We start from the raw sequence: 144,179 nt of genomic DNA, 5'->3' as shown, positions 1-144,179 counted from the left end.
AATAAAATATATACTCTTTCTCTCAGCCTCTTTTGTGTTTAACTTAACTCTCTCATGCTGCAATGAAATCCTCATTTTCTGTGTTTAGTGCTTAAAGAAATAAAGTTAAAAATCTAAAATTAATAGCGAAACTTCATTTTTGTTAAAAAGTAACAGAGCATCCAAAAATGAAAAATCTACTCACTAGTTTTATTTCCTTTGCCAAACTACTGATGAAAGTACAAATGCAGAGCTTGTTGTTATTCTTTTGTTTTTAGGAATATAGAAAGAGAACTTTTATAATATAATAATTAATAATATATATCTGAAGAAGGAAATCCTAAGCTCGGTGCACATCATGTACCCACAAAATTTCAACTTGCTGTACTTGCATTCTATTTTGGCAGGATTCCTTGACCCCTACAAGAGAATGGATGGCAAGAGTTAATGCTTTAGTGGGCTAACTGTGTAAGATATTTGATCAGAGGTTCCTTTCAGCATCAAACCAGGCAATCCCAAAGAATCAAGTCCCTACATGGCTTGAATGAGTATCAGTTGTACCACAAGGTAAAATGAGAACTGCCATACTGTTTTCATTATCTAGATTTCTAAATACTATCTTTGAGAAGAGTATGAATATTTTATGGATTTTCTGGTTCTAATGCTGTACTTCTATTTAAACTTTTATGTCTTAAGACAATTATTTCTCTCTTTGTTAATCCTTTCTTAAGGAAACAACATGGACACTATCCCATAAGTCACAAATTGTGGAGAGCAACACACAACTCTAGGTTTGTGGTGTATATGTGGATACTAGTCTCACTTGTAAAACCTAAAACAATTTTTTTAAAAGCTCTAAGTGAAAGTAAAGAGAAATCAAGTCATTAGATTAAGGAAACATTTCTTAAGACACAAAATGCATGAAGCATTAAAAAAAAGGATAAAGGGTATTTTATTAAAGTTAATTTAAAATTTAACTTCCACCTTTTGAAATATGCTCTTATAAAAGGAAAAGATAAACAATAGACTAGAAGGCATAGATACATCTATACGTGTATGTGTTTAAAAATCACTGAGATACGTAAAAAGAGAAAATTTTACAGTATGTAAATTATATATTAATAAACCTGACTTAAAAGGCCAATGATTAGTTGTTATATATTTGGAGCATATATAGATAATGTTATCATAGCAACAAATCACTTCTACAGATGAAGTTCTATATGAACTAGAGCAGTTATTTCCATATTTCCATAACTGATTTGGTTATTTTAATAAAAAGAATCACAAAAACTTCTCTATGCACATTCCATAATCCCAGAAGGAACCCAAAATCTATCTTAACATGTTATTGGATGGAAATCTTTCCTGTTTCCATGGAATAGCCACTAAAATTCCCATGCTAAAAGAACAACGGAAACTAAGTGGTCTCACAAACTAAAGCATATCACCAAGTACATCCCCATAGAATTTACCAAGAGAAGGCAGAACTTCTTGGCTATTCCTACCATCACCACACCATAGCAAAAATTAAAATATAATGATAATAATAAAGTGAGAGGAATCGAGGATGATTGTTACAGTAATGGCACCTTTTCTCCTTTCTCATAGAGCCAGATGAGAAGAATTTTAAGAGGACATATTAAAGACTCTCAGAGGAATCAGACACCTCATTTCCCACTTGAATTCTTCTTTATAACATAAACTAGTATGGCTGTCTTCAATATCTACTGAAGTAAAGAAAAAAGAGCATTGGAGGAGCATTGGAGAGACATGGCAGAATAGTTTGTACTCCTCTGTCTGACCTGGCAAGGCTGTGTGAGTTTCCTGCAGGGTGAGTGGACCATAGGAGAGAGCTGGGTTTGGACCATTTTGCCATTCTTTCTGGAGATGGCTCCTTCTAGAAGAGGAAAGCTCAAGAGCTAAAGACTGAGTGCACTGCCTTGAGAAGAAGCTGAAGGGGGCAGTGAAAGAAGTGGTCACATCAGAGGAATCATTCAAGTTCAGAAACTGTGTAGTAGGAGGACCTCCAGCATGGTACCCAAGTGAACTCATCCACAACCATCAGAAGACACCCAAATCAAGAAAGGATCATTAAGTAAAGAGATTTTTGCTCCTCTTTCTCTATCCCACCTTCCTATCACTGCACACAAGGTTGGGAGGAAGTGCCCAGAAAGGGAAGCAGTGTAGAAAAATGAGTTAAGTCTCCCTCAAGCCAAGAGCTATTCTGGTGGTAGGAGAGAGTAAAGCCTGAAATAAATTTGAAATCTGAATTTTACTCTAGACTAGACTGGATCAAATTTCAAAAGTAACTGAAAAGCTGTAAGTTCAATCTGAGCTACTGTTAAAAACCAGAAAAGTTAAACTCTTAAAAGCATATTCAAAGGCCTTGATAGAAAAAAGAAACATTCTATTCAGTTGAGGCTTTCTACTGAGGAAAAATTAATTTTTGAATTTCATCAAACAAGAATGTGTCCACATTGAAGAATGGATGTTAGTGGTTTGAAGTATAATCCAGAAGACAATAGGGGAACACTCTTTAGAAATATCCTATCACAAATGATGGTGATAATGCAACACAAAGGGCAATATTGTGCAAATTAATGTAAACATCAAACAGTTCTGAACCAAAAATGATTCAGTAGTCTACATTCAAACGTAAAAAAGTTTCAAGAATATCTTAATCAATGTCTTACACTTTTAGTTGTCTGTTTATGAGTGCACAAAAATGATACATGATATTTTTAAAACTATGAGTAAGTAGATCTAGAAGAGTTCTTTACATAGGTCAAAAATTTAAATATAAGCAATTGTAAATCATTGAATCATCATTTAATTAACCTAAGCATATACAATGGGTTGACTTATAACTGATGGCATATTAGGTTCAATACAGTAAAGCAAGTTCTGGAATGTGAACATAAGTATTATGTCCAACTTCTGAGTCCCATTCTTAAAAAAGAAACTGATCATCTTTTACTCTTACTCCACTTTTCTATTCCCTTTCTACAGTACTGGTGTGTGGTGCTGGCCAGCTCTGACCATGCAGATGAGAATAACACCTCATGGGATAGCAGATTAATAATATAGAAGAAATCTGGGTCCCCAGAAGATTCCATACAACAAAGTCACCAACCTGTTCTAAGCATTTTTCTATCTCTAGACTACTATATAAAAAGGAAACAAATTTCTATCACATTAAGTCAGGTATTTCCATCATATTAATACCATCTCTCTCTTATAGAAGCTTAATCTATACACTAGCTATTGCAATAAGTAGCAATTAAAAGCTAACATTTATTATATTTATTATTTTTAGACATTGTAGTAAATATGATTTTTTTATCACAGAAACCCTAAAAGAAGGTATTATTATTATCCCCATTTTTAGAGTTAAGAAAATGGACACTTGCGGAGATTAAGTAATTGCCCATCTGTCATACATTAAATGGAGGAATTTTCCACCCACACAAACTGACTCCAAAACCCTTGCCCTTCTTCACTGTGATATTACTGTTCCCAATGAATGCACAGCTCCCTGAATCATGTTATACTAGTGCAGTTTTGATATGATACATTCATACATTTGTAACTCTATAGATCAACGCAAGATCAATACTTGCATCAAAATAATAAACAAATCAACATAACATAACCATAATATTGAATGTTTAATCCTAAGAAATAGCTCAAAATATATGAACTAATGTAATATTATCTAAAATTGACAAGAACAGAAAAACCAGTATCCAACATCAGGAAAGTGGCTAAAGAAAATTAAGCAACACAAACTCAAAACGTTTTTTTGAAACAAACTAAAGTATAAACATTATGCTGGTCTTTCAACATTTACAATAGAATGCTATGTGGAAAAGGCAGGTTACAAAGAAAAAGGAAAACTTAAGCACTTACTATGTGCCAAACACTATATATTTTACATAAAATATTACTTTATTGTAATAATAAATAATAAAATAATATTGTAAAAAAATAAAATAATATTGTAACGACTGGGTGGCTCAGTCGTTAAGTGTCTGCCTTCGGCTCAGGTCATGATCCCAGGGTCCTGGGATGGAGCCCCGCATCAGGCTCCTGCTCAGCGGGAAGCCTGCTTCTCCCTCTCCCTCTCCCCCTACTTGTGTTCCCTCTCTCGCTGTCTCTCGCTCTCTCTGTCAATAAATAAAATCTTAAAAAAAATAAAATATTACTTATTTAACCACTACCCCAACAATGAATAAGGAAGATGATTATCCTTTCCCCCACCCCATTTTCCAAATGAAGGAGCTTAGGTTCAGAGAGAGTTTTTGCTAAAGATCATGCAACTTGAAAGGAATGGTGTAGGAATTTTCATCAGGGTCCATATCTTCCCAAAGTATATTCTTTTCTATTATTCCATACTGCTTCTCAAAATGGGATGTACATATCAATTAAACTATAGGAAAATATGATCATTAATAAGGACATAAACTTTAAAAACATGAAAAAATGAAAACAATATGCTGAGATAATAAGTTTCTTTTCCTTTTCTTTTTTTGGCATTTTTTCTTAATGGTCAAGAATATACTTGGTGTTCATAAGTGTATGCAGTGTATATTCATACTTGGGCCTCTTCACTTTTTAAGTATGTGTTACTCTTACTCGATGTGTAGAGATGTAACATTGCTTAAAGTTTGCACACCATAAACTGGGCATGGCATTTTGAGGGCAGTGGAAAGTTGGTTCTTAAGTCATCTCTAGAAAAAAAGATCCATGTCTGATAAAAAATGAATGTTGGAAGCCAACACAGTATAGCTTTTCAGTAAAACCACCTGCATCCTAGATTTACTCATGATCTTTTCCATACCAGGTTCTTGCCCAGTGTTGCCTTTCCCAATGTAGACCGTCACCAATTATTAAGCTGCCCAAGTCATCTATGACACTTCTCTCTCTCCAACCCATATTCTATCCATCAATTCCTCTCAATTTTACATCCTGAGATTCCCTAAATTCATCCATTTGTTTCTCCACCAAGGTGTCTTCGCTTCTCACCTGAACCATAACAAATAACCTAGCTGATCTTAGTCCATCCACTCTTGACCTCTTCCAGTCTGTCCTCCACTACAGCCAGAGTAATTTTTTAAGTGCTAATCTTATCATGTCAATGCATGCTTAAAATATCTTAATGGTTTCCCATTGATTTCAAAATAAAATCCAGGTCTACAAGGCCTTGAGGAATCCCTAATGCTTTCCCCACATCTCACTTCCTGTTAGCAGTCCAGCTCACTTCCCATTTCTCAATCGTGGTGTACTCCCTCAGAAAGTCTCGGCAGATGAGGTTTCCTTAACTAAATGTGTGCTTCTGTACATTACTCCATCCTTTTCCAATGTTAACACCTACTCATTCTATACATCTCATTCCAATTATCCTTCCTATAGGAAAGCCATTTCTGATCCTACATAACGGCAGGTCTTCTTATTTTCACTTGCGTAGTGTAATATGCAATTTCTTCTAGCACTTAAAGGAATAAACTTTTATATTTATTCATGTAACTCTCCTAGGAAATTATAGCCCCCAATAAAGTAAGTACCTATTTTTGCTCATGTTATACATCCGGAACCTAACACTGGGCCTGACAAATGGCAGACATTCAGTAAATACTTCTCATCAATGGTTTAATAAACTGAATAAGGGGGGCACTGATGGTGACCCTAACAACCATGGCAGAACATGAAATACCTTTGTCCTCAACGTCTTTGGGTCCAGACGCACAAGATTAAGGTACTTCCTGCATCAAAACTGTAAGTCAGTGAAATTTGCCTTTCCATCCATTTGTTCCCCTTAATGGCCCTTTCTTCTCTCCAATTGTATCCTTTGCCCTCCATATTCCCAGTGTCTTTTTTTATTTCCAATTCCTTACAAGATTTTTGCTTAAGGGTGCCTGACTGGCTCAATCAGTAGAGCCTGCAACTCTTGATGTTGGGGGCAGAGTTTACTTTAAAAAATATTTTTTTTTCACTTAGTTGATTAGCAAATATGCTAAGACCCTGCTACACTCAAAACACTGTGTTAGATATAAGGAATAAAGAAATGTATAATGGTAACTTCCATTAAAATATAAGAATGACATAATAATTGGCGATAACTACTGCATACCTAACATGCTCCAATCGTTATTATTTATGATATATACATAAGGTGGAGACAAGATGTGAAGTACAGCACTTACCCATGAGTGAACAAGAAGTTAACGGCCACACCCTCAGCAGCCAGCCCATCTTAACCTTCACATTTCCCCATTGCCTACTAATAACTTAATTTTGTGGTTACCCAATACAGAAAAAGAGGGAATAGAACAGAAATTTGTTTAAAAGTCATTTGCAGTGCAGGCCAGACTTCCTGCATTGCTTGGAGGGAGATCACAAGAGAATCGATCAGAAAGCATCTTTAAGGCATGTGTTTAATGCAACTTTCTGAATTGTGCTTTTGAGGACTACAGATTGTCATGCAGTCTGTTAGTCTTCTACCTTGAGTTGACACTGTGGTGTTAGAATAAGGCAAGCGTTGGAATAACTCAGTGTTAAAGGGCCACTGTGTCTCATTTTATGAATCCAATGGCTGAGCTTTGTTTGCCTTTTCAGTGCCTTGATCACGACAAAGAAGCAGCAGCAAAACTAGGGTCACTGGGGAGAAGAGCCTCCTTCTAGTTCCACAGATTATCTCCAATGGATACTGTAACTCTGAAATGGGGGTGATATTATGTCCATTATAGATAAGGAAATTCCGTCACAGGTTATCCAACAAATATATGAGAGATAATTCTAACTTTGTTCTCTCAGGCTTGAAAGCCCATGTTCTTTCCACTGTACTGTGTGGTCTCATAGTGGGAAGCAGTAAGTAACATCTAAAATCTTCAGATCCAGGCTGTAGATTTTAGGGGACAAGGAAGTGTTCCTCTGACAGGGTCTTTGGAGAAGGCAGCATGGGGCTCTGTAGGAAGAATGTTCTTGAGCAAAGATGCCAGTTGCAGAAACAGCAAATCGCACAGTTTAACTGAACTAATAACTGCGTGCAGGGAAGAGGTGCTGAAAATTTATACTGGAGATGAAATGTAATAGACTACAGAAGATAGAACCAGAGTTATCATTGGGGGCGTATGCTTTCTCTCCTTCAATTCAGATGGGACTTAGCTAATTAATCTATGTAGGAACACTCTACTAAAGACTTGTCACTAAAATTTGCCATTACAATACCCCTTTTTCCTGGGCTACTTGTACTTTGAATCTTGGATATTTTAACTTATTCCTGGCTCTCATTAACTCCCTTTCTGCATGAGGGTCAATCAACTTTCCCATTATATTTTGAAAATTAATTACATTATAATAGTAAGTTGTGAGTGAAGGTCACAATCTTCAGTCCTCAGTGGCCAGGCCATTAATATATATGTGTGAAAGATACAGAGACAACTAAAAGAGAGTGGTAGGGATTTTGGCAAACTAGATAATATGTTTCCCATATAAAGCATTCAAACTCAAACTTTTGATAAACATGGAATTTACCTGTTTGGCCTACAAGCTACCTGGATGCAACATCTGTGTTTATATAAATGTAATATTTTCTAACATTACTAACGGTATATTATGCATTATTCTAACAGCTTTACCTCTGTTAATTCATTTGAACTTCACAACAACCCTATGAATTGGTGAAGATGAAAAAACTGAGGTACAGAGATGTTAAGTTACTCAAGGTCACTCAGATCTGAGCCAACATCTGAACCTAGACCCTCTGGCATCAGCAGGTGTTGTCTTAAGCACCACATTATATCCCCGGACCTTGTAGGATGCATTCTGATGAATGATTTACTGCTCATGACCATAAAAATTTAGGATAAAATGTTGGTGAATGTTTTTGCAAATAAAGTTTTACTGGAATGCAGCAACACCCATCCTTTTTTATCTATGGTACAACAGCAAAGCTTAGTATTTGCAAAACAAATCTCCTGGCCCACAAAGTCTAAAATATTTACGGTCTGGTCCTTTATAGAAAGTTTCCTGTCCCTGGGTTTAGACCAATAATGAGCCATTATATGCACTGGGAACATCACTGCACTAGTGATCTTGGTGGCAGAAATCTATTTTAGGCAGGCAATACCAGTGTTTGCCATGCTGTGTGTTCTCAGGTGACAATCTTGCTTAACCACCCCATCTGTAAAAAAAAAAAAAAAAAAGAGGTACCCTCATAAAGTTGTATCTATCTCAAAGTCCTTGTTAGTAGTAACTCTGAAAAAATATGTGAAATATTTAGCACAGTCCTACCACATAGCAAATGCTCAATCATGTTAGCTATTGGTGTTACTATTCATATAAAACCTACTACAGTATCCTTTCACCTTCTTGAACAGCCCCGTGAACTGCCTTTGCCTTTAGCAACTATTGAAAGGCATTTTCATTTAAAAAGTTATAATTAGGGCGCCTGGGTGGCTCAGTTGGTTGAGCGACTGCCTTCGGCTCAGGTCATGATCCTGGAGTCCCCGGATCAAGTCCCACATCGGGCTCCCTGCTCGGCAGGGAGTCTGCTTCTCCCTCTGGCCCTCCCCCTTCTCATGTGCTCTCTCTCTCATTCTCTCTCTCAAGTAAATAAGTAAAATCTTAAAAAATAAAAATAAAAAATAAAAAAATAAAAAGTTATAATTATAGGAACTGTATTTTTTGTAACAGCCTATTAGTAGATTATGGTAAGGTAGATATGAAAGCACCTTCTGTATATGTATAGACACAGCAACTGATTACGTGTTCTAGACCCCACAAATTGACTTAGACATATTTATCAGATATTCTCTATCATCAAATGCAAAAAAAAACCTCTTCACTTATTTCATACATACAACACAGTAATCAATGCATTACTAGAAATCTTCTATAAGAAAATGTTGCAGGGGGGAGCTTCTTCCTGACATGCTGCTATTTTCCAATAGGGTTTTTGTCAGGCCTTGGATAAATATTTCAGCAGTCACATGCCTTTAGAATTGTCTTGAAAGCATTCCTTGCAAAAAGGTATTTAGGTACATGAGGCCAAAAGGCTACAGTACGATTTCTCTGTATTTGCATGTATTCCTTATTCTTTGTAGTCAAGGATAAATATTATCTTAAATGTTGCCTTCCTTATAAAATAAATTAAAAGTGTATTACAAATCAAACATTAGGAAAATTTACATTTTAAATATGAAAGCATAATCACATAAGGTTGATCTATTGTATGATTTTTTTCAATGTACAGCACTAAGTTTTGTACTAAAAAGATAGGGAGATCTACTTTCACGACATAATTTGAAACACAGAGAAAAAAATGTTACATGCTGAGCAATGAAATTGAATTTTTTTTTGACTCTTGAAGGAGACCTATCCATTTCATTCAGGTCTTCCATATTTTTAAGTTAAAAAGATAGAAATCTACAAAATATTTTGGTGAAATCTGTGGAACTCTGCAGGGGTCCAGGGAGTAAAGTGACACTTCTTCCCTGCATTGCATGAATAACGCATCTACTGGCCCCATCCTCATTTAGTTCCAATGAAATAATAACAGAGACTTGTATAAAAGTTATTCTTTGCTACAATCTCTCATGCTTGTCTTAGAATTATTAATCAAAACCCAGATATGTTAAATATAGAAGACTAGAAAGAGTTATCCAGTGGTTTGTCTTGCAGCTAAACATTTAGAGAAGACTTTCTTTGCTGGGGGAAAATACTCTATTACAGAACAGGTGGCCATGAGAAGGCAACTCCATCAGTGAAAAATTGGCCTGAGCAGAAATTTTGGCCTTAAAAAAAGCCCACAATCAGTGTCATTGACAGATGTCCTCAGAAACACTGTTGTCTGGGATATAATTCAATAAATAGTCAATAGAATTATACTACTAGAATATCTGTCCTATGTCCAACCAAGAGAAACCCTTAGGAATTCAAACATGCAGCATAAAACTTAAAAATATACCAAGATACTCTTTTCCATTGAGACTTTCTGTACCCTTTTGTGTGAGATTATTCAAGAACTAGCTTTTCCCACAATGTTCTCTAATCATTTTTCATCTTTTTGGCTCTGTGAATCTGACCATCACCAGCAGACTGGCAGAGCCCACTGTTTCACTGTGATATTCCATTATTCTTTTGTAAATATTTATATATGTAAACACCATGATTTTAATACCAAGGAAAAAGCTTAAGTTAAATTATATAACAGGGCAAAGTTCTGGAAGAAGAGCAACCTCTCACCACCGTTTTTTAATGCTTTCTCCATAAGCTTAATGCATCCTCCTCAGGACTTCAGTGATCTTTCTGCTTCCCCTGGACCTCCTCTGTAGTACCCAATCTACATCTTTTCTTTCAGAGATGTTCCCCTGCTCTGGATCTTTATTACATTCCTTTCATGTTCTGTTCTGATCAACATCCTCCAAAGTTATCCCTAGAACTATAACCATTTGGATATTTTTAATTCACTCACAAATCATTGGTTTCATGTCTCCCACAACAAAGTGATTAGCCTTCATATGTTATCCCCACCAATAGCATTTTAGGACAGTCAAATTCATAACCCCAAAAACAAGTTTCTAATGGTGAAATGTTAGATATTGATAAGGGTAAGAGAGCAAGATATATTGGGGCAAGAAAGCCTTCTTTACATCTTGCAAATAATCAGCTAGAGCTGTAGAATCTAGCTATTTTTACATCTAGCCTTAAAGAAACTCAGCTTTATTGAGGCATTACATACTATTAAATTTACCCATCTTAAGTGTAAAATCCAATGACTTTTAGTCAATTTCCAGAACTATATAACCATTACCCACAATCCAATATTCATAGGAAGATCATTCATAATAACCAAAAGAGTGAGAACAAGTCAAATGCCCATAAACAAGCAAATGAACAAACAAGGAAACAAATAGAACCTGGCCTTTTTAATGATATCGCTGCACGTTTCATGAAATCTTAAATCTGATATATATTGTTTATTTATTTATCCTTGGAAAAAAAATAAACAGCTTGCAATTCTCCTAACTCCAAGTGAAAAGTTTGTATTTTAAGAAAAAGAAAGTTGCAATGTTGAATGTCACTGAAAAGTAGAAGATAATTCTACCATTTACATTTCTACTAGTTCTATTTACAGAATGAATGTATTTCTATATTATGTAAATAAGATGCTTTGTTCTTTCAGTAAGCACCAGTCTGGTTACCCAGAATAAGGCTCCAGAAAATTGATTTCTTCCAGAGCCATGTCATAATGGTTCCAAAAATACAGGACCCATCTATGTGGTCATCCAATTATTTCTAGGGAGAATACTATTTATGCTTTGAAAACTTAAATGATTCATAGTTGGCAAAGAAAGAGATGATGGAAATAAATGTAGCTCTGGAAAATCATTCTGTGTGTCTTATAGGATCAAATTCTAATAAATTACTGTAATTTGAGCGCTACTAGTCCCACTTTGGGAAAATCTTGTTCACCAAAAATCTGACCAAATCCTGGCTAGAAAGAAAGCTTTTATTGGATGCAATCTGGGCCTTTCCATTAGAAAGAAATGAAGATTACAAAGACTGCAGTTGTTATATACTCCACTTCTCCCACATCCAAAAATATAGATCAGAGAGCTTATATTAAGAAGGAAAACCCCCTGGAAAACACTTCTACCTCAACATAGAATGCCTTATGTCTCCCTTCTCCTCACTGAAAACCAGATGAATCAAAAACTGAGTTTAATGTTTTATTCTTCATTGTTAATTTTTAAATCTCAAAATCCTCCTGTTCGAATATAAGATGGTGTTTGTTGTTAATCAAGACTAAGCAAAAGAAAGACTACACTAGTCAGGGAATTACTTTACCCTTACCTAGATTAAAGCATGGTATCTGGTTTACCTCTCTAAGAAATCTATTTAAGTCAAAATCTATTTGATTTTGCAGGGGAGACTTTCACTATTTACAAAAATGGTTCTGTCCTTACCTAATGTCAATTGGGGTTTCTTTAGAAATTTTATTACTAAAACTGTGGTTTAAAGAGAATGTCATCTGGGTGCCTGGGTGGCTCAGTTGGTTAAGCGACAGCCTTCGGCTCAGGTCATGATCCTGGAGTCCCGGGATCGAGTCCCGCATCAGGCTCCCTGCTCAGCAGGGAGTCTGCTTCTCCCTCTGACCCTCCGCACTCTCATGTGCTCTCTGTCTCTCTCATTCTCTCTCTTTCAAATAAATAAATAAATAAATCTTTAAAAAGAAAGAGAATGTCATCTCTATTTTGCTAATATATCCTGTCTCCATATGAGTATAGCAAAAGAAAAATATCAACATTATGGATACAAGGAGAAACAAAAAATATATGGTTTCTCTCAAAATTTAATGCCTGATAGTTAATCCATCCCCTTTGTCATTTATATCAAGAATTTCCATCACATTTGTAACAATTCATCAATCAATTTTGAAGACTAATCTGGTCAATCACAGATCCCAGTGTCTCCCAGGTTCATAATTTTATAAAAGTCATAGAATAAAGAAACCAGTAAGACTCCTGGAAGTCCCACCATCCTGAATCATCCATTTGTAGAGAAGGTTTACAGATGTGCCATGACTGGGGGTCAAGGTACAGTACCACTTAACCTTTTCCCAGCAGCATTACATAGATGTATGTGATCAATACTCATGCCCTCCATTCCTTCTTTAGGGAGACACATGAATTTTCACTATTAAACAAAGAGCCATCACTGTCTAATTTACCAAACAAAGAGCACGAAGAATGAAATCAAAGATTGACCCAGACTATGACTAATTTATGTCAAACAAGCAAATTATAATAAAACTGTGCCTATTGTTGAAAGAATAGAAGTCTTTATGATTTAGAATGTTTTTAAATTGCATTACTATATTTTTCAACATCACAGGATGATTTCTCTTAATAAGTCTTTTCCTTGGTGTGAACTATAGAAAATATACATATTGGTCTCTGCCCTGGAGCTTGGAAGCCTTGTAATTTTCTAGATGATAGGAATGTCTTTTGTTCTATTGTGGCAACTCTTGGTGAGCTCCTGAATGGTTCCTGGATAGGGGTTGGTCACCAGAAAAACCAACCCATGATTAGGAGCTTGGTATTTTCAGCCCTAATTCCCATTCTCTTGAGAAGGGGGAGGGCTGAAAATGGAGTTAATGATCAATCATGACTACGTGATGAAGCCTCCATAAAATCCCAAAAGTGGTGTGTTTGGAGAGCTTCCAGATTGGTGAACACATCCACACAGGAGGGTGATGCACCCCAACTCCATGGAACAGAAGCTTTTCTGCTCGGGAACCTCCCCAAACTCCCCCTATGTACCTTTTATCTGGCTGTTCATATGTATCCTTTACTGTATCCTTTAATAAACTGGTAAACATATATAAGTATTTTCCTGAGTTCTGTGAGCCACTCTAGCAAATAAATTGAACCTGAGGAGAACGTCATTGGAACCTCCTATCTATAGCTGGTTGGTCAGAAGCACAGGGTACAACCTGGACTTGAGATTGGCTTCTGAAGCTGAGGGGGGCAGTCTTGTGGGACTGAGCCCATCACTATGAGATCTGATGCTATCTCTGGGTACACAGTGTCAGAACTGAGTTTAATTGTCGGATATCCAGCTGGTGTCTGAGACTTGCTTGCTGTTGTGGGAAAAACCCACACTTCAGAAGTGAAGTGTGCTGTGTGAGTGTAGTAGTAGCATGAAAGTAAGGGAAACATACAGGAGAGAAAGATAAAGAAGGTGGAAAACTGAGTTTTTCCTTTTTACTTGGTGTCTGTCAAAATAATATCCACCTGATTTTGGAGAAAAGCAGTAGAAAACACTTTAATTTTAGACCTTTGAGTAATAGTGTTTAAAAAATGCTGCAGTATCATCAAAACCCTTTCAAAATAAAGTACTCCTGAATTAGCCCAATAATCTCTGGGTTCCTAGTGTATTCTCCTAATACTAATGTATCCATTTTATTTTTGGTAGCATGTTAGGTGATGTAAAAGACAGACTCTATGTTATGTCATTCCCTGTGCTCATGGCCTTCACTTGGGCTCAAAGGACAACATGTTCTTTCTCTAGAGAATAATAACTCAAATTTTTTTCTAAATAATCACTTTATAGGGCACCTGGGTGGCTCAGTTGGTTAAGCGACTCCCTTCGGCTCAGGTCATGATCCTGGAGTCCTGGGATCGAGTCCCACATCAGGCTCTCTGCTCGGCAGGGAGTCTGCTTCTCCCTCTGACCCTCTGCCCTCTCGTGCTCTCTATCTCTCTCATTCTCTCTCTCTCAAATAAATAAATAAATAAATCTTTAAAATAAATAAATAAATAGATAAATAATCACTTTTTAAAAATATTTTGGTAAACATCATAAATTTACATTAAAAAGTGAAGAAAAACAGAATTACAGAACTTTTATTGTAACAGCCTGTAACTTGTGTATGTTGTGTATATAGAATCAATAGAATTTCTGAAGAAGCTTATTTTACCTTTTTTGTAATTTATTATACCACTTTCCTTTTTCACACTAAAAATAATTTTTGTAAAGTGGGAAAGATGACTATGAATCCCTATCATTTGGATGGTTCCTTACATTATATTTCTTATAACAGTGTTAGGTTTTTTGGGGCACCAGGGGGGCTAAATCAGTTAAGCCTCCAGCTCTTGCTTTCAGCTCAGGTCATGATCTCGGGGTGATGAGATAGAGCCCTAAGTCAGGTGCCCTGCTCAGCAGGGAGACTACTTGTCCCTCTCCCTCTGCTCCTCCCCTACTCACATTTTTCTCTCTCTCTCTGTCTCCTCTCTAAAATAAATAAATAAACAAACAAACAAACAAACAAATAAATAAAATCTGTAACAGTGTTAGGTTTTCTGAGTGACCTTGTGCCCAGTGACAAACATGACTTTTATCCACTCATTCACAGGAATATTTATTGAGCATCATTCGTGCATAAGGAACTATGTTGGTAAGGACACAAAGATAAACATAACATTCTCCCGGCCATCAAGAAGCCTAAAATCTCTTAAGGGAGATGAGACAGTGCCCAGGTAAATTCCAAAACAAAGTGATTTGTGATAGATGTGCCATGAGTGGGATAAACCAGAGCCACAAGAGTTCAGAGGGGAACTATCATCGTTTCTGGAAAGGAATATTGAGTCTTACATTTGTCTCTATTAGCTCCTATATGGATGGGATTTATGTTCAAAATTAGCACTATCACCTAACCAATTAAGTGATAGGAACAGAAATGGAAAAAAAAACTCAAGGATCTCTCAAAAAATACAGATAAATATTCAATTTTCAGACTTCAAAGATCAGAGGTTTTGTAATTTTCATTTATACTCAGTCCTACCATAGGCAAATATATGCCAACAAAGTCCTCACAATGTCTGGCTGATTTCAATTACTGGAATGTAAATCCACAACAGGAATTTCTGCAGAAGTAGAAAACAACTGGGCAGTATCCTAAAAAGCCTCTCTCCTGTGTTACACGGCCCTATTCCCAACTTATCTCTAGAGAGCTCATTCTGTATTTATTTAATTACTGTTGTCATTGTCCCTAAACCAGTTTCTTAAATCCCCTTATATCTCTCTTAAAATTCAGTGACTGAACAGAATATATTAAAATTCTACTAAGAGCTTCTATGCCCATTAGAAATATGAGAATCATTATAAAATTGTGTTACTTATACTTGCTAAAACTGCATTTGCATTTCAACTCGTGGTAGTTTATCCTATAAAAATCCTCACATAAGGACAAAAATGTTTATTTATGGTATTTTTATGATATTAAAATTTTTTTCAATGAGTACATAATGATAAGAACGTAATTCAATTATTGTGCTGTATACATGTTAAAAAGAATGAGATAAATCTATATATGGTGACACGGAAAGATCTTCAAGACTAGAGAAATATGCATATTGTGCAGAGCTATATATTTGTGTACATAGGGATGGAAAAGATTGTGGGACACTTATCAGTCATTCAACATTGCTTTTCTGCAGTAAGCAGAGTAGGATTAAGAGAAAGGGTAAATAAAGAGTGCCTGATTTTTGCTTTAATATTTGCATATTATTTGACCATTTTACATCAAGCATGAATTCACTGTGTCATATTTCATTAACACATATAGAAGACTTCATTTGGAAGAAGTCTTTTAATTTACAAATATAAGTTGCAATTTACTGTTTGCAGACTAAGAGACCATGTATATTCTCAACAGCTTAACACAGTTCGTAAGAAAATGTTTCGGCAATTTACAAAAAGCTTGAAAGAATTTCAAAGCAAAATTGCTTTGTCATTCTAAATCTTTCTAATTCTGTTTCTAAAGAAAAGTGTTCAATATGCATTGAGTTCATGAATGCAGAATAGTGATTAAAGTGGGGTCAGATAAATTGGAAAAATCTAGATTCATTTTTAAAAGGTAAGAACATATTAGAAAGTTACTTCTTCAAACAGTTTACAAATTCTTCTGAATATACAAACTGTTCAAAAGCTGATCCCTTTGAGAAGTCAGGTGGGAGAAGGAGGTGTAGAGAGAGGAGAGTGAGAAATAGTACTAAAGAAAATATGACTGATATCTGGGGGTCTTAACACTTCTGGGCAGTCCACTTTAGATCCAATCCATAGTGGATATTAATTGACTTGAGCTGTTGATCAGAAGGGATAAAGAGGGGGGCACCTGGGTGGCTCCGTCAGTTAAGCCTCTGCCTTTGGCTCAGGTCATGATCCCGGGGTCCTGGGATCGAGCCCTGCATCGGGCTCCCTGCTTGGCGGGGAGCCTGCTTCTCCCTCTGCCTCTGCGCCCCATCCCCCCGCTCGTGCTTGCTCTCTCCCTCTCTCAAATAAATAAAAAAATCTTTAAAAAAAAAAGAAGACGGGACAAAGAGGAGCAGGTATCTATTCTTTTTTATTATTATTATTATGTTATGTTAGTCGCAGGTATCTATTCTAATTAAGGAAGAAGTCTTGACTGTAGAGATGCTAGTGGCATTAGCACCATCCTCTTATTGGCGATTATAGTTTAGTAGTAACATTCTTAGCCCCAACCCAAGAAAGATAAGCACTGACTCCCACATGACAGCAAGCACCAGGCAAAATAGAAGATGGGGCAGGGTTTTTAAGGATATCATTGACAGTCAACAAGTCCTTTGGGTGGTCACAGTAAAAATTCTGGAGAACCATGGAAAGGTTCTATGAGATGGCACTAGCTTTGAATAAGTTTGCTATCCCAGATGGAGATCAAAAGAGAAAAATTAATAGTGTCTGGGTTTGTTATTTCTTCAGATTTTGTATTTTTTTATGATCAACTACTGTCTATTGAGCAGTTATCTAATTAGTAATTTTTATTTTAATAAAAATATATTACTGAAAGGAGCATGCATGAATTGATTTCTGCATCTCATCCATCTGTTTGGAGAAGGACATAAATTATAAGTATATGGGACATAATATGGCACCACGATTACCTAGGGGAAATTGCCTTAACTTCTAGATAAGACATTTAGAGAAGCAAACCTATCTCCAAGGTCAGCCAATCTTGAAGATCTATGCACTCAGTCATCCATGTGACAGTCATATGGCTGCTGTATAATCACTACCCATGCATGGTCTGAATGGTTCCCAGCAGTAAAGTAGTAAGCCCAGTATCAGGGTCATTCCTATCTTTTGTTTGGTGCCTTTGCAACCAACATATGCTTCACTTCATTCATTAGTGTTGCTGTTAACACACACACACACACACACACACACACACACACACAGCCTTGATGATCATAAGGCTTTGGGGAAGTTAAGATTAGCCTCTACAAGAATATGCAATGTGAAAGAAAGCCAGTCTCTTCAACAAATGGTATTGGGAAATCTGGACAACTACATGCAAAAGAATGAAACTGGGCCACTTTCTTACATCATACACAAAAATAAACTCAAAATGGATTAAAGACCTAAATGTAAGACCTAAAATCATTAAAATATTAGAAGGGAGCACAGGCAGTAATTTCTCTGACATTAGCCTTAGCAACCTTTTTCTTGATATGTCTCATGAGGCAAGGGAAACAAAAGCAAAAATAAACTACTGAGACAAGATCAAAATAAAAATCTGCACAGCAAAGGAAACGATCAAAAAATAAAAAATAAAAAACAACCCACTGAATGGGAGAAGATATTTGCAATGACATATCCAATAAAGGGTTAGTATCCAAAATATATAAAGAACTTATACAGTTCAACACCAAAAGAGCAAATAATCCAATTTAAAAATGGACAGAATATGTAAACAGACGTTTCTCCAAAGAAGACAACCAGCTGGCCAACAGACATATGAAAAGATGCTCATCATCATTCATCATCAGGCAAATGTAAATCAAAACTACATTGAGCTATCATCTCACACTTGTCAGAATGACTAAAATCAAAAACACAAGAAACACGTACTAGTGAGGATGTGAAGAAAAAGGAACTCTCTTGCACTGCTGGTAGGAATGCAACCTGGTGCAGCCAGTATGGAAAATAGTATGGAGGTTCCTCAAAAAATTAAAAAATAGATCTACCCTCTGATCCAGTAATTGCACTACTGGGTATTTACCCAAAGAATATGAAAACACTAATTTGAAAGGATATATGCACCTCTATATTTATTGCAGCATTATTTATAATAGCAAATCATGGAATAAGCCTAAGTGTCCATCAATAGATGAATGGATAAAGAAGAGGTGGTGTATATACATTATCCAGCTGTAAAAAAGAATGAAATCTTGTTATTTGCAACATGAATAGAACTAGAAACTAAAATGCTACGCAAAATAGTCAGTCAGAGAAAAGCAAATACCATGTGATTTTACTCATATGTGGAATTTATGAAACAAAACAAATGAAAAAGGTAAAAAGAGAGAGAAACCAAGGAACAGGCTCTTAACTACAGAGAACAAACTGATGGTTACCAGCGGGGAGGTAGGTGGGGGAATGGCGGAAATAGGTGAGGGGGGGTTAAGAGTGCATTTATCTTGATAAGCACTGAGTAATGTAGTGAATTTTTTAATCACTATATTGTACACCTGAATCTAGTATAACATTGTATGTGGATTACATTGGAATTAAAATTTTTAAAAACTAAATAAAAAAAAAAAGATTAGCCTCTAAAAACCTGAGAATACCCATACCTGCTTGTCTGGCTAGTTCAATCAAATTTTTATCAACATTATGGTACACAGTATGGGAGAAAGGGCTTGTAAAAAGTTTCTGCTATTTTATCACAATTTGGAATGGAAATAATACATAAGATCTATCATAGACACCCAATTCAACCTGATTTTGATCAACGTCATGGCATAGTATGGTGGGGAAAAGGGAGCTTATGCAAAGCAAGGCTCTTGCTATTTTATCACTATTTCAAATGTAAATTATACTCTAGATTCATTACAAATAACCAAAACTATTTCATAAAAATAAGGTGAGAGTATTTAAATGTAAATTTCTAAAGGTTTTTCTTTAAGAAAGGTGGAAGAAAGCAGTTACCTGCAACAATCAAATGGCCTGTAAATGAAGAGATGATACCCATCACTATGAAATGAGACAAATCCCTTTTCAGTACTAAGGGAGAAAAAATTATGATAAGTTTGGATTTTCCTTTATGCAAACCTCTAGCATACAAGCAATTGACTGTGAACCATTACTGACGTGGAACCTGGAAGAAACAAATGTATAAACGACTATGTAAAAGTACAGTTTGGGACTATGAATCAATATATATCTGAAATAATATGCATATAAATTCAGTTTAACAAATGTTATAATCATACAAGCTTTTTTTTTTTAGTTTTTTGAATATGTTTCTATACCTGTGAGGCACTTTTTATCAGAAATAATCCTCAGTTTATGTTATATGAATTGTCTACACAAAAAAAGAAAAAAAAGAAAAGGCTTTTCTGGCTCCAACAATTCCAGTTTGAATCTTCATTGAGTAAAATATTACAGGTTTTTTTTGTTTTGTTTTGTTTTTTACGGTTGGAAGAGAGAAGAGCCACTCCAAACACCTCTCTCAGTCTCTCTTCAGTGACCTTCAGGTTTTAAACCATGGCCATACACCATGTGAATCTGGAATTCGCAAAAGAAGTTTATGAGGGGAAAAAAATAATTTGAGGCTGCCTCCATGCTAGTTCAGTGAGCCTGTTATCTAGCAAAACTTCCAGAGAACACAGCCTGTTTCGCAAAAGTAACAGTTGTAAAGATGATTTGTGGAAAATACTCTTAACCTTTCCACTGTACAGACTCCAAAGTGCAGTAAGAATACCTCAAAACATAGGAATAAGATGTAGTTATACAGAAAAGCTCCATGACATGCTTCTATCTCATAGAACACTCCATCCAGACCTCAGAGTGAGTAAATTGCCAGGTTCTTTGTGTTTGTTTAAAACAAAACAATTTAGGAAAATCATAACTTTTAAACTTATCTGTATGAAAAATAAAATTTTACCATCTGTTTTTCACTCATTTACACTCAATCAAAAAAAAAAAAAAACTTAAGTTTCCTGTCAGCAAAGGAGATGAGAATCTTTTAAAATAAATATTTAAGACATTATATTTGCAACCCAGTGAAGGAAGAAAAGTGTTTTAATCAGCAAGTATGACCTGTCCTAATATAGTTTTCTTTTCTTACACTTCAAAACAATACAATGCATTATTTTTTATACGAATTTAAAAAGCAAATCAACTCACTTTAAAAATAGGCATTTATCTTATTTTAACCTTTATTGTCTAAATTGGCAAGTGAAATTTTGCATACTCCAATTTGTTTGCACATATATTTAAAAAAGAGAAAAACTTCTGTAGGCAATCTGTAATGTTTAGTAAAACAAGAAAACAATAACAAAAAACCTTTAATGAATGATTAAGCACTGAATATCTACGTAGCATCAGAGGAAATATTCTGACTTGTACATAGCATAAAGTAGAAAAATTAATATGACACATGGATAACACTTTTTGTAAAATATGTTTCTATTTCTTAAGATCCCATGTGATGTTGCAGTTGCTATAGTAACTGAATTTTTGTTCAGCAGGAAAATACTTATGTACAGAATACTACATTTACTCACCAAATTCTCAGTGAAAATTATACCAAATGGAAGTGATGTATTAAAATTCCCAGGGGGATGAGCAGTTCTTGCCCCTTAATTTTAAAATTACCATCAAATAATTCTATCAAGCATATTTTTTCACATAAATATTGTTCTTCATAAACCTCATCATGTTATAAACAAAAATGGCTGAGCTAGAAAGAATTTTTAACTTCTCATTTTAGTAGTTTGTGTGGAATACAATATGCTAAAGAAATTAATTACTTTAATCAATTGTGAACCATTAAATAAAAACTGTACAAACATTTTTCAGTTTTAATTTCAGTTTTAAACACCCCATGGGCTGGTTTCTACCCTCCCCTATAACAAGTCTTACAAACCTCCTCAATGGCACATACATTGAGTAAATACATCAACACACTACATTTGCCAACAAAGTTCTAAAATCAACTTTGTAAATGTCATGATCCTTAATGCTATTGTGGTATAAATGAAGAGCGCTCCTTGAGTCCATTTGGCCAGGCTTGTGAGCGTACTTTGTTTCCCCAAGAGAAGAAAGAAGAGTAGTAAACCATTTTTGCAGAATGTCATTCTCCCACAACAGTTTATGAAAGAAACATCTGTGACAAGAATCTCTAATGCTTTCCTCAAAGCCACAGCTGACAGTAAAAGAGCATTGCTAAAAGTGGCAAATCAATCCCATTCCACCCTTCCCAGAGCATGACACCTAATTTGCTATGTATCACATGTATTTTCCTCACATGTGCTGAGACTGTGACATTGATGTGGTGGCTTTCATCCAAGCCTCAGCTGAATAAACACTTGGGCCATACAGTGGGCAAACTGGCATCCTTAAAAAGTCTTCTGTCCCAGGCAAGTTAACTTCACCTCAGGGAAGCATTTTTCTAAGTTTTAGTTTGCAATTTGGGTACATAAATGGAATCTCTGAACACTGTTTGGAAAACCTTAAATCACCTGATACACATAGAGCACATTCTGTGTTTTTTGAACCAGTTTTCTGTAATGCAATTTTTATATGACTACCTGAAAACATGCAAATCCAAAAGACACAAACAAGTAACAGCATAAAGATTTCTTATCAAATTATTCCATCACAGAACATGTACTTTTTAAAAAAGTGTAAGAAATAACCACATTATGCACATCTGAAACATGTACCATGGTTTTTTTAGTTAACATCTTACTGATGTATAAAATATATCCTGAAACATTCATAGATCTTAATCGTACAGCTTGATGAATTTTGCAAAGTGAACACAATTTTGGTCAAGTGTGGGACATTATCTGAGCCAAAGAAGCCCTCATTTTACCTCCCTGAAACATATACAATTGCTCTTCAATTTGACACTAGAATCTTTAACCAATAGGAAAACTCCTTTTAAATGATATCAAGCGAATAATTAAAGTTCTGGTAAACAATACAGATAACATCAAGGCCCCTGTAGTTAATGAGGATATCTTTTTTTGGTGGGGCTACAGGCGATTCTTTTTTATCCTTCAACAATCAAGGAAATCACCAATCACCATTACCCCCAAATTAAGCCTATTTTTTTTACTCCATTGAAGTCTTATAAAAATACAGGGGTGATAAAAGAATACAGGATTGTATGCCATCTCTGCCTTGAGTTATTTTCATTATTCTATTCCTCTTCCTTACAAAAAGTTCTAATGTAAATTCCTTTTTTCAATTTGAATTATACTTAACAAGAGAGAATACATATACTATAATTTTCTCTGTCTCTCAGATTTCTCTTTAATATGATAATTCTCAAAGCAAAAAAAAAAATCTATTCTTAAAAACCTAAAATTAATGTAGAGCAAATGTGTTCTGTCATGCTCCTTATCAGACAGGGTCACTTAGGTGCTCTACAGCAGCAAGTACCTGGTTAGGGCTCACGACCATATGAAGCAGTACAAATCTCTGTTAGTAGCCCTACTCTGCATCTCCGACTAGAATTTTTGTGGCCTAGCCAATACCTTCAGGCAAATATTGCATGCTTACCTCAAGAGCTCAGTATGTTCAGAGCTAAACAGTTCCTACCTTGATTAACCCAGAAGTCCAAACCTCAGGGTCATCTTTAGCAATGCCTTTTTGTCAGTTCTTACATACAAACGAGCAGCAAGTGTTTTCAGTTCAACCTCCAAAATGTCTTTTAAATCTGTCCCTTCCTGCCCGTTCCCATGCCAAGGAAGCTCTTACTCTTTCCTGAACATGCTCATGTCATGCACATGTCATCTCATTTCTGGAAGGACTGCTCCTTCTTTTGTCTTGTAAATGTGTCCTCAGACTTCAAAGCCCATCCTGCAGTGGTTCCTCCCCCATGTGCCAGCCTCCACCCAGCCCACGCCCAGGGCAGAACCAGTTCTTCCCTTGTTTCTTTCATAGCATGTGTCACCTTGTATAATTACACAGTCCTTTATGCCCTCAAGTGGAACAGGGCCACCTTGGGCTGAAACAAGTCTTCGTTATCTTTATATTTCTGATGCTGAATATATCACCTGGTATATAATATACACTAAACAAGCAAGGAAAGAATGAAATAATAAAATAACAAAATATAAACCAATAAAATAACAAAATAAAATAAAATAAAATATTCTCTGCCTAAAAACCATGGAACATTCAGTAGATTATTTTGGGCAAACCACAATCTGTCTGGGTCAACTTCCTTATTTCAAAATTGGATGGGATGTAACATCAATGTGAGAGAGGGGTCACTGCAAAAGTGAAGCCCAGTCTCGCCAGCAGCATCCAAGAAATACCACAAATGCAGAGTCATCAGGGCTGTGAGCAACATGGGGCAAGGAATGAAAGATGAGATAATTACTAAAGAACAGCCAAAGCTCTGGGGTCAGTGTCCCACTCAGAAGACGCAATGTAGTGTTTACACTCTCAAGAGATGTAACATCTATTACACAGTAGGAAGGAACGACTCATAGCCATTTTAAAAATGAAATATTCCTTTGAAAAAAGAAAGAAATGAATGACTTGGATTAAATCATGTCTCATATTTGATATATTGCTGTCATAAGAAAAAATGATCTTAGAAAACACCCATGCTTCACATATGCCACACTGTTTTATTGTTGACCCGAAGTGCTCTCTTTGTATCATAAGTGGCCCTAGATAGCAATGTGATGATGCAGTGCTAGTGAAACTAACTTACTACAGTATACATGTGTCTTGGAATGCCCTGGGTCAAGGTAATGTGTCTAAAGATACATATTAGGCATGATGGTATAAATGTGTTTAAAAGATCTTGTACAAATATGTCGGAAAGAGATTTGTTATCCATACAACAAAACAAACAAAAAACGTAAGATAAAAGGTCAGAGAATTTTTGCAATTATGCTCTGGAGCTCTTCTCCACCCCTGACATTTAAAGTTTGTAAGGATCATAAGGCTTCTTACCGATATCCAGCTGCCCTGATCAATAATAAAAGGACTCCAAAGGGTTTGGCAGAGATCTTCCCACTCCAAGCAGTATCTACATCAAGGGATCCCCCAAGTCTGCAATGACCAGTTAGAGAGTCCTTCTTCCCAAAAGAGAGGACTAAACAAGAAGAAAAGGTACAGAATGCACAGAGAACTTCATCTGGACCACTTTTTACCCATAAACGGACCTCTGTTTTCTGACCCCAAGGTCAAGAGTCTTGATATGATATCAGTTTTTTAAAAAAATACTCAAGGGACAGAAAGCCAGAAGCATTCATCAACAGCACAAACCCTTCTCAGACTCAGAACTGCTCTTGAGATGCAGATGAATCTCTAGACCTGCTTCACAGCAAAATGACTAGTTCACATTTGAACGATATATTTATATTAATTTTAGGAGATTCGTTGTTTCTAAATTTCATGCATTTGCCCATGTTTAAAAACCCTAGTATAGGGGTGCCTGGGTGGCTCAGTCAATTAACCCTCCAACTCTTGGTTTAGGTTTAGGTCATGATCTCAGGGTGGTGGAATCCAGCCCCAAATTAGGCTCTGCATCAATGGCTTAGGATTCTTATACATGCTCTCTCTGCCCCTCTGCCCCCACTCACTCTTGCACACATGCTCTCTCTCTCAAATAAATAAATAAATAAATAAATTAAAAACCCCTAGTATAAATGACTTCAAAGTATCTTTCAGCAATTATTGCATGATTCTATACATGAAATGTCAATCTCTGTTCAATGAAGAAAATGTTGCCTAGAAACCTTTTTCTTTTTTTTATTATTTTTTTATTTTTATTTTTTTTAAAGATTATATTTCTTTATTTGACAGAGAGAGACACAGCGAGAGAGGGAATACAAGCAGGGAGAGTGGGAGAGGGAGAAGCAGGCTTCCTGTGGAACAGGGAGCCCTATGCTGGGCTCAATCCCAAGACCCTGGGACCCTGACCTAAACCGAAGGCAGACACTTAATGACTGAGCCACCTAGGCGCTTCTAGAAACCTTTTTCTTAAAGTTAAAACAAATATGCTCTATCATCTCTGGACTGTTTCCTTATATAAAAAATCTAGAAAGTGTTTGATCCTTGATGTCTTTCTAGCTCCAAGATTTAGTGAATTGTAAAGTATGACTCTAAGAATCTGTCACAGAATCAGCATATATAAAGCATTAAGTTAAAAGTTTCTGAACAGCACATACACAATGGAATATTATGCAGCCATCAAAAGGAATGAGATCTTGCCATTTGCAACGACGTGGATGGAACTGGAGGGTGTTATGCTGAGTGAAATAAGTCAATCAGAGAAAGACATGTATCATATGACCTCACTGATATGAGGAATTCTTAATCTCAGGAAACAAACTGAGGGTTGCTGGAGTGGTGGGGGGTGGGAGGGATGGGGTGGCTGGGTGATAGACATTGGGGAGGGTATGTGCTATGGTGAGCGCTGTGAATTGTGCAAGACTGTTGAATCACAGATCTGTACTTCTGAAACAAATAATGCAACATATGTTAAGAAAAAAGAAAAAGAAGAAGATAGCAGGAGGGGAAGAATGAAGGGGAGTAAGTCGGAGCAGGAGACGAACCATGAGAGACGATGGACTCTGACAAACAAACTGAGGGTTCTAGAGGGGAGGAGGGTGGAGGGATGGGTTAGCCTGGTGATGGGTATTAAAGAGGGCACATTCTGCGTGGAGCACCGGGTGTTATGCACAAACAATGAATCATGGAACACTACATCAAAAACTAATGATGTAATGTATGGTGATTAACATAACAATAAAAAATTTTTTAAAAGTTTCTGAACAGCAAAGACCAGTTCTTCTTGTTCATTCAACAAAAATTTATTGGGCATCTTATCTGGGCTAGGCACCGTTCTAGATTCTGAGAATACAGTAAGTAACAGTAGTAAACAGAAGAGCCAAAAATCCCTCACAATATGGAGGAAGGTAGAGAAGAGGGAAGATAAGCAATAAATAACATAATAAGGAAAACCTATCATTTGTTAGATAATGATAGCAGCTAAGGAAAATAAAATAAAGCAGGGGAGGACAATATGAAATCATAAGAGCTGACAACGTAAACACCTGAAAAGACAGGAACATAAAATTTCTGTAAAGATAGATGAGATAATTCAGGTTAACTTTCTCACTGGTAACATCTAAAAGGGCAGAAATAGAATTTTAAAATGGGTTCTTAAAAACATCAGGTTAGAGAACGAAGAATTTTCAGGCCAAAATATAGAAGACCCTGAGACCCCAGAGATATAAGCCCAAGATATAAGATATTTCTTGAATAAGATGAAACGATCTTGGGCCACAGATTATTTCCATAAGTAATTAATGGTATTATAGGAAGATATGACAAGTAACTTACTGGCAATAAATTTGGAGATGCCAATGAAATGAGCTAAGTCCTAGAAAAGTTAGGGAAGAATCTGATTTGTTTAAGAAATCAAGTTTGTCCATAAAACAAACTGAGGGTTGATGGAGGGTGGTGGGTGGGGGATGGGCTAAATGAGGGATGAGTATTAAGGAGGTCACTTGTGATGAGCACTGGGTATTATATGCAACTGATGAATCACTGAATTTTATTACTGAAACTAATATTATACTATATGCTAACTAAATGGAATTTAAATAAAACTTAAAAAAGAAAAAAAATCAAGTTTGTGATCTATAATTTTCCCACAAAGAAAATTCAGACCTAGATGGCTTTACTGGTAAATTCTATCATATATTCAAGTCAGAAGTAATTCTCAACTTATAAAACTTTTCCAAGAGTAGAAAAACACACTTATTAACTCATTTTATGAGCCTAGCAAATCCTGGACAAGGACAGCACAAGAAAGAAAAATTAAAGGCTAATTTCACTCATATACACAATTGGAAAAATCCTAAACAAAATATTAACAAACTCAAACCAAAATTATGAACAAAAGTGATAATGTATCAGGAAAGCACATTTGACTTAACAATAGATATCCAATGTAATTTGCCACATAAAAAGATTACAGAATAACAATTTTGTAATCATCTAAATAGATGTAGAAAGTACATTTGGTAAAATACATATCATAAAGATAAAGAAGAAAAACAACTTTTAGGCATCCAAAATAGAAGAAACTTTGAAATACTGTAAAAGAATATCTACAAAAGCCTACAGCAAACATTAAGTGGGGGAACAAGACAAAGATGTCTACTCACTTCTATTCAACATTTTATTTTAATTATGTCATAACCAGTGCAGTAACGCAAAAAAAAAAAAGAGTTCTGGTGTAAAAATTGAAAAGAAACAAATAAGATTATCATTGTTCTAAGATATCATGATTATTTACATGGAAATCCAACAGAATTGACACAAAAATTATTGTAACATAAGAGATTTAGTAAATTTGTTGAATAAAAAATTAATACCTAAAATCAACACATTTTTATATTTCAGTCACAAGTAGCTTAACTAGTGTTTTTAGAGAATAAATAATGTCCTACTTAGAGGATCTAGGTAATTGCTCCTACTCTATTCCTTTCTCAACAATGACAATACCAGGAGATTTCTGCACTAACGATAAATTACTTTAATAAAACTAGAAAACAATGATTTTTTAAACAATGTATGCATGGTTTACACTTGACATGTACAGCAAATTAATATCACAGTTTTTAAATTGATGACCTATATACAATGCTTAGATCTATTAAATTAAATGTGTTATATTTAAAATACACTTTAAAAAATGGAAATCCTTCTATTTGCAACAACATGCATGAAACTGGGGAGCATTGTGCTGAGAAATAAGCCAGACAGAGAAAGAAAGACAAACTGCATGGAATCACTTACATGTAGAATTTTTTTTTTAAAGTCAAACTCATAGAAACAGAGTAGAATGATGGTTACCAGGGTTTGGAGGATAGAGGAAATGCAATGTTGGTCAAGGGTACAAACTTTAAGTTATAAGGTGAGTAAGTTCTGAGGATCTAACGTACGGCTTGGTGACTATAGTCACCAAGTATACTGTACTGTATACTTGAAATTGCCTAAGAGAGTAAATCTCAAGCATTCTTGTTAAAAAAAAAAAAAGTAACTGTGTGAGGTGATATACGTGTTCAGTAACTTGATTGAGGTAATCATTTCACGGTGCATATAAATCATCATTATGTTGAATATTTCAGATATATTATAAGTTATTTGTCAGTTACACCTCGATGAGGCTGGAAAAATAAAATACATATTTTTTCAGATTGAATACAGTCTCTAAATAATGTTAATTCACTTAAGATAACTTACCTAAAATTTGTCTAAGAATGTCTGTCTTTATTGATTTCAACAATTAGAACAAATGCAAGAAAGGGAGTTTCCTTTTCCTAGAGTCATTTTAATGTGTAAATAAAATGGCTACGTCAGCCTAAAATCTGAAAAGTTCTACAAAGCAAAAGAAGATGAGGTAAGAGTTCAGCTAAAAAAATAATTAAAGGAAAAGACACCATTTTAAGGAATAAAAAATAGACATCAGAACATATGCCCATTCACATCACATCATCCATTGCTACCTAATTTACTTAAAATGGGTGATCTCCGTAGCAACCAGCGGATCAAATGATATATGAGATGACTGTGAAGTGTGGATATTTGTCTTTCTTACAGTAAAATTGATTACATAAAAACACAATAGATAATGCAATTCTATCATTTTAACCTAAATCTATGTGGGATAATAGATTTTTAAGTATGAATTTTCCAGACAGTAGTTGATGATGTCAGTATTATTTTTCTGTATATTTCTTCCCTTTTTTTTAGCCTCCCATTTTTGCTTTGATGATTTAAAAATGAAAGTTAGCAAAACTAATGTCAATGAGATTTAAGTTGAGTGTGTTAGGCAGAATAACGGTCCCGAGAGTTGTCCATGTCTAGTTCCTGGAGCTTGTGGAGGTGGTACCTGACACAGCTAAAAGGACTGCAGATGTGCTTAAGGATACAGACATTGAGATGGAGGGATGATTCTGGATTATTTGGGTGAACCCAATCTAATCACATGAACCTCTAAAAGCAGAAAACCTTTCCCAGGTGACGTCAGAAAGAAATAAGATGACAGAAGAAGGCTCAGAGTGATGCTACATTGATGGATTTCATGCTGAAGAAAGGGAACACAAGTCAAGGAATGCAGGTGGCCTCTAGACACTGGAAAAGCTAAGGAAGTTGAGTCTCCATAAAGGAAGGCAGCCACACTAATACCTTGACTTTAGCCCAGCAAGGTCCTGTCAAACTTCTGATCTACAGCACTATAAAATATTAAGTTTTGTGTATTGTTTCAGCCGCTAAATTATGGCTTTTTTGTAGTTTGTTATATAGCAGCAGTGTGACTAATAAATTAAGTGTGACATTGATGTCTCTTTATGAAAGATAGAAACCAGTTAGAAGAAGAGAAAGGAAGAGTCCCACACTCCCTCATCCTTACTGCATAGAATGTAATTTGACATATTGAAGCAAAGCACATGTCCCTTCAAAATAGTGGTGGGCCCAACCATAAATTTAATAGGCTACCATCAGTATCCAAGAGCCCTGGGAGTATTCCAAGGGATTCATGAAACTTTGTGTCCTCTGCCAGGCTCTATTTTATGCCACACTGAGCTTCTTTCAACTTAATAAACTACATCGAATCATAATTAAATGTGAAAACAGGCCCAAGCCTGCATATCTTCCTTAAACGGACTACCAGGTCAGTTAAACAGAAAATTTATTTTTCCTAAGACATTTTTTGGTGTGGATCTGTGTGTATATATTTACATATATTTTTAATATTAGGAAAAACCTTTCCTCAAAAAATTGTTTTTCTTTCTGAAGGGCCTTACCCAGAATGGCTATGAGAAGGAGGAAGGCACGGAAGATATGCACTTTCACATTCATTATCTCATTTTTGCATGAAATGAGTTTTAGGTAGACACTTGCTTTTCTAAAGCAAAGCAGGCACTAGATGTTTAACAGATTTTGTGGATAATACTGGACAAAACTCTCTTCTTTCTCAGAATCATATAAGCATGACTTGCCTTCTGAATCTTCATTTTAAACAGAAGCAGGCAGGTGCCAGTATTACAAAATATGTTTTCTATAAACTGATGGAATTGAGGCTTCAAAACAAATAATAATGTGTTTATTTATACAAATTTTTATTTCCCCTTACAATAAAAGGAACCCTATTTGGTTTCCTCTGTTGGTTTTTAACACTTTGTAAATACATACTATCCCAGCCCAACAATTCTCAAAGTGTGGCCCAAGGACCCCTGGGAGTCCCTAAGGTCCTTTTAGGGATCCAAGAGATTCTCCTCTTCCCCATGACATATCCATGCAAAGCCAGATTTTCTTCAAGTACTTCACCTGAACAAAATACCTCAACAGACTGAATGCAGAAGCAGACTTGTGAACCTATTTCTTCCGTTTTGACAGACATTAAAGAAATTGCGAAAAGGTAAAAAAAAAAAAAAAATGACACTGTTCCTACTAGATTTTTTTAAATTTTGGATAATATAGTTACCTTCTAAGAATGTAACTTATTTCTAATATGTAATTGTTTATTAACATTATTTTAAAATAAATTGATACCATATGATTACACTCATATTTGGAATTTAAAAAACAAAACAAAAGAATAAACAAGTAAAAAGTAGAATCAGAGAACAAATTGATGGCTGTTGCCAGAGGGAAGGGTGCTGGGGGAATGGGCAAAATGGGTGGAAGGGGAGAGGGAAATACAGCTTTCCAGTTATGGAATGAATGTCATGGGAATAAAAGGAAGAGGGAAGAGAATATGGTCAATGATATTGTAATAGCGTATGCTGACAGAGGGTAATTACACTTGCAGTGAGTGTACATAGCGTACAAAGAAGTTAAATCACTGTGCTGTACACTTAATGTACATTACATGTCAACTATACTCAAATAAATAAATAAATGAATAAATGAATGGATGAAATAAAATGAATCAATACAAAAATATGTTTTAAACTTCTCAGTGTTAATTTCCAGTGTGATAAATATTGATATGTAGGATCTACAGAAACAAAAGCTTTTGGAGTCCTCAATTATTTTTAAGAGTATAAAGGGGCCCTGAGTCCAAAAGCTTGAAAACCACTACTTCACTTGACTAGTCCTTACTCTTATAATCTTACCCTCATTTCCATTGCCATTCTTATCTCCCAGTACCCCCCAGTACCTCCCAGTACCCCACTTCACACACTGTGATCCCACTCAGTTCTCCGTCTTTCCAGACCTAACTAATTCTCCTTAATCATTTATAAGCTATGGCCCTTGCCATCAAAGAAGTAGAGTCTGGTGGGGGGAAATAAACATTGTTCCAAATAACAGGCATGAAAAGAAAACAATGATAACTGTCTCAAGAAACAGGAAAAGAATGTGTTTGTGGTAGAGATGGACAGCTACCCACACAATGTCCATGCTCCTCTTCCTCTTAAACCAGACCCTAGTTTTATACTGGCTCACTGTTCTCAGCTAACCTTGTAGTAAGGTATGGCTTTTTTACTAAATTCGCTTGCAGCTGATGTGGCCATTGGACATTCTGATGAATGAAAGCCAAAGTCATTGACTTAAAGGCCTTGGCAAGCTCTTGTTAGGGGCACATTCCTTCTGTCCTTTCCTTCATGTTTTGTGCTGCCTGGGTTGGAGCTCCAACAACTACTCTAGATGGTAAGAGAATCTAAGATGGAAGCTAGGAAGGTGCAGAAAAGTCAAAGGAGTTCGAGTTTTTGATGATTGCAGAATCATGAAAATAAATATCTATTTTGCTTGGGCCATTGCCCTAGGGAGGGCAATTTCTATCATATAAAGTTGAGTCTGATCCTAAATGATATGATGCTTTTGGAAATTCAGGGGAAAAAAAATGGAATGCTTCCCCTGGGTGTTTTTAGTAGCATTTGAACCAAATCTTGAAGAATGAAAAGGATTTTATCATGTGGGCAATGCCAGAGAAATCCATGAGGAAGATTTCAAAGAAGTTGTGCTCACATTAGATCACATTTAACAGAAAGGAGCAAGCAGCTCCTTCCTTTGACTTTGCATACCATCCCTTCTCAATTAAAAGGCTATGACTTTTCATATCTACATCAAAATCAGCTTCCTCATAATGGCCTTCCCTCTTGACACTCATAACTCCTAAAGCACCAAATGCCCACTCATCATAGGAAATCTTGCATCACTTGCTATTCAAAGATTTGTTTTTTTATGTCTTGTCTCATAATATAGATAATAGGCTTTCTGATGTCAGAGTGATCTTTAAATCCTTAATTACTTTCATAGTCTTTGCACATCTTACAAGCTCAATCATGAAAATGCATAATATTCAACCCTCCTCAAAATGTCTCAATAGAGTGGTCTGGCCTAGCTTGCATGCTGAGCATTTGGGTAGACATGGGTAAATATATCAATAGCAATTTTATAGTGTCAAATAGCTTACAAAAGTTTTCATATCCATTGTTTTACAGTGTTTTATAATAACTTTGTGAATTAGGTATTATCCATGCGCTTTTTTTTTCAACAAAATATATTTTGATTTCACTGTTACTCTGGGCTTAAGGCCTACTGGGGAAGTAGTACTAAGCATGTATATAATTACAATACAATGGAGAGATACTAATATAGAAGCCAGGATAAGGTACCAGTAGGCTTAATGGACAGAAAATATAGCAGCTCTCTGTTGGGGTGGATGTGAGAGCTCCAAAGAGGGAGTAGTAGGTGAATCAAACTCTAAAGGATGAAAAGTACCTGGAAAGTCACAAAGCAAGAGCACTACAGACGCACCGAACACCATGTGTGAAGCACTTAGACCTGAGACAACATGGCTCATTTGAGGAATAGCAAATAATTTAGGGTAGCTGGAGGGCAGAGGAAGTTTGGAGGGCGTTCAAAGTGAGACTGGAGAGTTAGCTGGAGTCTGAAAGTGAAAGGCATTGTATACCAGCTGGAGCATTTCTGTTGTATCTTGCAGGCAAAGAAAAGGTGCTGAAGGATTGTAGGCAAGGGAGGTCAGCCATAGGATTCACAATTTGAGAAGCTAGTTCTGAATGCGGTGTCACAAATTATCCAGGTAAGCAACAATACAAAATTCATGAGAAGTTATGACACATAACAGCGCAAAGTAGTATTGAGTTTCCAAGCACAGAAGCATGCGATTCTGCAGCTGATTTTGCACATTAAAAATTGTCCTGAGGTGTTAGCAATACCATTAAATGCAGCAACATACATAAGAGTTTTCAAGATTTCAAAACACTGTTTTCCTGCCTCTCAAAAAAGAGAGAGGGAGAGGCTCTCTGATTCACAAAATGCCAATACCTGTTAACAAATCATGTATGGTTTCCTGGTTTCTCGTATTTTTAGATTGACTTGTTTATTTGTCCTTGCATCCCTTCTTTAAGACTGAGAATCAACTATTTACAATCTTCACTTACAAGCTGACAAAACATGAATAATTATATTTTTCTTTCTCAATTGCTCTTTTCATATTTCTTCTTTCAAAATATAAAAATGACACATATCAATTTCAAATGCCACCAATAGGACTTACATTAGGCAGCAACAACATTAATCAAATAGAAAAGAATATCTTACTTTTTTTAATCTCTAAATATTCAAAGGTATTTTACAACTTTTTACCCATAAATGTAGCTTAGTGCACCGTGAGAATTTATTCAAGAGACTGGATAAAATGAATTGACTGTCTAAGTAAACCAGTGAGGCAAGGTAGAGGTTAGGTATTTTCTTTGCCAACAACTGTTTCTATAATAACACACTAATGTACTTTTTGGGGAAATGCCAAAGATGATACTATAGACCATTTTCTACCTCTGCCCATATGTTTCTCAAAAAAAGAAAAAAAGAAAAAAAGTTACACTATTAACATGTAGAAGAAGTCTCTTGGCCTCACAGAAATGAAGACAAGTCCACCATATAGCGTGATACTATAGGTTTTTGAGAAACCTGAGGATGATTTTCAGCCAATTGTGACCTAGGGCAAGTTGCTTGACCTCATGGAGCCTGCTTTTCTAACAGCAAATTGAGGATAATATATATTAAAGATTAAATAATATATTCTATATTAAGTGATTAGCAGTGCCTGCCATAGAGTAAGCATTCAATATAGAGAGCTATTACTATTATTATTAATATTTTTATTATAGAAATGCTTTACTTGTTTTTCTTCTGCCTGCTGGGAAATGAGGCCTTCCCTGTTGGGAAGAAATTCCACTTACCACAAAACTCTGTCAATCCACCATTTCATTATCAAAATTGTTTTTTAAAGATGTGCTATGTCATAGTAGTTAAGAAATCTACTACCCTAAGGGCACCTCGGTGGCTCAGTGGGTTGAGCGTTTGCCTTTGACTGAGGTCAGGATCTAGGAGTCCTGGGATCGAGCCGGGGATTAAGCCCAGCATCAAGGCCCACATAGAACCCCTCATGGAGCCCTGCATGAAGTCTTGCATCAGACTCCCTGCTCAGCGGGCAGCCTGCTTCTCCCTCTCCTGCTCCTCCTTCCACGTGTGCTCTCTATAAATAAATAAACAAAATCTTAAAAAAAAAAAATCTCATCACTGGTTTTTGCGCAAATTTGTGACTTTAAGCTCCAAAACCAGTTTAAGGTGAACTGTAAATACCCACTGGAGTATAAGCAAATTATCTCACACACACACAAAGAGGTTCTAGACCCTAAACTTTGAGGAATCTCAAAAATGATTTTTTTAAGGGCAATGATAGTCACAGATAACCAAACATGCATGGAAAAAGAAAAAAAAATTATGACTAAGAGCCAGAAGGAAAAAGAGGTTACATATCGACATTAGCACAGCTTATAACATGACCATCTTTACTGTGTGAAAAGAAATCTACAACAAGCTCAAAAATATCTGCAGAGCATAGGAAGCTAGAGAAAGTGACAAAGCAGATTTTAAAAATAACCAAATATTTTTTGAAGGACTAAATAATACAATAAAGTACAGCACAGTAAAACATAAAATATAAAATAATTATAAAAATTCAATACAATGAAGTATTAAAAATAAAATTTAAAAATTTAAAAAATGCTCAGTGGACATGTTTGGGAGCAAACCAGGAATAGCAGTAAGGTAGTCAAAAGCTGAAAAAGAAGGTAAGTCAAGAGAAAATATCCAGACAGCTGCAAATACAGATTAAAAACATGAAAGAGCAGAAAAGAATATAAAAGCCAAGAAATATTTAGTGAAAAATTTGAGAAAGAAATGATATTTCTAAATGTGTATGCACCTAATTATATAGTCTCAAAAAAAAAAAAGAATATTGACATTACCAAAAGAAGGGACAAATTTGTATTTATAGTGGAAGATTGTGATACATCTCTCTCAGTTGTTGGTAAAATAAACAGAAAAAATAAGTAAGGCTATAGATTTTAAAATATAAAATATACTTAACAAAATGGACCTATGGACATTATACCTTACAACTGTAGGACACATATTTTTTCAAGCACACATGAAACATTTAGAAAGTTGACTATATATTGTGCCATAAAGTACATGTCAACAAATAAAGGATTGAAATCTCAGAGAAAATTGGAAAGGAACACAGAGTAACTTCTGGGATTTTAACATTGTTTTATAGCTTACCCTGGGTGATAGTAACATGAACAGTTACTTTAAAATAATTTGTAAGCTATATAGCTATGTTTTATGCACTTTTTTGTATGTCATTAATATTGCACACTATTTTGAAGTAGATCTGAACCATACAAAATATACTGTCTGACCACAATGCATTTATGTCAAAAATCAATCAGAAACTGGTAACTAGAAAATTTCCCACATCTTCTGAAATTAAACAATATATTCTAAACATCACATGGGCCAAGGAAATATAATAAAAGAAATTAGAAAATATGTTGAACTGTGTGATCACTAATGTTATATAGCAAAACTCACAAGATGAATCTAAAGCAACATGTAAAATGTTATTAGCAAGAAATGCATATAATAGAAAAGAGAAATGTTGAAAATTAATGAACTAAGAATTTTAAACACCTATGTAAAGTAGTTACAAAAACTATCAAAAGATAAAATCAAAGAAATATGAAAAAGGAAATGAAGATAAATGCAAAAATTAATAAAATGTTTTTAAAGCATAAAATGGAAGGGCACCTGGGTAGCTCAGTTGGTTAAGTGTTCCACTCTGGATTCCAGGTCAGGTCATGATCTCAGGGTCATGAGATTAAGCCCCACCTGGGGGAGTCTGCTTGAGAGTCTTTCCCTCTGCCCCTCCCCCTTCTCTCAAATAAATAAATAAATAAATCTTTAAAATAAAATGAAATGAAATAAAACATAAAATAGGGAAAATCAGGAAAACTAAAGTTATATGTTTGAAAAGACAAATTTTGTGGTAAGAGTGATCAAGAAGAGAGTGAGGGAGAGAGGGAGGGAGAAAATGAGGGCGGGTGGGAGGGAGGGGGAAAGAATATTAGGAATGAATAGGACAAATCACTGCAGATGCTGCAGACAGGAAACAGATAAAAAGGAGATATTATGAACAAATTTATAAATTCCTAGAAAAATGTATCTTTGAGGCACCTGGGTGGCTCAGTCAGCTAAGCATCTGACACTTGGTTTTGGCTCAGGTCATGATCTCAGGGTGGTGAGATCAAGCCCTTCATCAGGCTTCAGGCTCAGCACAGAGTCTGCTTAGGATTCTTTCCCCCTCCCTCTCTCTCACCTTCTGTTCCTCTCCTGCTCACACATGTGTGCTCTCTCTCTCTCTAATAAATAGGTAAAATCTTAAAAAAAGTGTATCTTTAACAAAATGTGACTCGAGAAGAAATTGAAAACCTAAATAATCTAAAAATCGAATCAAATGTAAAACTCTTCCCACAAGGAAAACTATAGGCCCAGATGGCTTTATGAATGAGTTAACCAAGCAGTCATTGAACAAACAATTCCAGATTGTTATGGACTGAGCTGCGCACCCCTCCCCCCAAATTTCATATGTTGAAGCCCTACCCCCCCCATGTGATGATGGAGACTTTGAGAGGTAATTAGGTTTAGATGAGGTTATGAGAGTGGGACCCTAAGGATGAGATTACATGCTCTCAATTATGATGAGTTTGTTCACCAAAGAAGAAACTGTCTCTCCCTTTCCCCACTCTCCCTCTCTCTCTTTCTCTCCCTCCCTCTCTTTCTTGAGGACACAGCCATCTACAAGCCAGGAAGAGAATCCTCACTGTAATTCAAACATACTGCACCTTGATCTCAGATGCCCAACCTTCGGAATTGGGAGACAATCCTTCTGTTGCTGAAGCCACCAGTCCGTGGTGGTTTTGTTTTGTTTTGTTTTGTTTTTTAATGGCAGCTTGAGCAGACTAAGACAAAGACTTGCACAAATGTTTTCAGAGAACAGAGAAAAATGTTATACTCCACAACTCATTTTATGATCCATTTAATACCAAATCTGAAGGATGCATGAGAAAGGAAAATTAAAATTCAGTTTCAAGTCTTACTTTTATAAAAGGTATCGAACCTGGCTAAAATGCATGCCCCTTAATGGACAAAAATTTGACCTGCTATTTGCTTGAACGAAGCTATTTATTAAATGAGTATCGACAATTCCAAAATGATGATTTAAAAAAAAAAAGTTATCAAGTCAAATCCATTACTATACAAAAAGGATAATATATTATGGTCAAGTTTATTTTATCCCATGAAGAAATGCTGGCCTAAAGTTTCAAAAAATCAGTAAATATAATTCACTACTATATCAAATTTAAAAATAGGGTAAATGTATTATTAGCTCAATAAATGCACAGAAAGCACTGATAAGATTTAAAATCCATTGATGATAAGAATTTGTACACAATAGGAACAGAAGTGAGCTTTCTTAATCTGATAAGGGGTATTTACAAAAAACCCACAGCAAACATTATATCAAATGATAAAACTTTGAAAGCTTTCTCTTTAGTTGAAGAAAAAGGTAAAAATGTCTGCTGGTCAGAATATCTATTCATTATATTTTTTTAATTTTACAGTAACCAAATCTCAATCTGCAATAGTATACAATGTTTTTTTATTACTATTATGTTATGTTAATCACCATACATTACATCATTAGTTTTTGATGTAGTGTTCCATGATTCATTGTTTGCGTATAATCTATTCATTATTTTAAAAGAGATCCTAGCCCGGGGTACAAGGAAAGGAAATGGTGAGTTTCAGTCCTGAAAGGAAAAAAATCAGATTTTCAGTGTTAACAGCTGACAAAATTAAATGTATAGAAAATCCAAAATATCCTATAGGTTAATTATTTGAGTTAATTAGTTTAGAAAGGTTGTTAGATTTAAATCAATATACAGAAATCAATTTAATTTTTATATATCAGCAACAAATAGATATAAAATAAAATGTTAAACATTCTGTTTAAAACAATAAAAGGGGGAAGAATGAAGGGGAGTAAATCGGAGGGGGAGACGAACCATGAGAGACGATGGACTCTGAAAAACAAACTGAGGGTTCTAGAGGGGAGGCGGGTGGGGGGATGGGTTAGTCTGGTGATGGGTATTAAAGAGGGCACATTCTACGTGGAGCACTGGGTGTTATGCACAAACAATGAATCATGCAACACTACATCAAAAACTAATGATGTATGGTGATTAACGTAACAATAAAAAAATTTAAAGAAAAAAGCAGAATAAAAGGAATGTCTGGGTGGCTCAGTTCTTTAAGTGTCTGCCTTCGGCTCAGGTCATGCATGAACCCAGGGTCCTGGGATCGAATCTCTCATAGGTCTCCTTGCTCAGCAGGGAGCCTGCTTCTCCCTCTGCCTGCTGCTCCCCCTGCTTGTGCTCACTCACACTCTCTCTCTGACAAATAAATACACACAATCTTTTAAAAAAATAAAACAGAATAAAAATATCAAGTATCTAGAATTAAATCAAATAAAAGTTGTACAAAACCTCTATAGGGAAAATTAACCCCCAAAATTATTAAACTTTTTAAGATACACTAAAGATATTGTAATAGAGTGATATACCACAAAGTGTCTCTTTTAATAATGATGATGGTAATCTAACATATATATGAAATACTTCATTAAGAGTTGCTCAAAATAGGATATCCATATTGGAAAAATAATAAAATTGAACCCAGGAGTCACCTTATATATGAAAATAAATTCCAAGTGGTTTAAAAATCTAAAGTTGAACAACAAAATTAAAAGATATTTAAAGGATAGTATAAGAGAATACCTTTATGATCTCAGGGTAGGAAATACTTTCTTAACACACAAAGCTTTAGGTATAAAGAGCAAGAGTAATAAATTTGACTTCATTAAAATGAATTTCCTCTGCTTATCCAAAGACATCAAGACAAATCCAGTTAAGAAATGGGAAGAAGACATGAATAGACACTTTTCCAAAGAAGACATCCAGATGGCTTGCAGACACATGAAAAGATGCTCAAGACCACTCATCATCAGGGAAATACAAATCAAAACCATGATGAAATACCACCTCACACTTGTCAGAATGGCTAAAATTAACAACACAATAAAAAACAGGTGTTTGTGAGGATGCAGAGAAAGGAGAACACTCCTACACTGTTGGTGGGAATGCAAACTGGTGCAGCCACTCTGGAGAATGCTTTGGCGGTTCCTCAAAAAGTTAAAAATAGAACTGCCCTACAATTGCACTACTATGTATTTACCCAAAGGATACAAAAATACAGATTTGAAGGGGTATATGCACCCTGATGTTTATAGCAGCATGATCAACAATAGCCAAACTATGGAGAGAGCCCAAATGTCCATCGACTGATAAATGAATAAAGAAGATGTGGTATGTATACAGAGTGGAATATTACTCAGCCATAAAAAAGAATGAAAACTTCCCATTTGCAATGATGTGGATGGAGCTAGAGTGTATTGTGCTGAGTGAAATAATCCAACCAGAGAAAGACAAATACCATATGATTTCACTCATATGTGGAATTTAAGAAAGAAAACAGATGAACATATGGTAAGAAGGAAAAGGAAAAAAAAAAAGAGAGAGGGAAACAAGCCATAAGGGACTCTTAACAATAGAGAACAAACTGAGGGTTAATAGAGGGAAGTGGGAAGAGGGCACTTGTGATGAACTCTAGGTGTATGTAAGTGATGAATCACTGAATTCTACTCCAGAAGCCAATATTGCACTATACATTAACTAAAATTTAAATAAATAAAAAAACCCACAAAAACAAAAAATCAAGACTGAAAAAAAATTCAGAATGGGAGAGGATATTTGCAACACAATAAAGGGACAAATGTCTAGAATTCTACATATCAATAAGAAAGAGACAAATAACACAATCTTTTAAAATGAGTAAGAGAAAACAGGCACTCCTAAAAAAAAAAGAGAGAGACAAATAACACAATTTTTTTTAAAGATTTTATTTATTTATTTGACAGAGAGAGAGAGAGAGACACCAAGAGAGGGAACACAAGCAGGGGGAGTGGGAGAGGGAGAAGCACGCTTCCAGCTGAGCAGGGAGCCCGATGCGGGGCTCGATCCCAGGACCCTGGGACCATGACCTGAGCCGAAGGCAGACGCTTAACGATTGAGCCACCCAGGTGCCCCAAATAACACAATTTTTTAAAATGAGTAAGAGACAACAGGCATTCCTAATATACAATAAAACTATGCAAATGTGTTCAAGCAAATTAAAATTTTTGGAAATGCCAATTAAAACTTAAATGAGATATAACTACGTGCTCTCTCTTAAATAGATAGATAGATGATAGATAAATAAATAGATAGATAAATAAATAAATAAATATCTTTTTTAAAATCTTTAATACTAAAAGAATTTGCAGTATCTAGGAACACTCATACACTATGATGGGAGTGTAAAATAGTATATCATATCAAAAAGCAGTTTACTAAATCTACTCAAGTTGAAGATACTATATCATATGATCTAGAAATTTTTACTCCTACTCTCTACTCATTAGAGAAACTAAAGTAATCATGTATCAGAGGCATATACAAGAATGTTCACATTAGCGATATTCTTAATAGCTAAATACTAGAAATAAAGATCCCTCAACAGTATAATGGATAAGAAAGATGTATTATGAAATACCATATGGCAATAAAAATAAATGAACTAGAGCTATTCACCATACCATGAATGAATTCATAATCATAATATTGAGCAAAAGAAGAAAAATACAAGGGTTCTATTTATTTTGACAGAGGTTGTAGTTACATGTTTGCTTAATAATTATTCATCAAATACATGTAACTATTGAATGCACTTTTCTGAAAGTGTGTTACATTTTGCAATAAAAATATTAAAAGAAAGGAAGAGAGGGAGAAGGGAAAGGAGAAAAGGGACAAAAAAAAGGAAAAATGAAAAAATTGGATGCAACAATTCTTATGTGCAATATAGTATGAAGTTTATAAGGTACACAGAAAAATATTCCAGTACCCTCATAAAGGTAATATACAGTTCAAAATGCAATTTTATGAGCTAGACACACTTACAAATATTTAGTTTTCAATATTTATTAGAGACAAATATTTAGTTTCCTTTTGCCATTCAAGTTGAAGCAAAATCTAAAGGGTATTTGATGAATCCCTGAAACAACCAAATACAAATATTTATGGATTCAAATAAATGTTGAGCACTTAATATTGTGTGAGGAATTGTACTAGATTCTGGGGATTCAGAGAGGCAAAGGATAAGCCCTGTCCTTAAGAACTTTACAGTCTACTAGGGGAAATGGGCAAGAAAAATAATAACAATAATAATGTATTTTAAAAGGTGGATGTTTTGAGATAATGACTCAAAAGATTGCTGGAGGGAAAAATATGCCTGGTAAATGCTTCTTTCTCAAAGACTTAACTCTTCAATATTTCAAAATAAATGTGAGGGAGAGAGAATAGGAAATTCTCCATAGTCTTATCGTATATGAATATTATTTTATGCCTGTAACATACAATATCTCAGTAACTGTAAGGCAGTTGTTATTTTATATGCAAGAAAACTTAAGTTCAGAGAGATTAATTATACTATCTAGCCCAAGGTAATATAGCTAGTAAATGGTGAACACAAGAGTTAAACACAAACCTGTCTGACACCAAAGGTCACACACAGGCATACAAGTTAGGAAATAAAACTATGTAACTAAAACCTCATTAATTTTTATTCTATTAGGGCTAGATAACAACTGACAAAGAAATTGGTATACAAACACACGTGCACGCACACACACACAGTAACAATTTCATGAGGAAAAACACCCAAGAAGAAATTACATGATGGAACATTTACAATTAAGAGTATGGGATGGGACGTCTGGGTGGCTCAGTTGGTTAAGCGACCAACTCTTGATCTTGGCTGGGGTCTTGATTTCATGATTATGAGTTCAAGCCCCATGTTGGGCTGCACACTGGGCATGAAGCTTACTTAAAAAAAAAAAAAAAGAATATGGGACTTCTACTTCAGTTAATGGTAGAGTAACGTGGAATCACTTTGCCACTAAAAAAAAGCTAGATTTCATATCTTACAAATATTTTACATCTTTAAGATCTTTTAAAAGTACTAAAGAATAAACAATATTTTGTAAGTAAGATTCAAAGAGGTAATTCTGGTCCTGGGATTGTCTCCACCCTATAAAGTACTTACCAATCCTGAAGAGGTAGGAAATCAGCTGAGCTACTCTTTTGGTGACACTTAGGACAAGAGACAATACCTAGAGCCCAGGGCTCATGAAGGGTGAACATTCTGACAAACTGACTCCCACTTAGACAGGGACTCAAAGAGCTGCACCCTAGCAGTTATATCTAAAGTAAGCCTGTTCTAATGGAGAGCTGACCGTCTTCAAGGTGTTTCTGCATCACAGAATATATCAAACTCTGAATTTGGATTAAAGTGGTCATGAATGGCTAGCACTTCCATGTGCCAGAAAAAGGCAAAGAAAATCCTCTTTGGAGGAAGACATCAACCACAAACATACACTACAAATACAGGCATACTTCAGAGATATTTTGGGTTTGTTTCCAGACCTTTGCAATAAAGCAAATAAAGCAATAAAGTGAGCCAATATTTTGATTACTCAGTGTATATAAAAGTTATATTTATAGTATAGTCTATTAAGTGTGCAATGACATTATGTCTAAAAAACATCATAATACCATTATTAAAAAATACTTTATTGCTAAAAAAGGCTAACCATCATCTGAGTTTTCAACAAGTTGGAATCACAGATCACTGTAACAAATAAAATAATAACTGAAACATTTGAAATAATAATGAAAAGTTTGAAAATTTCAAAAGTTTTTGATAATGATCAAAATGTGACATAGAGACACGAAATGAGCAAATGCTGTTGGGAAAATGGTGCCAATGGACTTACTTGATAAAAGGTTGCCACAAACCTTCAATTTGTAAAAAAAAATTCAATATTTGCAAAGCATGATAAATTGTGAAGCACAATAAAACAAGGTATGTCTGTAGTTTTTAAACACAAAGACCAACATAAAATTGAAGATAGCCAGACACATGTGAAGACATAAAACTATTTGGTAAGCATAACTACTATCTTCGTCATTTCTAAAACTAAAAGAATTCAATGGGAAAAAAAGCACAAAGGTAGATCATAAGTCTTGCTGGTAGCTTGAGTGTCAACGAAAATCATGAAGCGTATCATCCAAGGCCTCCAAACAGAATTTCATCTTCTGTTTATTTGGCTTAATTAACCTTGTGTTATTTCAATCACTGATTTTTTTTTTCTTGGCTAGTTAACTAACAAACGCCAATCAGAAAAATCGCTGATTTATAGTCCTTAAGTCCTTAAATTTCTTCTATCACTCCATCCATATGACAATTAGCTTCCTTCCAACTCAAAAGTCTATTTATATTAACCTGTTGTTTTAGTCTCATCATCAAAGCCTCTACGTCACCCTATTTTCATGCAAAACCAGTAGTCAATCTTTTCACTAAGGATCTAGACTAAACAGTCCAACCTTTTTGGAAAGAAGTGCTATGATATAATTAGAATAAGATATATAACCAACACAGAAATAATTAGTAAAAACCCCAAGTGGAAAAAACTTGGATAATAATTTTATCAATAAAATATGAGAAATTTGGGCGCCTGGGTGGCTCAGTCGGCTAAGTGTCTGCCTTCAGCTCAGCTCATGATCCCAGGGTTCTGGGATTGGTCCTGGGATCTGAGTAAGGAGCCTGCTTCTCCCTCTCCCTCTGCCTGCCGCTTCCCCTGCTTGTGCTCTCTCTCCCTCTCTGTCAAAAAAATAAAATCTTTACAAAAAAATATGAGAAATTTTCCATATGGTGCAGAAATATTAAAATGTAGATCTACTCAGTAGTTTCATTACCTCATATGTAACCATTTACCTCAAATTGATTCATTTTTTATTTTGAAGTAGAATTTCTCTTCAATGGAGTTGCCATTCAAAAAAAAACAGCATAAGATCTAGAGTTTACTAAATATTTTTTTCTAAAAAATTGAACAGTAATTATTTGTCTAGCATAGCTAAATACAGAACCATTTGTTTATTCATGAAACTTTTATAGTTTGCAACATAGGAGTGAATTTCCAAATATCAAATGATACCTACTGTTATGCTGCACTGTAGGTTTCATTTATAAATAATATGAAATTGTTTAAGAAAAGTTTTTGAAAATTGTGACTTCACTTTCTGCTGTTTTTATTTTTTACAAGATAATGAGTGTTTAATTTGGGGGGTTGCAAAGATGTAATAGCTGAAAGATACTGAGCTCAAAAGCAGGAAAATCCACTACAACTTCCATTTGCTGCAAGGTGTACATATTAGTATGAGCCTTGTTATTAAAACTAGACTTTAGGGAGGGGCAGTTGATCAAAAATAAGTTCTATTTATAACTTTCTTTAGCACATAACCATCCTTCAAAGCTAAACTCAATACTTTAACAACATGAAATATTTACCCTTTTATTTATCAAAAATAAATTCCCAAGATAAAAGAATGTGCTATGGTGAGCGCTGTGAATTGTGCAAGACTGTTGAATCATCGATCTGTACGTCTGAAACAAATAATACATTATATGTTAAAAAAAAAAAGAAGATAACAAGAGGGAAAAAATGAACGGGGGGAATTGGAGGGGGAGACAAACCATGAGAGACAATGGACTCTGAAAAACAAACTGAGGGTTCTAGAGGGGAGGAGGGTGGGGGGATGGGTTAGCCTGGTGATGGGTATTAAAGAGGGCACGTTCTGCATGGAGCACTGGGTGTTATGCACAAACAATGAATCATGGAACACTACATCAAAAACTAATGATGTAATGTATGGTGATTAACATAACATAATAATAAAAAAAAAGAATAGAAAAAAGAATGAATAAACAAATGAGACAATAAAATATAGTACTTTACTTTCATCATGGGGACTTTTACTGGAGACATTATAGTAATGAAATAATAATGTATCAATGTTACTTTGGGAAATGAGACACAGCAATAAACTAAATTTCATAGAAACTAAATTTAAAAAAAAGATCTGGTTGTAGTCTACTAGTGTCCCATAATACAACATGACCTGTGTTTAAATCATTACCTGAAAAAATGCCACATACATCATAAATCTTTCAATCTAGTTTACCTTTTGTATCATTCCGGTGATGAAATTAATTTTTTAAACCCCATAGAAATTTTACAAATAAAATGGCTTACCTCATCATTTCCATGGAAACACTGAAGGTTGGTGAGGGTGATGAGAGCACGTGAGCAAGTATCTTAATTCTGGTGAAATTTACTTTCTCTTAATGTAGAAAATAAAGTTTATATAGTTCCAACATTTAAGAAGGATTTTTTTTTAAAGATTTTATTTATTTATTTGACAGAGAGAAACACAGCGAGAGAGGGAACACAAGCAGGGGGAGGGGGAGAGGGAGAAGCAGGCTTCCCACTGAGCAGGGAGCCCTATACAGGGCTCGAACCCAGGACCCCAGGATCATGACCTAAGCTGATGGCAGACGCTTAATGACTGAGCCACCCAGGTGCCCCAAGAAGGATTTGTTTTACAAAATTAAAATTGGGGTGTGTTTTGTGGATCTTTAAGCATGTGCTCATTGTCTAGTTCAAACAGAAGAGGATAACAAAGAATATTAAACGTCACCTGGAATCCCACTACTGAGGAAGATTTACTTAAAATTTTGGGGAACATGATTCCAACCTCTCTCAATACATACAAATGTAATTTTTAATGGGCTTAATAGAAATGCTACATTTTAATCTACATAATTCACTCAAAAACATTTTATAGAGAGCTTTCCTTGTCAATAAATACAAATTATGCAATATCACATTTAGCAAACAAAATTTCTGTTCCGTGAATACACCATCATCTATTTGACCAACATGATTATTTAAGTTATTTGCCAGCAATTACAATACTTTTTCTATATTTAAATCATATTTGTACACTTATCCAGTCACTTCCTGAGAATAAATTTCAACAAGCAAATTTGTTGGATCAAAGTATGAACAAAAGTTAACTTTTGATACAGTTTGTCAAAGAGGCTGCACTAATTTACATGTTCTGAAGCTCTGCAGACTACTTATTTTGCTTTACCTTTGCTAATACCAGATTTTTCAAATATCTATCTTAAATGGGTTTTTTTCTAAACTAGCAAGGAAAAATTTTTTATTACTTTGTTTTCTTTTACAGAAAGGTTGAACATCTTTTCATATTGCCCACCTGCATTTCTTCTCCTGAAGTCTTAAAATGAATCTTTAATGCAAATTTTGCTTAGGCAATCCTGAAATTTAATTTTAAAAAGCCCTACAGAAGTGACACACAAATCTGGCCTTAATAGAATAGCACAACTACATACCAGTGAAACATATGCCTAGACCATGGTTGCACCCGATTGCCCTATAAACTCTGTTTTGAATAGTTACTTACAAATTAGCTTATTTTATTCGTACTTTTTCACCACTAACTTGACAGGCAATTTTTAAAGAGAAGAAATGTGTGACTCTATTTTCAACTTTTTTTTAAGTATTTCACAATTGAAAGCATCCCCCTCAGTATTTCTATAAAGGTTTTTGACTACATTTTCCTTTACAATGCCATCGAGCTATCTCTTATCTATGCTTCCCACTTCATGAGTAATATTAACAGTCAAATTGACATTTACAGAGAACCTAAAGCCAGTTACATCTTTTCATCTATCTCAAGCTGGAGTCAGGCACCAAGAAGAGATGCATTATTCCCATGCCATCTGGGTGATCTTTAGCACCTCTCACCCTCACATAGCTATGTACACTGCTAGGGACTGTTAATGAACCTATTTCCTCCGTAGGGCAAATGTTCTCTTGCTTCAAGACCTGAAATGCGCTGTCCCAGCCACACTTGAGACAAGGTCCTGATAGTTCCTGGATGTCTCCTACTTAGCCAGTAGCTAGAATAGAATTTTTATATCTTTTAAAGGGTAGCCACTATTCATAGTTAGGGTTTTTGAACTACTAACATCTATTTTAGTTTCAGCCATTTAAAAATAATTCTGCCTCGTCTGAGGAAGGGAACAAAAAGAGAGCATCCTCATGGAGTCAGAGGCCTGGACAACTTCTGTCATTTGTCTCTCTGTTTCTACCCCAGACGGAAGAAGCAAGACTCAGCTTCTCCAGATTTCCAAAGATATTGCTTCTGGGAAGCCCTGAGAAAAATCCAAATTCACAGAGGAAAATCCCATTCCGCTGCCATTGTTGTTTATGTCATTACCTTAAGTCTCTAGCCCTGAACTTAATTGCCTCCTGGGGCTCCTTTATTATAGGGGGGGAAAAACCATGTAGAATAGTCTACTCCCTTTCCAAAATCTCATTTTAACTAGAACATGCCAGTTTTAGCAGACATCTTTTTCTAAAACAAAGTAAATATCTATTCCAAAGTTTGCCTCCCATTCACCTCCCCTGTGAAAAGAGAGGTAAAAAGATCCACTACATAGTACACGTTCTGTTAAAATTTGGTTTTTAAAGTACAGTTTCTACTCTCCAAGTCTCTATATGTTTTTTCTCTACTTATTTATATTGAGGTAAACAGCTATCTTAGTTGGATTTATTTTACTTTCAACCTGAAATTCAACTTCAGTACAGTTAAAGAAAGTGTAATTCAAAATTTTATTCTATTTTTTTCTCAGAGCCAGGGAATGGAAATTCTACATAGAAAAAAAAAGTTGGATAATAAAATTGTTAATAACTACTTTCCCTCACGTCAGGAATAAACTTTAAAAAATTAATTACTTAACTAAAATTAACATATAAAAATCCATTAACTTGGGTTCTTCATTGAATTGTCTAGCTACTTCATGAGAAATGCTGCTTTAGAGAAGAGGGAAAAGAATAGTTTCTTCATAATATTAAGAAAAGCCTGATTACTGAGTTCTAAGAACATGAATGTTCATTTTGACTTCATAGAATGCTATACTGTGCCTGTTTATTCATGTGGCTTAGTTTAATTGCTAATTCAGTGTTGTTTCTTAGGTACTTAAAATTCCATAATGGAGACTCACATAATGAAGCATTATGTAGACTAATTAATGAGTATATAATGCCACATAAAGTTATTGCAAATGCCAACTGTTATCATCATACATGTCAGACTTAATTTTACTTCTGAATCCACTGACTTGAGTACCTAATTCTATATACACTACTTCATTTAGTATGGCAATGGCCTACAGTTCCACCCTAGCTTCTCAGTATGTAGGAACCTTCTATTTAGCAGACAATCAGAAAGACAAGCTGGAATTTGAAAAAGGAAAACCATATATTTAATTTAGATGATAGTTCTGTCATTTGCTAGCTCTCTGATCTTGCCTAACCCCTTTGAAAGTCAGTGTTACAAGTTTTAAAATGAGAATAGTAATAGTCTCCTATTTAACAAATGTTGCTAAAGTTTATATCATGTTCCAACTCCTGCTATAGGCATGGAGAGGTACAAAAGTGGACACAACACAATCCATGCCTCAGGGAAGCAAGCGGGAGGTAGAGTATGTTAAGTGTCATGATGAAGACAAGGACCAGTTATTACAGAAGCATTTTAAAGGGTCAACTCATAACATTGTGGAGAAATTAAGTTAAATATTGTTTATAGAGAAACTGGCAGAATGCCTAGCACATACTAGATACTAAGAAATAATCATTTGTCTTTTTTTTTAAAAGCTATGCAGTGTTACCTAGAAAGATGGCACTATATATCAAATATTGATTGTGTCCAAGTTCAGATGGTAGTGTAGCCATTACAAACAGTGGTTCCTTAAAGGAGAGATTTGCCTTCTTTATCATTGATAACTCTTCTCTGCCTCTTTAATTTAGGACAAGAGAAAAAAATTTCAAACTGTTTGATCTGGTTACCTCTCAGGTGTAGGAACAGTGAAGAATTTAATTTCACACTTTACACATTTAATATTCTTGACTTTTCTGGTAACAGGTATGTTATTGTTATACTTTTTTAAAAAATTGTGATAAAATATGGACGTGTAAAACTTATCATCTTAATCATTTTTAAGTGTACAATTAAATAGTGTTAAGTACATTCACATTGTTGTGCAATCTGTCTCCAGAACACTTTTCATTCGCAAAACTGAAACTCTGTACTCATTAAACAACTCCCCATATCCCCCTCCCCCATTCCTTAGCAACCACCATTCTCTTCATAGAAACCAGTAGTTTCTATGAGTTTGACTACTCTAGATATCTCATGTAAGCAAAATCACACAGTATTTGTCTTTTTGTAACTTGCTTATCTCCCTTAGCATAATGTCCTAAAGGTTCATCCACATAGCATGTGTCAGAATTTTCTTCCATCGTTTTAATAGGGATAACTTTCTCTTTAATTTTTAATTTTTAATAAAAAAATGGATAACTTAGGATGTACAACATCATGATTTGACATATATATATCAAAAGGATAACATATCTTATCCTCACAATTTCCATTTTTTTGTGGTGAGAGTACCCAAAATCTCCACTCAGCAAATTTCCAGTATTCAATACAGTATTATTAACTATAGTCATCACACTATACATTAGATCTCTAGACTTATTCATCCTACATAACTGCAACTCCATATGCTTTGACTAACATTCTCCATTTCCCCAACTTTCCCACCACCAATAATCACCATTCTTCTCTCTGCATCTATGTATTTGACTTTTTTAGATTCCACATATTAATGAAACCATGCATTTTTTTTCTTTCTGTGTCTGGCTTATTTCACTAAGAACAATATTCTCTAGGTTCATGCATGTTGCTGCAAATGATAGAATCTCCTTTTTTAAGACCATATATATAAGTTTATGTATATCTGTGTATATATATATATAATTATACATATGTACATATATATAAATTTATATATGTATGTGTGTATATATTTCTTTATCTATTCATCTATTGACAGACTTCAATTATTTCTATACCTTGGCTCTTATGACTAAAGCTACAAGAAACATGGGAGCACAGATAACTCTTCAAGGTACTGATTTCATTTCCTTTGGGTATATACACAGAAGAGGAGTTGCTGGATCATATGATAGTTCTATTTTTAATTTTTTGATGAATGTCTACGCTTTTTTTATAATAGCTGTACTGATGTATATTCCCACCAACAGTGTGCAAGGGCTCCCTTTTGCTCCATACCCTTGCCAACCCTTATTATCTCTTATCTTTTTGATAACAGTTATCTCAATGGATGTGAGGTACTATCTCATTATGGTTTTGTGTTTACCTGATGATAAGTGATGTTGAGCACCTTCTCATATGCCTGTTGGCCAATTATATGTCTTCTTTGGAAAAATTTCCTTTCTTTTTAAGGCTGAATTGTATTCCACTTATTTATTATAAATTAATAATAATAATTAATAATATCATAAGACCTAGCAATTCTGCTTCTAGGTATCTGCCCAAGAAAAAATAAATGTACATGTCCTTAAAACACCATTATAAGTGATATTTAGAAGAATTAAAAAATAATAAAATTGGGCTAGAGAGAGAAGGAGATAGGCTTGTTGTGCACTAATTCTCATCTGTCATAATGGGAGGACAAAAATAAAGAAATTAGAGGTATCTGCATATTATTTGGTACTAACAGAGCTGAATAACAGAAGAACCTGAACAGAAGCACTTAAAAATGTTGCCTCTAGGGATTGGGATTGAAGGCAGAGAAGGGTGGAGCAGAAAACAAGTATTTTTTTTTAATTATGTGTTCTTTATTATTTGAGTATTTTTTATCCAGTCAATGTATTACTTTAAGAATGTTAAAATCAAGAAAATTAAATGTTTCTCAAAAGTACTATCTAATTATATATTACTTTTTCCAAACCGAATCTCCTCAGTAAACCAAATATATATATATATATTTATTTATATATATATAAATAATTTTTTTTAGATTTTATTTATTTATTTGACAGAGAGAGCACAAGCAGGGGGAGCGGCAGGCAGAGGGAGAAGCAGACTCCCTGCCGAGAGGGGAGCCTGATGTAGAACTCGATCCCAGGACCCTGGGATCATGACACGAGCCAAAGGCCGATGCTTAACTGACTGAGCCACCCAGGCGTCCCAAGATTGTATTTTTAAGTAATCTGTACACCCCACACAGAGCTCATACTCACAACCCCAAGATCAAGAGTCACACATTCCACCGACAGAGCCAACCAGGTGCCCCAAGGATATATTTTATAAATGATAAATAAAATTATACACACTGAGTTTTCAGCTGCACCTGAGATATAAATCAGAAATCATAATTATTTATGAGTGCATCTATGTATTTAAACTTGTACTAGGCACCATACAGTGGTGTAATTATAGAGTCCAAGGTCATCCCTTCAAGGAGCTCACTTTGTGGAACAGAGAATATCTTAGGGAAACACAAGAATGCTTTCTGAGCAACATTCTCAACCAAGGTGACTGATGTCAAGGAAGAACAAACTTCCTCTTAACCTGGAAGGATAAGTGAGGCAAGTTTCTTTCCCCCATAAAAAACAAGCCAAGACCAGAAGAGAAGGAAAATGGGTTCCAGGTGAGAATGCTCTAAGGGAGTTTTATATGACACAGAGGCAAGCAGAACACATTTATTTTCCTTTCCTCCCAGCTGTTCTAATGGCAAAAAGTGCTGCCGTCCTATCCATACACATCTGCTTGCAGACTGGCATCTGCGTGATTGCCTCCAGGTGTTTGCCTGAAGGAGGATCCTGAAAGTCCATGCAAGCTGGAAGCCTGGCCTCCAGGAGCAGATGCTGGACTGCAGGTTTCTGCGTACTTCGGCAGATATATTTTGAGAAATAAAGTTGAGATCAAGTTCTGAAAAACAAGGATGGCATACATTAAGAACTTAAATTCTGTAAGGAGATTATGTAAGGACATTTAATACTTACATATTTAGTACTTTTTTTTTGTATAAAGCTTCTGGTGTGATTCATGAATAAAAACCTTGGGTTCTATTTCTCCTCAAAGAGGAAACCGTCTGCCACTTATGCCAGACATTTTCTATTTGCCGTGACAAACTGGTCTAGATGCTAAGAATTTAGATTCCAAAGGGGAAAATTCACATAAAATGAAGCAACTGTGGCGAACTCGAAGACTGGATAGTGATAAGGAGCACTACAATGTATTTTCCATTAGGGACTTGCTCCTTTAGTTTAAAAAAATAACAAAACAAAGCAAAACAAAACAAAAAAGGTACTATCAAAAAAAAAAAAAAAAAAAACAGGAGGAAGAATCCAAACATCATATTTACAAACATCTGAGTCAACTTACTTCTTAAAAAATATTTCTTCAAAGACCACTCCTGAAATGGCCTGGATTAAACTGGAGAGTAAAGCTGAATAGATTATTAAATTTTCTATTAAATAGAGATGAATGACATTTATTTGTGCATCCTGGTTGTCCCCATGAGGGTGCTTTTCTACTGCCTTTCTATTGTGTTACATGTTCTAGTAGAGTTAATTAATCAAAAATCACAGTGGCATGTGATTTTTGGCAAATTTAGGCAAATTCTTACTTTGTTTCAGAATATTAATTATATGTCTGTATACTCATGCCCACATACTTTAAAAAAAAAACATAGCAAACTATCAGAAAAGAATAAGGATGTGTTTCTGCTTTTATGCTTCTTCCCTAATGAGCTTTAGACATGTTTGCTATTCAGTTCCAGATATTACTTATTCTTTCATTTATTTATTTGCTAGTTGTTGACTATAAATTTTGCTAGTAGTAGCAGGAAAGAAAATTCAAAACAAAATAGATGCTGATCCTGACCTCAAAAATCTTAGGATCTGAGTAGGAACAATAATAAAATTTATAAGAGAGATTCTGATTCTGATGAAGCACTAAGGGGTAGAGGACAAGAGATATTACCTCCAGCTAGAAGCCACACGTTTCATAGAGAAAGGAACTTTTAGACTAGGTCTTGAAGAGGGGTAGGATTTAAGGAGATGAATGTGACAGAGAAACAACATAATAGGCAGAAGGAAAAGCTTGGTATGTGTTTCCATGTTTTACTTTGTTTTGTTTGCAAAATACCCAAAATAATCAGAAAGAGTAGGTTAAAACTTTTATGTAATTAACCATTGGCAAAAGAGGAAACTCACATAAATGTTCTCTAAAAGTCTCATTTGTTTCAGTAAAAATGTACGATGTGCTTATACGCAGCATTATATTAGAAGTCCTAGCTAACACAGGAAGACAAAGAAATGAAAGGTGTAAGAATTTTAAAAACAAGTCATTATAATGTGATTTCCTATCAGAAAAATGCAAGAGTAACTACAGACGAACATATACAAATGAATAATATCCTTTATAGTAGCAAAAACTAAGCAGTAAATGTAACAGGAGTTGGAGTAGTGCTAATAAATCAAGTATATTAAGTGCTATATTCTAGGCATGTATTATTTCAATTACTCTTCACAACAACCCTACTGAAGCAGTGCTAGTAATTGTTCCCAAATTACAGGTAAGTATGTTGAAACACACCTAGTATGTAGTAGAGCTGGGATTTGAACTCAAGCCCTTGGATCCAGAACCCAGACTTCTTAACCCATATCTATTCTACACTAAGAAAAAATCCTATTAACAATACCAGTATAATCAATAAAGTTGTTAGAAATAAATCTATTAAGGTGAGGCCTGTAGACAAAAAAATCATCAAATTTTAAGTAAGGACATAAAAAAACCTTTAAAAACTGGAGCAATATACAACATTCAGAGTTAAAAGACTCAATAGCATAAAGATACCATTTTCCCCATAATTGATTTATAGATTCAATGCAAATCCGATCAAAATACTAACAAGTTTTAATTTAATAGGCTTATCCTAATATTCATATGAAAGAGAAAATGACCAAGAATGGCCAATATAAAAAGGCAGAACTTGCTCCAGTACATATTGAGACATAATATAATAGTACATTAATTAAAATGATGTGGCATTTATAGATAGTGAAGCAGGACTGAGAGGCCAGACAAGACACAATTCCACGCATATATGGGAATTTGGCATGTGACATTACAGTGCAAGGAATCAAACATGTTCTATTCAAGGAAAAGCATCGGGAACATTGGTTATCTATACAGGGTAAAATAAAATAAGATCTCTAACACACTCCATACACCAAAATAAATTCCAGATGGAAAAGACTTAAATGCACCTCTTGCATGAGAAAAGAAAATATAGCAAAACATTTTATGACCTCAGGATATGTAAAGTTTGCTTAAATAAAACAAAAATGTCTCATATCAGAAAAAAAAATTGATAAATTTGTCTGCTTTAAAATTGAAATACCTGTACAGGAAAGGCACTATGAACATGTACAGAGAAATCAAATAGGAAGGGGATATGGGCAATATGTATGACTCTGGGGTTCTTTGGTAGAAAAAATGGACAAGGCATACGAATAAGCAATTCACTGAAAAAACCTCACAAGGCAAATAAACCTATATTACTTTACTCAATCTCACTAGAAAGCAGAGAAATGCAAATATAAATTAAAATTACGAGATAGTATTTGATACACTTTAAATTTAGATGTAGATTCAGATGTAAATTTAAAACCATATATAGGATACACAGAGTACAATATATTTATGTAAATTTTAATCATGAAAACAATACACTATTTTATTTATAGGTTATATCTTGAAGTGTATTTAAAAACATGAAAAGAAAGTGAACACACCAGTATCAGAACAGTGATTGCCTATGGGGAGGAAGGGGGGGCAAAGGAGATTGGAGAAGGTAAAAAAAAAAAAGGGAATTTTAACTACTTTTATTTATTTATTTTAAGATTTTTTTTTTTAAAGTAATCTCTACATCCAGCGCGGGGCTCGAACTCACAACCCGAGATCAAGAGTCACATGCTTCACCGACTGATCCAGACGGGTGCCCCAAGAATTTTAAGTACTTTTAAAAATGATTTGAAGCAAAAGGCAAGCTGTCAACCTCTGTCACATGCACATGTTGGCTACATGTATGTTTATTATACTATTTCCTTATTGTTCTGTAGCTTTGAAAAAACTGTTTTTTAAAGTTCAGTGATGATTTTCTAAAACCACTATATTTCATTTTTTTCATATATTCTAATTATTCGAATTAATGTACTTGCTACTTCAGGTGATACAGTCCAGGGAACATAAAGAATGAAATTCAATCCCTGCCCTCAAGAATTCACAGTGTGGTTGGAGAGTTATACATGTAAAGAAAAAAAAGACAATTAGGCAGCAGGAAGTTCCCACAGGTAATAAAAACAAAAAGAAACTTAGGAGTTAGCTTAATATATATTAGACATATCTTTTCTCTACTTGTCTTTAAATATCTTAATGGAACTATATTTATCTATTATCTCTCCCCTCAATCTAACCCCATAATTTTAAATAATCTCTACCTCTCTTTGTATGTACAACCTAATTACTGACTCCTTTTGAAAGTCTGGTACCATTGGGTATTCAGGATGTCCACATTATTTTTCTGCACTCACATTTTTGTTTGACTGGGCCAAACCAGGCTCACTAGGAGTAAGACAGATGATTTTCAAAATAGTGAGTCATTTCCATGTGTATGAGCACTAAGGGATTACTTTTTATAATTTAACAGTAGTCTCATTCTCCAACTAAAATGATAAATGATAGCCACCATACTTCAAAGCACCACTTCAGTTATTCATTGGTCATTCCCTTTTCAAGTAAGCTCAAAACGGAGACAAATATTTTTAAAGACAACTTAATGTGCATTTGTAGAATACATTGAATTATAACTGGAGAAGGGGACAAATAAATTATTTGAAAGAATTTTGCAAAAATATTTTATTTTTCCGAGTATGAGTGGGTGTTTGTAAGAATAAAGAATTCCAGAGAAAAATTCTAGAAAAAAAGAAAGAAAAAAAGGAAGAAAGAAGGAGAAAGAAAGGGAAAAGAAAGAGAAACTAAAGAGAGAATTGATGACAGCTAAACTAAGACCACTGAGCAAGATTTTAGAAATAGATGTGGACATTTCTTATAAAAGTTTGGTATCTAAATAAACCTATCTCTTGCACGGTGGCTCTTGAAATTGCTTCTCAGAAACTGAAAAGTTATTTTTTGAAATCATGGTATTGTGGAACAGATACATAAAGTTTTTTGTTGTTGTTGACAGTATCTTAATAACCAAGACATGCCTCAATATAGAGTAAATCTATTGCTTTGAAATTTAAAATATGTTTCTATTCTAACAAAGTACATATTGATGTTTCTAGGATACAAAATAGGTCTAGGAATTTAAAACTACTGGATAATGCAAATTATATACTTAGTTTACTAAACCACAGCTTTCACAATTTACTTTCTAAGGAAAAAAATCTGAGGATACTTTTAAATGTTAACACTGGCTAGAATTTGTACCTGGCTTTTGGTAAGAAATTGCCATTATTAAAATTTCTCTGTAACTACACTTATGGAAGTATGAGAGGTATTCCAAAAACTAAAATAGAAAGGTAGTTAAGTGATAAACTTAGAAACTGATTCCTGATATTTGACTTCTCAAATTGGAAGAGACCTTCAAATATTGAAAAGAAAATACGTAATACTCCAATATTCACAAAGAAGTGATTACTGTTAGGACCCCTTCCCTCCCTCACTTCTTGTTGCACTGTGTTACAAAACAACAAACGGATTTTCCTATGTTGGAGGGACTAAGGCTGTTATGAGAGGTCCTATCTCCAGGGCTTTGGCACAAATCTCTGAGCGTGAGGAAGAAGGGAAGGGATGTCTGTGTCCCAGAACAAAATGAGGAAGAATATCCTGCCGCATTCAAAACCACACTTTGCAGTCTCAACCGCCCACTGTCCTTAAGTGGAGGGAACACTCTCTTGCTGTGAGATGTTGTAATTCCCTCAGAAAAAAAATACCCCAGAGGACCTGTCTTTCTGAAACTTACAGCTGGCACAAAGACAACTGAATTTAATGGAATCTTTGTTGTAAATTTACAAAAGAGATAAGGTAGAATAAAATAAAGATAGATCTAGAGTTCAAGCTGGGGAAGGAGAAGCAGGTAATATATCTGCCCATAAAATACTGGAATCAGTCATGTTCCTCAAATACGAAAAATTAAGACACTGCCTCAATTTTTGTTTCTGCCTAACAAAACACATGATTTCTATGATTTTTCTACTGTTTTTGGTCTTCTTGAGTCTCTGTTTTCCAACCAGAAAAAAAAAAAAAAAAACCACTCAACAAAATGGTAAAATCTATATAACAAATGTATGCTCATTAAATAAATACTCAAGAAGAAGATAATATAATTTCTATATAAAAATGCCTAATATTTCACATTACAGGTGAAATTTAATGAAAATTTTTGACAAAGGACAAATTATATACCATAGATTTTTAAAAAGATTTTTTTCCCTACCAAAGAATCTTTTTGGATTTCTGTTCAACTGTGTGACTATGGGATTTGATCTGATACATGTTTCTCAACGTTGGCACTATTGAAACTTCGGGCTGTTTAATTTTTTGTTGTCTTAGCGTCCACTCTTTTTTGCCAAATGACCTAAAATCCCAGAAGGAAAAATATGGATGGAAAGGAGTACCTAGTGAGTTTACGTAAGAGTATGACAGGAAGACAAGTGGGTGATCCTGTTCATAGCATCCCTGACCTCTGCCCTTTGATGCTAGTAGCCCCTGCCCTTCCTCCACATACCCTGCTCCCATTGTAGGAAACGTCTCCCAATAACGTCAAATGTCCACAGAGGGGCAAAATCACCCCTAGTTGAGAATCACTGATGCAATGCTTTGCCAAGGATAGAGAAGAAACAATTATTTATTGTGTGCCTATCATACAAAGCTGTGAATTATGAGCTATTAAATTGTAAATGTTGTGTTTGCTTTTAAGGAAGTTATGATGCACTGGGAGTTACAAAATTTACTTGCATTACCATCTAAAGAGTAGAGGATCATAAGTACAAAGTCAAAACTACGTATATAATATCATATATATGCATATATATATATATATATAATACCACATTTATACATACATATATGTAGTCGTCCAAGGAATTATTGAGATGATCCCAGTTTTGCAAGTTTAAAAGTGAAAAGAACTGCAATGGAGGAATCAAGAGAGGCTTTATGGAATAGTTCAATTTCAGCTGCATCCTCAAATTGGGTTTAGAGATAAAACACTAGGTAAAAAACATTTGGCCCATCTCTGTAAAGGCATGGGTAATGTGATGCTAGAAAGGAAGGAGGATTGTTTAAAAAATAATTGGCGAGAAGCCTGGGTGGCTCAGTCAGTTAAGTGTCTGACTCTTGATTTTGGCTCAGCTCATGATCTCAGGGTTGTGAGATGGAGCCTTGTATGGGGCTCCGCATTGGGCATGGAGTCTGCTTGAGATTCTCTCTCCCCCTCTCCTTCTGCTCCTCCCCACCCCCCCCAAAAAATGAATAAAAATAATTGGAAAAAGGATTCTCTTTCCATTTTTTTAAAAGAATTTATGCTTAATTCATTTGGGAAATAAAAATATTTATAATTACTAACATTCATTTTACTTTCAAATTTTATTCATACAATGTTTAAGGAGTCTGAAATAATATTTTGTAGTTTAAAATTTTAAACTGTAGAGCTTTGGGCTTAGCAGAAAGCAGGTTAACAGATCAATATGTTGGATAGTTATCAAGATAGAACATATAGTATAAAGTCTCTGGTAGTTTGGCTTTTATTTCACATAGGTACAACTCAAAACACATCAACTATTTTTTTTAATATTTTTAAGTAAGCCCTACACCTGATATGGGGCTGGAATTCATGACCCCAAAATCAACAGTCACATGCTCTACCAACTGAGCCAACCAAGCACCCCTACACATATCAATTCTTTTATTTTTTTAATAGATGAATTTAGAAATAAGCCCTTAAGGAAAAACAAGAAGTTTATAATACTATTATCTAGTAAATTTTGTCAAGTTTTAATAAATTTTAATACATTTACACCTTAATTTGTGTCTCTATCCTTTCCTGCTTTATTGAATTTTCAATGAACTTCAAAATATGCTTCAAATTATTTTTAAATTTGCAGATATAGTAAAGCAGGCTTTGTTTTATCTGCAATAATTAAGTAACTCAAAAGTTTATATTTTTAAAAAAGAAAAAAAGGCTGAGACTCTACTAATTTAAAATCTTTATCTGTTTTAAAGAACCAATAGGCAAAGGCGGAAACAGTACTACCTTTGAATTTAAATCTTATACAGTTGGATTAACATATATAAAATGATGCATTATACACAAACAATGAATCATGGAACACTACATCAAAAACCAATGATGTAATATATGGTGATTACCATAACATAATAAAAAAATTCATTGCTGAAAAAAAATACTGTGAACATTCTTATTATCTGCTCAGTCTCTCAATTTTAATATGGCAAAAACAACTGCAAAAAGGGGGCAAATTATATCTGTCCTTGCTAAATGCAAAACATCTACTAAAAAGAGTTGGCAGTAAGCAATAATTTTGATCAATTTACATAACAAATTCAGGGGGAGATTGGAACATGCTGACAAGCATTATCCCAATCTTATAAAATTGGATTTATGGTTCTATGTTTATTTTTTATTTGAGACTATTTCTCCTCAAAAGCTTGAGGATAGTACAATAACCTCAGAAGGTCCAGTTCATATATATGATTTCAAATACTAGTTACATGGAATGTTTGATAAAAATTTATTCAAAGACAGAACTAACATTTTAGAATATGCTGTAGAATGAAGGAGTGAATTGTACACATTACCATACATTTTTCAATAAGTAAAGAATTTACCATTATTGCCAAAGAAATTTTAAACTTCAGAATAAGTGACTGCTTATGACTGTATAACTACAATTATTAAAGTACTAATTATTTAGTCAGAAAATTTAAAATTAATTTTGCTGTTGCCTAGTTTGTTTTTAATGAATGAAACACTCTCTCCAAGATTAAGAAAGTCTTGGGTATTTGATACCAAACTCATTGAGCCTCAATTATTATTTTCTAATTATAACTGAAAATTACCAACAATTTTGCTAGACATGTATAAAATGTTTCACATAAAATGCTGTCTTACTGTTGCATCTTTATTCAACATCAACTTCCAGATGGGAACTATTTTTCATGGTTCATAAAGCCAAATCCAGCTGCTACATTTGGACCTACATAAGGAATCCACGTTTTATTGCCTTCTCAGTGCGTATAAAACAATTGCTGTTGTTTCTTTAGCCGTGGTGCAACTCACTCTTCACAGTGCAAATGAGATATCCAAAAAGAACTTTTAACGTCCTTATAGTTGATTACTTAGCAGTGCTATGGGTAATAGGATCCTGGTTTTACAACATTTTCTAGATATCTAAGCTAGCTTAAACAAAAACAATCTTCAACGGTAACCATAGATTGAGAGAATTACCAAAAGTGTTCATACAATTTCTTATTAAAACCCACAAAGGTTATTAAATACTTCTGTAATCTTAGCTTTATTAAGAGACAGGAAGGGCACAGTTTCCTTTACCTCCTCACTCAGCTAATCTGGTTCTTTGATGGTCATGCCTTTGGAATAACCATGGGGTTTCCACCAGAGCATATTCTTCTTACAGCTAAATGGAATTAACCCTGTCAAGCCTCAGAAAGAAAGAAAGAAAGAAAGAAAGAAAGAAAGAAAGAAAGAAAGAAAGAAAGAAAGAAAAGAAAAGAAAGGGAGAGAGAAAAGAATGCATTTCATTGTTAGAATAGAAATACATTTGGAACTTTATTGTGAGTGAGTAGCAGTTGTATTAAAATACAGTCAATTTGGGCTCAGGACATTTTTAGTAGGGCAACCAGTGACAAAGAAACATCAATTTCAGAAAATGAATTACTCAGTTTGCAAATTTACCTATGCTATGCTTACTTACTATCTATCGATGTCAAACATTTGCTATCTTCTCAATTATGTTCATTAAATACTTTTTAGATTTTGAATTAACATCCACTACTCTTTTCAGCCAAAAGACCTAAAATCCCAGAAAAAAAAAAAAAAGAAGAAGAAGAAGAAGATGGAAAAGTGAGTTAATGTAAGAGTATGAGAGGGAGGCAAGTTTTCTATGAATTGGGAAGCACAGACTCTAGTAAACCGCTGGATAATCCCCGTCCTGCTGAGTGGTTGCCCCAGAGTTCTGATACAGCACCAAAGCCTCTTGCGCATACTGAAACAAAGCTTACTTCGAGCCGAATTCAGAGCCTAAAGCCACCATACTGCTCCCTGACAACCTCCATTTGCACTGTCTCTGTATTTTTGTTTTCTGCTGTTTATATTTACTTGTTCCCAAAGCCACAATAACTACAAAACAAATACTTGTTATGCAATGCTTTGTATCGATGCAGGTAAAGTGCTCTGCTCCTTTTTTTACTTGTACATAGCTTGTGCAAATAGGTTTTTAATATATTCTGAGATTAATCTGGTAATTATAAACCAGTTTAGAAACACTCGCTAAACAACAGGTCATATAGTCACCATTTCTATTCCAGAATAGTTCTGTTTTGACCCTTGAGCAAAGATGAGCAAATGTGTATTCAAAAAGAAATGTATTTGAATTGTCCACTTCCTTTGCCTTGTCAGGTCCCAATTGATATTCTGTTTGGATTTTTACTGCAATCTTTTTGACCTTTGGCAAGGGATTGTGCTGACTTATCTGATTTAAATGTTTGCAACAAGCTTTTAAGTTATTTTTTTAAATTAGGCTAAATAGAATGTAGGTGATTTCAGGAAGCTATTTCTATTTTTAAGTCAATTCTATTCATTCTTCATAAAAATAGGATTATACCCATTGTGGCTGCATAAATACATAGCCTGTAGAAGTGTTTGTAGTTTCTCTAGTACAAGAATGTCACCAAAATCCTCTAATGTAATCTGACAGAGGTAACAGAGTAACTTTTTATAAAAGGAAAACAAATAAAGATTAACTTAAATGTAATCATATGTAAAATTCAAAAATAGAAAAATGGACTTTAAGCTTTTTATTATTTAAGGGTAATATAAGCACAAGGATAACTGGATGGTGAATGTATTACATATCATTTTAAAACTTTGTACTCAAAAGAAATTTTGGAAAGCAAAAAGAAAATAATATTCCTTCTATTAAGTTGAGATATAGATTCTTTTAGGCTTCATCTTTCTACTTATACTATAATTAGATTATTTAAAACTAGAAAACATATAATTGAATGTTAAGCAGAAAATATTATGGCACAATGTTAAATTATTTCATGACTACAACACATATATAAGCTTTGAGAATCTATCTAGTTATCAGGATATACATGTCTTCTTTTTCCTTTTAGATATTTCTCCTTTTTTGCTCCTTTGTTTAGGGAATCTCTCAAAATCCAGTATAGGTTGACATAAATTAAAAAATTCACCATGTAGCTTTCCAGAAGTGAATGTTCAGTCCTGGAGACCCAAGACAAAAAGAAACATACATAATAATTAAAACAATACTGTAATATACAATTTTAGCTTCTATTGAGCTAGGAAACCACAAGCTTATTTTGAGATTCTCCTCTTTTCTAATCTATCATGGACAGCTTCATTTCTAGTCTTATAACAGAGTCCCAAAACACCAGTATGAAAGGTGGAAATTATTAAAAGACAGGTGTGAATTTATAGCCCAAAAGAATGTAAAAATATCAATAGGCAAGGTACTGTATGTCATCCCATTTCATTAGGTTTATAGCTTTAACCAACATATATGGCAACTACTTATTTTACTGAAATGACTAATGTTTGCTAATTCCAGAAAGGAGATATTTTAAGCCACAGTTTTAGTAATTCCTTCTTAAATGTTTTAAGACCAAAAGAGAATGTTTTACTAATTGTCATTTAAGTGGAAATGGCGATCAGTCAGGGCAAAAGAATGAAAAATAAGTCAGCTAATAGAATATTAAAAAGTGATCCCAGGGGCACCTGTGTGGCTCAGTTAGTTGAATGGTTGAACGTCTGACTCTTGATTTCCACTCAGGTGGTGATCTCATGGGTCGTGATCTCAGGGTTGTGAGATTGACCCCCCCCCCAACTTGGGGCCCCGTGCTCAGGGAGAGTCTGCTTGAGATTCTCACTCTCCATCTCCCTCTGCCTCTCCCATGTCCCCATCCAGGGCGCACATGTGTGTGTGCACTCTCTCTCATAAATAAAATAAATCTTAAAAAAAAAAAAAAGGCAATCCCATACTTCCAAAGTGAGACTTAGAAAAATGACAGAAGCCCTGTTAAAGAATTGTTATTCCTCTTGAAGTTATTTGCAGTTGTATTGTATTATTCACATGAAGATTTACAGCATGATGCTGTACTCATCTTTTAGTACCAAAGGGGGAAAATACTGTGAAACAAGGGTAGACCAATGGTTTTCAGCTGGGGTCAATTTTGCCCTCCCCCGCCGCAGAAGACATTTGGCAATGTCTGAAGACACTTTTGGTTATCACAAGGAGGGTAGGATGAGGTGCTACGGGCATCTGGTAGAGGCTGCTAAACATCCTACAGTGTACAGGATGTTCCTCCACCATACAGAATTATCTGGCCCGAAACATCAATAGCATCAAGGTTGGAAGACTAAAATAAAATAAATAAAAACAGGACAAAACAAAAGGATTTTACGATTGAGATTTTTTTCTATTGTTTCCCTCCTTCCTGGATAACAATTAATAAAACGCATGATAAAACAATTGTCATCATTATTGCCTTCCTGATTTTACTGATGCTTCTAATTTTCCCTTTAAAAATTTTTTCAAAGTTCCAAACTGTTCTCACAGATATCACTTTCGTTTGGAGTGTTGTCTTTTTCTCTTGTTACTTTAAATCTCAGATGCTACTTTTTTTCTCTATCCTTAGGACCAGACCCTCTTGGAGGCAAAACCAGAATTTTTCTGGGCTTAGCCCGTGGAATAATTTGTACTTTTAAAATGGAAGAAGGAAGAAAGGGAGAAGCCAGGAGCCAGTCTCTTCTCCCTAGAAACTGTCTGGTAAAGTATTTTTACAAGGATGTCCCCAGTGCAATTGAGGAAGCAAGATGAAAATGTAGAAAATTCTAAACTCATATGAACTTTGTTTTCTTTCATTAAAAAATGAAAACAGGAAACACATTAATCTTCCAGCCCCACACTTCCCAAAATATATTCCTTAACAATAGTTCCTCAGGAGAAGGACTCAGTGGTCAGATAATATTAGCAAACATACTACTGCCATCCTTCGAGATTCTCAGTACACATTAATATATTAAAGATTCTGAGAAGTGGTACAATAAAATCTTTATTTTGGAGTATTAATTAATCTAGTGTCTCTCAAACCTGACCAGAGGAATATTTTCATTGTTGTTGGTTTTATTATCTACATTACACCTGTTAACATTTAGGAAACACTAACCCAGTTTTTCTAACGTAGAATAAAAAATCATTCCCTTTCCTCTCATCTTAAAGAGCATATAAGCTTGCATATTTACATATATCATAAAACACTATCTTTTTAAGATAATAAAGAATAACTCTGAATGTTCAAAAGCTAGCTAGCTAATGCTGCGTGCACTAATTACTAAAGATGTTCAAGAAGTTAAAATCCATCAGGTAATACAGAACACTCTCCAATTAAAAACATTATTCCCAGCCAAAGCCAGAAAGACTTTCAAAAGCCATCTCATTTTGTGCTCACATGAGCCTGTCCAAGGAACATACAAACCTCCATGATCAAAATTATTTCTTTCAGTTAATATTTCTGTCAAGGAAATGATTTTATCGCTGTATAGCATGTAAAACTTAAATATTGCATATTCATAAACAGTATGTGTTTATTCTTTTCATTTCATTTTTAAAAATTAATCTCACTTCTCTATCATTCTTACACTCTATATTAAGTATGTCCATTTGGTCTGCTTCTGAGTGAAAATAAGGATTAGTAGAGTAATAATAACAAAAAGCATGGCCCCACCTGTTTTATATGTAGTGGTTCCCTGCCAACAATCCCGAGCAGTAAGCACAATCGTTATTCCCATTAGAGAGCCAAGATTCAAGCTAATGGCATACTTTTAACTACCGTGATAGATTTAAGTGGAATAAGCATTTTGCATTTAGCAAACCCTTTACAAACATCATCTCCATTGTTTCTCATGAAAGCAATATTTGAAGGTAGGTATTACTCCTCTAGTTTTCCATATGGAGAAATGGAGGAAAATAAGTAACTCGCCCAAGATCACAAAGCCAGAAGATGAATCCAAAACGAGCATTATCTGGGCCGTTTCTGTAAGCGATGCTGCTGTGGCCTTTCGGGTCTTCTGGGAAGCTCTTCAGGCAAGCTCCCAGCACTCCCGGGGGGCAGCTGGGAAGCACTCACTAAACTCTGAGCTGCTCATCCTTTGTGGGTTAGCTTGGCGAAGACATGAGAAGAGACAGTTGAGAATTACAATTATTTGGATGCCTGGAAATACTCAGCAGGTAAAACCAACCTGTACAAATAATGTATTTATTAAGTAGAATAAAGTCCTCCCGCATTTCTAGCTGCAGTTACCTTGCATAAATTAACTTTGCTTAACCTTCTTCCAATGTTCACTGCTATTTAGCAATGTGTCATTTCTGTGCAGCTGTAATAATAATAGTAGTATTAAAAAGAATAATGAGGAAAAAGGAAGATAAGGAAATAGATATAAAAATGTTAAGTATTTTCCATTGATTTTATATTAAAAGAACAATATTTGCCTATTTAATCTCTGGAAGATGTATTTTCAGTAATTAGCTTCCTAGACCTGGTACAGGTGCAGGAAAAAGAAACAAATGGGATTTTTTTTATAGTTTTAGCATTTTGTGTAAGAAGCATTACAAAATGCTGAAGGAACTCTAACAGGAGATTTTTTCTTACCTTAATCTAATTTCTCATAGAAATGTTACACTAGAAAAATATAACATATATTGGTTTACTTCTAAGCTTCCTCCTCCTATAATATTTTGTTACCATAAATATTATATATAATTATAAAACCTAGAAAATAAGATGTTTATACCTAAACCTGAATAAAGTAAACTGATTCAACACACAAAATTTTCCTACCTTTATATAAACTAGTTATGAATATTTTAAATTCCAGCACCCACTTGCATTCTGAACTCAACCTGTCAATGTGCTCAGCTCCTTCCATATGTATTTATCACAACTGTTGTATAAATTATTCTTATCATTAATGAAATGAGAAAATCCCCAGTAGTCCCTCAACTATGGCTAAATTATTTTCTGAGGCTTAGGGTAACAATAACGTACTAATAGGTACCATTTAGTTAATGTTTACTTTTTGCTAGGCACTTCATTAATTTTGTTCACTCCTCACAATTCCACTGGAAAATGTTTTATCATTATTATTATTAATGTCATTATTAATATTAATGAGAAAGCTGAGGCTCCAGTCATGCAGCCATCAGAGATGGAACTAGGAAGGATAGCTGAGCATCTCAACCTCAGTGCTAGAGTTTTTAACCACTATGTTATACTACACCCTGGAAGCACCAAGCAAGGCCTTGACCTTGGTATTTTCCTCATTTACATTTCCCTCTTTGTGCTGTCAGAGCAGATCGGTTTGCCAGGGAAGTTTTAGAACTCACCAGACTTCCTGGAAGAACTTCAGACTAGGGATGCCTCGAGACCATGCCATATCAAACCTAGCTCCCCAGAGTCATTCCAGTTTAAAGCCACATCCTAGAGCTTCCCAGGAGCTGTCTTACAGGGGAAGGAAACCATTAGTCAGTCACCTGAACATCTGTAACATTGAACAGCTATTTCAAGAGCCAAAGATTTGCCCAGTATGTTTTAGGCGCTCTCTTGGGAACAGAAGGTCACCCCACTGGCTTATAAAGTTGAAAACAAGCTCTTAGTCAAGTGATGGATGTGGCATCATTGCACAAGATGTTTCCTGAGTAATGTCATCCTGTTCTTGGATACCTTAGAACAAATTCTGGGACTCAGGCTAGCAAGCAATCTGAATATTGACTATATTCATGCTGAACAGCAAAAGTTTAAGGTGAATTGAATATATATCCTAAAGTCATAAACTGGAAACTTTCTTCAATGATCATACTTTTCAGTGAACTTAAGAAGAAAAGGAAGGCTAAAAAGAATGAGAAGTGGAAGGGAGGAAGGAAGGAAGGAAGAGGGGAGGGAGGGAGGCAAGAAAGGAGGGAGGGCGAAAACAGTCACTTGAAAAACTTTAAAAATTCAAGTCCCACGATCCTACTATAGAATCAGCTTGTATTTTTGCTATTCCTCACCTGAACTGGAAATTTTGTCTAGTCCTGACACTTTCCTGGGGTGCATAATATGTAAATGTGACCCATGAGATAAGGTGTACTATCAGATAATAGATGTGATTAGTTTTTTTTAAGATGACATTGTAGTGATTTATGTGAATCTGTTTTAATGCATTTATAGAAGCTTTGTAAATCTAATTTAGATACGTGAACTGAATTTTTACTTTTATATGATGACACTATTAAAAAAGTATATTTTTCTTATAACTAAATAAAATATGTGTGAGGGTGTAGAGATGTGTGTTTTCTACACACAGTTTCTATCCTTTTATATGTTGTAAAACTCTGTAAGTTTGTTTTGGCCCATATTCAACACACATGAAGGTGTATGTCTAAAATATACGTAATTAAATGTTTGTATGCTAAATTTATATTTTTAAATAAGAGGGGTTATTATTTAATCAGAATCAATTTTCATAGTCTCATAAAGTAAAAAATGGCTCCCTTGAGTATCCTGTTATGTAATAGGTATAAAAAAATCACTTGTTTAATTAATTAATATACCATAAATTTATCTTTTCGCATATCATGTTTAACTGTCAGAAAATACCTGGTCACTAACTGAGTTGAATGTGATCTCAGATACTTAAAATTACTGCCTCTCTCTTCCCTTTCCACGAACTAAGAATCAGGATGCCTATTATGATGAAAACAGTTTTTTTGTAGATGGGGCTTTTAATTTTTATGAGAAAATATAGGTATTATGCTAAAGAATTATTAATACACAATTTTATACTTTAAATCCTCATTCATAAAAATTAAATGTTATTTTTAGAGGCTAATAATTTATTTGTTTTTAAAGTTAAATATTAAACCTCTAAGAAAACACCCTGTGTAGTAAACCTGAAGAGTGTGAGTCTGGAAGAGAAACATGAAGGGCAGGCAGGGAAGCGAGTTCACAAAGGGCCTGACAGGCCAGAGTCAAGAGTGTGGATTTTTATTCTAAATACAGGCAGAGGCCATAGAATGGCCTTTATTTTTTTAAGTCATGTTTATTAAGATATAATTTACCTCATATGTATCTAATTTGGGGTAGAAGCTCCTCACAGACTCTCTAGTACACATGTACAATTCTCAGAGTTAAACGGAGGCACTTTATGAGGATTGATTTATTCTCTTGTTTTTTTCTAAAGGAGACTTAATGTATTCTGTGAAATTGGGTCTCCCAATTATATACATATGAACATATGTATATAATTATTATAAACAATAAATATAAGTATTATATGTAATAAATTTTATTACATTCATATATGTGATATCTATATGAATGTAATTAAATTCACCCTTTCCGTGCACATAACAGTTTGATGATTATAGACAAATATATAAAGTTGTATAACTACCACAATCAAGAAATAGATCATTTCTGTCACCCCAAAGTGTTCCCTCATGTTCTCCACCCCCTAGCAACCACTGATTGTATTTTTGTCCCCATAGTTTTTCCAGGATGTCATTTAATGGAATCATGTAGCCTTTTGTGTCTTGCTTCTTTCACTTAGCATAATGCTTTTGAGATGCATCCACGTTGTTATGTGTATCAGTTGTTCATTATTGCTGAAAGAATTCCATTGTATGAATGCACTATTTGTTTATCCATTCACTGGTTGATGAACATTTGGGTTGTTTCCAGTTTGGGCCATTATGAATAAAGCTATAGAAGCTTTTAAAGAAGGAGTGACATGATCTGACATAAACTTAAAAAAAAAAATCTTTCTGGCTGCTGTACAAAGAATACATTTTAGTAGGATGCCAGAGGCAGGGAAGCCAGCACAGTAGCCCAGGTGACAGAAGAAGGTACTGGCTCAAGTGGAGGTATAGAGAAATCAATGGAATCACAATACTTACTTTGAAAGGACAGTGTAGAGCATTTTTGGTAATGAAAATTGGGAAAAATCAAAGCTGTTTCCTTAGTTTTTGTCTGGAGCAACTAGATTATTGTGCATCTCTTCATTTCCAATTACCTATCTCCATATCACTTTAACCTAACAACTCCATGGGTATCAGATAGTGAAATTAAATTTTGGACATAAAAGTTTTGAAAACATAGAATTTTCTATGAAATTGTCCATCTATCATCCAGTCTATAAAAAGAAATCTTTTGGGCGCCTGGGTGGCTCAGTTGGTTAAGCGACTGCCTTCGGCTCAGGTCATGATCCTGGAGTCCTGGGATCGAGTCCCACATCAGGCTCCCTGCTCAGCGGGGAGCCTACTTCTCCCTCTAACCCTCCCCCCTTTCATGTACTCATTCTCACTTTCTCTAAATAAATAAATAAATCTTAAAAAAATAAAAAAAATAAATAAATAAAAATAAAAAGAAATCTTTTGTGACAGGTAACTTCTAGAGTTTTGTACTGAGTCCCTACACTGTCTTTCAACAAAAAAAAAATTTAATTTCTCTTCAGAGTTACACGTGGAACACTAAGATCAGATAATTTGGGGAATTTTAAAGCTTGTCACACCCCCTTTTGGTCTCAATATTAATTTAAGAAAAATATTAGAACTGTGAGAGCCTTGCTTACAGTGGGATGCCTGAGGCAGCACGTCATCCTGAGAGAGATTATTCCCAAGGTAGTTCCAATTCCATTGAATGAACAAGTGCCTCCCTAGAAAAACTAAGAGATAAACACTTCCTTATAAAGTGCCTCCCTTTAACTCTGAGAATTGTACACTTGTACTGCACAGTCTATGAGGAGCTTCTACCCAAAATCTTCTACTTCTAATTAATAGAGTTTACAGACTGGATTATTTTTACTCTGTACTCAGTAATTATGGAAGTTGAACCAATTAAGTAGAGAAACACATTTTGGCTTTTCTAATATCTGATACACATAACCATGTAAAAGTGAGATTGTTTCCTCAAGTCACCTACATTTATATATAGACCAGCTCTTCAACTTTTTGCTGCATATAATAGAGTCTGTGTGCTTAAACTTTTAGAAAGCATTTGGGTAAGTTCTAGTTTCTCTGTACCTAGAGACATATAAACATAAAATAAATTACCAGCAGTGAGGACTGACCTTTGCCTCCGTCATCCCATGGGGAGATAAAAATATCCTTTTACTTAATTTTGAACCTATTTTTATATTTCTGAAAATACAATTCTAACGATTCATAGTTCTCCTGATTTTCAGGTTACAGATTTTTTTTTTTGTCTGCACCTCTCTTCTGCCTTTTTCTATATTAACAAAAGAATCCATAAATTGAAAAGCACATGATGATATTTGGTGAGCCTTCATAGCTTCACAGTGCAGGAGCCTCTTTTTCAGTTACAGAGTGTATGTGTATGAATGATGTATTAGAACATACACATTTATCAGTCAATATTATGATCTGCTGTGTGAACATATATAAATGTGTGAATATCAGTGATCATTAGCATCAGATTCATAAAATATCTATTTAGCTGCTTATTTTGAAGATTATAGGCCTATGTCAGATTTTTAAAAGGAATACTATTGCTAGATTTTTGCACATGTATGCAATTTTCTCAAGTTTTGCATTTCTAATCCATTTTGCCTAACTCAGAACTACAATACTGAAATAGACTAATTCTTACAATAAAAATAAAACTCCACTGAGCTTTTGGAATAAAAAAATAATAATAACCACTATTTGTTTGTTGTTTTCCTCTGTTCTTGACATTGTTTTTTTCTTTTTTTAAATTTTATTTTATTATGTTATGTTAGTCACCATATGTTACATCATTAGTTTTTTTTTGATGTAGTGTTCCATGATTCACTGTTTGCATAAAACTCCCAGTGCTCCATGCAGTACATGCCCTCTTTAATACCCATCACCAGGCTAACCCATCCCCCCACCCCACCCCCCTCTAGAACCCTCAGTTTGTTTCTCAGAGTCCATAGTCATTCATGGTTCATCTCCCCCAAAGTGCATTTTTTTAGTAAGGAGACTATACCATAATGACTATAAGTTGGTTCAAAATCGATAGTATCCACAACTTTGCAAATATCTATACACAATGATGAGTACATATGTACGCATACACATCAAATATGTATATACTGTCCCAAATTTTACCAAGATACATATCCCTGACATTTTGCATCCTTTCCTCACCAAACATTCAAAAGACTAACCCACTACCATTTAACAACACACATGCATCACATATATATATATATATATACACACACACACATATATGGCAGCCACTTTATATATAAACATTTTATATATACATTTATATATAATATTGTATATTATACAAAATATATATACATTAGATATATATACATATATGTGGCAGTCATTTTATAACTTTTTAATTTGGAATTTTATACTATTTGTATTACATATCATATATATCATAAATATCACTCAGCACACACATTTTAAGCTATGACAAGCTTGATGAATTCAGGCATTTTTTCATTCTCTCTGAGTTTCAATCACTTATCTGTGAAGTGGGTGTGTAACACCTGCCTCCTAGGGTAATTGTCAGAATTTGCTAGGACAGTGTAGCTCGTGGCTACTAGCTGACATTAGAGGCGCATAAACGGTAGCTATTTCCACCAGCAACAGTGGCGTTGTCATTGCTAATCAAACTCCGCGGCCGTGTTTGTTGCCAACAATGAGCTCAAGTCAGCCAGCTGGGTGGCTGGAATTCGGAATTCAGCTCTCCACAATATTTCACTCTCAGAACATCAGCATATGAGTGAAATTTTCCTATGTAACAGTTCTGAACATTTTATTGAACTACAGTAGAATCCCTTTATCGCACACTTATATTAAATCATATTTGATTTGCTTCTAGACTTGTTGTAGGGCCACGGAAATACAAAGATACATGAAACAAAGGCCTCCGTCAAAGAGGAAAATCTTGAAAGGAAAATACATTGGTAGACAACTAATGATAATGCAAGGCAGAGTATACTAAGAGAAATATGCACAAATTATTATGACCGGGGAAGAAGTGACAATGTTTGAAGAAAAATGGCTAGGACAGGCACTATAGGGCTTTATATCCAAACCTTTGTAATAAATTATTTTGTAATATTGATTTATTGTGTTCTGTATGTTATATTTGGGAAAAATCTATATCCTATATATATTCTACACATGTGCACAGGCCTTTCTAAATGCTTTGTGCCTTCCATACAAGTAGGGAAGATTTTTCTCCATTTTATGCTAGACATTGTGCAAGAGGGATGGAAATACAAAGGCATATTAACAAATACATGGGTATATTAATGCAGCTAGCATATGTGCTTACTGATACATATATCAACATGAAAACTTTCTCAGAGAAGCCTGCCTGGCCAATCTAATTGTATCTTTCATACTCTCTAATTAGCCTACACTTTGTTCTTCATAGAACTTAACACTAAACTGAACTTAAATAATTACATTCTTAGTTTTTCTTCCTCCTTCCCTCCCTCCTTTCCTCTCTCTCTTTCGTTCTTTCCTTCTTTCTTTCTGTGTGTGTTTTCCAAACTAGAATGTAAACTTTAGGAAGCCAGGCACCTCTCAGGCTTCCCAGCTATGTCCTCAGTGCTGAGAATCCTGCCTGACACATAATTGGCACCTATGAAATCTGTCCTAAGTGGGTAAGCAATGAATGCACACAGAAATACATACATGTATTAGCCCCCATAATCCCACAAGCACTAGCCTCATTCTTACAAGCCATTAAAGTTTGGAGTTTATTGGGTTTCCAGGAAAACTTATGAATTATGTTGCCAAGCATAAATGACTCAAAAATATATAACCACATGAGTTTCATTAATTCTACTGACAAACATAAATGAATCTTGTCTCCTATCTATCATGTTTCTCACATGTATTTTTTTCTATCTGTAAAAACAGTTGTATTATTAAAGCTACAACAAATACATCAATGGTTTATGAAACTTGCATGTGGATATGAGAATATTTCTTAAACTTTACCTCACAACTAAATATCTGAATTGATATTTTGTTTAGTGGCAGAAAAAATCCAGCTGAACTGAAACTATAATCGCATATTTACCCATATCTTAATTATACTGCAATAATATCAAAGCCTATAACATGAGTAGAATTTTTATCACGTCTCTGGTTTAGCTACATTTTTTCTCACCCAACCCCCAGGAAAATATTCATGAGGTAAAACTGGCAATACAAAAATAATTATTTGAAAAACATTATATGAGGTGAGTTGTTGCTTCTCTACTGGATGCCAGTTTAAATTGAGCTAATTTGTTTTACCAGTAGCTTAAGAAAACCCCAGCACAGCGGCACGACAATTATATCCAGGTGCAAGGACTTAATTCAACAAATTCTAGGTGGATCCTTCCAGTCTGCACGGTGGGCCCCATTCTCAGCTGTGGCTAAGAACAGATGCCTTGAAAAGCCTCTGTAAACATGATCCAGCCAGTCTTTGAATAGAGATGTTGAAATGTTTCCAAAAAAAAAAAAAAAAATGACTGTGATATTCTTATGACCATAATTCCAATGTACACATCATTGAAGAAAATGACATGGTAGGAATTATTTTATATCTGTGAACAAAATAAGAAAATTTATTCCTCTGGATTATTTTTTTCTATACAAGGTATACATACATTTAAGATTATAAATGTTCCATATAGATTTTAAGAGAATTTATAACTGTAACTATATATATATGGGGGGAGAGAGAGAGAGAGAGAGAAATTAAAACCATTAACAACCAATATACACATTGCAAGTAGTTTCTGAAAGAACTTTAGTGATGCTCCAGACTAGAAAAGTGTGGAATGTCAGATGAAGAAAATTAGCCTCTGAAGGATAAATATGCTTGCCCAAGTTCATGGAGCAGCTTATCTAGAGACAAGACTATAGTGTAATTGCCCATAACCTCCCTTTTTTAAATTCATGATTTTTTTAATTAAATAAATTTCAGGCTCTTGGCTTATTAACTTTTTAAATAACTTTCTTTAAATTATATTAGCAAAATAAACAAAACCTTTCATGATTTCAGGGTTAGAAATAAATAGCCAAGTAATGAGTATTTTATTTTTCCAGCATACTTCTAGATAATAGTTTTCTCAGAATCTCTTCTTTGTTTTTTCACTAATTACTAAGTTAGAACAGGAAACAATTTCTAACTTCATATTGTAGCAAACTGCTTTATTTAAATTACTAAAACACAGATGTGCAGACATGCACTAGATTTGGATATATTTATAATTTAGTGCTAATTATTAGTATGGTAAGACTAGCAGGTAAGTATTCTCCATGTGCATCTCTATAACCTTCAGTTTGTCAGTGTTGCTAAGTCTAAATATATTAACAGATGACTACCAAGATTATTCCAGATTGGGAATTATATCATAAGAGAGAGCTATTTCGGCTACTCTGTGTTAACTCCAACCAAGAGTTTTCTAGCAGTCAGGTTTTTTTAAAACAAATTTTTCTTTAAAACTTCTGATAATGTCCACATTATTTTTATTTTAAAATATTTTATTTTTATTATGTTTTTATTTTTGTTATTAAAATAAAGCCACAAAGCTTTATTTTATTAAGAATAATCTGTAAACATTAACAATACTAATTAGAGGTAAGCCAGACAATTTGAATTAAACCATTAGGTAGTGCTTATTCAGATGTAATGTGAATAGTCTGGACATTTTGAAAAACATCCAAATGGGACACAAATAAAAAACTGTCAAAAATCTAAACCAAGTTCAGTCAGGCGTACAACACCAGTTCCCATGAACTGAAAGAAAAAATTAAAAGCAGTCAGAGGTCCTGAAAATTCTTAAAGCTAGATAACAACTTTTCTCATCTTTTGCTGGTGGATCCTAAAGATTTAACAGATAGGCCGAAATCTCCATGGCAGAGATTTTAGATAATTTTAGATAATAATCTAGCAATTTATATCCTCATTATGCCCAATTTCCTCATATGTAAAAAAAAAAGCAATTTGGATGTGATATTCAACTTAAAACAGCAAGATCATAATTCCACCATGGTATCCCTATCCAAATAATAAACCTTAACTCAAAAGAATCAAGCCTTAATTGCTTCATTGTAAAACATTTAAGTTGTCATATAGAAAGCCAACTTCCTATTTGAGGGAGAAAAGATATTTGACACTGAGAATAATTTAAAACAACATAGCAACATACAGAATATTCAAAAGCAAAGAAAGGTATGTTGACAATCATTTTTTTCTTTCAACAAATATTTCTTGAACATTAATACATGCTAAGAGTCATGGTACAACAATATATAAAAACTTAAGTCTGATCTTGCAGGAACCCAAATTTTCATAAGGAACAAAACACTATTATAAACAAAATCATTACACTTCATTAAATATTTTAATTAAAAATAATTTATCTAAATATTATTTTTAAGTTTATTTGAAAGTAGTGTGTACATTTAAGCTAGGTTATCTAGGTTTAGATGCTGGTGTCATTTTTTTTTTTTTACTCAGGCAAACAAAAATTCATGATTCTATTTCATATCCTAGTATTTGATGAGGCCTGAGAATCAAAGACGAGAATATTTGATTCATCAACCGAACTCCAATTAAAATCACCTAAAAAATCTTAATAAGATATTTTCACAAGAGAATTTAACCAGAGATAAGAGAAATAATTCCCAATATCCTGGGATCCTTATTACAAAACTTATAGAACATTAAAGCTGATGAGTGTCCTTGGAGATGATCTAGTACAAAGTTCCCATTTCTCAGGTCAGAAAACCAAGGCCAAAGACAATGAGTGACTTGCCAGCTAATTAGTGACACAGACCTAGGACTCAAGGCTCTTGTATCCTAGTCTGGAGAACCCCAACATTGTACTATGCTAATCCTCAGCTAAGGTTTATTATTATTTTTCCACATGCAAAATATATACACCGAAGGAGTTTCAAACTGCTCAACTTTACAAAATCAAGTTGTGTTGTTGGAAAACTACATGAACATCTACCACCACCCTCTATCCCAAGTTATAGTGGGCAGCGTTTTAGGAAATTTACTCTTTATTTTGATAAACCCATTAAATAAATGAAGTTTGAATACTTCTTGAAGTCAGTGAAAATTATTTTGCCTATGTTAAGATAAATGTGCTATAAATATCTAAAAGTCATACCTGAGAGTAAACATGATAGGTATCCTATTCTTCACACTTTTACCTCTGCCTCCCACTGAGTGAAGCTGTGCAACATTAGCAAAAGTAAAAGTCTCCTGTAACTTAAATGAAACTGATGGAGATTATGATAAAACATAGAATATCATTTCTCTATTGAGTTGTTAATATGATTTTTAGCACAGTTTAATAATACAGTTTAATTTTAGCTTCAAAGAACATTGTTTTTAATTTCAATTTTTTTCTGCTTATACTTTACAATAGATAATTACAAGTGTAATCATTATTGGTCATTGGCCATTAATTTGTTTCAGCGTATGTACCTCAGTGGGCAGTAATTACTGCACAGCCTTCAATAAGATATCATTAACAAAATGAGAAGACCACAGAAAATATGTTAATTACTGTAAGTGCTCCATTGGTTCCTCCCTGGAATAAACAAGTCGAACAATTAAGATCACACTTACTTTTTGCCAGATTATATTATGCAGTGCAAAAAGAAGGGGAAAAAAGACATTGCTACATAATTTGAAGAAAAGCTATTTGAGGGAATTAATATTATTTTCCCTTTAAATTCAAGGCAGCAAATCTAATGACCCAATGACAGAAAGCAGTTCTTGTACCAAGCAGCAATTTCATAAAAGCTCATTGTTAATAATGAAGGAAAAAATTAATTGGCTACTGTATCTTATTACAATGAGAAATATCACAAAATTATGTAAATGTTTTAATATTTTTAAACTATTGTAGAGCAAGTTAAATTGATTTCCTATTAGTCCATGTATAAATAGACTGGGGGAATGCTTTAAAGGCTCCAATTAAGAACTTAAAACAAACCAAACTCACTTAGATCATAATTGGTTTTGGTGGCCAGTGTAGAGTTCCAAGTATTTCTTAGTACGGTATTTACAGTATGTTCTAACCTGAAAGCGTAATCAAAATATCTGTCCATTCAATTCTCTTTGGCTTTTAATCTTCATTCTTCCAGTTCATCACTCAGAACGTTTTAAGCATGTTAGTCTTTCCTAAGCATTATGTTTTGTGCATCTTCAGATATACATATATACATACATATGTTTCCCATTGCTGTTCATTTAGGCTTTCCCTGCAACCGGGTTTGCCATGCATCTCAGATCCAAAACCCGCAGCTGTTCCTGCCTTTCTTTTATTGTCCTAAGCAAGGCACATCTCATTTCACCCTCATTCTTCCGCAGTATCAGGCCTTTCCAATCTCCCTTCCAACTGCTCCAGCTGTACCTTTTACAGCCCAGCTGTTGGGAGCCTTTTATAGAGAACCTCCCTCTTCCTGACCTCAGGCAACTCCAACCCTCAATTGCTGATTATCCAGTCTTTTTTGATGTTCTTTCAGGCCAGTTCAAGTCCTTCAAATCCCCCTTGTCCTATAAGCCATGTCGAGTCTATTTGGACTTGATTGCAATCACTTCTAAAACTATAAGATCGACTAGAAACAAAACTTCTCATACAACATCATAATCATTAATATTTATGCAGTATAAATTTTTCCTAAGTGTAGGATGTATATACATTAATAAGATTTGCAAATAGTATTGTCTGGAATAGTAACATCAATAATAACTGAAGTCAAAAGATGATAAGCTAAATGGACCACCATGGTTCATGACAAACTGCCTTCCAGTACTCTTTAGAGTACTTACTCAGAAAATTGAATAGCGAGATGTTTCTTTTTGAATGATCTGAAGAGTCTTTTAGCAATAGTGATAACTCAGAAGCTTTCAAAACTAACAAATTATCAAGTGCTTCAAAATACAACTAGCATCAGTGCAAATTAAAACAATCTGATCTCTGATCTCTTTCAGGACTCTTTCTTATGTTCCCAGAGAACCCAGAACTTCCCTCTATAAGAATACTTATTATTTTGCACAAATAATGAATCATGGAACACTACATCAAAATCTAATGATGTAATGTATGGTGATTAACATAACAATAAAAAATTTAAAGGAAAAAAAAGAATACTTATTATTTTGAATTGCAGTTCTCTGTTTGATTGTCTCCCCCAGCGGACTATAAAGTCTTAAATAAAGTGGACTATGTATCTCATACACAACATAGGCTTGATAATTAATTGAGTAAATGGCCTCAGGTAAGTAAAAAAAAAAGTTTTTGAAGGTAACAAAGTAGTTGTGAGACAAGTTTAGACTTTAAGGATTTCTAGATACTTTAAAAAGAATATGGAGTCATTTTTCATGTGATTAATTTGTTGTTGTTATTTATAATTATATTTCTACTGCAAGCATATTTGCCTATTAGTTTTGAAAACTACTGTATTATCCTTTGAACTTTGACAGGGCCATTCTGAGTATTTAGAGAATAGAGTATCCATCTGAAAAGTTTCAGATTTCTACACAACATATATAAATTTATCTGTTCATAGAAGTGTTTATATATTATGGTGCACAAATACCTACTAACAACTCAGGTATCTAATAACAAAGACTGTATTTCTACTTTGTGGAAATAACATTTCTATAGACACTACATCTCAGGAAGACACAAGTTCTTACTTTTACTAAAAATTTATCTTACAATAGGGGCGCCTGGGTGGCTCAGTTGGTTAAGCGACTGCCTTCGGCTCAGGTCATGATCCCAGGGTCCTGGGATCATGCCCCACATTGGGCTCCCTGCTCAGCGGGAAGCCTGCTTCTCCCTCTCCCACTCCCCCTGCTTGTGTTCCCTCTCTCGCTGTCTCTCTCTCTGTGTCAATTAAATAAATAAAATCTTTTTAAAAAAATTTATCTTACAATAGAAAAAGAAGAATCTAGTTAATGAATTTTGTAATAAATCATCTCCATTTAACACACAAAAGTGAACCTGGCAACAAATCTAAATCTGAGAAATCCATAACTTTTAAATAAAGGTTAAACCCAAATATAATTTTAAATAATAGAAGGAAAGATAATACTTATCATTGAAATAAAATCAATCTATATAGTTTCAGAGTATATCCAAACATTGTATATTTTTTCAAACATTATATTTTTAAATGAGTATATAATGATCATTAGCAACTTGGAAAATGATTGTCAAAATAATGAGAAAAAGAAAGCTCACAAGATGCCTCAAACTTTATACCTCTCTAAAAGTATTCTTAATGTTTAAAATTAAACTTAAAATTTAAGTTAGACTTTACTACTATTGGCCATGGAAGTTCATAACTTGAAGTGACAGTAGTCATGTAATGATATATCCTTTTTTTCAAGAAATGCATGAAGCCAAAGCTGAGGCATGATTCTGCTTCTCCATTCATGCCCCAGATTTGTACTCCCTTTGCCTAATGTGGCTTGCAGTACCAATACCCAGAAATATTTTCAATTCATTATCACAATATTTTTTAAGAATAAATTTAAATACCTTATTTTTTCATCTGAATTAGTTATAGAATTTTAAGAAACACCCTTACGTCTTCTTACTCTTTTCTATAGCCACAGTAAAGACCAAAGCTTCAATTACTGAATTGGAGAGAGGCAGGAAATTGAAACTCCCTTTTAGTGTTAAGCATATAGAATAAAGTACTGTTTCCCAATAAAAACAACTTAATTACTTTTCCTGAATTCCCTATAGCACAAGCCAGTCACTTAGTAGAGGCTCAACAAGTACTTGATGACCAGTTCTTTAATTCACACTAAAATAAAAAGGATCTGGGGCACCTGGGTGGCTCAGTCATTAAGTGTCTGCCTTTGGCTCAGGTCATGATCCCAGAGTCCTGGGATCGAGCCCTGAGCAGGGAAGCCTGCTTCTCCCTCTCCCACTCCCCCTGCTTGTGTTCCCTCTCTCGCTGTGTCTCTGTCAAATAAATAAATAAATAAATAAATCTTTTAAAAAATAAATAAAATAAAATAAAAAGGATCCTGGAAATACAATTTTCAACTTCTATCTCCAGACCCCATTACCCAAGAGAAAAATGTCATCAACTGGCACATTCATTGCTGGTGGGAATATAAATGTCTGAAGGCAATTTAGCAAAGTGTCAAAGTCTTTTTTGTTGTTGTTGTTTAAGATACATACCCTTTGACCCAGCGATTCTACTTCTGGGAATTTTTTAAGGAAAATAATCAGGTTAGTATGCAAAAGTACAAGCATGTTATCAGACTATTGCCAACATTCATGAAAACTGGTATGAACCAAAATGTTTAACAAGAAATTGACTTTAAAAAGTGCAAAATTGTAGTATAATCAAATAATGATGATATAAATCACAAGAAAAGAAGTTTGAGATGTATTGCTCGGTAAACAGACAATACCACACAGCAGAACATATAGAATGTGAGCCTATTGACATATGTATTTGCGACGGCAAAGAAAACAATGTACACACTGAATTTGCTTCCTCTCCAGTGTTTCTTAGCATAAGCAGAAATGTTGGTTCACTATTTTATGGTATACAACTTATAAACATCTCACTGGCCATCCTCTCTCTTCCCCTTGCTGGAGGTTGGTGGCCAGGAGCCTTCAGTAGCAAGGTTATTGATGGCACTGTTCTGAGTGACTACATGGAGCAGAGCATGAGGGAACACTGTTTTCCCCCACCCTCCACTGCTGGCAAGCCCCTCCAGAGTAAGAAATAAACTATTGTGTTAAGCCACTAATATTTTAGAGGTATCTGTTTCAGCAGTTGTGATATCCTAATATTATTCATAGAAAGTAAAAAAATATATATCAAAATATTAATAACAAAGTGATTAATTTTTATATTGTATATTTTTCTTGCTTTAACAGCTATTTTGTAATAAAAATTTTTTAAGAAAATAAAATGTTTGTTAGCAAAAACCTCACAAATGGAATCTTTGACCCCTAAAGTTATGATTTCTAAATATAGAAAAATTAGTGCCTGTCTTTCATTACTATAATAGGTTTATGCAATATAAGGGAAGTATAGAATTTTACTAATGCCTCCTAAATTATATGATGTTCTGATGTGATCATATTCTTCAGAAAATAATTTAAGCATAACATATAATTTGTTACTTTCTAGGGGCATTTTTCTTTGGTTAATGTCCTTAAGACAAGCCACGAATTATCCTCTTAACTGTTGCTAATATGGAGCAAGCTCTACTACCAGTCCATTTCCACCCCTCAAGTCCTGAATAAATTAAATACCATCCCGCACCATCTTTCCAACATCTCTACACTTGACTGGATCATCTTGACTAAAACATGTCAGACCTGACAAATTTAGCTCTTAGAAAAACGTTAACCTCAGTTTTCAAGCCCTCTGACATACTAGTCAAAACTCTGTTAATGTGATTTACAGTTAAATTAAACATAAAAACATCATTAAAATAATGATAAAAGGTTAAGGCCTCAAACTACAAATGCAGAGAAAAGGCCATGCTGTGCTCTGGAGCTCAGTGAGCCTAGCTCAACCAGCTCTGCCTGGGCTGGAAGGCTCAGAGGGTCTTCTGTCAGGGGCAACTCAGCAGGAGCCAAACAACATCCATTTTCAAATTTCAGAGCATTTATAGCCTGGACATAAAAACATGCTAAAACTTGTCTTGATTTGTAAAAAGCAAAACAAAGCACTGCACTTTTGTCTGATTCATACTTTGCCTTTGCCCAAGGCTTTTACACTTTACTCATCTTTGTACCCACTTTACAGATGAGGAAAGTGCATCTTAGTTCAGATCAGTGTCACAAGCTTATAGAGAACAAAGATGTAACCCTTTCACCTCCACCACCATATTCCATCTCAGGCAGGCTTTTCCACTGTTTGCCTTCTCTTTCTTCCATTAAAGTCCTTCCCAGTGAAATAAATCGCACAAATCAGAGTTCTTGTCCATGTAGATGCCTCCTGAGAACTTCTCCCATCATCCTTCCCCTGTCTCTGACAGTTCAGTGTGCAGATTGACTTAAATTGTCTGTTTCTCTTCAAAGATTTTTCTACATTTACTGGGCTAGATTCTTATCATTCAAAATCTTTTATCCCTGTAGGACTGTTTGCAAGCCACAATATCATCTTTATACTGTGAGCCCTCAAAGAAAAAAACATGTGCCATATCCAGCCTGGTTTCCCCAGATTGTAACATAATGCTAGGCCCATGACAAGTTCTCAAAAATAAATATATGAATGAATGACAGAAACTACACTATTTAATTTTAAAGATATATGAAATGAAATGAAATTCACAATTTCTGAATGACTCATTGCAGTAGATTTCAACTTTTCTGGTTCTGTTAATATAGTCATTTCAGTATCTCCATCCCTACCAAGAACATCTTTCTTATCCCAGCTTTGCCTAGCCAGCAATTAAAGGCTTTTAATTGAAGCCCATAATTATTGCCAAGCTGACACTAAAAATATTTTCCTTTATAAAATGTCCCAAGTCACTTTTTCCTGTGAGTATGTGTATAACTTACTAAAGATACTTCATTCATTCTTTCTAAAATTCTTTACTGAACATCCACTAAATTGTAGGAACATGGGTTTAAATGATGTATCTAATCCAGGTCTGTGGTCAAGTAAGTCAGAGAGTAGTTAAGAAGAAAGACAAAATGCAGCAGAAAACTACAACTCTAATGCGGTGGAGAAACGCAGAGAGTATTAAGGGGTCACTCAGAAATGTGCTGAGCAGAAGTGAGGACATCAAGGTAGGCTTCCTAGAAGAGGCAACCCTTGATCTGAGCCTTAATAATGAGCTTGTGTTAGGTAGACAAAAAGGGGCTGAAGTTCCAAGTACAGAAGAGATGATATGCAAAGCCACAGAGATGAGAGAAATAAAAAACAAGCATGTGTGGAGAATAATTGGATATTCATCATTAATGGAACATAAAAATAGGAACACAGAAAGACAGAAAAGAGGAGACAGGTAAGGGAGGAAATGAGGCAGCAGGCAAGGGATCACTGTATATCATGTTAGAGTTTACTCTGTGACCTCAAAGTATTACTATGATGTACACAAAAATCTATTGTTGACCCCAAGATTTATCATTAAAAAAGTATATACTGTCTAGCTTCTCAGGATTTGATTATTTTACACCTGGTATTAAAATACTTTTCTTAAATAATCTTGGTAGGGAATATGGATCCCATCATTTAGATCTTCTCTTAAGTCCTTGGTTTTCTTTCTATGAGGAAATAAGGTACTTCTTAGATCCTTTCTAAAGGAAACTACTGTAGCTAAAGAATTATTTCCTTGATCCTGTTGGTCCTGTTGGTCTTCTGTCACTCAGCCCTTGCTTTCTCTCTCACTGTCATTGTTTCTCCTTTTTTCTTTATCAACAATTTTGCCTTTGATGCCATTTTCACAAAGAGGCATAGTAACCATCTCCTGAAATTGTTTCCTAAGCCAACAACATGGAACGTTGTTGGGTCAGAATACAACTCTCTACCAACCTCTTTATGCATGGGGCCAGATCTTTTTCCCGTGTCATGTTGGCACTCATAAAACACATCTGGGACCTCAGGCTGCCCTGAATCTTGAAAGAGTAGGGCATAAACCAAATTTTGGAATCCTCTGTTGATAATAATCCATTCAATATAGCACCTGGAGTGTTTTTTTATTAGAGAGAGTAAGTGCTGTGCTAAGCGGCAGTGATGCAGTTTGATGGAGCTGCCCCTGGAATGTAATAAAGAGCAGGGGACATGCTCCTCAGAGTGTGTTCCTGAATTAAAAGCCAATGGTTTAAGAGTTCACTGGAGAACCCAGACAGAGAGAGATGCTTACTCCACGACTGTTGGCGACACTGAGCATATCATTAGTCTATTCTAGTTAGCTATTTACTTCCAGGTGCAACTCAAGTGTAATGCAAAAAAAAAATATATATATATATATGCAGAAAACTTTATGTTTGGTATCTATATCTATATAGTATCTATATAGAGACTCTTCTTATCATTTTTACATGAAATTTATAGTTCTATTACTTATTTTCTCAGAGTGAGGGAAAATCCAAGAGTATTTTAATCTAAACTAGGAAGTTGTTTGATGACAAATACTAAATCCTAGGTTCAGATGATATAACTTAATCATGCTTTATTTGTAAATAGGAAGTATTCCGATGGTCACTTCTTTCATAGTCCCTTTAGTAACTTAAGGCTGAAACTTCCATTTTTTTTTTAAGGTTTTACTTATTTATTTGACAGAGAGAGAAAGCACAAGTAGGCAGAGCAGCAGGCAGAGGGAGAAAGAGAAGCAGACTCCCCACCAAGCAGGGAGCCCGATGCAGGATTCGATCCCAGGACCCTGGGATCATGACCTGAGCCAAAGGCAGCCGCTTAACCAACTGAGCCACCCAGGAGCCCCTGAAACTTCCATTTTAAAAAAATGCATTGATTTGATTATTTCTTCCACATTTGTACAAGAGAATATTTTGCAAAAATACTTATAAGAAACCTGGTTATTCTGGTTATCTCTCAATAATTCAAATGACTTTTTTCCAAAAAGAATCAACATGTACATTAAGTCATTCATCACATAAAATGCAATTCTGCTTTACAAGCATAGATGGACTCATATTTCCCTATCATAGTCAGGATCTTATTTTGAAAGTTCTCAGTTATATGCACTGCTGCTGACCTTTTTTCATTGAAAAGTATCAAAATAACTGTGGAATGACCTTTTAATAGTGATATCATCAACTATTGATACAAACTATAATATTTCTGATAAAAGGAAACCTGAAGAGCATAACTTTGCAAACATAAAAAAATGATCAGGTGTTTTTCTAAGGACTAAACCTCCCTTCATAATTATTAAAGTAATTAAATGCTTCAGATACCTCTGCATCACCTAGACAACATAGTTCAATTTCTCCTGATGCAGTCTGACATGGCACAATTCCTAAAACCTTATCCAAGTCAAACCCAATTTTAATTGATTAAAATAAATGGGTATGTTCAGAGATCAAAAAAAAGCACACAATATCTGTGTGATAGCTTCTATCCTTATTTCCACTTAATGATGATAAATGTTTATGATATGACAAAATGATACATTTGTCTGCACTATTTGAGAACTTCCATGATTTGTAGAAAAGTTCTGTTTTTAATTAAAGTGTATTACACAACATCGGAATTTTTCTTCTTTATTATGCCAAGGAAGCATATGGAAATTTGAACTCTAAGATGTTACTGATTTATTCTGATGTTAGAGCGTTTTGCTCCCATGTAAACATATCCTATGACATGAATATGAATAGCTTTGTGCCCTCGAAAAGTCCATTATTATAGGTAGCATATGGTTTTGACACCTAAACCATGAGGAATATGAGAAAACCCAGTTTGCCAAGCCAGTTATTGTAAACATTTTGTGCACCCCTAAGTTACAGACAGAGATAATTACTATGTCTTTTTTTTTAAGTAGCCAACCCAACTGTAATCTCTTCCTTGTTTTGCATTTATTTTTCAGCAGATGAGTCGAAGTCTCCCTGCAAGATTTGTAGACAAAGACCAAATATTGGGGCCCTGTAGCCCCCCAACTCTGAGCATACAGATGTCAAAATCAAGGCAAATGGTAAACAAGCTAATGGTATGTTCCACACCAATACTTGTGTTAAGATTATGTCCTTTCTTAATTTCAATTTTCATAATCATAGAAATATCCACTTTCACAAATGACATGGATTGTATCTTTTAATTTATATATTAAAGAACTCTGAAAGTGAGCTACAAAAGATTGATTTCTATAACTTTTCAGAGGAGCTTTGATTCTTCTGAAGTATAAAATGCTCAATATAGAGTTTCCAAATACTAAATTTAGACTTAACCCTAAATTCATATTAAAAACATGATTAAAAAGAATAGAATATTAATTTCAATATTATGTGAGCTTTTTTTTCTAAAAGGAGAATAATTTATACGTCCATTAACTCACTGATTTCAAAGTTTCCCAAACATACCTGATTCATAAGAATTACCTTAGAAACTTATTAAAATACAGATTCCAGAACACAGTGATTCAGATGGATTTTATAATCTGAAAGTTTTGGGATAACAGATTCAGATCTACAATGGAAACCAGGGACTGGATTAATGTGTGTCATACACTTTCTTCCAATTTTAATGTTCTATGATCTATGAATTGACTAAAAAACCACAAATTCATTCTTTTGATACAAAATATTTAAATGTAGATATAAATAACACTGGCATAGACAAAGATATCATACAGAATTTTTTTGGTGACAGATACAAAAATGGATACATAGATAGGTACAGTTGATCCTTAAACATACAGGTTTGAACCGTACAGGTCCACTTATAAGTGGATTTTTTTCAACAAATATATTGTAAAAGTCTTGGAGGTTTCTGCCAATTTGAAAAAAAAAATCACAGACAAACCCCATAGACTAGAAATGTTGAATGTAATGTTTCCAATACTGTATTATGAGTATGACTGTAACACTATATGCCATAAAAGTCTTATATGAATGGTCCATTCATTACTGTATAGACCAAGCTACCATGAAGCAATTGTATTAATTACACTAAGCTACCATAAAGCAATCATATTGCTGCTTCTTCATTATCAGTGCATATCATTCATTATACCTGTAAATAATTATGAATTTCTTTTTCACATTATCTTTTCATTTTTGAGGTCTAGTGTTAATAATACATATACTATCTACAGTGTTTTGTATCATATAAGACAATACTGATGTAGATACTGACATGATTCATCTTGTAAACAGATGACATAAAGTGTCGTCATCTGTAAACTGTCATCATCATGCAAAGTGTTGCAGTATCGATAAAATACAGTACAGTACCATAAATGTATTTTCTCTTCCTTATGATTGTCTTAAAAGCATTTCTTACTTAACACTTACTTTATTATAAGTGTATAATATATGTAACATACACAATATGTGTTAATTGATTGTTTATGTAATTGGTAAGGTTTCCAGTAACAGTAGGCTAATTAATAGTTAAGTTTCTGGGGAGTCAAAAGTTATATGCAGATTTTCGACTGCATGGGGGTCAGCACCCTTAACCCCCACGTTGTTCATGGATTAATTGTAGATAAATTGACAGATCTAAATAAATGTCATAACAGAGAACCTTTTTAATCAAACTAATTCCATGAAGTGATCAGCTGGAGCTCTCTGTCCTTTTCCAACAAACGTGTATCTAAAATGTATTGGTGGAGAGAACAAATGCTAATTAGCCACTGAAACTATTCTCTACATGTATTACATTAATTGTATACCTACTCAGGAGTCTTTTTGCCTACAGATATAGAGGCAGATTGCATGTGTATTTTTACAGATTTTTGGTTGCTACCTGTCTAAAGCTAATTACAAGGCAACTTTGGATTTAGCAAAATTAAATTTTTTTTTAAAAGCACAATTTGCAACTTTGGCCTCTATTTTTCAGAAAATTCTGGAGAAATAAAACTAGAGAAACAGGAGATTTAAATATTAATTAGAGGCGCCATTCTGTATTTCTAAAATTATCCTACTCCTAAAGCCTGTCAGCATAAACCTCCTAAGAGTCGTCTGAATAAATGGTTTTCAAATTTTAATGTGTATACGAGTCACCTGCAAATCTTGTTAAACTGAAAATTGATTTAGTAAATGGGTGATGGGACCCAAGAACATTCATTTCTAACCAGTTATCAGATTATGCCAAAACATAGTAATAATCTGTGAGACAACCTTCCATTAGCAAGGCCCTAAACAATAGCAACAAAGGTAAAAAAATCCAGATATATCTCCTGATCTAAAGCTTTTTTTTAAAGATTTTATTTATTTACTTGAGAGAGAGAGAGCATGCACGAGTAGGGAGAGGGGCAGAGGGAAAGGGAGAAGCACACCCCCCACTGAGCACAGAGCCTGACCTGGGGCTGGATCCCAGGACCCTGAGATCATGACCTGAGCCATAAGGCAGACACTTAACCAGCTGATTCACCCAGGAGCCCCCTAATCCAAAACATTTTATGCAATTTAGGAGAAAGGTGTCACTGAAAGAAATTTATCTTGGTAGCATGTGTAACACCTACCCCCGTAAGAAGACAATGACTAGAACTAAAAATTTTCTTTTGTTTTAGAAAACTAAAAAAGGAATCCAGATTGAGGTGTGTTTTGTTGTTCATTCCTTCGTTTATTTGTTTGGTTTGTCTTTCATGCATTCAACCCTACTGATCAGTAGAACTTTTCTCACTTTATAGAGTTATCATTAACATCATCAACAGGAATAAATGTTTATTGCATGGCCACTGCATATAAGTCATTAAGACCTATAGGCATGCAGAAAAACTTATCCTTAATATTATAATTTCACTTTATAATTTATTATTGTACTCCAAATAATTCCAACAAATTATTTGGAAAACATACAATAAAATAAGGAACAAAATTAATGTAGAAATGGGTGTGAAGTGAAATAAGGTAGAAAACAAAGAGGAGGCCAGTAATAAGAACCAGTATTGATGGAATTCATACAATAAGCTCTAATGTTAATCCTATAAGTGGACCTATATTTGGATCAGAGGCTGACCTTTCAAGCAGCCAGAGCCAAGAAGAAAATATAATCAGACGCAAAGTTTATAGGCAGTTTACTTTAATAAAGCTTTCTGTGGAACTGATACCTGACAAAAATTTGTTTGGCATGGCTTTATTAAGAAGACTCCATAAGGGGCACCTGGGTGGCTCTGTCGGTTAAGCAGCTGCCTTCGGCTCAGGTCATGATCTCAGGGTCCAGGGATTGAGCCCCAGGTCGGGCTCCTTGCTCAGCAGGGAGTCCGCTTCTCCCTGTCTCTCTACCCTTCCCCATCACTCATGCTCTCTCCCTCTCTGTCTCAAATAAATAAAATCTTTAAAAAAAAAGAAGACTCCATAATACCGTGTAAGAGACTGTGTCTTCAACAATATTTATTCAGTGAACACTACTAAATATACTACCAAATATAAAGAGGAAACATGCCTATAAAAGCATATAAGTTGGGAAAATCAAACTTAACACATGAACCAAAAGTTATATAACAATAATAATCACTGCTGTTATTTATTAGAATCAGTTAAGATATATTTGTGCTGTATCTGCAACAATTTTAATCACTGGAGTGTGAGTGGTTCATATAATTTGCATTAAAATTTTAATGGAATGTTGAAGAATGTGTAAAAATTTTAAACTGAAAAGGTTTCCAGATGGCATAATGGAAGTGAAAAGACTCAAAAATATATAGACACTGGTAGATTGAAACATAGAAAATTCTCTCCAATGAAGAAATAAATTCTCCTGCCACCCCTCTGCCCCCTTAGCTATTCCCAGGCGCTCTCTTCCCCTCAGATGGTCAAATTTATCAAAAGAATTGTCTATTATTGTTCCCATTACCTCATTTCCCCCTCACTTCTCAACCATCTCAAATCTGGTTTCCATACAATTCATCACACAGAAATTGCTTTCATAAGATTTTCCATTCTCAATTTTCTAATTGTAGAATATCATTTTGAAAGTTTCTTATCTCCCATTTGAATGAGAAGGGAATGTCCCTGGAGCAAAAAAAATAAGACAAATTAGAACTATAAAGAGAAACTGGTAAAAATATTGACTCGTAGATGGAAAAAAAAATACTATATATGTTTACAAGCTAAAATCCTATGATCCTATTATTACTAAAATACAGAGTAGTCACAGAATAGCTTTACAAAAAGCAAAAGTCACAGAATAGCTTATGAAATATAAAATTCACATGAAACATAATTATATATTAATAAAAGTTAGTATATTATATATTAACTTTACAAAATATGCCTAAAGTCATTACTTAATGAAGGCACAGATAAACATTGTATTTATTTTTATTTATGTTTATGCAAAGGAAACTCATTCTTTTTCTTTGATTATTTAATCACACTTTATTTCTCTCCTGTGTGTCAAATTCACTTTTAAAGAAACTCTTTTTCCTGTCTGAAGAAAGACATGTATGGACATGCACCCTCATTTTTACTATTACAGCAATCCTCTAAGCCCTAAAAGCTCAAAGCTAAATATCCTGAAAAAAATACAATTATTTATAAAACAATTTTATTTTCAGGGCTGGGTGGCTCAGTTGGTTAAGCCTCCAGCCCTTGATTTTAGCTCAGGTTATGGTCTCAGGGTTGTGAAATTAAGCCCCACATTGGGCTCTGTGTTTGGGTGTGGAGACTGCTTAAGATTCTCTCTCTCTCTCCTCTCCCTCTGCCCCACCCCCCACCCCCACTCACACGTGCATGCTCTATCTCTCAAATTAAAAAAAAAAAAAAACTATTAAAACAATTTTATTTTCATATACTAATAATGCCCAGAATCATGTATTAAGTAAATACCAACTCAGATCTTCTTAAGTTTAAGACCTGGATCTGCTCTGGGAAATACTAAGCCAAGTAAGACTTGGTTTCGCTCTTCAAGGTACAGAAGGAGAGAAAACTCTAAGAACTATCGGAGGAGAATAAAGAAGTAGAGTGGAGGGACAGTTCAAAACCACCTGCCAACATATCAGAGAAGTCAGAGCTAAAACCAGGTAATTAGGCTAAGCAGGGTTTCTCTACAGGGCAGTGTTGGCACTTGGGATCAGAAAATTCCTTGTTGCTGGGGGCTGCCTTGTGCATTATATAATGTGTGGCAGCATCCCTGACCTCTACCTACTCGACACCAGTAGGAATCCCTCCACTTCCTTGGGACAACTAAAAATGTCCCAAGGCATTACCAAACATTACTTGGAGGGAAATTTGACCCCAATTAAGTACTACTGGGCTAGAACCAGACTGGGATTGGGGAGTATTCTGAAATGGTAGACCAAATCTTGGCATAATTCAGAAAATTATACAGTCCAAGTTGTGAGAGTAATAATGAGAATGAAGAATAAAAAGTAGACTTCATCTATTAAATCATTCAAGGACAAAGAAATAAACATTTGTACCAAGCATTGTTAGATTCTTTGTATATAAGATCTAATATATATCTCACAAAAAAACCTTTGAAGTGGAAATAATTTTCCCTGTTTTGCAGATTTAGGAGCTATAGCTGTTGATGTTTTTATAACTTTCAGCATTCACAATGGCCAGCAATGATAAACAATGACAAACACCTCCCAATAACCACAACAGAAAAAGCCCAGAACCAGACAGCTTTCCAGGTGCTTTTTTTTTTTTTTAAGATTTTATTTATTTATTTGAGAGAGAGCACAAGCGGGGGGGAAGGGAGGCAGACAGAGAAGCAGACTCCCCATCGAGCAGTGAGCCCAACACAGGGCTTGATCCCAGGTTTCTGAGGTCATGCCCTGAGCCAAAGGCAAACACTTAACTGACTGACCCACCCAGGCACCTCCCCAGGTGAATTGTATCAAACATTTAAAGGAAAATTAATACCAATCTTTCCTAAACTCTTACAAAAACTTGAAGAGGAGAGAATACTTTTAAACTCATTTAACAAGACCAACATTACACCCACACCAAAGCCAGGTAAGGAGACACAACAACAAAAATTACAGGTCAATATCTCTGATTAACCTAGATGTAAAAATGCTAAACAAAATACTAACAAACTAAATTCAGTAGTGCATAAAAAGAGATCATTCACCAAGATCAAATGGGATTTATCCCCAGGATGCAAAGATGGTTCACCATATGCAAATCAATAAATGTGATATATCACATTAACAGAATGAAGAATAAAATCATATGATCATCTCAATCAATGCAAAAACATTTGACAAAATTCAACATTTTTTCATGATAAAAATTCTCAACAAATTAGGTATAGAACTCTCACCCTTTTTAGTCAACACAATACTGCAAGTTCTAGCCAGAGCAATTAGACAAGAAAAAGATAAGGCATCCAAATAGGAAAGGAGGAAGTAAATCTGTCTCTGTTTACCAATAATACGTCTTAACATATAAGAAGCCCTAAATACTCCACCAGAACTAACAAACAAATTCAGTAAAATTTCAGGACACAAAATCAGCATACAAAAATCAGTTGTTTTTCTAAACATTAATAATGAATTATTCAAAAAGGAAATTAAGAAATAATTCATTTACAATAGCATTAAAAAGAATAAAATATTTAGGAATAAATTTAACCAAGGAAGTGAAAGATCTGTACACTGAAAATTGTAGGACATGAAAAAAAATGAAAAAGACAGAAACAAATGGAAGGCTATCTCATGTTCTTAGATGGAAAGAATTAATATTGTGAACATGTCCATACTAACTCAAAGCTATCTACAAATTCAATGCAATTCCTATCAAAATTCCAATGGCATTTTTTACAAAAATAAAAAAAAAATCTTAAAATTCATAGGGAACCACAAAAGATGCTGACTAGCCAAAGCAATCTTAAGAAAGAGGAACAAAGCTGGAGGTATCATACTTCCTGATTTCAAACTAGATTACAGGGCTATAGTATTTAAACAGTGTGGTACTGACATAAAAACAGACACATATATAAATGGAATAGATTGAGAGTCCAGAAATAAACCCACACATGCACTCTAAATTAATCTATCACAGGGTTCCGAGAGTACACAATATGGAAAGGACAGTCTGTTCAAAAAATGGTGTCGGGAAAACTGAATATCCACATGCAAGAGAGTAAAATTGGACCTTTAAATTGTACCATATATAATAATCAAATAATCAAATAAAAATGTATTAAAGACTTAAATGTGAGACCTGAAACCATAAAACTCCTACAAGAGAACATAAGGAAAAAGCTCCTTGACATTTTCTTGGCAAAGTTTATTTTGGGATATGACACCAAAAGCATAGACAACAAAAGAAAAATAAACAAGTGAGACTTTATCAAACTAAAAATTTTCTGCCCAAAAAAGGAAACAATCAACAGAATGAAAAGGCAAGCTATGGAATGAGAGAAAATATTTACAAATCATATATCTGATGGATCTTCAAAAACTCACTAGCAAAAAATAAATAGAAACTCTAATTTTAAAAAGGGCAAAGAAACCAAATAGACATTTTCCCAAGGAAGACACACAAATGTCCAACAGGTAGTAGTAGGTTGTGATAGTACTATAATTTTTCTTTTTTCTGTGATATGATATTGATGGATTTCTAAGAGTACTTTAAAATACACATAAATTATTTCAACATAGCTTTCTATTTCTTTTTTTATGTTATGTTAATCACCATACATTACATCATTAGTTTTTGATGTAGTGTTCCATGATTCATTGTTTGCGTATAACACCCAGTGCTCCATACAGTACGTGCCCTCTTTAATACCCATCACCAGGCTAAGCCATCCCCCCACCCCCCTCCCCTCTAGAATCCTCAGTTTGTTTCTCAGAGTCCATCGTCTCTCATGGTTTGTCTCCCCCTTCGATTTTCCCCCCTTCATTCTTCCCCTCCTGCTATCTTCTTCTTTTTTTTTTTAACATATAATGTATTATTTGTTTCAGAAGTACAGGTCTGTGATTCAACAGTCTTACACAATTCACAGCGCTCACCATAGCACATACCCTCCCCAATGTCTATCACCCAGCCGCTCCATCCCTCCCACCCCCCACCACTCCAGCAACCCTCAGTTTGCTTCCTGAGATTAAGAATTCCTCATGTCAGTGAGGTCATATGATACATGTCTTTCTCTGACTGACTTATTTCACTTAGCATAATACCCTCCAGTTCCATCCACGTCGTTGCAAACGGCAAGATTTCATTCCTTTTGATGGCTGCATAATATTCCATTGTAAATATATACCACATCTTCTTTACCCATTCATCTGTCAATGGACATCTTGGCTCTTTCCATAGTTTGACTATTGTGGACATTGCTGCTGTAAACATCGGGGTGCACATACCCCTTTGGATCCCTACATTTGTATCTTTGGGGTAAATACCCAGTAGTGCAATTGCTGGGTCGTATGGTAGCTCTATTTTCAACTTTTTGAGGAACTTCCGTACTGTTTCCCAGTGTAGGATGGTTCCCCTTTCTTGGCATCCCCGCCAACATCTGTCGTTTCCTGACTTGTTAATTTTAGCCTTTCTGACTGGTGTGAGGTGGTATCTCATTGAGGTTTTGATTTGGATTTCCCTGATGCCGAGCGATGTTGAGCACTTTCTCATGTGTCTGTTGGCCATTTGGATGTCTTCTTTAGAAAAATGTCTGCCCATTTCTTGATTGGATCATTTGTTCTTTAGGTGTTGAGTTTAAGAAGTTCTTTATAGATTTTGGATACTAGCCCTTTATCTGATATGTCATTTGCAAATATCTTCTCCCATTCTGTCGGTTGTCTTTTGGTTTTGTGGACTGTTTCTTTTGCTGTGCGAAGCTTTTTATCTTGATAAAGTCCCAATAGTTCATTTTTGCCCTTGCTTCCCTTGCCTTTGGCGATGTTTCTAGGAAGAAGTTGCTGCGGCTGAGGTCGAAGAGGTTGCTGCCTGTGTTCTCCTTTAGGATTTTGATGGACTCCTGTCTCACGTTTAGGTCTTTCAACCATTTGGAGTCTATTTTTGTGTGTGGTGTAAGGAAATGGTCCAGTTTCATTCTTTTGCATGTGGCTGTCCAATATTCCCAACACCATTTGTGTTGGGAAGAAGAGACCGTCTTTTTTTTTTTTTTTTTTACAGCTTTATTGTGGTATGTCGACATACAATAAACTGCATATTTTATTTGTTTTTTTAAATATTTTTTTAAAGATTTTATTTATTTGACAGAGAGAGAGACAGCAAGAGAGGGAACACAAGCAGGGGGAGTGGGAGAGGGAGAAACAGGCTTTCTGCTGAGCAGGGAGCCTGATGTGGGGCTCAATCCCAGGACCCTGGGATCATGACCTGAGCCGAAGGCAGACGCTTAATGACTGAGCCACCCAAGCACCCCTAAACTGCATATTTTAAAGTGTATAATTTGATAAGTTTTGACATTTGTATGTACTTATGAAGCCATGACCACAATCAAGATAATCAACATATCCATTATTCCCAGTTTTCTCATGTTCCTATGTAATACCTCTCTTATATCCTCCCACCCTTGTCTTCAGACAACCTCAGATTTGCTCTCTGTCCCTAGAGATTAATTTGCATTCTCTAGAATTCTATAAAAGTGACATATGCAGTTTGTACTTCATTTTCTTTAGGGGGGTGTCTGGCTTCTTCTTTTTTTAATTATTTTATTGTTATGTTAATCACCATACATTACATCATTAGTTTTGGATGTAGTGTTCCATGATTCCTTGTTTGTGCATAACACGCAGTGCTCCATGCAGAATGTGCCCTCTTTAATACCCATCACCAGGCTAACCCATCCCCCCACCCCCTCCCCTCTAGAGCCCTCAGTTTGTTTTTCAGAGTCCATTGGAAGAGACCGTCTTTTTTCCATTGGACATTCTTTCCTGCTTTGTCTTTTTAATATCCAAACACTGATGCTGCAGTCAAATTCCATAAGTGTGATATATCTTACTAGTGCTCCTCCCTTTCCTGGTCTTGCAGGAGAATTAAGATTCTTTGCCCCTTTAAGTTTGTCATAACCATGTGGCTTGATTCAGCAAATGAAATGTGAGTGGAAGTGATAGGTCACTTCTAGATGAAACCATTTAAAAGCAGGTGATGATTCTCCATGATTACAATGGCAAACCTAGAAGGCTCATGTTGAAGTGGAGATCTAAGATAATAGAGACTCCATCAGCCTAGACCCCTGAGTGATTCTGAGCACACCTCAATCCCAGCAATGGGCACTGGTATGTAGAGATAAAAATATTTTGTTTTAAACAGTTGAGATTTAGAGGTTGTTTGTTACTGTAGCATAAACTAATCTATCCTAAGAACAGTAGATCATTCTTATGTTGTATCATGATGGCAAAAATTTTCCAAAAGCCTAACCAAAATTATATACCTGTTACCACAGCCAGATATGTATAATTAGAAAATTTTATATGTTAGGCTAAAATTATGTATTAGTTATTCTATAACTAAGAAATTTCAGAGATATCAAAAATCCTGAGGGTCACAAGAGGATTAAAGGTTTTGTCAAACTCAAAAAGTAATACATTTCAAGGATAACAGTCCTAATTTCCTTACTATTAATAAAATCAGGTGAAACAAGACCTGGCTTCTAATGAATTGATTGTATAGGCAATCAATGTGTCTAATTTGGAATGAAAGCTCATAAGTCCATAGATGTTAGTAGAGTCTTGTCTTCCATTTGTTACTAACACTAGGAGTTAATAGCTGGGAATTGAGTTGTTTAGCAATAAAAATAAGACATGATGAGTGGTTAGAGAAGCCTAAAGACACCTTAAGAGAGATAGTGATCAAGTATTTTTCATATCAATAAAGTACTAAGAATTAGAAACTAGGTGAAAATTAAAACCTTTTAATTTTGACCTCATTTTAATGTGGCATAGCAATTTTCTTGACATGTTGTAGTTACCATTAGGTTGTGGTTTGCAAATGATTGTCTTGGCTTATAAATGAGACCAGATTCAAGATTATTCATAAAATAATGTCACCCCTAATTCCATTCCTATCTGCATTCTTGAATACAGAAGAAGAGGGTAGGTTGGTATGCCAGAAATGATACACAGTCCTCAGGCTGCAATATAAATCCAACTGCCTGTGCTTAGTATGTTGTCAGTGGAACACAAGATTAATCATACATTAGAATAGATTCCTGTATAGTTTCAAGAATAAAAGCTTTAAGTTACTTTCTTAGATGTTTTCATGTTTAAAATGTCACTGTGGTATAAAACATTCTGGAGATTTTTCATTTAATTTGGGTTTTTTTTATCTTTTTATAAAATCAATTATATACTGTGCCATTATTTATTGTTTTCTAGTCTGTGAGCTGTAAAAGTCAGAGGCTATGTTTACATTTATATTAACTCTTGTAATACCCCATGGTGCCTAACACATAGTCTGTACTCAAAAAGCACTGGATGAGTTTAATTAGATCCTTTATCTTCAACATGGCCATTCTCCCTAGTATCTTTACCTAGCCTTCAGATCCTCTTCTCTCATTGTACAGCATATAATGTCTCTTGAAGAGAGCATAAGAACATAAAAGGTAGAAGGATTAAATTCTGTTCTCTTTATACAGGTCTTTACTCTTATTTATTGACAGGAATTGAGATGGTTGAAATTAATAACATGCAAAATATACCTAATAAATTAGAAAACAAGGACCAAGGAGAGGAGAAAAAAATAAATGTTCTAACTAAAAACATCATATGGTTCATGTCAAAATATCCAATTTAACTCTGAGCTTTGTGATAGCCAATGCAGAAAAGAAACTTGTAAAGGTGTATAGTTCCTATTAACTGAAAGTAGAAAGCATGTAAATTTCTCACAGAAGAAAATTTTAATACCTAGTCTCTAAATTCTAAAAGACGTTCTCCTGTGGGATTCAATCTGAAACCCCTGAGAAAGAAATAGACCGAATGTTGCTGCCTTTTGGGATCTCTTCCAAAAAAAGCCAGAGGCAGAAAGAGTAATTCCACCCAGTCTAAGTTAATGCAAATGGATCTTATTGTCATTCTGTCTTCAAACTAGATCCAGTGATAATACCTGAGTATCCACAGAAGTTGATGGAGGACAAGCCCTTGGACTAATGTCTCTCAAAAAAAATCACTTCTAGGGCACCTGGGTGGCTCAGTTGCTTAAGCGACTGCCTTCGGCTCAGGTCATGATCCTGGAGTCCCAGGATCGAGCCTCACATCGGGCTCCCTGCTCTGTGAGGAGTCTGCTTCTCCCTCTGACCCTCTTCCCTTTCGTGCTATCTTTCATTCTCTCTCTCTCAAATAAATAAATAAAAATCTTTAAAAAAAAAATCACTTCTCACATTCAACTTTAGATGAAGGGTAGCACCTGGGAGAGATCACAGGCTTTGGAATCAAGGAGATCCAGATTTGACAATCTGTTTCAATTTGAATTTGAAATATATTTGACAACTTATTTCACATCCCTGAGCCTCAGATTCCTTAGGGGAAATACACAGGTCAGGAATAAAAATCTGACACATGTCTTAGAAAAGGCATAACTTGCTCCAGAAAAATAAGGAGACCTTAGATTCTAGATGGGCAGGCAAAACTGCTACAATTTTTATGAAGCCTGAAGGGGTTATCCAAGATGCTTTTCCATGGAAGGCCCACCTACCAACTCATGGAAGAGAAGGAAAGCCAGATCTTTTTTCAAAGAACAACTGGCATTCACCTTCAGTAATTAGACAAGTATTCAAGTGAGATCCCACCAATTCACACCATAGAATTGTCTAATATCAACCCGGGAATTATATGAATCAGACTCTTCCTGTTGTCCACAGAGAAAAAACTTAGTACCACTTCCAAGGGTTGGATGATTCTGAAATGCTTAGCTTTTCCATAAGCATGACAGAATTAGTTAGCTGCAACTATATGTCCAGATCACTGAACATACGAACTAGATATATAAAGATATTTAGTATTCACTACCCTAATTTCAGGAGCATGTCTTTGTCAGATAATGAGTTTCATTTTTCTTAGTCAATGTTGAGTTAATCTTGCTGGCAATAAATTCTATAGTTATTCACTTCATGGAGCCATCAAACCAGGTCATCAGACTGTGGAAGGATACCGTTTTCATTGTACATGAGGTATGAAGTTAGCTCATATAAAATATTTGCATATGCACTAAACAAAAGTGAAACAAAAAATGATCACGTTTTCTACGGCTTGATATTACTATCTGATCTTTAAGTCATGGAATCACATTGCTTCCAGACATGAGAAGTGTGAATCACAACAACTAAATGATATCACTGATTTCATGCAAAACTATTTTAATAAAATAATGTTTCTTATAACCAACTCAAATTATATCATTTCTCCATTGATACAGAGGACTCTCCTAAAATTAGACCTCACAATTGTTTTTCTATTGAAGTATGACTGAATTCAATGTTTTTGATAATACTCTGTTTCAGAATAAATCCAACATCACAAGAAATGCAAGTAAGGGACAAACAAGGCCACATTTTTTACATGTTGATATTAGCTTTGTACTTATTTCTTTATACTTGTTTTCCTGTTTGGCCTTCTATACATGTTTTGATCTGAAATTAATCTCACTTCTAACTCTTTTGCTCTATCACTAACACACCACCCACCCCACCCCACCCCCAGAAAAAAAATACCTTAAGTGTAGTAAATGGTCCAAATATCCCAAGGGAAATTTTTGCCACTTTGATCTACATACAGGAAAAAATGTATATCATCTGCTGGTGGCTCAGCAGCCTGTGAACTATGTGTTGGTAAGCTTAGGCCTGTTGCTAGTGGAAAAAATAATCATGCTTTGTATTTATGTAATACCTTTCTTCTGTGGAGCTTGAAGGATATTATGTGTCTTGCATCACTAATCTTCATAATATCCCATATTTATGGGAATCTATTGAAGTAAGGACCATATTTTAACCTGAAAGATCATGAAGTGGGCAAAATTGATAAAGAAAGATGCTAAACACAACTGATCTTGTTAAGGGCATATGGAAATGTTGTGGGGCCAGACTTTCATTCCCCGTCACACTATATGCACCATTTTCCATAAACGAATCTTTTTTTTTTTTTTTTTCAATCTAGACAGAGAGCCATGACTGAAAGCTGAAAAGAAGAAAGATTCAGTGACTAAGCAGCAGAGTGGAACCTCAGGGCCTCTGCATTTTCTTTTTAATTCTGTTCCTAATTTGTGATGTGACCCCAAGAAACCTTTTGCCCTCTTTAAGCCTCAATTGTTTTACTTACAAAATAGTATTGTGAAAGCATGTTGCTCTGCATCCTGGCTCCAGCTTCCAACACTCTATCTTTTGTAGTGTCCTTTAATTAATTTGTTCATCTATTCAACAAATATATATTGAGCATCTTCCATGTTTAAGGCACTGGGGCAGTTGCTTTGGGACTCTAAAGGAAATTAAGACATTATCTAGAGCTTAAAAAATAGAAGCAGGAGCTCTTACATGTGTAAAAATAACTACATAATAAACTATTGTATGTTAAGTGTCATTGAATCATGCAAATAATACACTAAACAAGCTCTGGAAATTTGCTTCTGGCAGGACTGTGTTAGCAGAAAGAGCACTGAACAAGGAGTAAAACCTCATCTGTAGACCAGCCACCTAGCTCTCTGTAAAATGGATAAAACAGCAGCATGTAACCTCACAAGGTTGTTGTGACAGCAAAATAAAATATTGTAGAAGAAAGCACCTTGTAAATGTAAAGGTTTCTTTTGTTTTGTTTTCTTTTTATTGTAACTAAATAAATCAGAGAATACTTCAGGTATGTGCCATTCAGAATGATCTTTAGATGATGAAGAATATCTCAATAGATATATAATATTCTGAACAGAAAAATGGTGTAATCTAAGGCATAGAGCAGGAAACATATTAAGAGAACTAAAAAAAATGAAAAGATCAAAAGTCATAATGAGGGGAACAAATACCTTTAGAAAGTAAAGGATGATGGAAGAATGAAGGAGTGAAAGATATGAAATCAAGGAAATGATGATGAGGGGACTTGTTAAAGATATTCAGTTGTTCAAAAGGTTGGCATGACCTAAAGAAGGACGGTGGTTGATCCATGGCTGAAATGACCTGAAGATTTAACTCAATAAAATTGAAGTGATTCAGGAAATTTTAGTCCATTTTTGTATGAGTCAAGCACAAAGACAGAGATAAGAATGCAGAGTGGAAAAGAAAATTCTCAACCCTGTACAGAACTCTTCACAGTAGTGAGAGACATGGGGATGAAAGCCAATAAATGATAAAAATGAAGCAGATGAAAGACTGAGAGAAGTTAGGTCACAATGAATTGTAGGAAATAATAGAAAAGACTGAAGACATACAATACTCTGTAGTTTGCTTATAATGACGCTTTGTTTAGGATTCTCCTAAAATAACATCCTTCAGCAAGTAGCTCCAATCTCCTCATTAATCTACAATCATTAAAGGTCAATATCCACGCCATGGCTACACGGCATTCTCCATATCCCAGACTCAAGACAGTGCCAGTGGGAGCCATACCCTGGTCTGTGATCAATGACTTCCCCATCAGGACACCTTCCCAATATCCCCTTTCTCCTCTCCTCCTTTCCACAACACACACTCATATATCCACTTTTTTTTTTTTAAGTTAACTCTACACCCAACATGGGGCTTGAACTCACAACTGGGAGATCAAGAACCTCATGTTCCACCAACTGAGTCATCCAGGCACCCTTCACACATCCACTTTGAGTAAGTCAGAAATAGCTCAAACTCAGGGAAGATTTAGGATTTCTAGCCCTCAAGGTCAGAACCATTTGCAAATTACTAGACAGTCTCTACCATGGCATTGAGTACATATACATAATGTTAAAGTTAAGGTTCAAGTATTTATCCATGTCGCACGAATATATAATAGCTATCAGTAAATATAATTTATAAATTCTGGGTAAATTCAGAGTTGCAAGATTACCTCATTTCCACTATTATGAAATATTCCTTCCATTTGACTGTCAGATTTCAAATGCGCAGTGGCAGTATCACAGCCAATGAGGTTTATCCGAGGCGCGATTATTGCTAATCATTGTTTACTAATATAGATCACCATGAATTCTGTTCTTGGGTCTAAATTGATGAAAACTAGTATAATACATGGTATCTTACAATGAATAAAACATTTAAAATATTTTTTTATAAAAACACATGATTAACTAATGAGCTAGGAATAAGAGATACTTTCTTTTAGTTTATTCCCCATTTTGTTTTTCACCTTTGACCTAGTTTTTCTTTCTTATTTTGATAACTGGTTTGCCTTTGATCAACAAGAGTGAATGTTCAATGATCAGAATACAAGTCTTACTTCAAAGATCAGAACAGTTTCTTGATGGCCAGTCTTATGAGTATGTGACTATAAATATTTCTTGTATATATCTTTTTCTTATGAAAAGAAAAAATTACTTTAAAATATGCATCTAGCTATGCATAGACCTCTTACAGATTATCAAAATATAAATGCAATGATGATCATTTTGTTCACTATATATGTTCAGACTTCATATTTCAGGTGTTTATATGATCTAATTTCTAAACTAAGGCAATGTCTTACTCTCAAAAACACTCCCACATAAAATAATACCTTTATTAATGTGGTTTACCTTTTCTAAAATTTTCATCTTTGGGTGCCTGGGTGGCTCAGTTGGTTAAGCGACTGCCTTCGGCTCAGGTCATGATCCTGGAGTCCCGGGATCGAGTCCCACATCGGGCTCCCTGCTCGGCAGGGAGTCTGCTTCTCCCTCTGACCCTCTTCCCTCTCGTGTTCACTCGCTCTCATTCTCTCTCTCTCAAATAAATAAATAAAATCTTTAAAAAAAACCAAAAAAATAAATAAATAAAATTTTCATCTTTTTGCTGAAACACCAAACGGATATGATTTTCTTATTATTTATATTAATTTCTCCTGCTAAATTTTCTTATAGTTGGCTGTGAACTAATCACTAAATAAAAAGACATAAGTTCTTAACAAATCAATATATATTTATAAACTTTTAGGGATAACATAGCCCCCTTAAAACAACTCCAAAGAAACAGATACAATAGCCCCTTCCTAATGGGAAGTAATTTAATCCCTGCATGTCGATTCACAGTTTAAAAATTGCTTGCATGTATTTTAATTAATTTGATCCTCACAGAATCCCAGTAAATTGGATTTGCAAACATTTTTATTATCTTTATTCTCAGATGAGGAAACTGAGGCTTGGTTAAATAAGTTACTTGCTCAAGGTTATATAAATAGTAAGTATCAGAGACTAGACTTCATGTCTTCAAAGAGCACCATTTTGATCCAAAATGAACACTAAGGAGAGAACCCTAATAATCTGTCACTTCAAAAAGCATTTAACTGCAATGTAATAAAATAGGAAAAGGAAATAAGAGGTACAGAATTAGAAAGGAAGAAAAAAATGTCATTGACAGACAAAATGACTGCCTGCATAGAAAATATAAGTAAATTTATAAGCTATTGAAAGAAATGAGTTTAGGGGCACCTGGGTGGCTCAGTTGGTTAAAACGACTGCCTTCGGCTCCGGTCATGATCCTAGAGTCCCAGGATCGAGTCCGGCATCGGGCTCCCTGCTCAGCAGGGAGTCTGCTTCTCCCTCTGACCCTATCCCCTCTCATGTGCTCTCTCTCTCTCATTCTCTCTCTCAAATAAATAAATAAAATCTTTAAAAAAAAAAGAAAGAAATGAGTTTATCAAAGAGGCTGGATAAGAAAGTGTTCCCATAAACAATCAACAACCTTTTAAAAATATATAAAACATATATTGAAATGTTTTTTAAAAATCATATTCACAAAAACTTAAAATACTTAAAAATAGAGTAACAAAATACACAAGAACTGAATATGAAAATTATAAAACTTCACTAAAGCCATAAAAAGAAGACTCATAAATAACATTTTCTCTACCCCAAGAGTTGTCATTTTAACTGGAAAACCCTGAAATACAATGTTCATGACATTATCAAATATAAAAAAAAAATGTTATATAATGTAACCAAGGAAGACATTATCCTTTTGACATTTTTTGCCTAATATTTCCCCAGTTTGAATACTGACACTACAAAAATAAATAAATAAATAAATAAATAAATAAATAATTGCTTAAATGTCAGTATCATTTAAAAATGGCAGGTAGGAGTGCCTGGGTGGCTCAGTAGTTTAAGCCTCTGACTCTTGATTTTGACTCAGGTCATGATCTCAGGGTTCTGAGATGAAGCCCCATGTCCAGCTCTGCACTGGGTGTGGAACCTGCTTGGGATACTCTTTCTCCCTCTCCCTCTGCCATCCTCTCTCATAAATAAATAAATAAATAAATAGTAAGTAAATAAGTAAATAAGGCAGGTGGATCAGAATGACTCCAACTAAAAAGACTGCATTTTCCACATGTAGAGGAGATTATGGAAAAACTGGAATTCTCATGTACTACTGGTAGGAAAGTAAAATTGTTAAACACCCGATAATTTCTTAAAAAGTTAAATTTACACTGTAATGTGATCCAACCATTTCACTCCTAGATATTTGCCCAAGAGAAAAGAAAGTATATGTTCATACAGCAAATTGTACATGCATGTTCATAGCAGCTTTCTTTGTTATAGGCAAATACTAGAGCAACCTAAATATCTACCACTGGGAGAATGGATAAACAAATTGTGGTACATACACACAATGGAGCACTGCTCAGCAATAAAAAGGAATAGACTTTTGATAAACATAAAACAAAGCATGAATTTCCAATAATTGTGCTAAAAGAACCCAGACAAAATATACGTGTATGTACATATATATATATATATATATATATATATATACATGTATATATATATATATACACCATACAATTCCACTTATATAAAACTCTGGAAAATACAAGCTAATCTAATCTATAATGACAAAAAACAGATCAGTGGTTGCCTAGGGGGCAGAAGAAAGAGGGAACAGGGTAAAAGGGACTCTTACAGAAAGGCATGAAAACTGTAGAGTGATGGACATGTGGGTTTCATGTGTATATACAAATGTCAAACTTATCAAGTTGTACACTTTTAAAATGTGCAGTTTATTGTATTTCAAGTGTGCCTCAATAAAACTGTATTTTTACGTGATAAGCAGGCTAGAATAGTTTAGCAGAGAGTAAATTTCCAATCTACAACACCCAGAACACTACAAACTTATTTTATTAATAATTTACACAAAAAGTTACCATCTATAAAAGATATTTGTGTATTACTTTCCTAAAGGAATGACTCTACAGACTTTATTATGATAGGTCACTGAATTTGGCTAGTAAGAGACTTTAATTTCACCCATTACAGTCTCTTAATTGTATCTAATCATTTGTGAACTATTGAGATTCAGAAACAAGTTTGTTATCACCCTCTTGCATTGATTGATTGGAATTAAATATAAATCGGTTTAAATTCAGTGCTGAATAACTCTTTGAGCCTGTGCAAATTACTTCAACTTTCTAAGCCTCCATTTGCTCATCTGTAAAATTGAAATATGTATTCACCTCTTTCCTGGTTGTTGTTGTAAAGAGAATTTACATCTGTATGGTAGTGTGTACAACAATAGGTACATGATAAATGGTTATTATTATTATTATTATTACATAACATTATGAGATAAACAAATTTCATTGAAGACCATGATGTTTTTTCTGGTCTCTTTCTAGCCAGTTGATCCAATTATGGGTTTTCACACATATAAATATAAAGTATTATCTATATACATATATGCATGTTCATTTGTTTAGCAAGTATTTATTAAACCCCTATAGAACTGTATGGCAACCATGAATTTTTGCCATATTTATATGTTCAATTTCACAGTAATAGCCAGTCCTTTAAGAATTCTAGCCACTGAATTCTGATCTTCACAATAATTATTATCTAAATATTCTTCCATAATTACTTTTTCTTTAAATTTCAAAGCATTGTTTAAAGATTGGTAAAATCCGAATATAATATGTATAATAAAAATTGTATATGTGTGTTCAAAAAAGGAAATTCAGCAAAATGTTGAATTTCTTTTTATTTTGATGATTGCACAATTATTTTTAATTTTTTCTCACTTTACTATGCCAAATTTTTTTGAAAGTATGTTTCATCTTTAAAGTGGAAAATAAATCTGAAGTAATGAATAAAATATTTACTGCCTGAATTTGGCAGTGTCCACAAATGCTACATTTAGAAACGTCACTTGGATTCTCACTTCTGCTCATTCCCCCATCACACTATATGCACCAACTTTCGTAAGTAAATCTGTCTTTCAATCTAAAGGAGAACCATGACTGAAGCTGAATAGAGGAAAGATTTGGTGACTAAGCAACAGACTGGAACCTCAGTGCCTGTGAATTTCATTCTAAATTCTGTCCCTAATTTGTGATATATCCTAAGGAATTTCTCAGCCAGTTTCTGCCTCTCTTACTTGGCTTGTAAAATGGTGGCATTCACAGTTACTCTTCAGTCTGACTCTGCCTGGTTTCTGAGCAAGCATTGTATATATAATCAAGCCCTGTACTGGTTGTTCACAATGATTCCTAGTAGAGATTATATTCTCCCACTCAGATCTGGTCATGCAAATATGTAAATATATCAAATAACCACCCTTTCAGACTGACAAACAAGTTGATCAGTATCCCACCATCATTTGGTTTTCATTAGGAATGAGTCCAAGATTGGTTGACTCTTCACACCACTGTCTATATCCCACAGGGATCTGCAGTAGTTATGAGCCCCAAGTGCATTTCCATCAACAATTAGAACTAGCTGACTTTATCTCCTCATCCCCTACACATGTTAAGACTTGAGGAAAAGGAAAAGTAGATCTTCCTCCAAGAAATTGATATATCCTATCTTGGAAGTGAGGAACTTTATTTCACATGTTCCATAACCACCTACCATATGTCTAACAAAACTTTATTTGAAGATTAAATAAATTAATATAGCCCGAACTGAGAGATCTTAAATTAAAATTTTAGTATCATTCAACATGCTATATCACCTCAACAATCTTTAGGCCAGTTTGAAAGTCATACATCTACTTTACACAGTAATAAGAAATTTCTCCCAGACTTCAAACTCTGATATTGAGGAATAAATATGCAAAATTCCAAGAAAGTTATGTAGGGCAACCATAGCTGCTGCTTGCCTCAAAATGAATAAGATGGCGGTGACTAGAAATCAAGGCCCATCCTATGGCTATCAGGCGTGTCATCCCAGGGCTGGTTGAGGGCAGGGTACACCACGATAGTGGCAGAGCCCAAGAATGACAGAGCCCTGGCAGAGGAATAGTTCTTTAATGCCTTGACCGAACTTGATCTAACTTATGGGGCTATATCCCCTATGCTGTAGCAATAACGTCACTGTCTATTAAGAGGGCACTAATTATTAATTCTTTCCATTAAGAAAGTAAGATATATAATGATGTAATGTATGGTGACGAACATAACATAATAAAAAAAAAAGTGGAAAAAAAAAAAGTAAGATATACTGGTCCATAATTAGCAGAAACCTTTCAGGAACTTTTGGTAGAATGGTATCATGTCAACAATTACCCAGTCTCTCAGTATGGTGCATGTTGATAATATTTTTTCATTCATATCTTGGCCCCATGGTTCCACATTTTAATTCCTGAGAGACTCTAGATTTCTCAGTGATTGTCATCTAGTGCTATTACCACATTTAGTTTGCAAATAAGATCCGGAGGACTCTGAATTTATTCTTTCAGGCGGTACCCAGCTATCAATTTGAAAACAGAATTCAGGAATTTCCAGTTTAGAATGATATCTAGAAAGGAGTCACTCATGGCTTTCCCTACTTCCCACTAAAATGTACAGGAAAAAAAGACCAAATCCCATGCCACAACTAAAAATTGAGACTGAACAAAAACATCCAATATACAAAGTTAAGGTGAAAAATCCATGAACTATGAAAGGAATATAGCTGTATTGATTTTTTTAACAATCTAGACTTCCTCTCAATAAATATAGACTTTTTTTAAAAAAGTGAAAAAATATTGACTATTCTCTAACTTAAGACACATAATTTATAGCATCCTAGAAACCAAGTATTGAATTATTTACTGTAGAGGTTTAAGATGCTGCATTTTTAATTAGCCGTAAAACTATTTTATACACACATATGCACAGAAAATCCTCTCCAACTCCACTCTCCAAATTTGCATACTATATCCATTCATAGACCATGTGGAAGGATCGGCAATGGCAAGTTGCATCTTGGGATGTCTGTAAGCCTAAACAGGTAGTAATGCAAGCTGGGACTTGTAGTTTTTTATATATTCCATTAGCTTAGGGTATTAAAATCAAATGGGAGAAGGATAAGAAAGCACCCTAAGGAAAGAAGAATTGTGTAGAGAAAAATTAGTCTTAGAAATTTGAATAGAATGCTAGCTTGCCTTCTGATTTCATATCTGAAAAAAAAAAAATCAACTACTCTTCTCATAGACAAGAGCAGGGCCAGAGCTATTCCTGTTAAAAAAATCTTAAGTGTGGTTGGATCTTGCCTCATTAATAGACAAATACATGTAGAAATTCAACCTGATGTCTCTGAAAAAATATAGACTAAGGGAAAGAGAAATAATTCTAAAAACTATTTATTTACTCATTTATTCAACAAATATTTTTGAACCTGTAATTAATATGTCTTACCCATGTAATTAATACTATCAGAGATACTAAACATAGAAGGGAAAATAAATGATATATGAGCACTCTACACTAAGTTTAAAATCAAATAGGAAGGCAGATATTAATTAAAAATTATACAGATATATTTTAAAAGTGCTGTAAACATAAAGAAAGGTATGGAAGGACATAGAAAGTTATATGACAGTATTCAAGACAAAGTTTATAAAATTTCTTGACATTCTCATGTATGTCAATCTATGTAAATACATCTTGTATTTGTGTATTTTAATGTAATACAAATATATATAATGTAAAACAATGTGACCTCTATAAAAAAGAAACAAGATCATAATAAGAGAACAAGTCAGAAAAAGAGGACAATATGCACAATATGGACCAATGCAAAGAAATTAAAGATGTAATGTCAAAATAGAAATCCATACTGGAGAGAGAACAAAACTGAACAAATACTGAGGAAGTGAAATCAGTAATATGTGGAACAAAATTAAGAAATCCCTCCTACAGTAAACAGGATATGGACAGATAGTTGAAAATGATAGAATGAAGACTATAGTTTTGGAAAGCACAGAACAGAGAATATGTGAATACCTGAATTTCTAAAAAGAAACCACAGAAAATAGAAGCAAAAAATAGTCCACAAATGGGGAAGGGGTTGGAAATCGATGGAATATTCTAAACTGCAAGAAGTCTTGTGTAGCTAACATCAAACACTGTGGGGAAAGATTAAAAGCTTTTCCCTAAGATTAAAGAAAAGACAAAAATGCCTGCTTTCACCATTTCTATTCAACATAGTCCTGGAAATTCTAGTCAGAGCAATTAGGCAAGAAAAAGAAATAAAAGGTATCCGAATTGGAAAGGAAGAAGTAAAATTATCTCTATTCACAGAGAGCATGTTCTTATACGTAGAAAAAACTAACAAATACACACACTCATAAAACCAGTTAGAGCAAACAAACTAATTCAGCAAAGATGCAAGATAAAAAACCAACACACAAATCTCCAATGTATTTCTACACACATACAATGAATAATCTAAAAAGAAAATTAAGAAAACAATTTGAAATAACATAAAAAGAAAAAAGATAGAAATAAATTTAACCAAGGAGGCATAAGACTCTACTGTAAACTACAAACATAGCTGAAAGAAATTAAAGAAGACCAAAAAAAAAAAAAAAAGGATTTTAAAAAGAAGAAAATTAAAGAAGACCTAAATGGAAAGGCACCCGAGGTTCACAGATTGAAAGACTTAAAATTTACAAAATGATAATACTACCCAAAGCAAAATACAGATTTAATGTAATCCTTATCAAAATCCCCACAGGGTTTTTGCAGAAATGGAAAAGCCCATCTTAAAATGTGTACAGAATTTCAAGAGAGCCATAACAGCTAAAACATTCTCAAAAAAGAACAAGTTGGAGAACTCATACTTCCTGGTTTCAAAACTTACCACAAATCTACAGTAATCAAAAGAATGTAGTCCTGACATAAGGGTAGACATATAGATCAATGGAATAGAATTGAGAACCTAGAAATAAACCCTTACATCTACAGTTAGTTGATTTGAACAAGGGTGCCAAGATAATTCAATAGGGAAAGAACAGTCTCTTCAACAAATGGTGGGAAAATTGGATATACTCATGCAAAAGAATAAAGTTGGACCCTTACATTACATAACATACAAAAACTAACTCAAAACAGGTCAAAAACTTAAATTTTTAAAAGCAAAAACTATAGTGTCTTGGAAGAAAATACAGGGGTAAATCTGCATGATCTTGGATTTGGCCATGGTTCCTTAAGTATGACACCAAAAGTACAGGCAACAACAATAACAAATAGACAAAATAGATTGCATTAAAATTAAAATTTTTGTGTATCAAAAGACATTATCAAAAGAGGGAAAAAGACAACACACAGAATGGAAGAAAATATTTGCAAATCATATATCCAGAATATATGGAGAACTCCTGCAACTCAACAACGAAAGACCAAACAGCCTGATTTAAAAATGGGCAAAGAGGGGCACAATGGCTGCCTCAGTCAGAAGAGCATGAGACTCCATCTCAGGGTTGTGAGTTCAAGTTCTACGTTGGGTGTAGAGATTGCTAAATAAATAAATAAATAAACAAACAAATCTTAAAAAAGAGAGAGAAAATTTCCCCCAAACCTAATTGTGTGGAATAATACCAAAAAAAAAAAAAAATTATAAAAACGGGTGAGGGATTAGAATAGCTATTTCTCCAAAGAAGATATACAAATGCTCAACATGATTAGTCATCAGGGAAATGCAAATCAAAACCACAATGAAATACCACTTAACACCCATTAGAATGCTATTATCAATAAATTGAAAAATATCCCCTTTATCTTCCATTTGTTTTTTAAAGGGCCCCTTACTCTTGACTTTTCCCTAAAGACCTCTCTTCACTACAGCTCCCTCAGGCAGGCACTGTGTTTTCTCCCATTGCTCCCCACTAGTCAATGAGTTGGAGTACATGTCTTTTTTTCCTCTCTATTACCAGTTCCAAACCATTCCTCCTTCCTCACTCCTCCCTAAAATCTCACAGCTTGCTGTAGGTCATCTGTCAAGCCCGCACTATCCCTCATTTTTTTATTATAATTCTTGAGTTACAACTATTCTCTAAAATATATCCATTATAAATCTTGGTGGTTTCACTATATCCAGTTAGATGAGCCTTCTCCTATCCTGTTTCTTAATCTCATCTTCCAATGATCTTGCCATCTATTTTATTTCACCCACTCACTCCATCCATCACACCCTAGACCGGCATTATTCAATACAGTAGGCACCAGCCACATGTGCTCCTGAGATCTTGAAGTGTGGTTAATGTGACTAACAGACTGAACTTTAAATTTTATTTAACATTATTTAATTTAATATACAATTTTTAAACAATAAGTGATTTAGTCACTGAAAAACTTTTAAGAACGTTTGGATCAACTTGAGTATGTAAATTAACTTTTTTCACTTGTAAAGGTTCTGAAATCTAAATACCTATAAAGCATCTCTGATAAAAATTTAATTTCTTGGGGCACCTGGGTGGCTCAGTTGTTAAGCGTCTGCCTTCGGCTCAGGTCATGATCCCAGGGTCCTGGAATCAAGCCCCGCATCGGGCTCCCTGCTCAGCGGGAAGCCTGCTTCTCCTTCTCCTTCTACTGCTTCCCCTGCTTGTGCTCTTTTGCTTTCTCTGTCAAATAAATAAATAAAATCTTTAAAAAAAAAATGTAACTTCTTAGTTGAGATGTACTGTAAGTATTCAACGTAGGGGCACCTGAATGGCTGCTCGGTCAGTTAAGTGTCCGACTCTTGATTTCGGCTCAGGTCATGATCTCAGGGTCATGAGATCCGGCCCTGCATTGGTCTCCGTGCTAAGCATGGAGCCTGCTTCTTTCTCCCTCCCTCTCCCTGTGCCCCTCCCCACCCCCACTCATGCTCTCTCTCACTAAAAAAAAAACAAAAAAAAAAAGAAAAGAAAAGAAAGTATAAAATATATACCAGATTCCAAAGACCTAAGGTATAAAAATGAGAATGTAATATATTTTATTAATAATTTTTATATTGATTACATGTTAAAATAATAATATTTTGGATACATTTGCTTAAATAAAATATATTATTAAAATTAATTTTACCTCTTTACTTTTTTGGTAGCTACTAGAAAATTTAAAATTACATTTGTAGCTTGCAAATTTCTGTTGGACAGTATTACCCTAGACCTTGTCATTATCAGTAACTGCACCATTGATATCAATTGCAAAGGTCCCACTCCTTGATAACCAACTATCTTTCCAACTAATACCCCAACTCCAATAATTATTGAACCCACCAAGACATTCAATCCATTGATGCTTCCATCTTACACTATCCCTCCTCTGGGTCGGCAGCAGTTCCCTTTTACTCAACTTAAACTCCATGTTCTATTGTTATAAATGAATGAATGAAAAAATTTAACAAAAGATATGTCGTGATAAAACATTTATAACTAGTTTTTATTGTGTTCTCCAAGCGTTCTCCATTATTTTTTTAAATCTCTCAATAATCCCATGAGGTAGTTTCACTACCTCCTAGTTCCTTTCATATGCTACTACACCATGATGGAAAAGGGAAATGGATGATATGCTTGCTCCATAAAGCATTTGCTGCGTCAGGGGCCTCTAGATTTTTTGTCTTCTGCCTGAATTTGTCCCACTTTTTTGACCCCTGTCTCCTGTCTCTGATTCTGACAGATTATTATATATATATATATATATATATATGATTCAAAGCTATGCTTAAATATCTTCACAACCCATCCTCTATAACCTATTCCTTCCAATAGCCCCAGGGGTAATTCATTTATTTATAAATTCAACAAATTCACTGAGGATCTTCTCTATACCAGGCACTGCTGTAGGGGCTGGTAATACAGCTATAAACTAGACCAGAGGTCTTCAAACTGTAAAAGGTCAGATAGTAAATATTTTGGGCTTTGTGAGCCAAGGGACAAAATCAATAATGTAGTATTTACAAAAGAGAAAACAAATATCCTCAACTTTTATTAATGAAATTATACATATAGTAATAGGGGCACCTAGTGGCTCAGTCAGTTAAGCTGTTGCCTTCGGCTCAGGTCATGATCCCAGGGTCCTGGGATCCAGCCCCGCATCCCTGCTGAACAGGGAGCCCAGTTCTCTCTCTTTCCCTCTGCCCCTCCCTCTGCTGGTGCTTGCTCTCTCTCTCTCCCTCTCTCTCTAATAAATAAATATAATAATAAAAACTAAGTACAATTTTTTTTAATACAAGCGTCCTAATGAGAATAATAAAATACTTTTTCTAGAAAGGATAACACTTTGATCTGGATTCAAAGTTAGCATTCTTATAATCAAATCCATTGCAAATGTTCATCTGTACCTTCTAAGCTCAGGCAATAACAAAAGGGCAGGCCAGAAATAGCTGTACTGTGCCAACCACTGAACTAAACATAAAAAAAAATCCTCGTTCACAGGACGCTTATATTTTCATCGAGGGGTAGGGGATATAGGAAATAGACAATTATAATAAGTCAGATGGTGATAAATGCAATAAAGACAAACAAAGCAGGGAGGGGGGAATCGAGGGTGACTAATGAAAGATGGCAGAAGCAATGATTTTATGTAGGATTGTCAGACGAACCTTCCTTGGCTGAAACAGAGACCTGAGGAAAGCAAGTTAGTAAGCCATGGAAGAAACTGAGGCAAGAGTGGGAGCCTGGTAAAGGCTCCTGAGTAGATGCGTGTGTGATCAACACACTGGAGTAAACAAGGGGATGGTGGTGGGAAATAAAGAGGTGCTTTAGACTTTAGAGATCCTTGTCAGTCCAGAGTGAAATGTAACATCATGGCAGGGTAGCAGGAAGGGAAAAGAACTGGATGAAAACCTGGGGTTGAAAGCATAAATGAGACTAGACACAGCTTAATCAATCTCTACTCTCAGTAAATGGGGTCGAACATGGGAGAAGCTATTCAGCAATTTTGAATCACTCCTCCCCCTATTTATTTATTTATTTTTATTTTTTACTGAATGAACCAGTGACTATTTTGTGAGCATAGGCTCTGAGAAACTTAAGGATAATATCTTATCATTTAACTCAATTTTACAAATGCATATAGAAAACTAAAATATATCTAGAAACTTTCCAGTTATTGTGGAAGAAATCGAAGAAACACAAGGCAAGGCCTTACAATCACATTAGAGAGTCAGGAGATGCATAAACAATGAGCAAAATCCTCTTCTGGGGATCTCCTGATGTGTGTACACTGCCTTTAAGATAGTGATCCCCTCCCACCTTGGAAGTCCAGTGAGGCAGAATACCCCTGTCCTATCAGTGATTGTGCACGTGACTTAGGTTCCCTAATCAGAAATACAGCCTCACACTTGGGACTTCAGATCCTGAACAAGTGATTTAACAATATATAGACTCAACAATATATTTAACAACATAGAGGGAGTTCAAATTTCCCTATAGCACAGAGAGAACATAAAAAGGATTCTTCCTCCAGTTTGTAGTTGCTGTGGGGTAAGCTGCCTAACCCTTGCTTTTTGTTCACTTTCCAGCCTGGTTTTCAGCCTTTCCATGATTCTATGAGTCTCTGATTGTCATCTAGATAGCCAGAGTCCATTTCTATGGTTGATGACCAAGAAGTCTGTAATGCCAATAATGGAAGGCAGGACAATTTGGGGCATCCAGGGGACTAAGGCTATTACAAGTACAATCAAGAAAATACCATTGTTACACAACAATATAAATGTATGCAAAACACTGAACTACACACAAGAGGTTATGATAGTAAGTTTTATGTTATATGTATTTTATCACAATAAAAAAAAATAGGAAAAAGAGGGCAGGAGGAAACTTTTGATTTCAATGGTATAAGCATGTATCAAAACATCAAACTGTACATTGAAATATGTGCAGTTTATTTTAAGTCAATTAGGTCTCAATCTCTTTACAAAACAAATATTAAAAACCTGTTACTTTCTTATCATTTTATACTTATAAGAAAAAGAAATAATGGATGTTTGGCCAAGTCTTCATTGAAGAAGTAAAATTTGTATTGACCCTTGAGAGCTGAATAGAAATTAACTGGTGGTGCCTGGGTGGTGCAGTAGGTTAAGCTTTGGACTCTTGATTTAGGCTCAGGTCCTGATCTCAAGGTGTTGAGATCAAGCCCCATGTGGAACTCCGTGCTCAGCATGAAATCTGCTTAAGATTCTCTCTCCCTCACCCTCTACCCTTCCCACCCCCTGCACTCTCTCTCTCTCCCAAATAAATAAATCTTAAAAAAAAAATTAAATTATCCCCTGCCCCCCCATAGAATTTAAAAAAGGAAATTAAAAAAAAAGAATTCCAAACAAAATATTACCAGGCGAGTAAGGAGATATGGCTGTACATAATAGGTACTGGGGAGTAAAATAAAGAAGTGGTGTTAAGGAGTCATGAGGGCAAAGATATTGAATGGTTATGGAAATGTTAGCTTTTGGAAACTTTGAATATCAAGACGAAGGATTGGGAACTTAAATTTCTATGCAAGAACAAAGAAGATGGTGAGTAGGAATCAATACCTTGGATATAAAATTATAAAATGAACTACACCTGCTATTTAGAGTCTTGAATAGTTATTTAATTTGTGTATTCCTATGAATTATTATTATTTCTATGGTATATCCTATAAATTGCTTTGCTGAATATCTTTTCCAATCTTCTTCTAATGTGCCTTTGTGTACTATGAAGGCTGGAAAGTTAAAAAAATTAAACTTCTCAGACTCCCTTGCAGTTAGCTTTCCAGATATCATGTTCTGCCATCAAAGGTATCCATGCAAGACTAGAATTTGGATCTGAAGTAAATGGGAGAGAAGTGACATGAGACATCCATTTTGCTAGTGGAAATTGGGGCAGAGACAGCATGGAGCCAGGAGACTTCATGGCAGCTTCCCAGGTAAACATGGCCATGGCAACAACAGCAGCTCTCTTGGCAGCCCATTTCAGGAGTGTGGCTCTTCTAGGTGTCCCTGGAAACTCAACCTAGAGTCTGTTTCTTCAGCCCTCCCAACGATTCAGCAAGCCATTTAATACTCTGCAATAAATCTTGTTTGCTGAAACTAGCTCACTGGATTCTGTTCTCTGAAACTAACCCTGACAAATATTTGTTCTAACTGTACCAGTTTGGAAAAAACTACACTTTGTTAATGAATAGCATGTGTAGGTATAAAAACACAGTAACATATATCTTTCCTTTCAAAATTGTGAAATATTAAAATTCACCATATTATTATTACACCCAATGTCTCTCTGTACTCTTAAGGAAAGAGAGAGCCTATTTATCTAAGTCTTATTTGGTAGAGACTATCAGTGTCAAAGAATAAGTATAATGTATGTATCCATTTTGGCATTTCCAAAATATTTTTCTTGATCAATTAGAAAAGTATAAAGTAGTTAATTCTGATCAGGAAACATTTATTTTGCAGGCCTGAGTGTCAATTTTATTCAAGATACTCTTTAATATATTATACTAAAATCAACTGTTGTAATGACAAGAAAATTCTATGATACTATTAAATATCTTGAGGTAGGTTTTGTTTTGTTCTTTTTATGTAGCCTATTTACAGAGTTCACTCAGCGGCTTAAAGGTTTTTTTCCCATGGGAAAAGTGAAACAGATCCCTAGATTGCTCATAGTAGCAAATTTATCGCTTGTTTTATCAAAAAGTAATTTGTTTTTAATAAAAACATTTCACTGGTTGACAAGTGAAATAATAAAGCTATTCAGTTGCTGTCATCGTTTCTAAAAAGAGAAGAAGTGTGTGTGTGTGTGTGTGTGTGTTTGTGTGTGTGTGTCCAGTACCTAAAAACTACTGGCTTATCCTCTAACATAATCTAAGTATTGGGTATGTGAGTATGCTGGTATACATCCCATGATTAGGAAAGCATGGAAAACTGATTTTAGTATGCTTTTGGTCTTAGCAGCAGGATATAATCATTTTTAACAGAAATTATGAAATTGCACATTAGCATACTATGTACATTTCAGATTACAAGACTACATATGTATATATATTGCTTGTGGATGCATTAAAAAATCTTTACTACCACATGTTCCTATTTTTTACTTATTTAAATCAATTGCTAAACAAATTAAAGTCATACCAATGTTTCTTGATACAGTCAACATTTAAGTATTTAACACATATTCCTATTGGTTTAAATGTTAAGCATCTTATTTGTCTTGAAATAATGCTTTTTATAAAAATTTTTGGAAAATACACCAATGAATTCTGAAGAGATGAAACCTTAGACACAGAAAATTATAAACAGAAATAAATGAAACAAAAAGCCAATTTGATAAATTATTTATGAAGTACCTACTAGGTACGTTGCATTGACTTAGTATTGACTTAGATTCTATGATTATAGAAAGGTTTACCTAATGAGCACAACAAAGAATGACAGAGGAAAAGAAAAACATATTACTTCTAAAACTGAGACACACTCTAAGCCAGTTTAGTTTTTCATACAATGAGCTATGCATCTGGGCCTCAGGGCCACTTCCAAATGCCCTCGGGGAAGAGGGACAAAATGCAGTCATTCAGACCCTAAATATCTAACTGCATGACCCTCTTATAAAATCCTTTTTTATTCTGAAGGTGAGTCTGCTTCCTGGAATTTATGCTCAAATGCAATTTGGAGTTCTTAAAAACATTATCTCCTTAACTTAAACATTTTGCATTTGCATGAGACACCAGGGAATATGAAATGATGCACTAATTGAAACATGACTTAATAAGCAGTCCATGAAACCAGGAGAGCCCCTGAACTGTAATCCCAGCTTGGATACCACTTGCTGTGTTTCTTTGGTTTAATTGAATAACACACCAGAATTTTAGTTCCCCCATTTGTTGAAAGAAATAAACAGTGAAGCTACCAGTCACTGAAAAATTGAATAAATTAAATAGTTAATTTTGTGCCCTTTTGTAAGGATGAATTATATATGTAAAGTCATGTTTGTTGAAAATAGAGCCTGCTGCCTAAAAAGCCTCTTCTACAATGGAAAAGTCTACCAAAATCTATAGAGTATCTCTTGATTGCTGATTATTGATTTATCAAACTCAATTTTGGTATCTTTATTTGAGTACTATGCTAATTGGTAATTCAACAAATTAAAATGGCATGAGTCATTAAGAAGAACAAGGTAAATCTGTATGTACTGACAGGAAATATCTCCAAATCTATTGCTAAATGAAAAATAGCAAGGTACAAAAGCGAAGTGTAGAGTAGTCCATGAGTTGTGCTTAAAAAAAGATGAGAGAAAGAGGGATAGGGGAGGCAGGAAGGGGAGAGAGAGGGAGAGGAAGAAGAATGATTCTAATCCAATCACAAGGTGATGAGTTTTTCTGAGTACTTAAGAACACTTTTATTTTATCCTCATAAATACAGCACCTGTTTCAATGTCAGGTTCAGATGACATGGTGAGGGCATATATATATGTTGTGACTATCATCTCTAGGATGTCATTTAGACATTTCACATATAAAGCAAAAAGAGTTATACCCAAAGTTCATAAAGATTTTGTATTATTTATTTTATTTTTTTTAAAGATTTTATTTATTTGACAGAGAGAGACACAGCAAGAGAGGGAACTCAAGCAGGGGGAGTGGGAGAGGGAGAAGCAGGCTTCCCGCTGAGCAGGCAGCCCGATGGGGGGGCTCGATCCCAGGACCCTGGGATCATGACCTGAGCCGAAGGCAGACCCTTAATGACTGAGCCACCCAGGCACCCCAATAAAGATTTTATAAACTCTTTTTTAAGGAGTTCTGAAATTGTAAGCCAGCAAAACACTGAACCAGTAAGGAAAGGATTAAGTAAACTGCATTATGACGACTTTGCTGAAATACTGTGTAACTAATAAAAATTAGTTTTAAAAGCCATTCAGTAATAAATAAAAATATTTAACAGTAGAAAGTTAAATGAAGGGACGCCTGGGTGCCTCCGTCAGTTAAGTGTCTGACTTCGGCTCAGGTCTTGGTCCTGGGATCGAAGCCCTTGTTGGGCGCCATGCTTAGTGGGAAGTCAGCTTCTCTCTCTTCCTCTCCCTTTGCCCCTCCCCACACCTGTACGCTCTCTCTCTCAGATAAATAAATAAAATATTTAAAAAAAGAAAGAAAATAAGGGGCTCCTGGGTGGCTCAGTCATTAAGTGTCTGCCTTTGGCTCAGGTCATGATCCCAGGGTCCTGGGATCGAGCCCCACATCAGGATCCCTGCTCCACGGAGGGCCTGCCTCGTCCTTTCCCACTCCCCCTGCTTGTGTTCCCTCTCTTGCTGTGTCTCTCTCTGTCAAATAAATAAATAAAATCTTTAAAAAAAAAAAGAAAGTTAAATAAAAAAAATGAAGTATCCGCTAAAATGGAACATAGGTATTCCCTATGATCCAACAATTTCACTCCAAGGTATATAGCCAACAAAAAATGTGTACATATATTATTTACTAAAAGACAAGGACAAGAATTTACATAACAATACTATCTGTAATCACCAAAAACTATTTATTTATTCACTCTACGATGGATGGACAAAAGCAACATCCTTCGGCCCCATCACATTTATTTTCTTATTTTATTTTCATAGGAAATATTTTATTGCCAACCTTCAAAGCACAGAATACGGAATTAAAAATCATTTCGGCTGGGACTCGCATAGAATAAAGATGGATATCTGTTTTGGAAGTCTTCAAAGTATCATGATACGTAAAAGACTGACATACAGCTGGACACTGCAGTTCACGGACTGTACCCCTGACCAGCTGCGATGGGCTGCCTCTCTGTTGTCCACAAGTGGAGGCGGATGCATGCCAGCACACAAGGTGGTGTGTCTTTTCCCAGTATTTCATGCACAGCTCCTTGCTACACTCTGGGAAACAACACTTCACTGAGATGGCAGCCTTTAGCTTCAGACATTAGTTGAGCCACCAGGAGCCAAGAGCTATCATCAATAGCAGGGGAAAGTGAGGTGGAAAGCCCTGGCCAGAGACAGCACAGGCAGGAGACGGAGAAGGATGACCGCAGGAACAGCAGGAGTTGGAGATGGCAGTAGGAGCCACAGGAAGAGATGCCATGAGGTGCTCACTTGGTATAATGACTGCCCCAAGGTGAATGCATAAAAGCAACAAATCATGACATCTCATTATAGGCTCGCTCTCGTGTCAGCCCTCAGTCAGCATGATTGACTGACACAGCTAAAAATAAAACCAGTAATAAGAATTCCGATTCCCTGGGTCTCTGACACCTCAGAGCGGTAACTGCTTATGGATGGGACAGCTACAGCCTTCGCCAGCCTCAATTACTTCAAATAATAAAGTGTCACTTAACAACTGGTTTAAATAGTTTGAAGATTCCGGCAGTAACTACTTCAAAAAAAAAACCCTGCCTTGTGTGTGTTTAATGTTATCTCAATACCACAACTAGTAAAAGAGCAGACTTGCTAAAAGGCTTCAGAAACACCATCAGAAAACGTTCCAGCAGATACCCAAGCAGTTTCTCTCTCCCATCAGAAGGTAGAGGCTTCCTTCTGGAAGACAATTGGCAGAAAGCAACGAATATGGCTGCTGTTTACAAAACATCATCTGTTCCTCCTTTAGGAATATCATAATTATTCTATTTTTTTTCCACAGAAAGCTCTCCGTGATCTCTCAATACACAAACAATAAAGCTCAGCTTAGGAACCTGGATCAGTCCTAGGATAAAGTTTGCTGTACTTCATATTCAGGGAGTGAAAGAAGAAGAAATTGCATATTTAAATTCAACTGATGTTAAAAGGATTTGCTTGTCCGAGCATTAAACATATTATGAGATTTAAATCACCATTACCCACAAAATAATCTCTTTGGAAATTAACCCAAGGCTGCAAATTTAGGTTGAAATTATTTAACAAGAGAGAATTCTATAAAATACTGTATTGTTTCAAGGACAGGTTTTCAGAATTATATATTAATAGCCTGAAACTTAAGTGTATTTTTCAGTGCCTTTTTATTCTTTCATTCAACAAATACAGCTCAGGACTTACTCCTTACAAGAAAATGTGCTAGCCCTAAAGAGGATAAAAAGATCAACTGAAAGCAAAGTCTCCATGAGTTTTTTTTTTTAAGATTGATTGATTTATTTTGGGGGGAGCAGAGGGAGAGAGAGAGAGAGAGAATCCTTGATCAGACCTCTGCTGAGTGTGGAACCCAACAGCGTGGAGCCCGACACAGGGCTCAATCCCAGGACCCTGAGATCATGACCTTAGCTGAAATCAAAAGTCAGATGCTTAACCGACTGAGCCACCCAGGTGCCCCAAAGTCTCCATGACTTTATAAAATAATAGGGAAATTGGCACATATGATAATGACAATTCAAGGGAATACATGATTTTATTATTGAATGACTTCTGTGGCCCTGACCCACGGTACCAAATGCCAAGTATACACCAATATTCTGGATTCTGGGAGCTCACAGTATATTGGACAGGGCAGTTATATAAGCAAACAAGTTACAAAACGACATGATAAAGGCTAAAGCAGGGGTACATAAAATGCTCTATGCTCTAAAAGCATAGAGGAGAAAATGGCTAATTGAGCCAGCCAGGGAAATCAAAGGGGACTGATTATTTCTGGCACCTAGCAGCTATATTGGGTTTTGCAGGATGGGTAGGATTTAACCAGGGAGAGAATGAAATTGATGACAGAGAGCATATTCCAAGCAAAATGAACAGAAGACACAAATAAGGCATAAATGTGAGAAATCAGGGGGATGATAGACACTAGGATCCAATTTTTATCTACTGTCCTGACATTATTTAGTAGCACCCCCTTACACTCAAAAGCACTATCTTTCGCACGTTACAGTACAGGGTCAAACTAATAGAAAAGCATATCTCAGTTCAGCACTACTACAACCTTAGGTGTATTAGGGAAGATGGATAAGAATGAAGGAGGATATTAAGGAATCAAGATTTTTTTCATCTTGTAGGCAATGAGGAGACATCAGAAATGTTTAACTGGGGATATATCAGAGTAGGTACCTTCTAAAGGTAACAGTAGTTGGCTTTTTAGAGGCTGGACTGGGTTGTAGGGCATGAATAGTGTCTGATATTACAGGACTGAACTAAGGTATTGAAGAAGAAAATCCAGGTCCTGGTAAAATCAATAGGACCTTAAAGACTGATCCACAAAAGAAGACACAAGGACAGCCTTTTTTCTCAATCCCCACTGAAGCTGTCTGTAAACGTTTATCATGTCCTTCAAGCCCCCAACCATGTGTGCCAGACCCCAAGTGATAATCTAGGAACATGTCCACTAAGTCTCCTGGCCCTAACTCCAAGATTTTGTCCATCTCTCTCTTGTATCTTCAATCACTCTCCCCATCTACATAAACTTATAAATATACCCATTTCTCCATCAATTAAAATAAAAAAAACCCCTTTGTTTTAAGTCTCTTCCCAGCTCTCTCAGCCCTGTCATCTCTATATTCTTGTAGGAGTGGTTTATACTCACCATTCCCAGACTTCTACAGTCTCTGCTCTTAAGCAAATAAAAACAACAACCACAATAATAACTAATATAGACTGAGTGCTTACTAGATTCCAGGCACAAGACTTTGTGTGCTCTCTCTTATTAGTTTTCTCACCAAAAACTCATAGTGTAGTTACTATTACTCAGAAAATGACGCTCACAGAGGTCATCAAAGAGAGCTGCTCTCTGGAGAACCTCAGCCATCACCTGTATATTTTTGACTCCTAATATAAATAATTCCAGAACTGTCTCTTCCCGCCTGAGCTCCAGACATACTCTTTGAATCCCCTACACGACATTTCCACTTGAATAATCTGTTGAAAACCCAAACTCTATATGCATAACACTGAACCTATAATGACTCCTTTCAATTACCCCCTGCAAAAAACTTTCTGGTGGTCTACACTAGGTACTCAAGAGTAAATCTTGGTTCTTCCTTCTCTGCTTTCTTTCCTCCCTCAACCACCACTCTCAATTGTTTACCATGTCCTGTGAGATGCATCTCCAAAATCTCTTGCTATTCATGCCTTCCTTCCCCTACACTACCCAAATCCAGCCCCATATCACCTCTTAACTACAGCATTACAATAGCCACATGCTTCAATCTCTCAACCATTCCATTCCTCCTCAACCCACCAAGGACAGGCATCTTGCCTACACAGATGGCTACATCTGTAGGTATCCTACACAGCTCTGATCATACTCATACTTAAAACCTTTATGGGCTCAAAACTTAGCTCACATGTCAGCTCCATTTTCTAACTGTGCTCCCTGCACAAAGGAGAATTAGTCATCACTATCTTTTTCCATGATAATTCATGCTAGAGCAATACTTATTCCATTTATAGTGTATAGCCATGCATGTCGTGTTTCTCCCCTCTGAGAACTCCCTTTTGCCTACGAGCATCTAGCCGAGTGCTTAGCATCCATGTTAAATAAATGTTTGCCTTATTCATCAATTTAGAAATGGCTGGATGATAACCAAACAGTGTCATGTCCATGTGCTGAAACAAGTTTTAATCATCTTTCCTTCCAAATATAAGGATATTCATGAAGAATTTTACAACAAAACTCTCACTAGAAGGAAAATGGTAGTGAAAAACAGTACTCAGCATTTCTAGCCTGAAGCAGAAGGTGCCAAATATCATGGAAACTTTATTACAAAGTGAATTTTCAGATAGGCTTGTATTCTACAAAGGTGTAGAGGTCAGATAACTAGCCGATTAACTTCTCTATGCACTTCCATTTTGAAGACTTATCTGAATGTTTCTAAGGTTTTTCTTCCCATCTCCCTTTGCTTTATCCTTCACACCCTCATCATTGAGAATGTTAATAGCCTTTAAAGAAATCAATATCCTGCCATCAGGCTCTCACAAGGAGTGCCGTGCAGGTCTGGCAGGTGAGTCATTATAGCACTGGTTATGGAAACAGCTGCAAACCTTTCCCAGGCACATCAGCTGGTATGCAAAAGGGCAGAATGTGGCCTTAAGATGAAACTGAATGCAAAGTCAAAATTAATTTAACTTATATTTTATTTATGATTCAATGAATTAATAATCAAGGATATTTGCATGGGCAAGTTTTTTAAGCAGTAGAGTATCCTTTGATTGAATTAGTATTTCCCTTCAAAAGACATTTTAAATATTAGCATAATAGAGCCTATTGGAGTGAAATCCAAAAATCCACTTGTGAAAATTCTTTACAACTTATGCAGTTATTACCAAGCCAAATTAGTGGGTATGTAGCAAATGAGGATACCCTAACTTATACAGGCTAAAGCCATGACAAATTTTGCTGTTATGGAATTTTCTTGTAGTAAAATTATATAAGAAATATGAGACTTATTGGTCTAACAGTTTCTGATCTAAATCAATATCCTTCAGCATTATTTTTCTAAATTATGGCCAAAAGCCTATTGAAGTAAGAATCTACTTAGGTTCAAGAATGATAAACAAGGTAGGAATAAATGCTATTTAAATATCAGAAAGCTGGGGCATATCCAACTGGTTCTTTATTTCCCCAAATATGTAACTAATATACCTCTTATGAATTTGGTATCTCCTTGGCTGCCCAAATCTTTAATTCCTGGTTGAAGTGCATACACCCAGATCTTTCCTCGGCAATTATTTTCATAAACATTCATAGGGAGAAGTAAGTGATGGTATTTGAGGCTTTATATTTATATCACAATGGTAACATAATTCTACAATGTGTTTTTTACTTAATCCTTTTTGTGGTTAAGAAAAGCATCGAGTAAAATCCCAACTCTGCCCCTTTATCAGCTGTGTGACCTCAGACAAGTTACTTAACCTCCTCTCTACCTCAAGTTTCCCATCTGGCAGACTGAAATAATAATACTACCTCCCTTGTAAGGTCTTGTGAGGTTTAAAATGCAAATCCTTTAGAACAGTGCTTGATAACATGGCATAAACTCTATGTGTGTTGGCTTACTATTATCAGATGCTATTGTTTTCCTTATTTTTCTTAATTTCTGAATATTATTCCAAATTCCGGAATCTCTGGGGATCCCCTCCATCTCATGACTTTAAATACCATTCATATGTAGCTCTCAGATGTAGGTCTCTGAGCTGTACCTCACCACTAAATTCTGACTCACATATAGAACTGCCCCCTCCCCACCCCTAACAGGATGTCTAACAGACATCTCAGAGCTAGAGTGTCAAAACCTGTACCCCTGACCTTCCTCCAGCCCAGTCAGTCCTCCTAATCTCCTTCTAGCTGACCAGGCTAAAGCCCTTGGAATTCTCCCAGACTCATTCCTGTGTCTCTCACCCCATATCCTGTCTATCTGGAAATTCTAGTGGCCCTATCTTCCCTACACACACATATCCACACTTTTCTCACTACATCAACAACCCCAACTCTGGTCACAGCTACAATCATTCTCACTTAGATGATTACAATAGCCTCCAAACTGATTTCCCTGCTTCCACCCTTGCCTCCTTTAGTCTGTTCTCCATACAGCATTAACAAGATTCTATTAAAACATACAACAGACCTGGGGTGCCTGGCTGGTTGGGTCGGTTAAGTGTCTGACTCTTGGTTTTAGCTCAGGTAATGATCTCAGGGTCATGAGATCGAGCCCTGCATCTGCTTCACGCTAGGTATGGAGCCTGTTTAAGATTCTCTCTCTCCCACCCCCTCGGCCCCTCCCCCTGCTCTCTCTCTCTCTCTTTCTCTCAAATAAATAAATAAAATCTTAAAAAAAAAAAAATACAGCAGACCATCTCACTATTCTACTTAAAACCCTGCCATGGCTCCCCATCATTCAGAGTCAAAGACAGAGAATCCTTACAATATCTACAGGCCATACCTACAAAATCACCCCCACTTCTGACCTCACTTCCTACTAGTCTTTCCTCAAGTACTCTCTTCCATGAGAGTTATGTGGCCTCCTTGCTATTCCATGAACCATCAGGCATGCTCTCACTGCGGGGTTTTTACACTTATTAGAACCCTCTGATCACACTATTTAAAATTACAAACCGGGCACCTGGGTTGCTCAGCTGGTTAAGCGTTTGTTTGCCTTCCACTCAAGTCATGATCTCAGGGTCCTGGGATTAAAATAAATAAAATATTTTTTTAAATAATAAAATAAAATAAAATTACAAACCATCCTTCCCATGTCCCAACTCTGACCCTGAGCTTCCTATCTCATTCCCTGCTTTTTCTCCATGACACTTATTGCAATCTTTCCCAATACTTTAGTTTTTAAATTTGTGTTTCTTGCCTATTTCTCCCTACTATAAGCCCCATGAAGGTATATATTTTTGTCTGTTTGTTCAATGCTTTATCTCTAGTACCTAGATAGTGCCTGGCACATAACTACTCATAAATATCAATAATAAGTATCAGTAAATATTTGGTAAATAAATAAATCAAGGCCCTATGATTTATTTGCCCATTTCTTGATGAGTGACATTTAAATTGTCTTCTGTAATGTGAATGTCTGTGCATGTCTTTCTAGAGTAGATATTAAGCAGTGGAAATGCTGGGTTGAATATTTGTACAAAGTCATCTTACAATTTACTGCCCACCTGCCCTCCAAAAAATATGAAATAACTTACACTTCCAAGAATAATATGTAAAAGTACTCCTTTAAAATTCACCTCAAATATTTGTGTATTTTAATCTATTGTTCCTTTTGCTTATAAGATCCTCTTTGTCTTCAAATCCCATTCTCTCCCTGGTGAAATTCTACCCATGCTTCTAAACCCAACTCAACTGCCATGGTGGAGACATAAGCAATCTCCTCTGATCTACCTGGCTGGCTTAATTAGCCATTATTAAGTGTGCTTTTATAGCATACTTTTATATACCTCTGCTTTAACCTTTATCATGTTGTTTTGTAATTTATTTGTGTATCTGGCATTTGCACTATACAATGTGCTCCCAGAACCTAGAATATCAGTCTATTCCTAGATGCTGGTGGAATGTAGATAGAGATAAGTCAGTCAATCAATACAATAATATACTTCCTGGAATAATGTGGATTCTTGGTCCTCTCCTTCAGAGATGCTGATTCAATAGTTCCAAAGGAGGGCCCAGGAATCTGAATATTTATTCAGCACCTCCAGTGATTCTAATTTAATCCATCCACCAAGCATACCTTAAGGAATATAGTTATTAAGAAATACTGGGAAAAGTATAGTAGGATCAAGCATTATAGAATTATATCCTGATATACTACCCATCATTCTTACAGGTGTATGGTTAAAAATCATTTTTTGCCCATTTTATTGGGGTATGATTGACATATAAAAAGCTATACATAGCTAATGTATACAACTTGGTGAGTTTGGAGGAAAGTATACACCCATGAAACCATCATCATTATCAATGCCATAAATATATCCATCACCTCCAGATGTTTCCTCCAGCCCTATTCTTTTGTTGTTTAAAGTCTCAGTATTGGGCGCCTGGGTGGCTCAGTCGTTAAGCGTCTGCCTTCGGCTCGGGTCATGATCCCGGGGTCCTGGGATCGAGCCCCACATCGGGCTCCCTGCTCCGCGGGAGGCCTGCTTCTCCCTCTCCCACTCCTCCTGCTGTGTTCCCTCTCTCGCTATCTCTCTCTGCCAAATAAATAAATAAAATCTTAAAAAAAATAAAAATAAAAAAATAAAGTCTCAGTATTATTACATATCTTCCCCAAAGCTCCTGAATATCAGCCAACTGATATCTTATGAAAAGCTCATGAATAATAGTCAATTGATTCAGTAAACTGTACATGAGAATAAAGACTTTACTGGCTACAATTCACCCTAGTTAAACTAAATCAAAGAACTCAAAATAAAGCTTCTTATTATTTTAGTGCTATGTTTCAACTTAGTGCAATATGAGCCAGAAGAGTTAATGTAGCTTTCAAATGGGAGGAAACAGGAGTATATGAGAGGAGAGGGTGTTGTCCGACACCTGCACACACCAGACACACAGAATAACTAGAACAGATATTCTTATCAGTGCCCACTTTATAGAGATGAAAACAGGTTTAGAATGGTTGAATAATTCACTCACGTACACACCTCCTAGTAACTGATAGAATTTAGATTTTTAACCCAGGTCATTCTGACTCTAAAATTGATGCTTTTTTCCATTATACTATATTTCTCCCATAGGCTGCAAAGAAAATATAGTTGAGTGTGTAAAAAAATGATTAGTGTTTCTTGAGATGAATTACCTAACACTACCATTTAACAGTTGTATAATCTTCTACTGGTCCTTTCATCTCTTTGGACTTCAGCTTCAGATGAAGGTAATGGATGGAAAAAAACTTGTGCTGACCAAAGAAAATCTATAGGAGTGAGACCAGTACGTGGTAGCTGTCAGGAGATACCAAAGATGGTGACTCCGTATGTCACTCTACAGTGCCCCCAGATGAAGACTATTATGGACAAGGTCTCTCTAGAATGACTGAACAGAGCAGTGCTTAGAATGTGAGCCATATTCTGTTCTGGTACTAGCAAACAGAGACAAAGGGCCTAAGATCCATACTGAAGTACCTAGTTCCAAATTCCATCCCCACCACTTTACTAGCTATATGAAATCTGACAAAGCATTTAATCTCTCTCAGCCTCAGTATCTCATCCACCAAATGGGGATGATGGCAGGACCTCTCTCATGGGAGGATTAAATGAAAAAGTGAACCTGCCTTGCAACAAATCTCTCTTGTTATTCCCTATTTTTATTATACCACAGTGTAGTCAAGTAGTCAATAGAAGCACCTAAAATTTCCATTCACTCACAAATAGAAATAAAATCCAATATGCTTAGGTGCCAAGAGCCAAGCCAGCAGGGTGTGTGTGCTCTATCTTGATGCTTATAAGAGCCTAGAAGTTTAACTTAAGGTTTCAATTTGTGTTTATTCAGATAATATAAATATTATCTGAATAAAATTCTCAGGGAACTAGCAGCTTTGGATTTTATGTGATAATAGAGATTGTGATCTTCTTATCCAGGTCTGGAAACCTTATCACATGTTTTATCTACTTTGAGCAGCAGTGTATATAATACTCTATTTGCCTGCTTAACCAGATCACTTATTTAATACTTTAATTATTCTCTTAACTTTTTATTCTCCATGTGATAATACCTGTAAGAGTATTTTTTTATATTAGTGCATTAAGATAGTGTAAGCAGAATGCCTGGCTGGCTCAATCAGTGGAGCTCGCAACTCTTGATCTCAGGGTTGTGAATTCAAGTCCTACATTGGGTGTAGAGATTACTTTAAAAAATTAAAAATTAAAAAATATCTTAAGATAATGTATGCAATCATGGCTTATGAATTGGTATTTGTTTTCATATGAAAAGTTCTTACGAAATGTTCATCATAGAACCAAAGCTTATGCTATTTAAAGAAACACAAAGATAAGTGTGTACATTGACATATTTTTAATAAAGATACTACAAGAAAAATTTATAATGCCATATTTTAAACAAGTGTAAGCAATTTTATAATATTTGACATTATTTTCTACCTATTACATAGGAATTGTTGAATGCCCATATTATGGATTATGTTTCTAAAGTATGTGTTCAATCCTCACACAAAACTAAGGTTTAGGGCACCTGGGTGGCTCAGTTGGTTAAGCGACTGCCTTCGGCTCAGGTCATGATCCTGGAGTCCCGGGCTGGGGTCCCACATCCGGCTCCCTGCTCAGCAGGGAGTCTGCTTCTCCCTCTGACCCTCTTCCCTCTCGTGCTCTCTATCTCTCATTCTCTCTCTCAAATAAATAAATAAAATCTTTAAAAAAATCTAAGGTTTAGTTTATATTTTAAAATCAAAATTAATTATGCAAAAATTTTCTTTCTGGTAAAATTACACACCAGAAGACGTGACTATGTAACTGAATTAGAACATTGTTTGATCTGATTAAATTTTTTTTACAGATTTATTTATTTATTTGAGAGATTGAGAGAGGGAGAGAGAGAGCATGCAGTGGGAAGGGGCAGAGGGAGAGGGAGAGAGTGAATCTCCAGCAGACACCACACTGAGCACAGAGCCCTACACAAGGTTTGATCTTACAACCCTGAGATTATGACCTGAGCTGAAATCAAGAGACGGATGTTTAACCAACTGAGCCACCCAGGCTCCCTTGATCAGGATAATTTTAATGTACATGTGCTATATATACAATACTTTGTAGAGCAAAGAAAATTATTATTTAACTAAAGTTTGAGAAAGCATGTAGACATTTATTCCCACACAAAAAGCTGGGGCGGAGATGATGTGGGAAACAAAGGCAAAAGAAAAATTAAACTTCCTTACTACTTACAGCCCATTGACGAGTTCTTGAAAGAGGCAGAATGATATTCCTCTAGGAACTCAGCTGCCTCTATGTTTATACCTTGCTAAGGGTAAAAGGCAATCTTAGCCTGACCCCCAGGATCCTGTGAGTCTACTTTAACATATAAAAATTCCTTTGGAAACCTCCTTTATCTCTATCCCCCAAGATATATGTTGGCAATCATCCCCCAAGCATATGACCCACTGATAGACATCTGAAGGGTCTCACGACTAAGGTTTTATGAGACAGTAATAAATGACCTTTCCCTAACAATAGCTAGCCCCCTCAAGGTCCTGGAAACCTTGCTTCCAAAATTCCTTAGAGATTTACACTATGCCTAACCCCCTCCCAACTTGAAAGTATATAATGGGCCACTCCTCATGACCCAGTGCAGCTCCTTCTGCCCCCAAATGATTTTTAATTAAGTCAAGAAAATAATATTAAATGGTATGAAATAATCAATCTTGTTGGAATACCAGTAATGTAAAATCAGTTGCCTGAAATCTATAAATCATAGAAGGCCCCCAAATATCTTAGCATCAACTTCAGAAGCAAGTTTGTTTACTATAAAGCATGTGTAAGAGTGATCAAATAATTCATCTTTAAGATTTCTAATTTTATTTTAATTTCTAAACTTTCTTATGAAAAATAATTAAAAAGGAGTAAATTTCTCATGTTATTACCTACTACTAATTACAGACTACTTTTATCCACCATCTTAAAATAGTTTGAAAAATGAATGAAAGCTATTCAAGATTTAGTTCATTTATTTTGTCTAACTTTATTTTTCATGTTATCAACGTTCTTTCACTTAACTTTCTACTTATAAAGTATTATAATAAAGTAAGTTCATATTAGAACACTGGATTGCTTTGTAAACAACAAATGTCTCAGTTGTCACTTTAGAGGACAAATGTGGTATCAAATTAAATTTTTTATATTTATTTTCTTGTAAGACCCAAACTTACATTTCAGGGACTTTTATTCAAAATCACTACTGCTGAATTGCAAAATGTTGTCTTTGTCCTTAAGACCATGACAGAGAACTTTATCTGCATTCAAATTGCCTACTGGTTTGTGGTATTTCAATAATAAAACAGCAGGATTGAAGGCTCATGATGAGAAATCTGACTAATTACCTGTTAGATGATAGATGGTTGTAACTAGGCAGTGCCAGTCACTGAAAACAAAACACTTCGAGATATCAATCAGCTTCCTGACAAACCCAATTTCCCTCACATTCAGCGGACAATAAATGGGAATTTTACCTCTACATCTACAGAGTGCAGAGTTTTAACTTTAATATATGCATAATGATATTTTAATAAAGTACAGGTTTTTAATAAGTTAGTATTTAAATACCCGACATATTCATATTTCAATCTTACAGCTTTTAAGTAGATAGGTGGTGGAAATAATTAACATTGTAAATCTGTATTGTATTCCATTGAGGAGGGCAAGGTGTACTTAATAGTAGTTTTCTTATTTTCTTTCTTCATTTCCATTTAACTCAAATTATTCACAACAACTCTAATGGCTGTATTCACTCTCTTCATTTTTTTAAATTTTGTGGTAAATGAGTTGGATGTACATTCTACATGAGATTCAAAAAAGCAGAATGTCCAATTAACTGCCACATACCAGCATGTGGGCAGAGTTAAAGCAAAGAGGGATTGAAGCATGGAAATTGAATGTAGGCCCAGAGAAACACCTCTTTCTCCCTTACAAGGAGTGATTACATAGTTAATATTTGAAATTTATGATTAACCCTAATAAGTTATAGCCTTAAATATCCAATTTTGTGATAAAAACAAGAAAATTAAAGATGGCAGAGAAATGGAGAAAAGAAGAGAGATTATCTGCTTCCTATTTATTGAAGAAAATTGAATTCGTAGGCAAAGATCAAGAAGTTTAATAGTATATAGTCTGAAAGCAGGCACTTTCAAATGTTAGTGGGAAAGTTAAGTTGATACAGCTTCACTGAAGGACTACTTGACAATAACTATCAAAATTTAAATGCTTAGATACAGTAATCCACTTTAAGGATGTCTCCAATAATCACCCTCATATATCTCTTTGAATGTTCACTGTAGTACCATCTTTAATTTTTTTAAAAATATTTTTAACTGGAAATAACTTAAGGTCCCTCCATAGGGGATGGGTTCAATAAAGTATTTACATGCATACAATAGAACACTATGTAACTATATATAGTCTTTTTTTTTAAGATTTTATTTATTTATTTGACAGAGAGAGAGACAGCGAGAGCAGGAACACAAGCAGGGGGAGTGGGAGAGGGAGAAGCAGGCTTCCCGCGGAGCAGGGAGCCCGACGTGGGACTCGATCCCAGAACCCTGGGATCATGACCTGAGCCGAAGGCAGATGCCTAACGACTGAGCCACCCAGGTGCCCCTAAATATAGTCTTTTAAAAGGATTAAGTAGATCTCTACGTGCTGTTCAGGAACAACATTCAAGTCACATTTTAAGTGAAAATATGCCAGAAACACCTGAGCTTTTTAAAAGAGTTTAAATTAAGGGGTATAAATACATGTTTGATTATTAATAGAAAATTCATGAAGGGATACATAAAATGCTGGCTATGGCGGTCTTTGGGAAAGGAGTTTGGAGACCTGAAAGGGACTACTTACTTTCCATTGCATACTCTTAAATTTTTTGAAATTTTATCATGCTCTTTTATATCCTTTCCAGTGATAAATTAAACAAATGAAAAAAAGAGAAAAACGGAAGGAAATACCTGCACACAGATGGGTCTGTTTGACTGCAAAGCCCATTCCTCTGTAGAGGAGTCTTCACAGTCAAAAACTTGAGGAGAGGTGATTAAATTTTTTAAAGCAGCCTAAATTCTGCATGTTCCTGACATAACCGTGAGAACAGAAACAAAAGACATGGCCTGAGTTGATACTAATGAGCTGAACTTGAACACGACCATCCCCTGAGGCTGACTGCTTGGCTGTGACCTAGTCTGTGACTAAGAACTGTGATTGAGTGTTTGAGGACTGCAGTATCTAATCCCAGCCACCTGGGAGAATGAAAGGTCACTCGAGCAGTGAAGCACTTCAGGCTTACACTTTGTCTACCCAGCCAGGCAAAGAAGGGGATTTACAAGGACTATAGAACTTAGTTGGAAAAGTTGGAAACTCCTGCCCAACTCATCCTATTCCATAATACTGTGAAGCTATTGGAGTGAGATACCTGTTCTTTCAGGGCAATAAAACACATGTTGGTACACACATACACACCCACAGACACATTCACATACACACGTACACACACACCATGCTTTGCCCTCTCATGTACCCTTTGCAGGATGGAAATTAGATATCTGCAAAAGTCAAAGAAAACCTAGAAACAACAAAATATATTATCAGAGCTAACCTTATCAGTAGAAGGAATAAGTCTTCAAACAAGGCATGATTAAGGAGCATTTATATATTTGACTGGAAAGCTCTACCACAGAAGGCATCACCACGTTAAATACAAAATCAGAAGTTTGGGGTGGCTGGGTGGCTCAGTTGGTTAAGTAACTTCCTTTGGCTCAGATCATGATCCTGGGGTCCTGGGATCGAGTCCCACATCGGGCTCCCCCTGCTCTGCGGGAAGCCTGCTTCTCCCTCTCCCTCTGCCTGCCACTCCCCCTGCTTGTGCTTTCTCTCTTTCTCTGTCAAATAAATAAATAAAATCTTTAAAAAAAAAATCAGAAGTTTAAGGTATAAAAAACGTGATGAAAAACTAAGGTAGAGGTGTGACTTCTATAATGACAGGCCATCTTAGAATGATAAGCACAGAAAGCAGAGATGTACTTCAAAAGGAAAGAGGAGATTTAAAGCAAAATCTTTACTTGTTTTTTGTTTTTTAGAGAAGAGGAGAGGAGGGAAAGGGAGAGAGAATCTTAAGCAGGCTCCATGCCCAGTGCAGAGCCCTACATGAGGCTCAATCTCACAACCCTGAGATCATGACCCAAGCCGAAATCAATAGTCAGATGCTTAACTGACTGAGCCACCCAGGTGTCCCAAAATCTTTACTTGTTTCTAAATTTAACCCAGGCCCACCCAGTTCTAATCAGAAAATTTGTATGTACAGTAAGGCTACAGATACTTGTATAAATAATAGAAAAAGAATAATTCCTTTACCTTCTAAGATGTTTTCAATTAAATATATATTTATTATATATACTTAAAAATATAAAGATTAACTATGAAGACCACAAAGCATTTCAAAAATTATATTAAGTAAGAAAATAAGAATAATTATGTGCCATATGAGAATGTAGAGCAACTGGTACTCTACACAAAGGTTGAATATGGGAAAATAATGCAGATGGGGGATGTCTGGGAAGCTCAGTCCATTAAGCCTCTGACTCTTGATTTCGGCTCAGGGTCATGATCTCAGGGTCCTGAGATGGAGCCCTCATGGGGCTCTATGCTGGGTGTGGAGCCTGTTTAAGAGTTTCTCCCTCCTCTCCTTCTGCCCCTCCCCCTTAAAAAATGCAGCTTGGGATTACCAACATACAAAAAAATTTAAAAATATAAAACTCAAAGAGAAAATGTTAGCATGTTATTTAAAAAATCATAGGCTTTTGGCTCGGTTTTTGGCTCAGAGGAGAGGAAGGCACAACTGTCTTCAGTCATCCTGAATCTCGGTTCATCTGACACCAGCCACCTCCACCATGCCACTTAAGTGGGACCCCAACAAGATCAAATTTGTATACTTGAGGTGACCGGTGGGGATGTGGGCGCCATGTCTGCCCTAGCCCTGAGTATCAGTCCCCTGAGTCTGTCTCCAAAAAAGGTTGGTGATGACATTGCCAAGGCAACTAATGATTGGAAGGATCTAAGGATTACAATGAAACTGACCATTCAGAACAAACAGGCCCAGATTGAAGTGGTACCTTCCTCTCTCTGCCCTGATTATCAAAGCCCTCAAGGAATTGCCAAGAGACAGAAAGAAGCAGAAAAATATTAAGCACAATAGAAATGTCAGTTTTGATGAGATTGCCAACATTGCTGGACAGATGGGGCACCGATCTTTAGCCAGAGAACTATCTGGAACAATTAAAGAGATCCTGGGGACTGCCCAATCTGTGGGCTGCGGTGTTGATGGCCAACACCTTCATGACATCATAGATGACATCAATAGTGGTGCAGTAGAATGCCCAGCTAGTTAAGAACTACAAGGGAAAATATTTTTTTAAGATTTATTTATTTATTTATGAGTGTGCATGAGAGGGAGGGAGGGCAGAAGGAGAGGGAGAGTAGCAGACTCCCTGCTGAGTGTGGAGCCCGACAGGGACTGGATCGTAAACCCTGAGATCATGACCTGAGCCAAAATCAAGAGTCTGAGGCTTAACCAACTGAGCTACCCAGATACCCCACAAAGGAAAATATTTCAATAAAGGTCATTTGACAACTCAAAATAATAATAATAAATAAATAAACAAAGAAAAGAAAAATACAAATAGAACACAGAAGGAAGGTAAAAAGGAGTAAAAATGTAACACATTTTTATTCAAATGCAAATTAACAAAACAAGCATGTTCGAGGAATCAATTATTTATATTATCAAATTATATATATGTGAATTATATCAGATGCATTCATAAGTATTAATCCAAAATATTTAAACTATAAAAAATTCTAATATAATAAAAGTATTTTGAGTCTTTAATAAAGTTATCAAAGTTTAACAATCATGCCTACTCTCTCTCTTATTATTTGTAATTCATGAAATTTTTCAAAGGACATAGTTACCAGAATACACATTTTCCACCAAAAATGTCAAACAAATATTGAAATTAGGCCCCAAGATTAGTCTATAATAGACAACAGAGATCTTCATAGAACGGGAAGCTGGCAAGCACCTTCTTACTTTGTAACAAGGCAATGAGATAAATTTACCAAAAATCATTCAAGGGAGAGCAAGTCAACATTTGAAAAGATGGATGAGGTTGAAGGACTAGAAAAAAATAAGTTTCAAAATTATCTTTTATTTTTAATAATAAATATGAGAATAAATTAATTTTAGACATAAGTATTGGCTATACTTCTAAGCAGCAATAAATATTCAATGACTCTTGAAAAGTTTTAAGACAAGGAAGACATTCTCATGTGGCAACAAGTCCATCACAGTCCTCACTTCTCCCTACTGATTTCTAATTCTGAGCTGCTTTTTGCTTGGTTTCTTCTTTGGCTCCTACAGATACTTGACTTTTCAACTTTTGGACTAGATCAAGCTCCCTTCATTAGAACAATGAAAGTGAAGTTGCCTGCAAAATCTGTCATTTTATAAGCAACTGAAAATAGAAATCAACAAACCCAGACAATTAATCTGGAAATTCCTGAAGATTTGTAGACTTTTTTTTTTTTTTTTTTTTTTTTAAGTAGGCTCCACATCCGGCACAGAGCCCACTGCAGGGCCTGAACTTAAGACCCTGAGATCAAGACCTGAACTGAAATCAAGAATCAGCTCAAGCTTAACTAATTGAGCCACCCAGGTGCCCCAAGGTTTGTAGACTTTTAAATAAGCCCAACAGAAAAGTTAATTCTATTTATTTATTTATTTATTTGACAGAGAGAGAGAGAGAGAGAGAGACAGTGAGAGAGGGAACTCAAGCAGGGGGAGTGGGAGAGGGAGAAACAGGCCCCCCCACTGAGCAGGGAGCCCGATGAGGGGCTCGATCCCAGGACCCTAGGATCATGACCTGAGCTGAAGGCAGATGCTTAATGACTGAGCCCCGAAGTTAATTCTATTTAGGAAATTCCTCTTTAACATTTCTTCTTTCAGATCATTTCCTATTTCCCAAAGTAATTTAGCCAGAACTACGTGAGTAGGACTTCCAGAAATTCTCTTACTAAAAAAGACAACAGCCAATCTACAGCCCACTGATGAAATGCACAGTTACAGGCCCCAGCCCACTGACGGTTGCCCACCCTATTTCTTTCAACAAGCCCGGAACATCACTGGGTGTGTGATTAGTAGCAAATCTTCATTAATTACAAGCCTCATAAACAGCTGTGCAATGTGGGAGGTTGGGAAGAAACAGCTCCTGTCTTCATAAGAGAGAGTTGGAACTAAAAGGGGTTTCTATCTACAAAGCATTCCAAAACAGGATGAGTTGTTTTGAGAGTAGAGAGAATAGCATCAGAAAGCAAGAATGTTCAGCCTAAAGATTGGTGCCCAAATGAAAAACTAAAAAGCTTCCACTCTTTATCACAAAGAATAATGGAGAGCTATAATTTCATAATCAACTTACACAAACTTATATGTTTTGAAAAAAATATTACTGGTAAAATTATCTATGGCTGGCACTGGTATCTCTTGTGAAACAGAAAACTGTGTTTGCCTGCTTAGTGTTAGCCCTACTCCAAGGAAGAGAGTTAACAGTTTGGGGGATTTTATTTCCTCCTGGTTTCCGTTATGAAATCCCCACTGCAGCCAGGCTTATGTCAACTCTTGTCCCTACATGGTTTGGCCTCTCCTACTATCTATGGATTTCCACTGAACATTTCATCTGTATCAGTGTTTTAGAGTAGGGATTATTGATATTCTTGGTACTAAAATGAAGGAGTTAAGACCTATTTAGAGAACCATCTTAAACACTTTGTGGTCATTCATATAGTCAAAAATTATGCAATGATTAGGAGAAAAGATCTAGAGCTACAAAGAAGAGTATGAATCCCTAGCACATATTGCTCCATAAAAAAGTTGCCAAATACATAATATTACCATTCCCTTCATCCTATATACCCATTATCTCCAGTTCCTCTCCTCCTATTGTCTCATTCAAAACCACTCTGAAGGGATAGTTATCTCTACCATCACAAACCCCCTGAGTGTTCATGTCAAATCATTAATAGCCTCTGATACTGAATTAAATGGTCACCTCTCTGTCCCCATCTGACTTGACCTGCCATTATATTTGACACAACTTATCACAGCCTTCCTTCTTGAAACACTTTCTTCACATGGCTTTTGGGACACCACCTCTCCTGGTGTCCTCTCTCACTCAATGCTTCTCTATCTCCTTTGCTAGTTATTCCATATCTCTACATCTTCTAAATTTTGGAGAGGCCAACTGGAGCCTCATACCTCTTCCTTCTTTCTTTAACTCTTTTTTTGTTGGTGGTGGTGGTGGTCTCATTCAGCCTCAAGGCTTTAAATACTATTACTATGCTGTCACTCCAATCCAACTGCCTGCTCAGCCACTCCACACAAATGTCTACTTTTTTCTTTTTTACGATTTTTATTTATTTGAGAGTGAGAGAGAGCATGAACAGGGTGAGGGGCAGAGGGAGAAGCAGGCTCTCCACTGAGCAGGGAGCCCTATGCGGGGCTCAATCCTGGGACTCTGGGATCATGACCTCATCCGAAGGCAGACGCTTAATCAACTGAGCCATCCAGGTGCCCCCATACAAATGTCTAAAGGCATATTTAACCTAACATTCCCAAAACTGAGTTCTTGATTTCCACCCCCAACACACACACCCTAAAAAACTTCCCCTTCCACAATCTTCTTTATCACAGTTAATGAAACCTGCACCTTTTCCAATTATTCAAGGTCAAACTTGTTGTCAACCTTGACTTCTTACTCTCACACCAACATCTAATCCAGAAGAAACCTCTATTGGCTCTACTTTCAGAATCAGTCCAGATCTTGACAACTTGCCACTTTCTTTGCTACTCTCCTGTCCAAATTCCTATGATCTCTTGCGTGAATCACAGTCATAGCCTAACATCTGACTGCTGCCAGCCTCCTTCAGTCTAGTCTCAACTCCGAAACCATAATGATCCACTCAAAATATGTCAGATCATGTTACTTTGCTCAAGACCTTACAGTGTCTTCTGCCTCACAGAGAATAAAAGTAAAGGCCTTAAACTTGTTAACAAGAACCTGAGTGAGTAGTCCCCACTCCTCCCCAGCTCCCAGAATCCGTTACTCTGACCTCTCCTACTCTTCTCGTCCTTGTTCATTCTGCTTCAGACTCACAGAATTTCTTCATGTTCTTTGAACATGCAGCCACCTGCTGTTCCTTATGCTTACAATGGCTTTTCTCTAGATGGCCTCTTATAAGTTTTGGCTCAAATGTCATCTTCAAATTGGTCTGTTCTCTGACCACTTATTTCCTATTATCTTCAGGATCTATTTTTTCTGCATAGCACTCATGATCTTCCCAAGTACCATATAACATACTTATTTAGCTATTTTTATGTTTGTCTGTCTCCTCTGGAAGGTAAACTCCATGAGGGCAACAATTTTTGTTCATTTTATTCAATGCTAAATCTCCAGTGCTTTTAATTAATATTTGTTAAATGGAGAAATGAATTTATATAATATTATATATTTTCCATGGAATATGTATATGTGTGTATATCTCTAAACCACATTTAGCTCTAGAGAGAGTACTAAGTAGGGAGAGGGTAAATGGGATCATGATTTGTGTGGTGTGGTTGGAAGAGGTTATCAAAATGGCACTTTATCCTTAAGTATTGTTTCAAGTTTTTAAATGTGATATAGTCATTATTTTTATATAATGGGGGATTGATTATTTGTTAATTATAACATAAAATATCACAAGTACATACTGTGTAGCCCCTAGCTTGTGCAACCCTGCTCCAGCTACAGCTGATTGGACCAGTGTATATATCTAATTTAAACTGGGAAAATCAAATTATCTTTCCTAGGAAATTGAAATTGGTCATTGCGAGACTAAGCCAGTCAGAGAACTGTGAAGTTGGAACTATAGGCCATGTGGAATTTGAGACCAATGTCAAACAATATCATATGTAAAGTGAATTTTGGAAGAGACAAAGGAACCATAACTAAGGAAAGAATGCTTATGCAAAAAAAGAGAATCAGGAGACTAGATGGACCAGATATGTAGAGAAAGAGATGCATGTGGCCTCCTACTTTTCATTGTCCACCCACATGCAGAAACTATACTTTGTTTCCTGTCCATGTTCTTTCCTATCAATGAACACCCTTTTAAATGAACAACTTTAAACAGAATTCTATTCCCTGTGATGTTTGAATCTTGACTTAAATACCAACTAAGACAATATCCCAACACTGGAAAAATTATAAAATATAAGAAAATGTGCTCAATGGTGAATCCACTGCTTTTAATTAAAAAGTATAAGAAGGCTAAGACCAAGGCTGATTCTTACTGTTGCAGGATTGCTCAAATCTATATTAATTTGCATACCCTCATTATTTAAGTTTCATCACTGTTAAAGCTATTCTGTAATAGTTATTCAGCAAAAACTCCTTAATTCTGCCATACATTCCCATCAATTAAAACAGCTGTTTTCAGCCCGAATAGCCCAAATCCTTGGTCAGGAGAGTTTCATGTAATTTGCTACTACTAATAAAGTACATAAGTTAATGATTTTTTTTTCCTTTTTTATAAACTTGTTACAGTTCCTCGCATTCCTGTATTAGCAGAAGAGAAAATGGTGGGGTTACAGGTAGACCAACAAGAGTCACAAATTATCATCAGCCTGTTTTACTATGTCCCAACACGTAATTTGAAATATCCAAAGGGGGTACGTGACACAAGTGTGAGCCCCTTATCATACCAGTCACTGACTCAGAAAGGCATTTTCTGGTCCCTCAAGTTAGGGCATCCACAAAAACAGTATCTATTACACTGTTCCATCTCACTTAGTATTATTTCATTTATTATTTTCTGATACTTTTTCTGTTTCTTTTGTTTGTCTTTCTTTTTCACTAGAATATGGTTCCATGGGTTCTAGAATCCAAGATGTCTGTTTTGTTCATCACCATTTCCCTAGCACCTTAGAATATGTTGCACCTGGCACTAAACAGGTACTCAGCGAATACTTGTGGAGAAGAGTAAAGAAACAGTTTAATTAACATGCCAAATGAATTCCCACTCCAGCACCTTTAGATTTTGTCTTTCCTTAGTCAGAATGCCCTTCCCCTTGTCCTTCTCATGACTGGTTCCTTCACATCATTTAGGTCTCAGCTTAAATTTCAGCTCCTCAGAAAGGCCACTGATTACACTAACCTCTCCACCCCTCAAGGCCTCCCTATGCACTACACTGGTTTAGTTTAAGCATAGTGCTTATGACTATCTGAAGTTCCCTTTTGTATGTATTCCTTCCATCTTAACTGTTGTCACTGCCCACCCCACCCCCCACTAGAATGTAAGCTCCATGAGGAACTTTGACTTATCACTGCATCTCCAGAACTTAGAAGAGGGCCTGAGACTCGAAGCCATTTAATAAATATTTGTTAAATGAGTGACTGAAAGGTTGAAAATTGCAGTTTTAAAATATATGCCCACACATGGTATCACTGCTCTTCAGTATTAGACAACCAACTAAATTGCTATATGTGTAAATGATTTTTGAACAATTAAAATTTCACACAGCATCTAGATAAAAAAGACTAACAAATTATATTTCCAGGTGTATTTAGAATCCTGATTGGGTGCAAGTTGCTTATAATCAGTAGCTTTTTCAACTTTGACTATCCTCACTTATTAGTTTCCACGAGAGAAAATCTTTCTACCTTTCCCTATAGACTAGAAAATGAAATTGCAAAGGAGGCTCCACTACAATTAAACCACAACTATTCAGATTTGGCAAATGTATGCTACTGTCCAATGTATTTGTGTATACAAACGGACACAATTCCTAAAGGAAGAAAATGTTCAATTCCAAAATCCCAACAAAAACCCCCAAAACTAACAAAACAAACAAACAAACTTGCATGTTTATATCCCCAAAGAGAATTTAGTTTCACTTCACAACAGATTCAGATCTAAGAGGGGAGGAGTCCCTCCCCTGGGACAGAAATATCACCGTTACAATCACCCCAAGTCATTGGTTACTGAGTTGGTCCATAGTAGGCAGACTGGAAATGTCAAATATGGAGACGTTCACCACTAAGCCAATTTTATATTATGTTCTGCAGTCCTTCCTCTACACAACCTTTGCCAACCAATAGGTGGGCACCTGTAAAATCTCCCTTACACTCATCACTTTTTGGAAATCTTTTCCAATTAATTTCATTCAGGCAACCATTAGGACAGTCAGTCAAAACAGATCAAAATGCTTACCCTCATGGAGTTTACGTTCTAACTACATCACATTTACTTTAAAGATAGGTAAAAATAAAAAAATAAATAATAAATAAAAATAGATAGAAATAGAATGATGAATAGCAGATATTTGATAGAGATGAATATATAGAGTCATAGATACACCAACAGATACAATGGTTGGTATGTAAACAAATAGTTATCCTGTATCTCCCAGGGCACTCAGAATTATATCACTAAAGAGTATGTTTGGGATATAAATCAGATATGTTGCTTTCCAATTGTTTTCCTGTAACATTATGTGCACATGTTATCCTCATTATGGGCTTCCCCTGAGCAGAAAATATGTTCTTCATTTTCTTTGTACTATGTTCAAGGGGCAGGTTGTACAGTGCCCCCAAATAGACTATGCGTTCATTAACTGAGTGTTTGTTGAATAATACATTGCATTTATAAGGTGCTTTTTAAGTTTTTAAAAGGTACTCTCATGCACATTATCATTATTAATATCATGTACATGTTCTTACTCTAATGCTAGATCAAGAAGACAGTGATTACAGTAAGGGCAATGGTGGTAACACAAGTAGTATGTTTGAGA

At 35.2% G+C, this 144,179-nt stretch overlaps 2 pseudogenes; both read left to right on the top strand.

Annotated features, from left to right (window-relative positions):
- The first annotated feature begins 66,256 nt into the window (after nt 1–66,256).
- LOC113918854 lies at nt 66,257–136,683 on the top strand (annotated as a pseudogene).
- LOC113918993 lies at nt 102,914–103,045 on the top strand (annotated as a pseudogene).
- Nucleotides 136,684–144,179: the final 7,496 nt, after the last annotated feature.

The sequence above is a fragment of the Zalophus californianus genome, chromosome 1 (genome assembly GCF_009762305.2).
Source record: "Zalophus californianus isolate mZalCal1 chromosome 1, mZalCal1.pri.v2, whole genome shotgun sequence".
Taxonomy (NCBI): Eukaryota; Metazoa; Chordata; class Mammalia; order Carnivora; family Otariidae; genus Zalophus; species Zalophus californianus.
Note: the sequence above shows the minus strand (reverse complement) of the source record. Positions and strands in the feature narration are given on the sequence as shown.